At 41.9% G+C, this 144,179-nt stretch overlaps 1 protein-coding gene across 4 annotated transcripts; it reads left to right on the top strand.

Moving 5' to 3' along the window:
* The first annotated feature begins 40,952 nt into the window (after positions 1 to 40,952).
* GPATCH2L (G-patch domain containing 2 like) lies at positions 40,953 to 98,403 on the top strand. 4 transcript variants are annotated; one of them, XM_047080319.1, is made up of 11 exons: positions 40,978 to 41,015; positions 41,260 to 41,466; positions 43,226 to 43,897; positions 60,017 to 60,081; positions 64,552 to 64,728; positions 66,244 to 66,323; positions 69,032 to 69,099; positions 72,728 to 72,767; positions 74,731 to 74,816; positions 86,920 to 87,014; positions 93,394 to 98,403. In XM_047080319.1, exons 3-11 carry the CDS (start codon positions 43,236 to 43,238, stop codon positions 93,552 to 93,554), a joined length of 1,434 nt encoding a protein of 477 aa, XP_046936275.1. In that variant the 5' UTR covers positions 40,978 to 41,015; positions 41,260 to 41,466; positions 43,226 to 43,235; the 3' UTR covers positions 93,555 to 98,403. The 4 variants fall into 4 exon arrangements, with proteins under 4 accessions (XP_046936272.1, XP_046936275.1, XP_046936271.1 ...); XM_047080315.1 differs by lacking the exon at positions 72,728 to 72,767 and adding an exon at positions 72,824 to 72,878 and having other exon boundaries at positions 40,979 to 41,015; XM_047080316.1 differs by lacking the exons at positions 41,260 to 41,466; positions 72,728 to 72,767 and adding an exon at positions 72,824 to 72,878 and having other exon boundaries at positions 40,953 to 41,015.
* The last annotated feature ends 45,776 nt before the right edge of the window (positions 98,404 to 144,179 follow it).

Here is a 144,179-nt window from a genome sequence, read left to right as displayed (position 1 = left end):
TTCCTTTTGGGCATCTGTTTTATCATAGCCAAATGGGGGAGTTAATTAAACAAGATGAATTCAAGGTTACTATTACCATTGCTAACATCTGGGCTGTGAGGTTTAGATAACTAGGACTAGGATTTGTTTGTTGGCCACCCAGCAACCATTCCTAATCCACTTATCCCTTGCCACCAGTGGCTATACGGTATTGATAATCTTGTTCCTAGCCTCGTTTGTAGCTAGGGGTAGCCATGTGAGCTTCTGGCTAATGATGTACAAAGAGGAGGTATACTGGGAACTTCTAGAAAATATATTTTGCTTCCCCACAGGAAAAGTTAGAGAAGAGAATTCATTGAAGCTGATCTTTCCCCTTTCTTTGTTCCTCAAAGAAGGCCACAATGTCTGGAACTGCAGTAGCAATCTTGTGACTATGAGGCACAAACAGCCAAAGACAGCAGAACAGAAACAGAAGGAGCCTGGGTCCTTGATATATGGTTAAGCTGCTAAATCAGCCCTAAGACCTGCTGCCTCTGGACTTCTTGGTATGCGCGCTATACAAATCCTGACTGCCAAGTCATGGTGGCTGAGTGCTCTGTTACTTGCAGGTCACAGAATTTTTAACTGATACAGGTGCTTCCCTTTATTGCTAGAGGCCATGGCTTAGCTTGGTAAGTGATCAAGAGAAGGGTTCTGACTTTGGGGATTGTTGTTTGGGGCCTCAAAGAAACTGACTTTCTCTCTCTCTCTCTTTTTAATGTTTATGTATTTACTTAAGAGAGAGAGAAAGAGCACAAGTAGGGAAAGGGCAGAGAGAGAGGGAGACACAGAATCTGAAGCAGGCTCCAGGCTCTCAGCACAGAGCCCGATGCAGGGCTCGAACCCACGAACCATGAGATCATGGCCTGAGCCAAAGTTGGACACTCAACCGACTGAGCCATCCAAGCGCCCCTGAATTTACTCTTCTTGATTGAATACAACTTTGATTGAATATAAAGAGACACTAATACCATGTTGTTTCAAATTTCCAATAGGTGATGCCACCCATTCTTTATTAGTAAGATTGATACTTCCCAGACAGTGTTAGAACAGTGGGCGTATCAAATAGATGGATTTGGAGCTCATAGAAAGGTATGTGGGTCACAAGGGGCCAGCATCGCTCCTACCAGCCAAACCTCACTTTCCCTATTTTCTAAGATGGATGAGAGGAAAGCCAGAGATATCACATTCTTATATTGCAAGGTGTTCAAAAATACCTATCACAGGAGACTTAGGGCCTGATAAAGAAATGTGGGTTGAAGAATGGCACAATGTTTTTGATCGATCAAGTCCCAGCTGTTTGTTTATCAAACACTTTTCTATTATTTACCATGCGCCAGGCCCTGTTCTAAGAGCTTTACAAATACCAACTCATTTAATCATCACGACAATCTTAGGAGATCGGTGCTATTGTTATGCTCTCATTGGATTGATGTCAGCCTAGATGGAGCATCTAGTGGCAGGCCACAGGGCTCTGCTCTTAATCCTGTCTTGAAGCCTTTTTTATTTAAAAAAAAATTTTTTTAATGTGGCTAATTGAACTTGTATATTTTTTTCTTTTTAAATTTTAACTTAAATTCTAGTTAGTTAACATGCAGTGACAGTGCAATATTGGTTTCAGGAGCAGAATTCAGTGATTCATCACTTACGTACAACACCCAGGTGTTAGCTCATCATAACAAGTGGGCTCCTTAATCTCTGTCACCCATCTAGCCCATCCCCCACACACCTCCCTCTGTCAACCCTCAATTTGTTCTCTATCTTTAAGAGTCTCTTATGGTTTGTTTCCCTCTCTCTTTTTTCCCCTCTTCCCATATATTCATCTGTTTTGTTTCTTAAAATGCACATGTGAGTGAAATCATATGGTATTTGTCTTTCCCTGATTGACTTATTTAGCATAATATTCTTTTTTTAGTGTTTGTTTATTTATTTATTTTGAGAGCATGAGTAGGGGAGGGACAGATAGAGAGAGGGAGAGAGAGAATCCCAAGCAGGCTCTGGGCTGTCAGTGCAGAGCCCGACACGGAGCTCGATCTCACAAAATGAGATCATGACCTGAGCTGAAATCAAGAGTCGGACGCTAAACCTACTCAGCCATCCAGGTGCCCCTACTTAGCATATTCTGTAGCTCCAATCACGTCCTTGCAAATGGCAAGACTTCATTTCTTTTTGATGGCTGAGTAATATTCCTCTGTGTGTGCGTGTGTGTGTGTGTGTGTGTGTGTGTGTGTGTGTGTGTGTGTACCACATCTCTTTTATCTATTCATCGGTTGATGGACATTTGGGCTTTCCATAATTTGGCTATCGTTGCTACTGCTGCTATAAACATCAGGGTGCACCCTTCAAATCTGTATTTTTGTATCCTTTGGGTAAATACCTAGTAGTGCAGTTGCTGAATCATAGGGTAGTTCTATTTTTATCTTTTTGAGGAAGTTCCATATGTTTTCCAGAGTGGCTGCACCAGTTTGCATTCCCACCAACAATGCAAAAGGGTCCCCCTTTCTCTGCATCCTTGCCAACACCTATTGTTTCTTATGTTGTTAACTTTAGCCATTCTGACAGGTGTGAGGTGGGATCTCATCATGGTTTTGATTTGTATTTCCCTGATGATAGAGACGTTGAGCATCTTTTCATGTGTCTGTTAGCCATCTGGATGTCTTCTTTGGAAAAATGTCTTTTTATGTCTTCTGCCCATTTCTTAACTGGATTATTTGTTTTTTGGGTGTTGAGTTTGATAAGTTCTTTATAGATTTGGATACTAACCTTTTATCAGATATGTCACTTGCAAATACCTTCCCCCATTCTGTCGGCTGCCTTTTGGTTTTGTTGATTATTTCCTTCACTGTGCAGAAGCTTTTTATCTTGATGAAATCCCAATAGTTCATTTTTGCTTCTGTTTCCCTTGCCTCCAGCAATACGTCTAGTAAGAAGTCGCTGCGGCCAAGGTGAAATAAGTTGCTACCTGTGTTCTCTAGTATTTTGATGGTTTCCTGTCACACTTAGGTCTTTAATCCACTTAAAAAATGTTTTTATATGTTTATTTATTTTTGAGAGACAGAGAGAGACAAAGCATGAGCGGGGGAGGGGCAGAGATAGAGAGGGAGACACAGAATCCGAAGCAGGCTCCATGCTCTGAGCTGTCGGCACAGAGCCCGACGCAGGGCTCAAACTCATGAGCCATGAGATCATGACATGAGCTGAAGTCGTATGCTTAACCAACTGAGCCAGCCAGGCGTCCAAATCCATTTTTTTTAATGTTTATTAATTTTGAGAGAGACAGAGAGACAGAGAGAGACAGAGCATGAGTAGGGGAAGGGCAGAAAGAGAGGGAGACAGAATCTGAAGGAGGCTCCAGGCTCCAAGCTGTTGGCACAGAGCCCAACATGGGGCTTGAACTCACAAACTGTGAGATCATGACCTGAGCTGAAGTTGGATGCCCAACTGACTGAGCCACCCAGGGGCCTCGGTCTTTCATCCATTTTGAATTTATTTTTGTGTATGGTGTAAGAAAGTGGTCCCAGTGTATTCTTCTGCATGTTGCTGTGAAGTTTTCCCAACACTGTTGGACAGACTGTCTTTTTTCCATTGGATATTCTTTGCTGTTTTGTCAAAGATGACTTGGCCATATAGTTGTGGGTCCATTTCTAGGTTTTCTATTCTATTCCATTGATCTATGTGTCTGTTTTTGTGCCAGTCCCGTACTGCCTTAATGACTACAGCTTTGTAATATAGCTTGAAGCATCGTGATGCTTCCAACTTTGCTTTTCTTTTCAGGATTGCTTTGGCTACTAGGTGACTTTTGTGGTTCCATACAAATTTTAGGATTGTTCTAGCTCTGTGAAAAATGCCAGTGGTGTTTTGAGAGGGATTGCATTAAATGTTTAGATTGCTTTGGGTAGTATAGACATTTTTACAGTGTTTGTTCTCCCAATCCATGAGCATGGGATGTTTTTCCATTTGGGTGTGTGTGTGTGTCCTCTTCAGTTTCTTTGATAAGTGTTCTATAGTTTTCAGCATACAGATTTTAACCTATTTGGTGTAATTGTAAATGGGATCAATTCCTTAATTTCTTTTTCTGCTGCTTCATTATTGGTATATAGAAATGCAACTGATTTATATACATTGATTTTATATCCTGGGACTTTGCTGAATTCACGTACTAGTTTTAGCAAATTTTGGTGGAATCCTTTGGGCTTTCCACATAGAGTATTATGTCTGAAAATAGTGAAAATTTGACTTCTTCCCTGCCGATTTTGATTTGCTAAGCCTTTTTTTTTTTAAGTTTATGTATTTATTTTTGAGAGTATGTGAGCGGGGGAGGGGCAGAGAGAAAGGGAGAGAGAGAATCCCAAGCAGGCTCTGTGCTGTCATTGAGGAGTCTGACATGGGGCTCAATCTCATGAACTGTGTGATCATGACCTGAACTGAAATCAAGAGTCAGATGCTTAACTGACTGAGCCACTCACGCACCCCTTGTTAAGGCTTTCTTAAGATCAAAGACTTGATAGGAAACACATGGCCATAGTTTAGGACTGCAGAAGTGATCATCTGTTAGATGATTCCAACAGGCTTCAGTAATGGGGCTGAAACTATCAAGCTAAGATTGAATAGGATTACATATGAAACCATGCACCTCTGTTTAAAAAAAAAAAAAAACTCTAAGGTATTAACACACAGGGGGAGGTTAGTGGCCAAATGGCAGTACCTGTGATGGAAGACCTTGGGGTGATAGTTGCCTGCAAGCTTGGGGAGCCAGAAATGCAGTGTGGTCACATACTAGCAAATGGGTTGCTTCATGTGTGATGAAAGTGGGGGGTGTTCAGAGTGGATATACCTGGGCCTCATTTCTCACAGTTGATAGCATACATGGGAAACTGGGTTCTGCTCTCTGAACTATACCCCACAGAGAAATAGCAAAACACCAGAAAGCAGAGAGAGTAATTGAGATGGGATGGGCCTCAAAATCATGACGACTACAGCAGGCAGTGATTGTTTTGGTCCAACCACCATTCTCCCATGTTCTAGAAAGAGCTCCATGATTATCCTTAGGGTGCCCACCCCACCTCACTATACACGTCAAGTAGCTGGAACCAACCCCTAGTGGTGGGTATATGACTCAGGGGTGGACACATGATCCAAGCCCCGTCAAAGAGATCCCCATCCATGGCCCTTTCTAGACTTGCTGGGAAAGAGGAGCTCTTCTTCTGCCACATTTGCTGAGCTGTTAGGACTTAGGCTGGGTCTGCCAAGGGCCACCACATTGGGAGTGCCTGCCTAAGAATAGTGTCAGTGAGGAGGGAGACAGGCGATAAATGGGGACAGTTTCCTGAAAATGTTTGAATCCTTGGGTTCCATAGTACCTAGCACTGTATTTTTCCAGTTTCATGAACCAATAAATTCCCTTTGGGGTCAGGATTTTGTCCCTTGTGAGTCTGACTGACATAGCACCTGAGCCTGTTTGGCCTGATGAAGGGTCTTCAAATTCTTAAAGTCGATGAGACTTTTCCAAGTGGATCCTGAGAGAAGCAGAAGGGCCAATGGTGGTAGTAAGAGGACCTCATGGATTTGGGCTCCAGGAAGATGAGAATTTTCTAAGAACAAGTGCTGCCCAAGGATGGGACAAACCATCCTTGTGATGCGGTAAGCTCCTTGGCCGCAGAAGTGCCAGCAGGCTGTGTAGAAACACCTATGTTGGGGTTATCATGAAGGCTCTTTGTGCATAAGGTAGAGAACTGGATCAAATAGTCCTTGAACTCTGAAATAGATGATTCAACTATAAATTTATAGTTGGGTGTGGTAGAGGCAACAGCTTAGTAGAATTATGGTCTGGTGGAAAGACGTGGAATCAGAACCTTCGGGTTCTCATCTCTCTTTTGTTGACCAGCTGTATGGCCCAAAGCAAGCCAGTTAACCTCTCTGATTCATATTCTCCATCTGCCCACATGGGGATGATGCTATCTGGCTGTCCCCGGGAGGTATTGTGAGGCTCAGGGGCAGTAAAAGCTATAAAGGGTTTGAGGAAATCAATGCAACATCCAGATAGATGTAAGAGGCTGGCAGTGGGTGGTGAAGTGGAGAAGGGCTGAAAGCAGGGGGGAGGATCTGAGTGGGACCACCCAGGAACCGTGCCTGGGCAGCAGAGGCATCCTCAGGGGTCCTGCTCCCTTTGGGGAAGAGGCAGGTGATGTAAATGACTGGAACTGGGATGGGGTGAGACGGCAGGTGTCTGTGAGTGTGTCCTGGAGGGGGCCTGCCATATCTAAAGAAATGCAAGTTCTAATTTGATAAAAACAACTGCAGAACACATAACAGATTCCTGTGCGGCTATATTTGGCTTATGGGGCCCAGTTTGCAGGCCCACAGCCAAATGAATAGGTAAAGAAGGACTTGGAAGCTAGCTGGTGTCTTATGAATGAATGTATTTCAGGCATATCAACTCACACCAACTCGAGGGTCCATCTGTGGAAGGGGACATGCCTGCCCAACTCGAGGTTTTAGGCTATCAGATTTCTGTTCCTTCTCAGATACCTTAGTGGGGGAAGGTCCCCTCATACTAATCAGTGAAGCTTAGAGAGGCCCTGAGAAGTCCTGCACACAACTCATTAAGTCATTCCCTCAATGCCTCCTGTCCAGGTGACTGGGGGCACCACTGCAGGCTTTCTCTAGAAACTGGGGAGATCTGCAGGCCTGATGATGCTCCTGCCCTGTCTACTGCCTGGATGAAGCTCCTGATGGAGCTCCTCAGGGAACCCCATCCAGGCCAGGCCAGGCCAGTGGTTGCTTGCTTTGAGACTGGTTCTCCTTCCTCCTTCCTGCCTTCCCCTTGTGAGGCAGTAAACCAGCCAAGGAGCCAGCATCTGTGGCATCCTGCTGCCCTCGCCCGTCCCGCTCTCCCCAGGGACATCAGGGTGGATGTGACATTGGGACTCATGTGGAGCCTGCTGGCTTTGGCAAGGTTGATTGGGACCCACATGTCAGCCTGGGCCGCTGCCTCATCACCGTAACTCTGTGCCAAATAACAAGACCACGGGAGTCTGCTAGCGCGGTCCTGGGGAGCGCACTCCATTACTCTCTTTTATTCACTAGGGAGATTTATGTGGCCTATCTCCCTTCCCTTTGTCCACCTGCGAGGCCCTATAAGTCATGTCCCCAGGCTGACAGGTCACAGGGCCTGTGCCGCTGCTCTGTCAGAGTGAGTGATGCCGGGGGGTGATTGAAGGAAAGGAAGGGTGAGAGGTCAGCAGCAAACGGCATGATGGGAGTTGGGGATGTAATTATCACTCTCATGACATACTGCTGGCTGGCTCTCCCCCTTCTTATAATAGATATACACACTTGGGTGCAGCTCAGAGCGGGGGAGGGTGTCGATGCTAAGAGGTGCCGGAGGGACCTGCTGGAGTGGGCTGTGTGCAGTGGGCCTCACAGGTGAGCTTCCAGCATGAAGGCAGAAGTACACCTGAGGCCCCCTCGATGCCAGCCCCTTCCCGGCAGTGCGACAGTTCCGCAAGCCCCAGGCACAAGGCCTGGGACAGAGGAAGCATTGCTAACCTGCGTTATTGTTATTCACTATGCCAGAAAGTATGGAAGAAAGGTACAGATAGAGCCAGCTGAGGAAGTAACTGAAAACTCCCCAAAATGTCTGGGGCTGAAGGTTCACTAATTTTGTGGACAGCTTAGCACTTCCCACTGGCATATAGCCAGTCAGGGGCACCAAGCCACGTGGGTGACTCGGGAGATGTCAAGTCCCCACTTGCTCAAAAACCTCTCCCTCCCCCACTTGCCTTAATGCCTGGAAATTATACCAAAAGAGCTATCCCAGAAGACCGCTCTGGGGGTGGGAGGGACAGGTCCAAGACTGGCTGGGACTTAGCACACCGAATGACAGCTAGCACAGATCAGTATTGTCCGTTGGTCCTGAGGGTAAGTGCCAATGGGAGTTAGGAAAGGTCAGAAAGGGTTATTCTGGAAGGTGGGCTGGGGAGGCCAGGCCTTGCCCAAAGTCTGTGTACTGGGGTGAGGCTGTAGAAGGCTTCAGAGAGAATCCTCAGCTGCACAGCCATGCCACCTAGGGTCGGCGACTCCTTAAATGCAGGAGAGTCCCAGCTTCCAGCTGGCGTCTTGCTGAGTCGGGTATCAGGGCTCTCTGAATTCACAGTCTCCTGGTTTCCCTCCCACGTTGAATCTGGACTGGCCTGTGACTTGTGGCAAAAGTGAGGCTGTGCCAGTTCTAGGCCTGGGCCTGAAGATGCCTTCTGACTTCCACTTTTGTTCTCTTGGGCTTTCTGAGCCACCTTGTAAAGAAGTTTGGGTCATCTGTTAGAAGAGTTATGTGCAGGAAGAGAAAGAGAGAAGGAAAAGAAAGGAAGGGAAGAGGAGGGGAGGGGAGGGAAGGGAAGGGAAAGGGAAGGGAAGAGGAGGGGGGGAGGGAAGGGGAGGGAAGGGAAGGGAAAGGGAAGGGAAGGGGAAGGGAAGGGGAAGGGAAGGGGAAGGGGAAGGGAAGGGAAGGGAAGGGAAAGGGAAGGGAAGGGAAAGGGAAGGGAAGGGGAAGGGAAGGGGAAGGGAAGGGGAAGGGAAGGGAAGGGAAAGGAAAGGGAAGAGAAAGGGAAAGGGAAGAGAAAGGGAAGGGAAGGAAAAGGGAAGGGAAGGGAAAGGGAAGGGAAGGGAAAGGGAAGGGAAGGGAAAGGGAAGGGAAGGGAAAGGGAAGGGAAGGGGAAGGGAAGGGGAAGGGAAAGGGAAGGGAAGGGAAGGGAAAGGGAAAGGGAAGGGAAAGGGAAAGGGAAGGGAAGGGAAAGGGAAGGGAAGGGAAAGGGAAGGGAAAGGGAAGGGAAGGGAAAGGGAAGGGAAGGGAAGGGAAAGGGAAGGGAAAGGGAAAGGGAAGGGAAAGGGAAGGGAAGGGAAAGGAAAAGGGAAGGGAAAGGGAAGGGGAAGGGAAAGGGAAAGGGAAGGGAAAGGGAAGGGGAAGGGAAGGGGAAGGGGAAGGGAAAGGGAAAGGGAAGGGAAAGGGAAGGGAAAGGGAAGGGGAAGGGAAGGGAAGGGAAGGGAAGGGAAGGGAAGGGAAGGGAAGGGAAGGGAAGGGAAGGGAAGGGAAGGGAAGGGAAGGGCCTAAAGGAAGAAAGACCAGGAGGAGAGGGAAGTCCCAGTGTTCCAGCCATCCCAGCCGAGGGGCCAGGCATGAAAGGGAGGTCTCTTTGGATCCTCTAGCCCAAACTGCAGCCATAGGCCAAGCCCAGCTGAACCATATGCAGCAGAGATGTGCTGTCCTGACTGAGCACTGCCCAGCCATCCCCCCACATCATAAGCAATAGAGTGATTGTTGTTTTAAGCCATGTTACTTTGGGACGGTTTGTTATGCAATAATAGATGATTCTCTTATCTGTGGTGCCCAAAGCCACCCTTCCTCTGCTCCTTGTTCCTGCTAGTCCCCCCCACCCCACTCCAAAAGCCCAAGAAAAGACTCCTATGGGAGCAGGTACACTTGTACCAACTAGAATTCCTACCCAGAGGTGTACCAAGGGTGGAGTCGGGGAATGGTCCATCCCGAAGGCAGGCACTTGGAACTTAGGCTAGTGAAAAGTTTTTTGGGGAGGAGTATTTTATCACTGGCATGGTTTGGAATTGCTAGGGCATGTTAGTGATAACAAGCAGACTGCCTTTCAGTTGTTATGATAGTTTTTACATCTTTAAGACAATGCACCCCTTACTGCTGGCATCTGGAGCACACTGTGCTAATTGCCCTACCCTCGAAATGCCGCTGATCCTAGGTCTTCCTGGTGACAATGTGAGCTTCAAGAAGAGAGAACTGGGAGGAGGTTGACTCTGAGAATGGCCCAAAGAAGGAAGCACAGTAAAGTTTTCTTGGGCCTCCATCATATGCAGGGTTTTCGTAGCCACCCCAAGAAGTGAAGTCTGGCTCACCTCTCTCCCTTTAACAACATTGACATATAGGTAAGTGGTGCTGGACAACCTGGGTTGAATCCCAGCTCTGCCCATAACAGCAGAGCTTTTGACCTTGGACAAATTTCTCAACCTCTCTGGCCTCGTTTTTCTTTCTTTTTCCATAAGATGGGATTAACAATAGGATTTATTTCATTAAAACTGAAGGGGACTGAAATAAGTCGATATGTATAAAAAATGAAGACTCTGGCATATCATATTTTTAATTAGGAACCAGTAATAAAACATTACAGCCAGGCGCTTGAAGAACAAATATTAACTCATTTAATTCTTCCAACAACCCTATATAGTAGGTGCTACTATTATCCCCATTTAATAGATGGGATATTCAGGACTCAGAAAGGCTAAGGGACTCACTGGGAGTCACACAGCTAGCAAGCGCTAGGGCCAGGATTCAAACCCAGATACGTCGGCCTCCCAGGCAGGTACTTCGTAACATCAACACAGGGCTGTGCTCAGTAAGCGTCGGCTGCGTGATTTTACCCAGTGTCCCCTGAATAAACTCCAGTGTTTCCTCTACCTCTGTCTCCCCTTTTCCTCCGTAGAAATTCTGCTAGGGTCCCTTTTCACCACATGAAAAGAAAAAGCAGAACAGTTAAAGCAGGTACGATTTCCAACCATGAAGCGGGCAAACATTAAAAAGTGTGGTGACATCAAGTATCATCAAGAGTGTGAGGAGGTGGGTACTTTCTTACACTGCTGGCGGAAGTGTTCGCGGTAAATCTTCTTTGAAAGGATTGTTTGGAAGGGATCATTAAAGCTAGAACTGTGTGTTCCTTATGATCCAACAATGCCACTTCTTGGTGCCCATTTTAGAGAGGCATATGCACAAGGTGACGTGGGCACAGTGTCCTCTAGAGCTGCATTGTTGACAGTGATAAGCCAGGAACAGACTAGGTGTCCGTCAACAGGGGATGTCTGCACAAAGTCCAGAGTCACATCCTGCCCGGTCCACTGTGGAGCACCAGGCAGTAATGAAAACGACATGGTAGCCCTGCAGGCCTTCACACGAAAGGCTCACTAAGATAGTGTCTGTTCATTCATCCATCCAACCGGCAAACATTTATTGCGACCTACCATGTGCCAGGCACTCTTCTAGGTCCTGGCGACACAGCTGTGAGCAGGACATACACAAATGCCTGACATTGTGGGGCTGCCGACCACTGCTGAGTGAGGAAAGCTTAGCTGCAGAGCGACACATGGAAAGCCACTGATGTGGAAATGAAACCACGCCACAGAGCAGTGACGATACTTCTTGTCTAAGGGTATTCATGTTATGTGTGGGTAAGTACAGAGAGAAGGGACTGAAAGGTGACACAGCAAAGTGCTAACAGTGATAATCCCTGGGAGATGAGGAGCAGACCAAGACTTAAGGTTGGTTAAACATTATCATTTTTTATGATAATAACTGATTTTTGTATTACTTTTACAATGTAATTTTAATATTGAAATGGGAAAATATTGATCCAGGAGTGGGCTTTCTATGGCATGGTCCTTGAAATTAAGACTAATGTCTTAGTCTACTCAGGTTACCATAACACAGTACCATAGACCAGGTGATTTAAACAACAGACCTTTATATCTCACAGATCTGGAGACTGTGAAGTCTAAGATCAAGGTGCCAACCAGTTGGGTTCCCAGTGAAAGCCCTCTTCCTGGAATTGTAGAGAGCTACCTTCTCGCTGTGTCCTCACACAGGCCAGAGAGAGCGAAAGAGAGCTCCGGTTTCTCTCTCTTCTTATAAGGACACTGATCCCATCATGAGGTCCCACCCTCATGACCTCATCTAAACCCAATTACCATCCAAAGGTCCCATCTCCAAATACCATCACATTGGGGATTAGGACTTCAACATATGAATTTTGAGGGGACATGAACATTCAGTCAAATCCCAGCCATTTACTGTGTGGCTTTGGCAAATTATTATTCTCTCTCCGATTCTGTTTACTTAGCTGTGAAAATGGGGCTTACACCCCTCACTCCCCTAGATTGTTATGAGTTTTGAAAGACCCATATAAGAAATGCCTGACCTATAGATGTGGGTCCCCTTTTCCTGAACCCTGCTTCCCTACTGGACTACACCAGACCTCCTCATCTCCCTGCCAGTGTCCCTCACCTCATACACAAGACTTCCCGCCCTTGAGCCTCTGTATTAAGGTTTGTGAGTGGGGGAAACACAATGTGTGCGCCAACATCCTCCAGCCAAAGTCAACAGGAATGCACTCGTACTTGAACAAATTTGGGCTTACTGACTTGTTGCAAGGAGGCAAATAAAGTCATGGGGAACTGTGGGTTGTCTGTGGGTTATAAGAGAGTGTTAGAAATGACTTCTTGTAGGATTTGGACTCATGGTAGGTGATTAGGGGAGGGTTCAAGGAAGTGGGGCTCTGCTGTGGGCAGAATCCTGTCAGGGAGTTGGAGTAATTCTGTGATTGGGTATCTTAATGAATCTTATCTAGAAGAAAACAGGAATAGATCTAGGTTAAAGCTGTGATTGATAAAGAAGCAGCAGTCATCCAGTTAGCCTGCATAGGGGAGTAGTGGGTCATTTTATGCTTTGGATAATGTTCTTGTTTTTGTCTATGTTGAAACAGGATCTTGAAGTGGTTTTATTTTCATCTTGATTCATCATGGTCACAGGGTGTCTTTGTCTGATGGTGTTCTGTGAAACTGTTTACAGTAATCAGGAAGGCACCACGGTCTACCTGTGAGTGCCAGGCCAGCTCTCTGATGTCAGAAGCAGCTTTAATCCTTCTCACGTGTGAACAACTTTGAGGTCAATCAAAGTATTTTGAGGCGTGGGTTAGAGGAAGAGGATGACATTATTAGCCAAGTTTCCCTCCCTTCCCTATCCTTCCACCTTTGCCCAGGAGCACTCCAAGGGCTTCCCTGCCCCAAGCCGTACCCAGAGCACCAGAGTACCCAAAGGTCAGGAATCTGCATTCTCAGCAGCTGCAAAGGCAGGTAGGCCTGAAATCAGAATACAAGTGTGGGGGGGGGGGCGGGGGAGGAGAGATGGGGATATTTTCTGTTGAGAAGGTAGAAACTCTATTCCCAGCTCAATGCGGGATTCAGGGAAGGTGGAGGAAGTGGAGGAGGTCCCGTGATCAGAGAATCAGTGGATGTTCATGCTGCAGAGACTATTTGGAGTATCAAGAGGAACACGGACTATTTTTACTTGCAGGACTTTTTCTTCAAATCAAAACCTGTACAGGAATCCAGTATGTAACGTAGACCTCATTGGAGGCACTGGAGCTGAATCAGAGAAATGGGGTGTTCAGAGGCCTGTCCACTCCCCCTCCCAGAGCACCCTTATCAGTGGTCCCTGAATCACTGCTGGGGGTCTCTTAGAACTCTCAGGGTTGCAGGGTTAAAATCCCTCATCTCAGTCCACATTTTACTTTCTAGAAGCCTAGAAAGGAGTGGTTACTTATCAAAGGAACTCCCCCCTCACTGACCTTCTAGATTCCTCTGGGTCCTCCGTGGCCTGAGGGACTTTGTTCAAATCATATCCAGGTCTTCTTCCAACAAGATTTTTACTCTCAAGAACTTCTTTTTTGGGAGATGTTGGTCAAAGGGTACAAAGTTGCAGTTACATGAGATGAATAAGTCTAGCAATCTAAGGTATAGGCGTGATAACTGTACCTAATGATGCTATATTGAACACTGGATATTTGCTAAGAGAAGAGATATCAGATATACTCATCACACAAAAAATGGTAACTGTGTGAGGAGATGACATGTTAATTAGCTTGACTGTAGTAGTCACCTCATTGTGTATGTGAATACCAGATCATGTTGGATACCTTAAGCAGATATACTTTTTATTTTAAAATGTATAATTAAAAGCATTTTTAAAAATCTCCCCTTGATGGTGAGGGGGCATGATAGAGTGCTGGAAACGTTCTAGATCTTGATTCGAATACATGAATATATTATACAGTCTACGGAGGGGAATTGGATCTGACTCAAAGGTGGCTCCCACCTGGCCATAAGAGGTGATTGTGCAAATCTCTTCCCAGCTTTGCATTCAGTGACATCATGGTAGTGACTTGAAATTGGCCATGATGGGATTTACACCACCGTAATGGGCAGTTACAGTCAGGGCTTTTTTGTCCTGGGGAGCCTGTTAAACATTTACCAGAACACTAGGGGTTATATACATATATAAATATTCATTAAGCTGTATGCCAAAATCTGTGCTTTTTACTACATGTGTGTTATACCTCAGTAAAATGATCTGGAGTCTCCAATCCCCTGGTTCCATGACTGCAACCTAAAATTATCTCACTGACTGTCTGTCTTCTTTCTGTAAGTTCTGTGAGGGCAAGGACCTCATCTGCTTTGTTCATCATCTAATGATTAGTGGTTGCATGAAAAACAGGATTTCCCTGATGCTAATGCAGGTTGGGCCATCCCAAGGGTGTGCCTATCCATGACCTGCCTAGGTTTATGTATGCTGCTGAGGGCTGGGACACACATAGTGGTGCTCACCGTGGGCACCCAGGCAGTCAAGAACTGTAAGGTTGGCATGGTTCCTTGTCCCCACTACTCTGCCGTATTTGTAAGATTTGCTGTATTTGCCTTTTCCAGTACTCTTCCATCCCCTATAGATAGAATTAACTACTGTTTCCTCTCTGGCTCTTTGCTGGTCTCCATACAGAGCACTTAGTTTGTTTGCTTTGTTGAGTTGGGGATCATGTCCATTTCAACTGCAAGGCTAGAGGCTGTTTCAGAAGGACCACATCTTCCTGGTCTCTGCTTGGATAAGACTGCAGGGCTTACGCCAACCAGAAGACTGCAGGGCTTACGCAACTCTTAGCAGAAGCCTGCTGAATGAATGAAATGGGCTTCAGGAGAAGAAAGACAGATTAGGTTTGGAGGAAGAATAACCTGCCCCACCGACAAGGTCACATAATTGCCAAAACAAGGGCGACTCTTCAGAAATCGTAAAAGGCCGGAATGGTTTGGGATGTGGTCCTGCTTGGTGGTGGGGGCTGACCAAGTAGCCTTTGACATCTCTACTTCTGCAACCTCACTATTCAAAGCGGAGATGGCTGTGAACATGAGCACAAATTCAGAAGCCACTGCCATGCTGGTTGCCCCAGGCTGTGTGCTTCCCGGGATCTGACACAGAGACACTCTCTTCCTCACATACAACCTTTTAGACTCTTCTGGATCCTCCGTCCTAGGGGGTTTAGCTCACATCCAATCCAGGTCTCCTTTAAACAAAGGCTTTTTTTCCCCCTCAAATGTCTCCTTGACTAAAGGATGGACACGAGGGAGGCAAGTTGGAGTGTTAGAAATGGTCTATGGCTTGATCTGGGTGAGGGCCATAGCAGCGGCTGTGTCTATAAAAGGTAACCATGCCCTACACATAATTGTGCATTTTCTGTAAGTTATGCCTCAATGAAAAAGTAAAAGAAAGAAAACTAAAATCTTTCCCCTGTTGAGGAAGGGGCTAGTCTGGTGGTCATGCCTCCATCATCTGCAGGGCATCCTGAGTCAGAGGCCAGCAAGGACCTAGGGCCCCCAGAGGCTGGGCTAACCAGGAGAGAGAGAAGAGAGAGAGGTGGTAAAAAGAAAAGCCCTGCAGGCTTCCCTGGAAGGACAAGGGCACCAGGGCCGTTTGGGGTCCAGCCAGAGGAAGGCAATTGGGCGTGAAGGAAACCCTTGGGAATGCAGAGGGCAGAAAGGAGCCAGGAAGGAATGTCATGGGCTGTGCTTGCTGGGCGGTGGCCGGACCCAGCGCGCTGACTGCAACGTCTGTCTGAGGATGGCCAAGGCGGGCTGGGGATGAGGGGAGGGGGAAGACAGCGTGACTGCGTCTGATCTACAGTGACGAGTACCAATGTTAACTGTCACCTCTCATCTCCAAACTAAATCACACCTGGAATTGGAGGCGCCGAGGAGCTGATAGAGTCAGCCTCGCAGAGGCTACAAGTCAATCAGTGCGGAGATGCGCGCGGAGACACCGGCTCCACGAGGCCGGGCGCCTTCATTCATTCTGGGATTTACACTTGTCAGGCTGCCGCCTGGGGGTGGACAGGAGGAGGGGTGGGCAGGCTGGTTTCACTCCAGCTCCACTTAAAACTGGATGACTGGCGGCTTCTCCCCAGGGGCACTGCAAGCTAGACCCACTTGCTTTCACTGCCCCTCCACTTCTTTATCCTGTGAGTCATTCTCCAGGGTCAGGGGACTTCAGGCTCATTGGGACAGATGCGTGGTCTCAGAGCTGGGAGTACTGGCTGCCCAAGCAACCCTTGCCACGCTGGGAACACGTGAAGGGAAAAGGGATCCTATCCTGAGCACTGAGGCATGTGTTTGAAAGGGAGCTGGGCGGCCCTGTGGGGAAAGAAGGATAGATTTAAGCTGACTACTTTGTAGCAATTCTGTCTGTGGTCAAATGAAATGGAAAAGATCTTTGTTTTTCCTTTTATTCATTCCTTTACTCATTCAGCCAGTGGTATTCAGTGAGGCTCTATGTGAAGGGCTAAGAGTCCAATCGTACGGAGCCGCCTTAGCCTTCAAGAAAGGAGAGCTTAAAAGTGTTAAGAACTTCTCAGGCTGACATTTCTGACCTAGAATTGGTGTCTGAATCTGTAGCCCGCACCCCTTCATAATCCTCAGCACAGTCATTTATAAAGTGCTTTTTCACATATAAACATAACTATGCTAAGTGCTGTGCCAAGGAAAATGGCTGGAGATATAAATTCCAGATGGAGAGAAAAATATTGAGTTTCCTTTGCTGTTTAAACATCTATTTTATTTTTGTTACTATGAAAATAATATAATTTTGTTACAGAAAATTTGGAGCAATAGGGAGAGAGAAAATCACCTAAAGATAAAGCTGGCATTTTGATATGCTTCCTTCTTGTCTTTTTTCTTGTAGCTCTTTAGCTTTTTTTTTTTTTTTCTTTCTCAACAGCCCATCACCCAGGTCATGTCCTATGTCACTGAATATGGAGTTAGGGTGGAAGCTTCATTTTCTCCTGACCCCCAATCAGAGTGGCCCCTGAGGACAAGGCTTCACTCTGCCTGATGCCCGGGCACAGAAATGGTGATACAGGCATTCGGCAGGCTGATCTCTTAATCCAGATTGGTGTAGTCATTTGAAACTGAAAGCAGCTCCTTTTTATGTCGCCTGCTTCTCAGCATTAACTTCTCTTTGATGTAATTTTTGCTTCCGATGCTCTCTCCCTTCATGGGTTAGATTAGTGTGAAATTGGCCTGGCTTCTCCAGAGACTGCAGTGTTAAGCTTCAAATACTTGGTCCTTATTGGAAATCCTTAACCCACATCAGGGGAGAAAAGTGGCAGCATTACTTGGGAATGGGGGGGGGGGGGAGTGGGGGGGTGGGGAATGAGGAGAATTGGGTGTAGGGCAGTAGGGAGAGAAGTGCTTATTGGCAATAGGAGGATAGGGAAGTTGAGACTCCTGTCCACTTACTGACTGCTAAAGATTTCCTCACCTTGATGTGGGGCGGGGGAGGGGGTAAGAATGGATCTTAGGGAACTTGGAAACGTGGTAATAGGGGAAGAAACTTGTTTTAGTTGGCTGGAGCTCTGGCTGGAGCTGTCCAAAGGTCTTGGTTCTGAAAGGAAGAAAGAAAGATGACAGTGTTTGGGAAAGTAACAGAGCGATGTTATACAACCCTGTCTCGATCCCTGGGGTTATACCTGCTCCTATGAGTGTTCCATCTGGTTCAGGTGTGACCTTGAAGTACATACAAGATGTAGTTACCAACATTGTGTGAGAACTGGCAGAAGTAGGTCCTTTCACCAGTTCTGTCCTGCCCTCTTACCTACCTCCCATCTGGCAGAGAATGACAATTTGTAATTGAGCCAGACTGCTGGAGGGACTACTCAACTGCAAGGGAGACTCAACTGAGCACCTGACCTGGGGAGGGTTTTCCCCTGGTTTTAAGGCAGAACTTGGGACAGGGAGTGCTCCTGTAGTGATTTAGAACATTCCAGAGGGAAAAGATGCTCCAAGTTTGGGAAAGCACCTCAACTTATTCCCCGCTGACAACCTCAGCTCTTCTGCCATTAAATTCAGATTGCTGCCTGGGGCGCCTGGGTGGCGCAGTTGGTTAAGCGTCCGACTTCAGCCAGGTCACGATCTCACGGTCTGGGAGTTCGAGCCCCGCGTCAGGCTCTGGGCTGATGGCTCGGAGCCTGGAGCCTGTTTCCGATTCTGTGTCTCCCTCTCTCTCTGCCCCTCCCCCGTTCATGCTCTCTCTCTGTCCCAAAAATAAATAAACGTTGAAAAAAAATTAAAAAAAAAATTCAGATTGCTGCCTGAGTATATCACTGCAGGACAGAAGCTTCCAGAAGTGATTCTGATGGCCAAACTGGCCCATGCTGTCCATAAAGGAAGTAACCACCAAACTTTCATCAGAGTCTGAGGGAACTTCAGACTGTCCTCCGCTCAAAGACAGTTTAGTTGGTTATCAGCCAACAAACATACACTTTCCCCCTGTAATTGCCATTCAACTTTCTCCGCCAGACTAGACTTGACCTTTACACATACCCCCCGCCTCTGTCTCAGTTTCTCTTCTTCCCTGCAATGCTTCATTCCCCAGCCTTGGCCCAATATCCCTGTGACCTTTCTTTCTTTGGCCGGTTTTCTCTTCCTTCCCTTCACTCCTAGTGGGTCCTTCCAGCCACCTTCCCACTCAGCAAGATCCTTCATTTTGCCCCCTTCTTCCCCCAGCTTGGCCCGCTTGTCCCCATCGAGCACCCCTGCCCCCACCAGGTCTCTGCACAGAGGAAGGGCCTTGGCCCACTTTGGTTTATTTAGCCTTGTGCCTCCTCGTGCATGGGCCCTCCTCTCCCCTTCTTGAGTCCGCAAATCACTCCTTCCAGTGTCAGCCGGCAAATTGGTTTATCCTCCCCCCAACCCGGCTTTCATTACCTTGCCGAAATGAAGCGATATCTCCTCGGCGGAGGCTTCCCGTCCGTGCCGCCGCTGGCATAATAAATGAAGACAAAGTGCCGGCGGCATAGACCATCTCTCCCACCGCACCACCAGCCGCTGCCAGCTTCATTATTCGCTTAAGTTGCCGGAGAGAATTACTTAACCCTGACCCGTGTATTAGGGGCCTGTATTAATGCCGCGACAGGCGCCTCTTACGGCAGAGAACAATTTATTAGTGCCGAAACAGGCTGCTTTTCTCTGTCATTTTTCCAATCTGAGCTTTGAACACACATCATTAAACTTGTCTGACTCTCTCCCCTTCTCCATCATTCCTTTTTCATTTTTTTAAACAGAAAGCACCGTACAGAATGGAGATTGTTCTGAAAATCTCCAAGTGCCTCTCTCTCTTCTCCTTTTTCTTTTCTTCTTGCCCTCTTTCCAGTTCTTTCTTTGGCCTTTTTTTTTTTTTTTTTTGCTTTTGGTGTCTTTGCTGGTGGCTCTTCTACTTTTAGGGTCAGAATAATGGGGGGAGGGGAACATCTGGCTGCCGGAAGAGAATCCCTTTGGGTATGGGGGTTGGGGGGCGTAGAACAAGAGGGGCTCCCTGGGAGTCCCCTGAGCCCGGTGTGGTGTCGGTTGTCTCTCCCTCAGATTCCTTTTCCAGAGGCAGCCTTGGCCTCTCTGCCTCTCTGCCTCTCATTGTGCCTCCAGCTGGGAGCATCTCATTTGAAAACAAGCATTGGGATCAATTGTGGGAGCTAAAGGATCTGGCTGTGAGGAAGGACTGGGCAGCGTTGCTGTTTGTCACGGGGACTTTCTCATGTCCGCGCGTGGGGAAGAAAGTTGGGAGGGGACCCCAGAATAAAAAAAACCCGAGCCCTGGTGTGGTGTGTGGCCACAGTGGGGGAAGCTGGCCATCGGGCTGCGCTGCCATAGGGCCACATACACAGCTCCCCTGACCAAGGCAGACAGTGTCAGTTTCTGAGTGCTGTCATCTCTTTCTCCCCCTGTAGCTTTGTCTCAGCACCTGAGCTCAACTTATAGCTCCTATGTCCTCCCTGGCTCCCGGTTCTGGCTTTTCTGGCATTGCACATGCCCTTGTCTCTAACACCACTGCTGCTCAGAGCCACAGGGAGCCGCTCTCTGAGGTAGCACTTGCCACTTCTCCCTGGTGACTATCTCCTGCCCTCTGTATTGGGGACGCATGTGACCACTGTCTCAGTTTGTGTTCCTCTGAAAGCAGAGCTTGAGCAGACTTGGGTACAGACAGCGTGAGATGACACCAGGAAACAGGGGCGAGGGGTGGAGAAAGTGAGGCCAATTAGAAGGAAAAACCACTAAAAGAGCGTGTTTGTTATCCAGAGGCCTGTTATAGAAGTGGGGTTTGACTGCAGCAGGCCTTCCGAGCTGGGTACAGATCACCTCCCTGAATCACCTTTCTGGAAGACCTGGAGCATTTGTCCACAGGCTGTCCTCCTGTGCTCGTGGACTAACGGCTGCCCCTGGGAGTACACACTCTCCCATACTCCTCCACTGCATTTGTGCATTGCACGAGGGGTACTGCTGAGCACCTAGGCGGACAACCGGAGAGAAATGTAGTGCTTCTCGAGGCGGGTTCGGTTGGGATGGGTTCACATCCCATGGCTGAACGGCACACCCGCGGCTGAATGGCATCTACTCCTGCCATCATCTCGCATGCCCGCCTCCTCTCACTGGCTCTCCCTCTCAATCCCCGACCCCCAGGGCTTCCAGTAGCTCTCAGTTCTGCAGCCCCGCCTGTCCACGGGCTGCAGAGACAAATGACAGCACAGCCCAGGCAGGGGCATAAACAGGTGAGGCAGGATGGGGGTCAACAAATAGGAACCGTGGGGACTGGCGAATCTGAGAGTAGAGATGATCTTGTAAAGACAATGACATAATTTTAAAAGCATGTGCTACTAGACAGACCCATCTGGGGGATAAGAAATTTGACTGCAGACCTACTGGTTTTAGCGTCAGGGTGGATGGAACGAATCTTTGGAAAAGATGTGACTTTCATGAAGTTTTCACTCACTTTTTTGCACTCTTCCTAACTCTAGCCGATGGCTTTGGGACCGCACTGGGGAAAGGGGCTGAGGGGGACAGAAAAGCAGGAAAAGCCATGGAAAAGGCCAGAGGCTTCCCCCCCACCCCCCACAGCCCAATCCTCCCCAAATTCCCCTGGCCTCCAGATCCTCACCATCCTCCCTCCCGCTTAGCTCAATAGCTCTTGAAAGTTCTCTAATCACCTCTCTGCTTCCTGCATTAATGAGCCTCTCATCTCACTGATGGCAATCAGAATATTTGCTTATGAAAGGGACACGGTTAATAACACGATTGCTCCCCTCCGCCTTCTTCCTTCCTCTTCTCCCCCCTCCCCTTCCCTCGCCCTCCACACAATTCTCTCAATTAACGATAGGCAGAAATTAATTTTTCCCTTCGATCGAAACAATTGCAAGGAAGCGGATTGCCAGCGTCGCTCCAGATAGGGACCGCTCCCAGCAGAGTGGAGAGAAAGGAGTGGAGATAGAGGAGATACGCACGGCCCTATCTGCAGGCACAGGACAGAGTAATACAAATGTTATCCTTAGAAATGTACTTAAAGAGGATATGTTTATAATTCGGAGGGGATTTTCAGGGGCTCTCCTGCCCTCCCTCCTTCTCCAGGGCACTCCACTCGGCTCACTTCTGTATAGCAGAACCCAGAGTTTGTTGGAGATTTTGCTCTCCCTGCCTCAGTGTATGGAGTGGGCCTGGGGTGAGAAGGGAGATAAGGTTGGGGGAGGAGGGGTCACGGCCATCGTCCAAGGGCCCAGGGCTGAGACCACTACTGAGATTGCTCGCTTTGGCTACAAAGCCAAACATCAGGTGTCAGATCTGACTGTTGTGTGGGCCTTCGAGGTGAGGCCCTGGTTTATTTGCCACCTTTAAGGTCCTTCTGTGCCTGCCTGGACTTTTGGGTTGGCTCTCCTTCCCAGCCCATTCCTCCATCCAGGTAGGGAAGCAGGGGCCGTCGTGGAAGCCAAGATCATACCCTAGCAAAGTGGATATGAGAAAGAACACAGATTCTGGAGGCAGACAGCTCGGGTTTGAATGGGGCTCTCACAGCTCTGTGACTCCAGGGAAGTTACTTCACTTCTCTGTGTCTTGCTTTCCTCACCTGCGAAATGGTGAGCACGCCTACCTCATAGGGTTGTTGTAAGGGTGAAATGAGTGAATATTAATTACTAAGTACTTAGAATGGCACTTGGTAGGTAGCCAGTGGTATTCACACATCTGGTAAAGCGGTTAAAAAAAAAAAAGAAAAAAAAGCTTATAGGCCCCTGTAGGCAGGAATTTGTTGGCCCATTCATTCAACAAACACTTGCTGTCCTACGGAGGACGTACATATTTTAAAGATTTGGCGGTCTATACACCTGAGTTGTAATATGGGCAACCGGAACATGGGCAGAATTCACCAGAAGAATGGTGCGCGAAGTGCTGTGGGATTTCAGGAGGAGGAAGGCAGGACAGGACAATCGGGGGTTGGCTTAACCCAGGAGGTGAGAGCTGAGCAGAGCTTCCAAGAGTAAGTTGGATTTCTTTCCATAGGTTGGGAAAGGTCGCTGCTGGGCAGAGGGGGTGGAAGAATGAGAGCCTCTGGCTGTAAGGCCAAAAGGCCGGGCTCAGAAGTTGGGGGAACAGGGGGGTGGAGGGATTCGAGTGTGCACCACCCCCGCCCCGGCCCTGTCATCACCTTCTCCGCGTTCACCCGCCCCCCCCCAACCCCCCAACTCCTTCCCAACCCTCCCCTTTCTCCCAACATCCAAGAAAGATTAACTTCTCTCGGTGCGAGAGAGAAAGTTATCATTAGCGGAGAATTAAAAGAGTGATTAATGGTGCCCCCCTTCCCCGCCCCCCGTAGGCCTTATCTGGTGGCGGTGAGCTGGACAATGCGGCGGGCGGGGAGGAGGGGAGACGGAGAGGGAGCGATGGAAAACAATAAATATTAAGTGCAAGAAAAAAGGGAGCGCCAGCGCCGATCCCACTTGTTAGATTGAAGGCGCCTCTCCAGAGGGGGGAAGGCTCCAAATTGCTAATTAGCGCCTCTGAAAAGGCCTGGCTCTGATATGCGCGCCGCTGAAAGGCCGCCGTTAATGAAGCCGCGGCGAGCCCGCTTCCCTTTGACTGGCCGTCATCCCTCCTGCGAGCCCCGGGCCGCCGGAACAATGCGGCGCGGAGCGCCGGCTCCCCCAGGCCTCGGCGGGACGGCCCGGGCAGCGCGCGCGGGGAGCGGCGCGGCGCCGGCGAAATGTGGAGGGGGAGATAAGGCCGAGCGCAGGGAAGAGGCTCACTCCCAGGGGCCCAGGGAAAATTTGCAGTTATTATGAAGGCGATGAGACAGATTAAAAGCCCTTGTGTTCGCCGCTTTGCCCCTTTATTTAGTGGCTTCATCTAGGAGATGAAAGAAGTTGGAAATGACTTTCTCTGCTCTGCGCTGCGAGAAGCTTCATGGCACATTTCTTGACTTTATTCCTTCTTTTGTTTCTCCCTTCCTTGCCTTTAACCCCTGACAGACTTCTCTGTGGCCACAGGCACTGGAGGCCGGGAAGTAGGGACTGGCAGGGGCCTCCCCCGTCGACACTAGCAGCCAGACCTTGGAGGCTTCCGGCTGATCTCGGGGGTATTGGCTAAACTAGGAAGGACTGAGCTTTGAGGGTCCCTGGAAGGCCTCACCAGGAGGCTGGATGACCCATGATCCAGATGAGTCACAGGTTCCTCGAATGCCCTGGACCTATTCCCAGAAGGCAGCACAACATTACGCACAGGGACTCCACAGCCAAATCCCCTGCGTTCAAACCCAGACTCCACACATTAGCTGAGAACTTGGGCAAGCTACTTAACTTCTCTGTGCCTTAGTTTCCTATCTGTAAAATGGGGACAATGATCATATATCCGTTCCTACTTCATAGCATAGGATAGACTGATCGCATAACTGTCCCTGGGTTTTCACGCCTCCCTGTTCCTCATCCTTTGCGAGGGCCTTTCCATACTGACTCTGGGCCTGGCCATATCACTAGCTTTGGCCAGCTTGATTCAAGCAAAGGCATGAAAAGGCACCGTGTGTTTCCATCTTAGAATGCGCACCTCTCTTAGAACATTATCACAGTCGTAAGAACACACCATGGCTTGCCTCTGGTGGTGCGAGCATGGCTGTGACAGCCTGCTGGAAGCGTGTGGGACACACGTTGAGGAGAACCAAGTTGTCCCAGTCAAGGATATACTAAAACAGCAGCCCTCAGTTGACTGCAGATAGATGAGCAAACCCGGCCAAGATCTGCCAATCCTAGCCCAGATGGACAAGACGTTCTAGAACGCTTCCGGACTTGTGAGAAATAAGAAGCAGATGTGGTTTTAAGCAACTAAATGTGGGAGTGGCTTTGTTAGGCAGCGTTTTTGTGAAAGAGATAGACACCAATAGACAAATTGGGGTTTAGAAGTTTGATGCTGCCAAAGCCAAAATAAAAACAAAACCCAACCCTGAGATGCATAGCTATGGCTTTGAGGTTGGAAAGCAAGTGGAGTCTGGAAAAGATGATTAAAAAACCACTAGAGCAGCTTGGACAAAAGATGACCTGTATCACTTATGGTGAAACAGTCAAAACTGTTGTGTGAGGTAATTTGGAAATTAGAAAAAAGTACTTAGTGGACTTATGGGTTTGAGTAAGGAGATTTCCAGGTGGAATGTTGAAAGGATCAGCTGGCCCTTACTGAGTAAATACGGTAAGGGACTATGAGAAAGAGGTAAACTAAAAAAAAACCCAGGAAACTTGTCAACATACTGTACAGGGAATAAAAGGTCCCAGAACTTGCTGAAATGAAAAATAAGACTGTTTCTCATGTCCGGTCTCAAGATTCTCAGGGTATCATATGGAACCACAAAAGACCATGAATATTCAAAGTACTCTCGAGGAAGAAGAACAAAGTTTGAGGCATCACACTATTTGATTTCAAAATATGCGACAAGGCTACAGTAATCAAAACAGCATGATAATAGCATTTAAAAAAGACATATAGATCAAAGAAAAAGAATAAAGGCTCAGAAATAAATCCACACACTCATTTGATCTTCAACAAAGGTGCCAAGAACACACATTGGCAAAAGGAGAGTCTTTTCCACAATTGGTGCTCAAAATGAATTAAAAACTTAAAAGTAAGACCTCTAACCATAAGACTACTAGAAAAAAAAAAAGACAGGAGTGAGGCCTCTTGACTCTGGGCAATAATATTTTGGCTATCACCCCAAACATCACAAATAGCAAAATAGCCAAAAAAACAAAAACAAAAAACCACAAAAGCAAAAATAGACTCATGGGATCACATCAAACCAAAAACCTTCTGTAAAATGAAGGAAACAATCAACAGAACAAAGAGACAATCTATAAAATGGGAGGAAATATTTGCAAACCGTACATCTGATAAGGATTTAATATATAAAATATGTAAGGAACTCAACTCGGTAATAAATAAATAAATAAACAACCTGATTAAAAAGTGAGCGGAGAACCTGCATAGACATTTCTCAAAAGAAGAAATACAAAGGTTAAGCAGATATGTTTTATACTCAACATCACAAATCATTAGAAAAATGCAAGTTGAAAGCATAATGAGATATCACCTCACATCTTGTTAGGATGTCTGCTAGAAAAAGATGAGGGATGATAAATGTGGGTGAAGATGTGGAGAAAAGAGAACCTTGTACACTATTGGTGAGAAAGTAAACTGGCAGAGCCATTACAGAAAACAGTAGAGAATTTCGTGAAAGAGTGAGACTAGAACTTCCATATGATCCTGCAATCCCACTTTTGGGTAAATATCCAAAAGAAATGAAATCAGGATCTTGTAAAAAGACTTATCTGCATATCCATGTTTATTGCAGTATTATTCACAGTAGCCAAGACAGTAAACAACAGATGAATGAGTAAGAAGGTGTTATACACACCACACACACACACACACACACACACATACACACACACACACTGGAATATTTTCAGCCATTAGAAAGAAGGAAATCCTATCATTTATGGCAACATAGATGAACCTGGGAGCCATTATGCTAAGTGAAATAAGCCAGATAGAGAAAGACAAATTATGTATGATCTCACTTGTATGTGGGGAAAAAAAAAAGTTGAAGTCAGGGTACCTGGGTGGCTCAATCAGTTAAGTGACCAAGTCTTGATTTTGGCTCAGGTCATGATCTCACAGTTTGTGGGATTGAGCCCCACATTGGGCTCTGTGCTCACAGTGTAGAGCCTGCTTTGGATTCTCTCTCACCCTCTCTCTCTGCCCCCCCCCCATTTGGAAAATAAATAAATTTTAAAAAAATGTTGAACTCATAGAATCGATGATTAACATGGTGGTTACTGGGGACTTTTGAGGGGCAGCAAGGACTGGGGAAATGCTGGTGGTCAAAGGGTACACAGTTGGAGTTACATAGGATGAATAAGTCTATAGATCTAATATAGAAGCATAATGACTATAATTAGTAATACTGTATGGAACACTAGAAATATGCTACAGAGATTTTAGATGTACTTGTCACACAAAAAATTGGTAACAATGCAAGGAAATGATATGTTAATTAGCTTGACAGCAGTAATCATTTCACTATGAATATGTACATTCAACTCATTGTGTTGTACATCTTAAATATATGCAATTTTACTTTAAAAACATATAAATAAGAAAAGAAACATTCTGGTGCAAAAAATAAAAACTATTCTCAGTGTAATACAAGGCCTAGGACATCTGCTTCTTGCAGTAATGGGGGGAATAGGGGCTGTATTTACTCTCCCATCCTAAATAATTTAAGGAATACAAAAATTTCCCATATTCAACAGGGTAAAATTAGTCATGTCTGGAAAACAATAAAAAATTACTAGGCACAAAGAAGCAGGAAAATATAACCATAATATAAAGAAAAATCACTCAATAAAAATAAACCCAGAATTACTATATTCTATATTTCATGTGTTTAACAAAGTAGAGAGAAACATGAATACATTAAAGAGAGACATGGAAGATTTTTTTTTAAGGCCCAAATCTAACTTGTATAGAAACACAGTGTCTGAGATTTAAAAAAAAAAAAAAAAAAAAAAAAAATATATATATATATATATATATATATGGTAGAATTAACACCATGTTAGATACTGTGGAAGAAAACATTATGACTTTGAAGAGATAGCAATATAAACCATTCAAAATAAAACAGGAAAAAAAAGCAGAAGGAAACAAAGAAAAAACAAAAGAACAACTTAAAGAAACCTGAAGTATGTGTAATTGTAGTCCCAGAAGTAGAAAGGAAGTGAGAGGAGAAAAATCTTTGAAGAAATAATGGCCTCAAAGTTTCCAAATTCAGTGAAAATTATAAGCCCACAGATCCAAGAAGCTCAATGAATCCTAAGGACAGGAAACATGATGAAAATGACACTAATCAAATGGCTTAAAACTAGTGGTAAAGAGAAAGTCTTAGCAGCAACAGAATAAAGACATATCATGTATAGAGGGGAAAATAAGAGTGACAACAGACTTGATCTCAGAAATGATGTGAGCCAGAAGACAGTGAAGCAACATCATTAAGGTAATGAAAGAAAAACACTGTCAACCTAGGATTCTGTACTCAGCAAACATCTTTCAAAACAATGAAGATGGGGTGCCTGGGTGGCTCCATAGGTTAAGTGATCAACTCTTTTTTTTATTATGTTTCTTTTCATTGTTGTTTATTTATTTTTTTGGGGGGGAGGGGCAGAGAGAGAGCCGACACAGGGCTGGAACTCACGAACCAAGAAGTCATGACCTGAGCCAAAACTGGATGCTTAACTGACTGAGCCACACAAGTGCCCCAAGTGACTGACTCTTGATCTCAGCTCAGGTCATGGTCTCATGGTTTGTGAGATCCAGGCCCATGTCAGCACAGAGGCTGCCTGGGATTCTCTCTCTCCCTCTGTCCCCGCCCCTTCCCCACTCAGGCACACACACTTGTGCTCTCTCTCTTTAAATAAATAAACATTTTCAAAATAAAGACAATGTAAAGGCTTTCTCAAGCAAATCTGAAGAATCATCACTAACATACCAGAATTACAAGAAATGTTAATGAAAATACTTTAGGTAGGAGGAAAATTATACCACATAGAAATCTGGATCTCTCTAAAAGAATGATACGCACCAAAAGTGATATTTGTAAAATTATCACTTTTTTAATTTTCAAAATCTCCTTAAACGATAATTGACTGTTGAAGGCAAACAAATGACAATGTATTGTGGGGCTTCTACCATGTGTAGCAGTGAAATATATGACAACAATAGCACAAAGGCTGGGAGAGAGGAAATGGAAGGATACTGTTGTAAGGTTTTTACACCAGGCATAAAGTGTTAAAATATTATTGAAGACAGATTTTTTTTTAATTTTTTTTTCAACGTTTATTTATTTTTGGGACAGAGAGAGACAGAGCATGAACGGGGGAGGGGCAGAGAGAGAGGGAGACACAGAATCGGAAACAGGCTCCAGGCTCCGAGCCATCAGCCCAGAGCCTGACGTGGGGCTCGAACTCCCGGACCGGGAGATCGTGACCTGGCTGAAGTCAGACGCTTAACCGACTGCACCACCCAGGCGCCCCAGTTGAAGACAGATTAAGATAAATTAAAGATGTATACTAAAAACCCTAAAGCAACAACTAAAAATATAAAACACAAGTATAACTAATAAGCTAACAGTGGAGATAAAACAAAATAATAAAATACACTCAATCCAAAAGAAGGAAGAAAAAAAAGGGGGAAAAGGAACAAAGAATAGATGGGACAGATAGAAAATAAAAAGCATGATGGTATGTTTAAACCTGTTATTGGCAGAGTCGAAGTCCCTGCAAATTCATGTGTTGATGACCTAACTTCCAACACCTCCAAATGTGACTGTATTTGGTGAAAGCGTCTTTAAAGAGACTTACCTAAGAGATTACCTAAAGGGTAATTAAGTTAAAAATGGGTTATTATTAGTGTGGGCCCTAATCCAATTTGACTGGTGTCCTTGTAAAAAGAAGAATTTGGAATTTGATACGTAAATAGAGAAGGAAGACAATGTGAAGGCACAGAGAGAAGATGGCCATCTATAAGCCAAGGATAGAGGGCTCAGAAGAAACCAAACCCACCAACACCTTGATCTTAGATTTCAAGTTTCCAGAACTGTGTGAAAATAAATTTCTGTTGTTTAATCCACCAAGACTGTGGTACTTTGTTATGACAGCCCTAGCAAACTAATACATTAACTATATGAATAGTCATATTAAATGTAAATGTTCTAAACCACACAAACCCAGCTAGACCAGAACCAACTTGTCCTTTTTAATTAATAAATCTCTGGATCAAGAAGAGCCACATTTAAGGAGTTGCACTTGATCATGATATAGATTACAACATCCTAGACTCCCAGCCTGATGCCATGGTTGGTGAGACTTTTTGGTGTCCCGGGATGGAGCGTGATACTCTGCATGTGGGAGAAACATGAATAATCGTGATCAGAGGGAGGACTGTTGTAAGACAGTGCCATTAATGACCCCAGTTTTCTATGTGTCCTCCAAAAAGTTTGTTCAAGTCCTAACCTCCAGTATCTGTGAATGTCAACTTATTTGGAAATAGTCTTTGAAGATGTAATCAAGTTAAGATGAAGTCATACTGGATTCGAGTGAGCCCTGATCCAATGGCTAGTGTCCTTACAAAAAGAGAAGAGGCCCCGAGACAGCCACACACAGAGGAGGACTACCAAGTGAATAGGGAGGCAGAGATCAGGGTGATGGATCTACGAGCCAGGAATGCCAAGAACCACCAGGAGCTAGGGTGACACAAGGAAGGATGCTTTTCTCCAGCCTTTGGAGGGAATGTGACCCTGTTAACGCTCTGATTTTGGACGTCTAGCCTCCAGAACTGTAGGAGACTAAATTTCTGCTGTTTAAAGCCATCTAGTTTTTGGTACTTTGTTCCAGTTCCCCCAGGAAACGAATACACCACCTCATGGCCCTTACTCTGACTACTCCCTCTTCCTGGTACGTTTGTCCCTGACGTGGTTGGAGAGCACACTCCCTCCTTTCTTGAGGCATTTGTTCAGATGAGCCCTTATCAGAGAAACCTATCACAAAAAGCAGCAAGTCCCACATCCAGCATTTCCTTTCCCCTCCTCCCACCTTTTTAGTCTGCACAGCCTTTCCACCACCTAATAGTTCATGTGTTTATCCATTTATTGTTTGTCTTCCTCCCCTGGGGGTGGTGTGGAAAGAATCCCGAAGGCAGGGACTTTTGTCGATTTTGTTTCCGGGTGCTTCTTCAGTATCCAGGACATGGTAGGCGCCTCATTAAATATATCCTGACTGAATGAATGAATGAATGTCCATGAAAACGATACCTGCCAAATACATCCCACAAGGGGGGGAGAGCACCGTTTGGAGTGAGAAGTCTCGTTCCTATCTCAGTCATTTCACACACCAGCCGTGTGACCCTGTTTCACCTCTCGGAGCTTCAGTGTGCTAATCTGTGGAAGTCAAGACAAGAGCACCTACATTGGAGGTTTATTCTGAGGATTAATTGAATGATCCCATCAGTAAATAATGGAGACACAAACCTCTTCTTGGGAAATCCACATGTCTAACAATTAATATATATCATGCATATGTGTGTGTGTGTGTGTGTGTGTGTGTGTTGCTATGTGCCATGCAGCGTGCTACACACTCACATTAAAACTTAGTGGTTAAGTACATGGCTCCTGGAGTCACTGTGCCTGGTTATATACTTACCAGCTGTACGGCCTTGGGCAAGCTACTTAACCTTACTGTGCCTTAGTTTCCTCATCTGTAAAATGGAGATAATAATAGCACTTATTTCCTAGGATTCCTTTGAGGAATTTTGGTTGATCCATGTTAATATTTAGATACTGTCTGGTACCTACTGAGTGTTCAATAGATGTTAGCTACTGTTATTTTGTCATGCAACTTAATCTTCCATGCATTCTGGGGCAGTTCCTGCCACATTGGTGCTCCATAGATTCTAATTTCCCTTTCTGGCCCCTTCGCAAAGTCTATTTGAATTGCCCTTTTATCACATTTTCCCATCACCCCCCTTCCCCACCAAGCTGTAGCTTCGACCACCTTGAGCCAGCCTTCTGAGCATTCTAGCTTCTTGCTTCTCTTTCCTTCCGAAGGCTTCCACGTAAGAACAAGCTCAGCCAAGCGTAGGCGGTGAGTAATCTGTGCTTGGTTGCTTCAGCCCCTCGTTACCTGCACAGATGGTCGTGGCTCTATCATTTTCTAGCTGTGTGGGTTTAGGTAAAGTCATTAGCCTCTGAAAACTTTAGTTTCCTCATCTATAAAATGGGGATAACATAATGCTGTGGTAGACAGGATAATGGCCCCCCGGAATCTGTGACTATGTTAGCCTACCTGGCAAAAGAGACTTTGTAGTTATGATTAAAGTTAAAGACCTTGAGATGGGATGATTGTCCTGGATTATCCACGTGGGTGCATTATGTTAAGCTTGTGGCAATTTGTGATAGCAGCGATAGGAAACTAATATACACGCCTATGATGCTTGGCCCATAGTAAGCCTTCAATAAATGCTACCTCAACAAAAGCAACTGTAAGTAGTTGAGAAGGGTACGTGTGAGAGTGTGAAAGGCATGGCATAGGAGGAATTTGGCAGACCTCTACCAGCTGCCTCCTAATGCCCTGTGCCTACCTGCTCTGGACACTGAACAGCCTCTCCCAGTGTCCCCTCACCTGGTATGCTCCATAGGAGTTCTGTGTCTGTTGTCCCCACTCTCCCATCCCAGCCTCCAGAGAGGTTTCTTGTAAGGCAAAGCAGAAGGAGTGCTGGGGCCAGAGAGGAGGGCCAGTTGCTGGGAGTCATTCATTTTTCAAGCAAATGCTGACACTTCCTGCTGTCTGTAGTGGACACTTTCTATTAGTAACATCTCTTGAGTGGCTGTTGGAAAACAATTCTGGAAAGATTCTGGAATGTCTTGGATTGGTTTAGGGACGATTAAAGCCAGGAAAGGGGGAAATGGAAAAGCACTGTGGAGATGAGTGAACAAGGAATTCCTGCCTTCATCAAACTGTTCTAGGTGCCCAGGGTTGAGGAAGGCAAAAAGAGAGACAATGTATCTTTTCTTATGATATTACCTTCTAGTGGGAGGTGACAGAAAATAAGCAAGTATACATCAAATCAACAAGGTAATGTTGGATTATGATACAAGCCACAAGGGAATAAAGAGGATGAGATAGAAAATGGCTAGGGGAGTAGAATTCCTCCAGATGGTGTTAGGAAAGCTCTCTATATGAAGGTGATGTTTTATTTTATTTTTTAATTTTTTTAGGTGCCTCAGCGTAGTAGGTAGCACTTCAGTCTCATTTTTTTTAATGTTTATTTATTTTTGAGAGACACACACACACACAGAGAGAGAGAGAGAGAGAGAGCGAGCAGGGGAGGGAGCAGAGAGGGAGACACAGAATCCGAAGCAGGCTGCAGGCTCTGAGCTGTCAGCACAGAGCCTGATGTGGGGCTCAAACCCACAAACTGTGAGATCATGACCTGAGCTGAAGTCGGTCGCTTATCTGCCTGAGCCACCGTGGTCCCCTGAAGGTGACATTTTAGCTAAGGCTTCAAAGATGAGGAGATCCTCCAGCCCATGCCCGCAAAGCCCTGAAGACAGGTATTCATGGCTGCAGAACAGCATTTGCCAAGGCCCAGGGGGTGCAGGGGGACAGTGCTTGGTGGGCAGGTACTGTGAGCATGGGGAAAGGGCTCAAGATGAAGCTGAGACATAGGTAGGGGCCAGATCATAGGCTGTTCAGGCCACGGTGAAGACTGTCAGTTTATTATAACTACAGGGAATCTAATGAACCAGCAGCAGAGGTGCTTTTGTGATGTGTGCGTGCGTGCATGCGTGTGTGTGTGTGTGTGTTGTGGCAAGGGCAAACCTATTATTTTTCCTGTCTGTACATCCTTTTCAGCTGGTGATTTGCTCATTCAACCAACAGTTTTGCTCTAATAGTCGATTGAAGGAAAATTGTTGACTAGACTCTCTTTGTCTTCTCAGTAACTACTAATTTTTTGGAGCACTTAATTTGTGCTAGGTTCTATGCTAAATGGCTTGTAGTCATTGTTTCATTTAATCTCCACCGAAGAGATGTATACTTTCTATTATTGTCTCCAGTTCACAGAGGAGGAAGCAAGGGCTCAAAGAAGTGAAGCAGTTAGCTCTGGACACAGCTAGTCAGTTAATGGAGCTTCACCCTTGGCTTCCCTCCTGGCTCCACTGTTATCTGCTGGCAGTCTGCCCAAAACTCCACATCATCAGGGACTTCAGTTACCAAGTGTGATGGCCTCTCCTTAGAGCTATTCCTCCCTGGGTCGCCTGCGCAGCTCAGTTAGTTGAACATCTGACTCTTGATTTGGGCTCAGGTCACGATCCCAGGGTTGTGGGATTGAGTCCCTCACTGGGTTCCACACTGAGCATGGCGTCTGCTTGAGATTCTCTCTCTCTTTCTCTCTGTCTCTCCCTCTGCCTGTCTCCCCCACTTGCGCAATCAAGAAGAAGAAGAAGGTGGTGGTGGTGGTGGTGGAGGAGGAGGAGGAGGAGGAGGAGGAGGAATAGTAGTAGTATTCCTATTCCACCCAGTTCTTCCTTTTGGCTCTCTTTTTCTTAAATTTCTGGCTTCTATACACTGGTTCTCTTCAAATGTTCTCTGTTCCTTTTGAGCTGTCCCCCTTATCCCCATAGTCTTCTGTTGCCACAATCTTTCTTTGAGTGGTCCTGCTCATGACTACCATCATTACTTGAAGGTGGAGCTTTGATTTAAATATTCTCTTCCAGCATTTAGTAAGCAAATATTTGTTTTCCTGATTGGCAATAGTTCCTGAGCACCTACCATGTGCAAAGCATCGTGCCAGAAACTGGTGAGAATACAATGACTATGACAGGATCTCTGGGGCAATAGAATTGGCTTCATTTTTGTTCACACGCTCTATCTCCAGAGCTTAGTGTAGGGCCAGGTATGTCATAAGGTGCCAGTATATATTTTGTTGAATGAGTCATTTACGTGGGGAGGCAGATTTGCTCATAATTGGCTCTAATTCAAGGTTTAATGAAGAAAATGGCATCATAAAGATACCAGCAAGTGCTGAGAGAGCCCAATAGAGTAGGCAAGCAAGGGGAAGCCTTCATGGAGGTGACATTGGCATTCAACCTTTCAATCACCCTAAATCTTAGGGGTGTTCAAGAAATAGCAAGTGATCTGGTGTGCTCAGGTATGCTCCAGGAGGTAGTAAAAGATGGATGAAGTGAAATTGTGTTTCAGGAATCTTACTCTGGTGCGAGTGTAGAGAATGACTTATTTGGGGAGAGCCCATCCAGAAGAGTGGTTGCCTACCCAGGCCAATGGCACAGAGCGAGCAAAAGAGGGAATGTGGATGCAAGAATACCATAAAAGTAGAATCTATGAGGCTTGGCATTTAACTAGGTGAAGGGGTATAAGGAAGAAGCAGGAACTAAAGACAGCTTTGAGGCATCTCAGTTGGGTGACTGTATGATGGTGGTAACATTTCCCAAACAGGGAACCGTGGGGAAGGGGAAGATTTGATAGAGACTACAGAAGAAACTAAGCTTTGTTTTGACATCTTAAATTGGAGATGCTGCTGGAGTAAATCAATGGAGATAGCTAGCAGAAAGATGCAAATAAAAACTGGATTTCACAGGGGAGCTTTCAGAGGTGATGGGGGCAACTGACATCATGGGAGATGCTATGATTTGGGGGCGAGAACTTTTTTTCATAGTTTTATTTATGAAAACATTTTTTATTTTAATATAGTTGACACACAATGTTATTTTAGGTCCAGGTGTACAACATAGTGATTCAACTTCTTTACGTGTCATGCTGTGCTCATCACAAGTGCAGCTATCATCTGTCACCATACAACACTACCACAATATTATTGTAGTCAACATTATTGACTATGTTCCCTTTGCTGTGCCTTTTATTCCCATGACTTACTCATTCCATAACTGGAAGCCTGTATCTCCCACTTTCTTTCACCCATCTTTCCCCTCTTCCTAGGCAACCATCAGTTTGTCCTCTGTATTCATAGGTCTGATTCTGCTTTTTGATTGTTTATTCATTTGGGTTTTTTTTAGATTCTACATATGAGTGAAATCATATGGTATTTGTCTTTCTCAGTATGACTTACTTCACTTAGCATAATATTCTCTATGTCTATCCATGTTGTTGTAAATGGCATGATCTCATCCTTTTTTAAAAAAAAATTTTTAACGTTTATTCATTTTAGAGACAGAGAGAGACAGAGCATGAATGGGGGAAGGTCAGAGAGAGAGGGAGACACAGAATCTGAAACAGGCTCCAGGCTCTCAGCTGTCAGCACAGAGCCCGATGCGGGGCTCGAACTCACGGACCGCGAGATCATGACCTGAGCCGAAGTCGGTCACCCAACCGACTGAGCCACCCAGGCGCCCCTCATCCTTTTTTTTTTTTAAATGTTTATTTAGAGAGAGAGAGAAAAAGAGCATGTGTGAGTGTGAGTGGGGGGTGGAGTAGAGAAGGAGGAGATAGCGAATCCCAAGCAGGCTCTGCGTTGACAGCCTGCCTGGTGTGGGGCTCAATCACATGAACTGTGAGATCATGACCTGAGCCAAAATCAAGTTAGATGCTTAACCTACTGAGCCACCCAGGGTACCCCATGATTTCATGCTTTTTTAAAGGCTGCATGATATTCCCTTTGTGTGTGTGTGTGTGTGTGTGTGTGTGTGTCCTACATCTTTTTAAAAAATATATTTACTAATGGACACTTAGGTTGCTTGTGGGAGAGAATTTCACTTAAGCAGAAAGGAGGCTGATAGCTGTGGACAACTTTTGAACATTTCTTTCTCTCCTATGGGAGTTACAAATTCAGCATGTCCAAAATGGAATTAATCAATTTCTCACCAAATCTGTTTCTTTTCTTCTCTAGTACTGTGCAAATGGTACTGACCACTCTCTTAGTCATGGTGGCTCAAGACCTCAATCATCCTTGTCTCCTCCCTTAAATCTCCCTTAAATTCTGGAAGTCCATAAAAATAACAGATAGGAGATATAGTCATTTATAATGGAACCATTTTAGATGGTGTGTAGTGTATCATTTTGCTTATATTCCTAGGCAAGTACAGATTTAATTTCCTATATACATGAATGCAGCCATACTCTACATTTTTAGAATACCTTTTAAAAAAAATGTTTATTTATTTATTTTGAGAGAGAGAGCTTTTGGAGTGGAGGGGCAGAGAGAGAGAGAGAGAGAGAGAGAGAAAGAATCCCAAGCAGGCTCTGCACTGCCAGCACAGAGCCCGATGTAGGGCTCAAACTCACAAACTGTGAGATAATGACCTGAGCTGAAGTCAAGAGTCAGATGCTTAACTGACTGAGCCACCCAGGCACCCCTAGAATAACCTTTTTATTGGAGTAAAACAGTTAAGCAGAAATGTACACAATTTTCATTCATTAAATATTCTTCCACATCAATTTTATTTTTAAATTTAATTTATTTATTTTTCTTTTAATTTAAGTCCAAGTTAGTTAACACATAGTTTAATAATAAATTAAGGAATAGAATTTGGTGATTCATCACTAAATATAACACCCAGTGCTCATCCTCTACAAGTGTCCTCCTTCATGCGCCTTACCCCTTTAGCCCTTCCCTCCACCCAACACCCCACCAGCAACCCCCAGTTCTCTATATTTGAGATTCTCTTCTGTTTTGTCCCCCTCCCTGTTTTTATATTATTTTTGCTTCCCTTCCTTTATGTTCATCTGTTTTGTATCTTAAATTCCACATGAGTGAAGTCATATGATATTTGTCTTTCTCTGACTAATTTCACTTAGCATAATATAGTCTACTTCCATCCATGTTGTTGCAAATGGCAAGATTTCATTCTTTTTGATTGCCATGTAATATTCCTGAGAGAGAGAGGGGGGGGGATCTCACATCTTCTTTATCCATTCATCATTTGATGGACCTTTGGGCTTTTGGCTATTGTCGATAGTGCTGCTATACACATTGGGGTGCATGTGCCTCTTTCAAATAGCACACCTGTATCCTTTGGAGAACTACCTAGTAGTGCAATTGCTGGGTTGTAGGGTAGTTCTATTTTCAATTTTTTGAGGAACCTCCATACTGTTTTCTAGAGTGGCTGCACCAGTTTGCATTCCCACCAGCAGTGCAAAAGGGTTCCCCTTTCTCTGCAACCTCGCTAACATCTGTTGTTGTCTGAGTTGTTAATTTTAGCCATTCTGACTGGCGTGAGGTGGTATCTCATTGTGATTTTGATTTGTATTTCCCTGATGAGTGATGTTGAGCATTTTTTCATGTGTCTGTTAGCCACCTGGATGTCTTCTTTGGAAAAGTGTCTATTCATGTCTTTTGCCCATTTCTTCACTGGATTATTTGTTTTTTGGGTGTTGAGTTTGATAAGTTCTTTATAGATTTTGGATACTAACCCTTTATCTGATATGTCATTTGCAAACATCTTCTCCCATTCTGTTGGTTGCCTTTTAGTTTTGCTGATTGTTTCCTTCACCATGCAGAAGCTTTTAATCCTGATGAGGTCCCAGTAGTTCATTGTTGCTTTTGTTTCCCTTGCCACTGGAGACATGTCAAGTATGAAGTTGCTGTGGCTGAGATCAAAGAGGTTGTTTCCTTTTTTCTCCTCTAGGATTTGATGGCTTCCTGTCCTATGTTTAGGTCTTTCATCCATTTTGGGTTTATTTTTGTGTATGGTATAAGAAAGTGATCCAGGTTCATTCCTCTGCATGTCGCTGTCCAGTTTTTCCAACACCATTTGCTGAAGAGACTGTCTTTTTTCCATCGGATATTCTTTCCTGCTTTGTCAAAGATTAGTTGGCCATACTAATTTGTGGGTATGGATCCATTTGTAGTTTGTGGGTCCATTTCTGGGTTCTCTATATCTGTTTTTATGCCAGTACTGTACTGTCTTGATGATTATAGCTTTGTAATACAGCTTGAAATCCAGAACTGTGATGTCTCCAGTGCTGGTTTTTTTTCAGGATTGCTTTGGCTTTTCGGGGTCTTTTCTGGTTCCATATAATTTTAGGATTGTTTGTTCTAGCTCTGTGAAAAATGCTGGTGGTAACTTGATAGGGACTGCATTAAATGTGTAGATTACTTTGGGTAGTATAGACATTTTAACTGTTTGTTCTTCCAGCCCATGAGCATGGAATGTTTTTCCATTTTTTTCTTCTTCAATTTCTTTCATAAGCTTTCTATAGTTTTCAGTGTACAGATTTTCACTTCATTGTTTTGGTTTATTCCTAGGTATTTTATGGTTTTTGGTGGAATTGTAAATGGGATCGATTCCTTTATTTCTTTTTCTGCTGCTTCATTATTGTTGTATAGAAATGCAGCTGATTCCTGTACATTTATTTTATATCCTGCGACTTTGCTGAATTCATGGATCAGTTCTAGCAGTTTTTGGTGGAGTCTTTTGGGTTTTTCACATAGAGTATCATGTCATCTGCAAAGAGTGAAAGTTTGACTTCCTCCTTGCCATTTTGGATGCCTTTTATTTCTTTGTGTTGTCTGATTGCTGAGGCTATGTTGAATAACAGTGGTGAGAGAGGACATCCTTGTTGTGTTCCTGAACTTAGGGGGAAAGCTCTCAGTTTTTCCCCATCGGGGATAATATTAGTTGTGGGTCTTTCATATACGGCCTTTATGATCTTCAGTTACCACCTTTTTATCCCTACTTTCTTGAAAGTTTTTTTTTTTTAATTTTTTTTTCAACGTTTATTTATTTTTGGGACAGAGAGAGACAGAGCATGAACGGGCGAGGGGCAGAGAGAGAGGGAGACACAGAATCGGAAACAGGCTCCAGGCTCTGAGCCATCAGCCCAGAGCCCGACGCGGGGCTCGAACTCACAGACCGCAAGATCGTGACCTGGCTGAAGTCGGACGCTTAACCGACTGCGCCACCCAGGCGCCCCTCTTGAAAGTTTTTATCAAGAAAGGATGCTATATTTTGTCAAACGCTTTTCAGCATCCATTGAGAGGATCAACTAGTTCTAATCCTTTCTTTTATTAATGTGATGTATCACACTGATTGACTTGCAGATATTGAACTGGCCCTGAATCCCAGAAATAAATCACACTTGATCATGGTGAATAATTCTTTCAATGTACTGTTAGATCCGGTTTGCTAGTATCTTGTTGAGAATTTTTGAATCCACGTTCATCAGGGAAATTGGTCTATAGTTCTTTTTAGTGGGGTCTTTGTCTGGTTTTGGAATCAAGGTAATGCTGACCTCACAGAATGAGTTTGGAAGTTTTCCTTCCATTTCTATCTTTTTGGAACAGCTTCAAGAGAATAGGTGTTAACTCTTCTTTAAATGTTTGGTAGAATTCCCCTGGAAGCCATCTGGCCCTGGACTCTTGTTTGTTGGGAGATTTTCTTCCACATCAATTTTAAAAGGCTTCAAAGGCAGTCTATCCCATAGATGTAACATAATTTAGATAACTAATCCCTCTTGTAGGATTTTTTTTCCCTAGTCTTCTCATCCTTCTCTATACATTTAAAATATTTTTGCACCTATTTCCAATTTTTCTTTAGAATAAAATTCCTTAGAGACATAATTTCTTGTTCAAAAGCCATGTACATTTTTTAAAAATTACCTTTTTATTTTAGACTAGTTTTAGGTTTACAGAAAAATTACAAAGGTATTACAGACTGTTCCTATATACCCCATACCCAGTTTTCTCTATTATTAACATCTTACATTCATATAGAACATTTGTCACAATTAATGAACCGACATTGAGACATTATTAGCCAAAGTCCGTAGTTTATCCAGATTTCTTTAGTTTTTACCTAATGTCCTTTTTCTATTCCAGTCTTTCATTTAGTAGATCACATTACATTTAGTTGTCCCATCTCCTTAAGCTCTTCTTTGTGACAATTTCTAGACTTTCCTTGACTTTATTGACCTTAACAATTTTGAGGAATTCTAGCCAGGCATTTTGTAGAATGCCCCTCAGTTGGGGTTTGTCTGTTTTTTCTCTTCATTAGACTGAGGTTATGGGGTTTGGAAGGAAAGTACCATAGAGATAAAATGACACTTTCATCATATCTAGCCCATAAACGATCAGCATGATTTATACCTTGTTCATGTTAACCTTGATCACCTAAGTGAGGTGGTGCTTGCTTTGTTTCTCCACTATACTCATTTTCCCTTTTTCCATACTGTACTCTCTAGAAGGAAGTCAGTAGCACAGCCCACATTCAAGGGGGTGGGAGTTATACTTCAGGGTAGATTATCTCAATAAATTATTCAGAATTCTTCTGCACCAGAGATTTGTCTCCTCATCCTTGTTTTATTACTTTATTCATGTCAGTATTCACATCATTAGTTTATTTACATCAATATAGACTCATGGGTATCAATTTTATACTTAAAGTTATAATCCAATAGAACTTTACTGGTTTTGTTGCTGAAGGAATGCATATTTGTAAGACTCTGAGTAATTCACTACAAAGCTATGGCGCTAACCTAATAGTGGTACCAACTCTCACAGTCAACAATGAGGATCCATTTCCCTTTAATTTCACACACCCTTTTTAAAAGCAGGTCAGCAAACAACGGCGAGGCCCAGGTCCCTCCCTGCCAATTCCCCGACGCCCCGACGCCCCCGAAGACAGACGAGGCAAGCCTGAGAAGGCGTGTTCTTCCCCTAACGGGGACCTTATCCCTCACCCAGCCCACCCTTAACCACCAACACTACAGGCCCGTAACCCCTACTCCGGGCTTCCCCAAGGCCCCTCCCACCGTGGGGCGGAAGTGGGCGCGGCCACGGACAGGAAGCGTCTAGCCGGGGCGGGCCCTCTCAAGCAGCAGCCCCACCCACTCCGCTCCACCACCGCCCCACCCCTCCGGCCCAGACCGGAAATGAGGTCAGAAAGGGAAACCCCGGCGGGGAGACTCGGCCCCAAAAGCGGCGGCCATTGGAGGTGGCTGCTGCAGCTGGTGAGGGGGAGGAGTGGGTTGAGAGGGTCGGGGGCCAGGGGGCCGGCGCCAACGGGAATACCGGCTCCCAGCGGAGTCTGAGGGGCCGTGTGCGCCATGGGGCTGCGAAGGTTGGCGGGAGGGGCGAGGGTGGTTGGGCCTTGTTTTTCAGGGCCCATCGCCCCCATCCCGGGGAATAAGGTTCGGGCGTCTCCGGGGCGACACTCACCTCTTCTCCTTTCTTCTTTCTGGCGCTTTCGGGCAGGCGACAGCTTGAGGGCTTGCTGTCCCGAGCCGTGTTCGCCCTAGTCCTCGGAGGCGGGCCGGGGGCTTGGAGGGAGAGTCCTTCGAAACCAGCTTTTTCTCACATATGTGGCCATGTTGCGACCCCTGATCACGGAGGGAGCTTAGTCACCAGGACTTGAATTTTGGCAGTTTCTGCCCGAGCGAGAAGGGCTGAACCCCTGCCCCGGTGAGCCCAAATGAGAAGTTGCTTCCTGCCTCCTGCCTTCCTCCCCCCTCCTCCCCCCAGCTCCTCGCAACCCGGTCTTTCGCTCAGACCATACGCCTGCCTCTTTTTACTTCTATCCGTTTCCCGTGCTTTTCTTTGCGTGACTTAACCTTTCCTCTCCTCGAGTGCTTGCTGGACAAGGGGGTTCTCTCGGAGTATGCACCCGAGAGTGAAGGTGTGGGAAGCTCAAGGTTCTTCTGTCACCTGCTGTTGGACTTGCAGTCTTTTAGGAAAGGATTCTGCACGAACGACTGCAAGTTGTTCTGTCACTTTGTTTCACGTTAATTTGTACAGTTCTGCCTGAGTTTTTAAAGCAGTAATTCTTTATTAAGGAAGTAGGTTTAGACGTGCTGTCCTCACTTCTGTTTTGGTCTCACAGGCAATTGCCTCCGAAACCCCAGTCATGGCGTTTTAAACTATTTCGTATTGCTTAAAGGGACGTGGGCATTTTATATTGTGTGGCTTTTGACACTTTGAGACGTTTTGTTTGGTTGGTAGTTTTGGAACTAGGTGTCCCCATTGCTCCCATCCATGTGGCAGATAAGCCAGACTACTGTTTTCTTCCCTTTGAAGTCGTTGGCATGGGGACAGCATGAAAATAGGTTTTAGAAAGTCCTTTGCAGAATGTAAACTGCATGAACGAAAATACCGTCTGAGAGTGGCGCCACACAGTTTTAAATTCTAATTACGGACTTGAAATACCTTGGGCTTAACAAGGGCTAGGGAAAAGTGCTAATTTAATATGTACTTAATAAGGTGTTGTACAAATTATATTAGACATTTCCCTTTAAAGGGGCATTCCAAAAATTGCTCCTGCTCTCATCCCTTGGAAGGTTTGCTTTTAAAGTGACTCCTGAAGTATGAGGGTTTGACAATAGGAAAGTTAGAAAGCAGTTGGCTAGAAATCATAGAGACTCCTCCCGTGCGTTTCATTTCAACCTGTTATATCCTGCTGTCGTGTGATGGGTACTAAAGCTCATAAGTAGGGTGATCACTTAATTTTTTGAAGGATGGGAGAAGAGCTTAAAAGTTGCTAGTTATATGTGTGTGTGTGTGTGTGTGTGTGTGTGTGTGTGTGTGTGTGTGTGTGTGTGTATGACCTACTCAACAAATGGCCTTCCCTTCTAGCTTCCAGGTGGTAGTTGGGACCATAATGGGTGCAGACTTACTCTGTTTTCTCCATTCAGGGTACAAGTGTGGGTCACTACAGTTTCTTGGATCACTAAAAGTACAAGCAGACTTCCTTAAAGTGTGTCACTGTGTTGTCTTCTCCCTTCCACAAGCATTCTTATTAGTGACCCCAGACCATAGCACAGTTGTTTATCTATGGTTTTGAAGTTGTGTGTTGTTCTGCTCCTGTCTGGTGAGACATTGTCTAATCTTTTTGGATTTTATTATTATATAATTTAGTGATGAGTTTAATTGGGAAAAAAGGGGAAAGATTTATTTCCCTGGGTTTGCTGGTTTTTGCTAATATCCTGGTTGTGATCCCGTGAGTGTTGACTTCAGGCACTTAAGGGCCAAACACCTATTTTTAGTGGCTGAAAGGAGCATGGATGGTAGGAACAGAGTCTTAAGTGTAGCCAGATGAAAGGTGAGTTTATTTTCTGTAGATAGGGTGGGCTGTGCACTGCCATGATCTGGTTTATAAAATTATTCTAAAATAACAGATCCTGTTAAGGATTTTTCTTTTTTCTTTTTCTGGACTTTCTTTTGGCAGATGTGGCCTCATGGATGAGCTGGTACATGACTTAGCCTCAGCCTTGGAGCAGACATCTGAGCAGAATAAGCTTGGTGAGCTGTGGGAGGAGATGGCCCTGAGCCCTCGGCAGCAGAGGCGGCAGCTTCGCAAAAGGAGAGGCCGGAAGCGCCGCTCGGACTTCACTCACCTGGCCGAGCATACCTGCTGCTACAGTGAGGCCTCTGAGTCGAGTCTCGATGAGGCCATTAAGGATTGTCGAGAAATGGCCCCTGTTGCCAATTTTAGTGACTCCGATGACACGATGGTAGCCAAACGGCACCCGGCTCTCAATGCCATTGTTAAGAGTAAGCAACACTCTTGGCACGAATCTGACTCCTTTACTGAAAATGCGCCCTGTCGACCGCTCCGGCGCCGGCGGAAAGTGAAGCGAGTGACATCAGAGGTGGCTGCCAGCCTTCAGCAGAAGCTCAAGGTGTCAGATTGGAGCTACGAGAGAGGCTGCAGGTTCAAGTCTGCTAAGAAGCAGCGTCTGTCCCGCTGGAAGGAGAATACTCCCTGGACCTCATCAGGTCATGGGTTGTGTGAATCAGCAGAAAATAGGACTTTCCTAAGCAAAACAGGAAGGAAAGAAAGGATGGAGTGTGAAGCAGATGAACAAAAACAGGGCTCTGATGAGAACATGTCAGAATGGTGAGATCTCTCTTACTAAGTCAAAGATTTACCTGCTTATTTTTACCCCAGGTACAAATTTACAGTCGTGATGAGTTCAACTTTCAGAACTAGCCACTGCAATGTTGCCTTTGTAGCCCTCCTTTAACCAGTCAGCTAGAGTTTATCTCTAGTTTTTTAAAGTACACTCATGATTCTATTTCCCTAGGTCAAGAAAGCTTTATGTAATGAAACACATTGTTTCTAAAAATTGTTTAAAATGTGTATCTCACATGCATAACCAAGAATTTTATTTTAAAAACAGTTTACTGCTGTTTATACCATGTAGTTCATACATCGATATTGTTAGAACCAGGGTCTCAGCAGAGGCTGGTGTGTGTGTTTGTGTATGTGAGAAAATGCTGGTACTGGGCATGTGGAGTTTGTGTACGTTTCTGGTAAGCTTCCTTTACCCGTTAAGAGTCTCGACTTCAGATACCGGGCTATAATTCTGTTCTCTGCTACTTACGGTTTGACTCTGTTGAGTTTATTTTTTATGGCTGACATCCAAGTTGTCTGAAAGACATGGTGGGGCTTTGAAAATAACAGTATTGAATCCCATTAGTTTTCAACTAAATGTCATTGAGCCATAAAAATTTGTGTCTATTGGATGCATCTTTAAAATGTCAGTGTAGATTTTGGTGACTTTGTTTTTTTCCATCTCACGTAGTCCTAGGAACATTGATAAGCCCCACCTCGATACTTTAATATTAATGTGTGGTATCTCTTTCTCAAGGAAGGTGCTCTTGGTGTTTTTTTGTTTGTTTGCTTTTAATGTTTATTTATTTTGAGAGAGAGAGAGTGAGAGTTGGGGAGGGGCAGAGAGAGAGGGAGAGGAGAGAGAGATTCCCAGCCAGGCTCCACACTGTCAGCTCTGAGCGCATCTTGGGGCTCAGTCTCACGAACTGTGACATCATGACTTGAGCTGAAATCAAGAGTCAGGCTAATTTAACCTACTGAGGCATTGAGGTGGCCCTCTTGGTGTTTTGAATGGGGGCACTTCTTTGTGGTGAGGGACCGTCCTGTGCTTCACAGGCTATTTGGCATCTCTGCATTGTTCCCATCCCCTTCATTGTATCAAACCACATGCCTGTGTGGGTGCTGCCTAGTGGGTTGGTGGTCCCAGGGGAATGTTCAGGACTGCGCCGTATGGCAGGCACTGCTATTCGTACTTTATAGAAGAAGAGATGGAGGTTAATAGCGTTTAGATAATTTGCCCATGGTCACCCAGTGGCAAAACTAGGAATCAATTCTGATTCCAGAGTTCATACTTAACCACCATGTTTTGCTGCCCTTTGGGTTTGCCTTTTCCACTGCTCTTTCCGTCTCTTCTTACCTTTTACAACTGTAGAATATCTGGCCTTTCTTAGGACTTTGCTTCTGAAGTTTGTCTGAAAAACAAAGACACAAATCTTAGGAACTGTGTTGTGAGGCTGTGTCAGTAATCAGAAAGGCTGCGTAGGTCTTTATATAAGCCCATAACCTTTTTCAGGGTGGTTTTTAGTCCAGCTTCAACAATTTTTCTCACTAACTTTATATTTGTGGGTTTGCACAACTGGTTAGGCTTATAATACGGCTTCTCTAATTTTCCTCTAATGTATATCCTAAGACCTATTTACCCAATATATATGTGTAATTTTGGGTTACAAAGGTTTTTTTTTTATCATGCTGTTTTTTTATTTTAAAAAATATATTTTTAATGTTTATTTATTTTTGAGAGAGAGGGAGACACAGAGTGCAAGTCAGGGAGGGGCAGAGAGAGAGGGAGACACAGAATCCAAAGCAGGCTCCACGCTCTGAGCTGTCAGCTCAGAGCCCGACGTGGGGCTCAAACTCATGAAACTGTGAGATCATGACCTGAGCTGAATGAAGTCAGACACTTAACCAACTGAGGCATCCAGTTGCCCTTATCATGCTGTTTTTAATCAAACAAATGTTTAGTCAATTTACAGCCGTACACAATATCAAAACCCTCAATTGAGGTGTTCAAGTTTGTGTCAATATCGAACATATATTCCAGATAATTTACTGTTGAAAATCACGATTTGTTTTTTAAATTTGAGAGACAGAGTGAGAGCGTGTGTGAGTGGAGGAGAGGAGCAGAGGGAAAGAGAATCTCAAGCAGGTTCCATGCCCAGCGTGGAGCCCGATGCGGCTTGATCGCTGGGATCATGACCTGAGCCAAAATCGAAAGTTGATCGCTTTACTGACTGAGCCACCCAGGTGCCTTGAGAATAGTGATTTTTAAAAATTGTTTTTTGCAGTGGTAGCTTGTGTATATTTCTTCTCATGACATAATTGTTCACTCTGTCTGCTCTTAAGATAACAGTCTAAGTGTGGTTCCAGATGCAGTCTGTAATCTAGTAGCGAGGCACTTTTAGTTCCTTCCTACCTCAGACACAGCTATTGCACGTATAGTCAGGTTGTGATAATAAACATTCTAGTTACCTGAGAGTCTGGATAAGTTGAAATAGGCAGCAATTCATATGAAATTCTTATTCTTTTCAAAAAATTTTTTTAAATGTTTATTTATTTTTGAGAGAGACAGAGACAGAATGCAAGTGGGTTAGGAGCAGAGAGAGAGGGAGACACAGAATCCGAAGCAAGCTCCAGGCTCCGAGCTGTCAGCACAGAGCCCGACTCGGGGCTCGAACTCACGAGCTGTGAGACCATGACCTGAGCTGAAGTCGGACGCTCAACCGACTGAGCCACCCAGACGCCCCTATTCTTATTCTTTTCATTTGAGAAGACCTTGTTACCCTGTTTGGGCTATCTGCCTGGTACATGACTTCAGAGTTCTTTTAACATTCTTTTTTTAATGTTTATTTTGAGAGAGAATATGAGTAGGGGAGAGGCAGGGTGAGAGGGAGAGAGAATCCCAAGCAGGCTCCTCGCTGTCTGCACATAGCCCAATGTGGGACTCGATCTCATGAACCATGAGGTCATAACCTGAGCCAAAATCAAGAGTCGGATGCTTAATGGACTGAGCCACCCAGGCGTCCCATCACTCTTGAGTTCTTTTAGCAACATGGATGCCCACGTTCTTGTAGCTATGAGGGAAATTAGGGTGGAATAGTAGCAGACTTAAAATGAGAACAATTCTTCTTTAGAATCTAATTATTTAGGGGTCTTAAATATGCCTTGACTTATATTGTTTCATCTGTAGTTACGAACAGAAATGCCTTGTATTTTTTCCCCCTAAATCTACTCTGTGGAGAAAGAGGGGTGACTGACTTACTCTTTGACCACAAATTATGTTCAGCCTCTCACCAGTAAGATGGAACTAAAATCTTGCCTTGATTATTAAGCATACCTTATGAATAGGACTAGCATTAGAGTATGTTTAAGTAGATGATAATTTATGATTTGGATATTTTACTATTTTGGTGAATTGATTCTCTCAAAATTTTCCTACCTTTGTTCTACATTAACAAATATTTTTAAGAATCTCCTTGGTTGCTCTTTCATAAATCTGCTTGGACATGCATCTTTGTTCTCATACAGATCAAGTGTAGAACCTTACATTTTATCAGTGATATTGAAGATTGTCAGTGTGTATGATCCAACTTGTAAAATTATTAGGATGAAGGTGATCATTAAACTTAACTTAGCCTCATCAGTGGATGGAATTCTTTTAAAAAATATGTGTCAGGTGTTTTAGGTTGGAAAATGTATGTCTCAGCCAGGGAGCTGTATTTCTAATTTCCTTAAATTCACTTTACTAATTAACCATGGAATAGTTTTAAGCTTAACCAATAATTCCTTTTCCTTTTATTTTTCTGTTCTTCCTTCAATTCTACGCCAACCAATCCCTCAAGAGTTTTGAGGAACTGGAAGTGGTTATGATACAATAGTTTTTTATACCTGCAAAAAGATCAGTTATTATTTTAGTAATTTTCCTGTGTATGTGTGTTCCATTCTAGAATGGAGAAATCCTTTTGTAAAATTCCTTTCTACTGTTTTTATTCATATTGTCTATATCACAGGTATTAGGTGATTCATAGCCTAATTTTACTCTGTTCTTCACTAACTCATCCTTTGTTTGTTCCCCTTAAATATAGTTTAGCTTCTTTGGTTTTTCTAAGTGAATTGGTTTGGTGTTGGCCTGAAGTCTCAGTCAGGAGCTTTCCTAAGGTGATGTATTAGAGGCCGATCTCACAGGAAAGAAAATATTCCCTTCTCTTGGAAGGCAAGTGACAGAGATAGAGTGCTAACCCTCCCCCCTCCTTTTCCAGCCCACGCTGACCTTCTGCGGCCCCTTGGTGCCTCTTGTTTTCTTATTTTTATAGAAAATCAATATCCCTTCTGACACAAACAATAGCTCAGAAGCAAGAATAAATGGGAGAAAGCTGAGATCTCTGTCCATCACCTCTCACTTTACCTCCCCAAACTCTTTAATTATGAGCATGCTTTGCTCCAGGTGTTTGTGACAGTGAAATTGCTAAATGAGGACCATTTTAACCAAAGATTGGGTGATCAGTAACACTCTATAGCAGTACCTTGTTGGATCAATAGTATTCATTATTTCATGGTTAAGGTAAGTAGCCTCCTTTGCAAGTGGAGGTCATTAATCAGGGAATACTGGAAAGAATGTATGTGGTAGGTTGAGGTTGCCCTGTTTCCTATTCCATAACTGGAGGTGCTGACCAAGAGTATATTTACCATTGTTGCAAATGGTACTATTGTATTTGAGAGTTCTGAATAGCTAGCATAGCGTGCGTCCATAGATTTATGCAGAGTTCTGCTAGTATATCCTTGGGAACAACGGAGAAAGACACCTTGGGAGATGGATTTGATACTACTGTATTTGAAAATCTGTCTCTTGAAAGAAGTGTGTTAGGATTATTCTGTGTGACTCCAGAGGATGGAGGTAGGGCTCATAAAAATGGAAAGCACAGAGAGTTAAGACGTTGCCTCATTGTCAGATACAACATTCCAAAAATTCGACCTCTGTAAAAATGAAATGAATTGTTTCACCGGGTAATGAGTTCTAGGTCACTGAAGGGGTTCAAGCCTGGGCTTGGTGACCACTTACTGAGTTATTGTAGAGTTGGCGAGACTGCGCTGCATGACCTCTAAGGTCCCTTGTAACACTGAGACTCTGGAACTCTTTCCAGTCACAGCCTCCTTCCAGTGCATCATTGTAACTTCGTAGTGTAAAAAACATTTGATAAGCAATATCAGCTGCCCATTAAAATGCTTAGGAAGACAGAAAACATTGTAAACTCACATCGCCAGGAACCAGGACTTAGAGTTGGCCTCTCGCCAAGATAGTGACAAACCACAAGGCTGATAGATGTGCAGTTGGAAGCCCACATCGGCAGTGCTGAGCCTACGCTGAAGGTATGTAGTGAGACCCTTCATTCTCTGTCTATAGTCAGGCCTTTGTTCAGAAACGCAGGTCCATTTTAGTCAGAAAATCAGGCAGCCGCAGTGTGAGCAAGTGTTGTTCCGTCCTCTACTGTAGTCCCCTCTTGCCCAGTTTCTTTCTGTGGTTTTAGTTAACCCTCAACCAGATGTGGTCTGGAAGCAGGTGATGCACCTTCTGACATTCCGTCAGGAGGAGGAGGAGCAGCCTAACAGTACGTCACAGTGCCTGCATGGTTCACCTCACTTCATCTCATTTCCTAGGCATTTTATCCTGTCACATGATCATCAGAAGAAGGGTGAGTAGAAGATATTTTGAGAGAAAGAGCCCACATTCACATAACTTTTATTATAGTATATTGTTATATTATTAGTTATTGCCTCTCTTTTACTGTGCCTAATTTATAAAATTAAACTTAATCATGGATACATATGTATAGGAAAAACACATGGTATATATACGGTTAGGTACTATCTACAGTTTCACGCATCAGTGAGAGTCTTAGAACTTCTCTGCCGTGCGGAGAAGAGGGGATACTGTACTTCCCAATCTGTATCTTTGAGTTTCTGTTTGGAGGCTCTAACTCCCAGAATATACTTGGATAAGGAATTAGTGTTTTCTGTGTGTGTATTTGTGTTTGGAGTAGGAGGCAGTCACTGCAAATTCAGTCCTGGGAAATACATTCTCCAAGAATAAAGTTTACTGTTGGCATGGGGAGAGAAGAAAAAATCACTCTTAGTGGTGCATTCTAGAAATTGCAGTGTTTTATATATCTTTATATATTGTAGACTCTTGGAATGGGGTCAGAATAAGGCAGTGACAGTTAGAAGAAGATCCTGTCTTGGTCCCACATAACTATATGAGGTAAAAGCCTACCAGTGACACTGGGTGTTAGGCCAGGAGCTCTACACATTGTCTTCGCCAGTTGTAGATGTGGGAAGCATGTTACCTATATCCAAGAGAATAGAGAATGGGACCAGGGGTCATTTACACACCCTTTCTGTTGGCAAGTAACGAGATTCTAGGTAAACCAGTTTTCAGCAAGAGGCCTTTCAGCAAGTTCTGTGGAATAAGGGAAAAGGAACATTATCCTGAAAGTTCAGAGGAAAAACACATATCCAAAAATGATTGCCAGTGGAAACCAGAACATTTTAGAAAGTCTTCTTTAGGATGCGAAAAAGACATAGTCACTTTGGAATAGGAACAGTTAACTCATAAGGAAAGAAAGATGGCTATTTGAAAACCCAGTAGTATGGGAGGAAAAATGTAAGGAAACTGATGTAATTGCAGTGTTAAAACAAGACAATTCATTCTGTGGAAAATTGAGTTGATTTGGAAAACTTTGGAAGCCCTCCCAAGATGCAATGAGAGGAGGTGATAATGAGAGAGAAGTTGATAGATCTGGAGAACAGAAGATAGAGGGCCTGTCTATGAGTATGTAAATATTTCAAAGGAAGAAACTGAAACATTGGAATAGAATAATGATTTAAAAAATAGAACTGAAGAGAAAAGGCATTCTTGGGTTGAAAAATTATAAAGATTAAAAGGGAAAATGAATGAACAGACACATACTACCTAGACCTATCCTGGCAGAAGTTTGCATTCTGCCTTGGTGCAGGGGTGGAACAGGTATAAAGAACAATTTTTTTTTTTTAATGTTTATTTTGGAGAGAGAGAGAGAGCGCGCATGAGCATGTGCAGGGGAGGGGCAGAGAGAGAGAGAGAGGGAGACAGAGGATCTGAATTGGGTTCTGTGCTGACAGGAGAGAGCCAGACGTGGGGCTTGAACTCATGAACTATGAGATCATGACCTGAGCTGAAGTCGGACACTTAACCAACAGCCACCCAGGCTCCCTGGGTATAAAGAACAATTTTAAAAGGGATGAAAACAAGGCTGGCATTTATTCCTACAGTACTAAGTGTGAAGGGCTGCAGTTGCCTGTAGAATTTTGGAGTGGGGGGGGGGGGAAGATTGCTCTTCTACTCCCCCCCTGAATTTTATGTATAGCCAAGATAGATTTCATATGGAAAAGCAGCAGAAAGTCATTCTTAGACATTCAGGTCTCGGAATATATGTTCTTTAAAAATTTACTCTGCAAAGACATTTCTTCTAACTGAACATGAATCACTATTAGCTCTAAGAAAAGGTAAGTCGTAAAAGGATGGGTGGGCTTCTGTAAGGCACACCCCCCTAGCTCAGTAGCAGAGTCCTGGGGAAAATCATTAAATCTTTACCCAGTATACCTGATTGCAGGGGCTGCACTAATAAGCCTGTGAAACCAGTGAGGCTGTTTCTTTTGTGGTGTGGTATCCTCCGAGTGAAACCAGAAAACAAACTCCTTCATTATACATTCTTACAACTTATTAAGTTATTGTGGGAATAATTTTGCAGTTGGTGTGAGATATTTCTCTGAAAAACCTCTCCCTTGGTCATAGTTACTTTTAGACTCTGAAATCTGACTGTATACGGTTATAGATATGCCACCTTGACCCAGGAAAAAAATTGAGCGAAGATGTCTTTGGGCTCTGGGTCTAGGAGTGACTTTTCCTTTCTGTTTTTCTGAATTCGAAGACGATTTAAAATTTTTGTTAAGTGCATTATTTAATAAAAAGTTAAAATGAAAACCCCTTATCTTTTAACATGATGGTAGAGGCCATTCTCTCTCTCCTGTTTGTTTCTTTTAAAATTAGATGTGTTTGTTTCTTTTAAAATTAGATGTAAAAGATCCATCTTATTCAAGATACTTGGTTAGTAATCCAGGTGTTAACTTATTGATACCGCTGTTTTAATTATAGGTAATAAACGAATTCCTTATTTTATTTTATTTTATTTTATTTTTTTTTAATTTTTTTTTTTTCAACGTTTATTTATTTTTGGGACAGAGAGAGACAGAGCATGAACGGGGGAGGGGCAGAGAGAGAGGGAGACACAGAATCGGAAACAGGCTCCAGGCTCCGAGCCATCAGCCCAGAGCCCGACGCGGGGCTCGAACCCACGGACCGCGAGATCGTGACCTGGCTGAAGTCGGACGCCTAACCGACTGCGCCACCCAGGCGCCCCATGAATTCCTTATTTTAGTTGAGACAGGTATAAACTACTCTTACTCAGTTCTAAATTTATAGTCCTTTGTGGTTAGGAATATGAAAGAACCAGCGAGCTGTCAGGTCAGAGGACAAGGTGTGTTTTTTCTCTCAATTATGAGAATTCAGAGATTTGTCTTATTCAAATTAGAAGCTTTTGTTAGGGCTAGAAAGTAGGGAGTTATTTTCGAAAAAGAATTCACAAAAATACTGTATTATTTATTGTGTCAGAAAAAAAAAAAAAAAAACTGCCCTGAAACTTAGTAGCTTTAAGTAACATTTACAGTTTCTGAAGTCAGGAATCTGGGAGTAGCTTAGCGGGGTGGTTCTGGTTCCGAGTCTCATATTGTCACAGTCAAATTGTTGATTGGGGCTGTAGTTGTCTCAGGGCATAACTGTAACTGAAGGATCCACTTCCAAGCTCACTCAGGGCTGTTGGCAGATTTCAGTTCCTTGTAGGCTGTTGGACTGTAAGTTGCTTTCCACAGGGGCCCCTCCACGGGGCTGTTCGTATTCTCAAGACATGGCACTTGACTTTCCCTAGGGGTAATGATTTGAGAGAGAGAAAGAGAGAGAGCATACCAGCCCTCACTGAGTGTCCAAGAGGGAAGCCACAGTCTTCTATAATCTAATCTCAGAAGTGACCTACCGTTACTTCTTCCTATGCCATTGGTCGTCACACAGACCAACCAGGCTGGGAAATACCAGGATGCTGGGATCATTGGGAGTCATCTGACAGTCTAGTTACCACAGATGGCTCTCCATCTTCTGGAATTTTTTCCTGACTTAGTGTGAAGCTAGATTCAGGAATGGTATTTTCAGAGTATCTGTCCCTAGAATTTGGGGGAATGTTTTTACTTTGATTTCAAAGGAAGGGCATTCAGGAACTCTAAGGACAAGCGAAGGTATAGATAACTGAGAGTGTATTTTGTTGTAAGTATGTATACTGAAGGTGAATATTTATTTTTAAAATTCAAAATATGGCATTAAGATGGAGAGCTTTTTCCAAAGTGAGTCCCTAGTTTGTTTTCTTGGTGTTCAACGTGTTTGATGCATTTTTAGCTGATATAGTTAGAGTCAAAACATAGAGTTTCAGCTGTGTCTGAATGTTTTAACTAGCAAAAAGCAAAGGAACATTCTTTCCCAAGTTCAGTTAATCTGTTAGCATTTTCAGGAGAATGAAAATGAGAAGTGCTGAATTGAAAAGTAGCTCATGAAGAGAGAAACGTGGAATTACTTGGTAAATGAATCTGTGCACCATCCATGTTTTGGCGGCCATTCAGCAAGCTCATGGACTTTGGAAATACACCGTACTAGCTCTGACGTTTATTTGCTATGTAATGTTGGGCAACTTGCTTGCCCTCTCGAGGCTTCATTACTTCACTTGTAATATGAGGTTGACATAGTTACCTTATAGAGTTTTGCAGTAGAAGAAATGTAATAATGAATGTAAAGCTCTTAGTACTTTGCCCGGCCTGTACTAGAACTCAGTAAATGATATTACTTGAATCAATAATGAATTCTGTATTAATAATTTCTATTAATGATTTGAACTATTATTATTAATAAACAACTATAAAATTATTGATTAAAATTATTAATATAGAATTGTTATCTAATACTTTTGTACTATCAATAATTTTCTTATTAATAATTCTTATTAATAATTTTCTGGAACTCCACTCAAGTACCAAACCCCTTCTTGAGACACTTCTGGTTTGGATATCTACTGAGAGTTGTGTCTCCCTCTCTTGGATGAAGCCCCATATAGAGAACATATTAGATTTCATAAGCCACATTTATTTTCCATTCAAAATGAGAACAGATTCAAGTCCCATAGAATGTTGTTTTTCTTTCCTGGAGTATAATTGTGAGTCCTATAGAATTTAGATTGCTATTTAATAAAAAGACTGTCAGGGAATTAACACTATCATCTGCTAAAATAATAATATTGGAGACATATGAGAATTAGCACCTTAGAGGTAGCTTCTGAATCTTTCATCCTTTGGTTCTGTATAAGATTCTAGAGTCTACAAAGTGGGTTCACATACCTCATATCATCACATCCTCAGAACAGCCTTGCAGGAAATAGTATTAGAGAAGTGAAGTGATACGGCATTGGAGGCCATAGAAGGGGAAGCAGCAGCTGATCTGAAGGAGTTCATTCCATATGTAACATTTGCTGAATGCCTGCTGTGTGCCGGGTGCCGTGCTAGGCATTGGGGAGACTGAAATGAGCAAGATCTTACCCTCTTTCCAAGCCTGGATCTCTCTCTCCTCTCTCTGCCTGGGCTGGGCAGGGAGGAGTGATCTGTACAACTCTTGAGTAGTTTCAGTTCTACCAGTTGGCCTGAAGGTCCAGCTACCTTCTCATGATTCCTGGGATCCAGAGGCCTCAGGCTCTTTGAGGCCCTGGCAAGAGAATGGCATTGTTGCTACTATGGGATGTTGACCTCTGTCCTTGAAGGCCGGCTTTATCCAGCAAAAGTGCACAGCCTCCTCTCTGAAGTGGTTTTCCTTAACAAGATGCCCTGCCCGCTTCATCCTGTGCTTTATCACTATAGACGAGGGTTCTCCCCTTTGGCACTACTGGCGTTTTTGAGTCAGATGATTACCTGTTGTGAGGGTTGTCCTGTGCATTGTAGGATGCAACGCTCTACCCAGTAGATGCCAGTAGGACACCAACCCCCCCTCCCCTGCTCCAAGTCCTGACAAACAAAAATGTTTCCAGACATTGCCACATGACCCCGCGGGTGCAAGGTGGGAGTGGGGGTGAGGAGAAGGGGGTAAAATTGCTTTGAGTTGAGAGCTACTGCTGATGTTTCTAGGTGCTGATCTGGGGTTTTCACTTGATTGATTTTGCTTTCACCAACAAGCGTCAGTTTCAGATTTAGAGAACTTAGTAAGGCCAAAACATTGAGCTCTTGTATAGAATAAATATACTGTAGTTTTTAAAACTTTGTAACTGAGAGTTTTTGCCAACTTGAAAAAATACCCTTTAATTGCTCCTCAAAAGGGCAAACGGTTCATTTTCAGAACTTGGAAGGAAGAGCAATTCAGATGAAAGCATTTTAAAGTTCATACGAAGGTTTACAATATTGAGCTCAGAGTGTTTGCCCTGGAATCAATGATTCAAGTGGATGAGGGGTATCAATAGTGTTTTATTAGGCTTGATTCCTGTAATAATCTCCTTCTCTGAGAGTGGATGCCAATCATCTGGTCTACCAAGAGTGTCTTGGATTACCAAGATGCCCAGCAGGAAGGTTAGAGGGATAGATGTGTGATAAAACAGAAAAAGCAAAATGTTCATTGCAGTGTGTGACGTGCGGTAGGTGATGTGATGGAGTGTGAGTGGTAACTGGAACTTCTTTCAACCTTTTCATATGTTTCAAAGTGTTCATAATACAATGTTGGAGGAGGGAAGCCTCTAGAACTGCAGGTTAGTGGGACTTTCTTTACACTTCTGTTTTTTCAGCTCGATGTGGTTTGGTTTCTTTTCTAACATGTAATAATAATTAGGTAATACAATTGGTGGTCTAAAACCCAGGCTTTAATTTTATTTGTGTCTTATTTAAAATGGTGGCTATGCTGCTGAATTCAGTGTGGGAACATTTTTTAGGGACAACCACTGTAGAGAAGTGTGATGCATTATTACTGTTTTTACTCACATAGAAATACTTTTGAGGTGTTTTCTGATTTCTAAGAAGGGGAGATTTCCTCAGTGTTACATGGTTAAATTGTAGGCTTGCACACCCCCTTATTTGCAGAGTATTATTCATTGGAAAGCATTCTTTTCACATCCTTCTCCCGTGGTTTAGACTAGGTTTCTTATAAAATGTACACCTTTATATTGTTATTGAGACGTTTCTTTGTTAGTTTTAGGACTGGGTAGAGTGCTTTCTGGTGTATGGTAAATAGTCAGTGCTTACTAAGTGAATGAGTAGAAGTTTAGGAGAAATGGGGGAGGGGGCTTTTCCTCCTTTTGCTGTGAGAAACTAATTGCCCTAATTTTTTGAATTTTTTGAATGATGTATAAATTATTTGTAGGGTTAATACATTTTTAGAAATTTTAGAAATATTCTAGGAGGATTTTATTTTTAATGCAGACTATTTATAGGTGAGAACCATGTGAGAACAGGGAGTCCAGAACAGCTCCCAAAGCAAAGACAGGAGGCATTGCTGCCTATAGGAGTTGCTGCCATTTTAGGAAAAGATGAGATTTCACACCTGCTATCTTTGTGGGTTTTGTGTAGTTTTTCTGAAGATTAACAAAGGCTGAATTTTTGTCTTCCTGACTAAACTTCAGAGGACCACAAGTAGAGTGGACACTAAAGGTAGGATCACACTTTTTTCTTACAAAAATCAGGAGCAGAGCTTTTTCTCCTTGCCTAGTAAAAAGGCTCATGGCAAAAAAGTTATAAACAAATTTGAAGGTTTTGAGATAGGAAAAACATGTAGGATTCTGTCACCTTTTAACTTTTTGACCTTGTGAACTACAAAGGTGCTAAAAGAAACTTATGTTTATTGAAAGGTAGCTTAGTTTTAATAGACCATTAAACATTCTGTTTAGTTAGCTAAATTAACATTTTCTAAAAGCGTTTATTTTTATTTATTTTGAGAGAGAGAGAGAGAGAGAGCAAGTAGGGGAGGGACAGAGAGAGAGGGAGACAGAATCCCAAGCAGGCTCCGCACCATCAGCACAGATGTGGGGCTCGAACTCACGAACTGTGAGATCCTGACCTGAGCCGAAATGAAGAGTCGGATGCTTAACCGATTGGGCCACCCAGGCACCCCATAAATTAACATTTTATAGTTGACTAAATCGCTATTAAATCTCACTAAGCTGATTTTTTTCGAAGCAGATCTCAGAGCCAGAAGTGAATGAAGTCTTCAGGACTGGACAACTTTGTCTTCTAATTTGGAAGGGGAAACATTTGCTTCTACTTTCTAGCTAGCACTACATTTTTGCATGCTGTATCATAGTGTTTATGTGCAGATATGCCACGAAGTTCCCACTTTTGTCTTTTTTCTCATCAAATCATGCTGACAATTTCTTACGTATGATTAGATTTCCACAATGCAAGTTCTTCTGAGGGAATAAATAGAATTAGCAGATGCTATCCAATGTACTAGTTACTTCCAGATACCAGTAGACTGGTGATACTTTTATGTCATAACCATGCTGTAAGACAAACTATTTTCTCTGTGAAGAAAATGCTTATCTCCCTTGATCATAGTCTTAAACTCCTGGTGATATTTCTGTAACATCATTGCCATTCCTCGAATTAACTATATACAGAAAGCTTATAGACATGTTTAATCCAGGCTCTTTCAGAAACCGTGAGTCCTCTTAAATGCTGTCGACAAAAATAGAAAAGGTATAGTGACACGAAGGCTTTAGGTTACCAGCACCTTTCTTGATCCAGCAGATTTCTTTGAGCTTACCCCCTTGGTTTAGAATACGAGGAGAGAACGGCATCCGTGCAAAAAAGGATCAAGGAGCACTGTATTTTGTAGTACTTACAGGTGGCTGGAAATGAATGGGGAAAAGAATTGATAGATTTTGTAATAAAGCAAGCAGTTTAAATTTTATAATGGTAAATACTCAAGAGTAGAACTTGTACATGTAGAGTAGGGATCAGCAAACTTCCTCTGTAAAGAGCCAGATAGTAAATATTTTAGGGATTTGCTTGTGATATGTTCTATGTTGCCACCACTCAGCTTTGAAGTTGTGGTGTGAAAGCAGCCATCGATGATATGTAAATGAATAACTGTGGCTCTGTTCCAATAAAACTTTACTTATGGACACTGAAATTTGAATTTCATATCATTCCCACGTGTCACAAAATTCTTCTTTTGATTTCTTTTTTTGCTGTAAAAACCATTCTTAGCTCACAGGCTAAAATAGGTGCAGGCTGTCATGTGCTGACCCCTAAATCTCAGTTAGTGATACTGCAAACTAATAAAGTATATATAACGTGCTGATGGGATAGCGTATCTGTTCTATACTTTAATGTGCTTTTCCTGCTTACTGTGAAGAGGAGTTAAAATAATATCAAATTTGGTCTATCTTTGAGGCCAGATGAGGATAATAAAGTGGTAATATGAGAGACTGTGTAGTAGAACTCAAGGGAGTTAGACCACTAACTTCACAGTTCCTCTAACTCAGAAGTAGGAAGGGTGCAGTGCTCAGGGAGGATGGCCTCTGGTTTTACCCACAGAGCTCCTTGAAGATTCTAAATCCATCAGAATCCAGTAGTATAGTTTTGTGACACATTTCTTACGACAACACCCGAGAAAGTTCTCACTTATCAGTACAGAAGAAAAGAAAATGAAAGAACGTTTAAATAAATCGAGTTATGTTTTATTGGCTCTTGCTGCAGCAAATTTCTTGGATCTCTTCAGAGATAAACTTAAGCGAGGAAAGAGCACAGCTACTTAATTTAATCAGCAGTTTAAGGATTTCGTGTTGGCAAGATATTTGGACATGTTGCAAAAATACAAAATATTTTCACATTTTTGATCCAGAAATGTAGACTGGGATTTTGCCAAGCCTATTGCTTATGCAGTATGATAAGAATGTTTCTTCCTTGCTCTGGTTCCTTCCATCTTTTAGAGTAGGTGAAAAAAAATGGCGAGTTTGGAAGGAAACACTCCCAATCAAGGGAATAGCTAAAATTGTAAAGAATAGGGAAATTTTTCCTGAACCAGATCAAATTTAATGGAGATTAGGCCCAAGACATTGCAGCATCAGAAGAGGCAGAATCAATTGTTAGTAATAGCTCAGAAAATGAAGCAAATTGAACAGAAGTCTACAGAGCAAAAGTTGTATTTCATTGGCTTCAAATGGAGTTTGTTTATACCTTTTTATTTTTAACCTTCTGTTTTGAGAATGAATTTTGTTGTGTCCACTTCATATCGGGAAGACATTAAATTTAGAAAATGTAACTTTGGTCGTACTGACTTTTTTCCTGTTCATGGATTTTTGTTTGCTGCTTTGTAAATGGGAACAAAACTTGAGAGATGCTACATGTCTTAGAGTTGGACAGTTTCATTTGAAACCGAGAGTTAACAGTATTTAAAAAAAAAAAATCATTGGTAAATTTGTGTTGTTTAATACATCCAACCAAGTTGAGATTAGTTTTGTGAGCCTTAATAAATAAGTTTTTTTTTTTAAGTTTGTTTATTTTGAGAGAGTGAGTGGGGGAAGGGCAGAGAAAGAGAGAGGAGAGAGAGTCCCAGGCAGGCTCCGTGCCGTCAGCACTGTCAGCACAAGGCCTGATGTGGGCTCTATCCCACGAACTGTGAGATCATGACAAAATCAAGGCAAAATCAAGAGTTGGACCTTTAACCGACCGAGCCACCCAGGTGCCCCACTAAATAACTCTCCAGTGCTAACCTAACAAAGTGACTTTTGGTATTTTTTAAGTATTTTGAAATAGAAGTATAAGTTTTGGAAGTTTCCCTAGGTTTTGTTTTACAGGAAAATAAGCTTTCCTCTGTGGCTTAATTATGAAATTTAATTTCTGATTGGCTAATGAGCCAGAGTGAAATTAGGCAAACGGGATGTTTTGATTTGAAAACCTGAAGAATGGACGCTGCTTTGGTTTTGACAGGATCTGATGTGTTCTCTTGTGTTTGTCTCTTTTCAGTGAAACCAGCAGTGTGTGTAGCAGCAGTGACACAGGGCTCTTTACCAATGATGAAGGACGGCAAGGTAATCTTGATCCCAGCTTTGGGGTGTTGGTTGAGTATTTCTGGGAAGATTCGAATGATTATAGGAATAAGTCACTGAGAATATGGTGGTTGTCTGTGGCAGTGGTTCTCAAACTTTAAGGCATATAAGAGCCACCTGGTGAACTGTTAAAACTGCACATTCGGAGGTCCTACAAATCAAATAGATCTAGTTAGATATGGCTTTTGGAATCTGAATTTTTCACAAGTACCTGCAGTCATTTTCATGCAGGTAGTTTAGACTTTGAGAATCATTGATTAGGGGGATAGCGGATTAGGGGGATAGTGTCAAGGATAGGACTTTTGGAAGTTGCTTTTAATTAGAACCAAAAAATATCCTTCTGTATTAGCTCCTTCATTGGATATTAAGACATTCTTATTTTTACATAGGAAGAGTTTATTTTTATAACCTTGTTTATAAATGATCATAGTGTTCTAGATGAATATATTCTAGAAAACATCTTCTTTCTAATGGTGAGACTTCTGAAATTCAGTATAGAACACTGTGGATAAGACTGGTATAATTTAATTACCAGTTCTTTATTTTTACAACTTAAACAGTCATTTGAGACTTTGTTTTTATCGGGTACACTTGCTTAGGACCATACTAACTATGTTCCAATAAGAGTTTCATATAGCTCCTTTGGACTGTAATTCTCTTCATCTAAATAAGGGATTTGTAGCTCTCTAAAGTCCCTTCTAGCTCTGGGATCCAGTGATTTTTCTTCAAGGGTTAAGTGATCAAAGGACAAAAACACAATGGCTACATGTCTAGGCTGATCGAGAAGAGATCCTGGGACCGTGAGACTCCGGATCCGAGTTCTGATTTTGGAAAGAGATTGCGGGAGGTTATCTCCCCCATACCTCAGAGTTGTGGGCATGGATGGGGTTGCTGAGCTTCTTATTGTAATGGAGGTTATTGTGAATACATTTCTGTCCCTTTCGGATTCTGAGGGAGCTAGGTGTCATTAGAGGCTGTGTGTATATACTCCCAGATTGGGTGCAACTAGGGTCTTGATTCTTTTGTCTTTGCTTGAATGAGCTAGTGTATACAAATTTTGCTCTTTTTCTTTGCTTTTATACTGTTCTATGAAGTATCATAATGTGTCTTTTGAAGATTATGATATATAATTATACAGAGGTGTAAGAAAGTGTGGACCTGTTATGACAGATTAAGTTTCAGGCCTTCGGAAAACCTTTTTACTAATAAGCATTCCTTGCTTTATCGTGGAAGATTTTAGAATATTCTATAGCCCTAGCTTTCCTCTCTATCTCTGCTTCAACTTCATGCATTCTGGTGATATTTGGATACTTAGAGTTCTCAGCACAAAGCTATGTCATTTCCTGCTTCCATGTCTTTGTTTATGCTGGTGTCTCTGCCAGAAATCTCATCCCCACCTTTTCTTGACCGGTTGGTCATCCACCTAGACGGTTTTCGTTTTGCCCCTCCAGGGCATATTTATGGACTGTGTCAGTGGGTTGTTTTTTCCCCCTCAATTTCTTATTGGATTTGGCCAATAGGAGGCATTAGCAGAAGATTGGAGGGAGGAAGGTGAATGAGACTGAGTGAATTTTGTTAAGTTTTTATTATGGTAATACTGTTTAACAGCCCCAAAATTTCAGGGGTTTACCTCACTTATTTCTTGCTATGGGGCTGCGTGTGGGCTCAGGCTCAGCTGATCTAACCTGGGCTCAGCTGGTCTCCAGGCTTTAAGTTAGGTTTGTATCTATCTACTCAGTGTATCCTGTCCTGGGACCTCTGCTGGAAGAGCAATGACTGTTCTTGGCACGGACTTTTCCTGGTGGAAGACGTGAATGCTAAGTGACCAAACCAGAGCTTGGCGACCAAGCCATATTTAAAAAAGCTTTTGCTTGGATCATGTCTGCTAATGTTCTACTACCCCAAGTGAGTTATATGACAAGCCTTATGTCAGTGGGAGGAGGAAGTATGCTCTGCCTGAAGGGGAAGGCTCTGGAATTCTGTGGGTAAAGGCAGAAGGCATGGATGTGTGTTACCACAGGGAGGTAGCGAAGAGTTGGAGACAGTAATACAGTCTGCGACTTTGGATTGTAGCTTTCTTGGGCTCCCTTTCTGTTGGACTGCTGGTTGGCAGTGGTGGTGTTCCTCTGCCAAAGGCCACCACCCCTGTTGGCAGTCTTCTGTAACCTAAGCTTTCTCTCTGGTCTCTAGTAACCATTCTCTCTCCTTGCTGCTTCAGGTCTAGGAAAGGTAAAGACTTCCTGCCGGGCTGGCTCCAGGGTGCTTCACCATCCCTTATTGGTTCCTCTTAATACTATCTACTCCTTTGTAAATAGTCACCTTATTGAGGTCTCCATTACTGCATTTAAGTGTGTGCACATTTCCTGGAGGGAATCTGGCTGGATGTCACAGTCTGTGCAGGCATCATCTCCTAGAACCAACCCTTGCTCTTTCTTTCCCTGTACTTTCTTACCGCTTACCATATGACTTTATTCATAGATGTGTGCCTTTTCCATTGAGGCTTTCTCAAGGTACGAATTTTTTTTATTATTTGCAACTATAGTAGGTAACACATTGCCTGGCATATAGTAAGCTCTTAATAAATGGTTATTATGAAACTCAGAAAAGGGGAAAATTCTCCTCTTTCTCCCTCAAACAGAATTATACATAGAACCTCAGATTATGAAACAGATAACCTGTTTTGGTTAAAGCGTGATTCTAGAGGAGCAGGAATTCTGGAACCTGACCCATCAGCCTCTTCCTTATTCTCCGGCAGTACTCTTCTGGGGAGCTGCTGCATCATGCATCCACAGGAGCCCAGGGTAGGGGACTACTGGTCTGAATGATTTCACAAGGTTTCCTTTGGTTCAGTGAAGCCCTTTTTGTATTGTCAAAAATCTTGAGTGAATGCTTGAGTATTAAAAAAAAAAATGCCATTATGGGATGCCATTTGTCATCAGAAAATATTATCTTAGCTAAATATACTGTTTTAATAAATGGCGTAAGGAGTGTCTATGAATAAGAAAGGAATTAATATATTCACATGCAGAGAAACTAATCATTGTTAATTCTAATGCCTATCTTTAATCCATCTATGCACCTGGTTTAGTAAGATGCTTTTAGAGCAGTAGTTCTCAAAATGTCCTGAAGTCAGCGCAGCATCACTAGGGAACTTGTTAGAAATGCAAATTTTTGATCCTGCTTGGACCAGAATCAGAAACTTTGGGGATAGGACCCAGCAGTCTGTGTTCTAACAACCGTTTTTGGTCGTTCTGATGTACGTTGAAGGTTGAGGGCCACTGTTCTGGAGAAATAGCCATTGATGGTATGCTTTTATAAGGGAACACTTTGAGTAACTTCTTTATGAGCATTTTCATTTTCCCTTTTAGAGATCTCCACAATGAGTTAAGAGTTATCATTACCATGGATGTAAGTGGCCCGTGAATCTGATACTTCATGTGCTTAACATGGCCTGAGCAGTTTCCCTGGGATCTGGCACACATTAGAGAATGAAGGCATTATGAACACTTTAGATGTTCTTGTCATGAATCCCTTCATCCTTGGTATTTTGAACGGAGTATGGGATGGCAGACATGAAGTTATCAGTCTTACTACTCTTTGTGGGTGGGAACAAGGTCTCTTGCAAACTGAGATGCTGTCATTGTAGCCAGTAGAAAGAGGTTTGAACTAAGAGTCTGGCTATATGGGTCTAGTCTTGACTTTGTCACTAATGACGAGTTTGGCCTTGGTTGAATGGTATAACTTCTTGACAGATCTTGGGAGGTTATATTGCTTGTCTCTGTGGTTATTTTTTTCCTGGTTACTTGAATTGCTAGTGTCAAGATGATTTTCTGTCCCATTAATGTCAGGGTACCAAGAAAGAAATGAGGTATGGGTACACATTTTTTGTTAACCTAATATGAGAAATGCAAATGTAATACCTCAGGAGTAGCTAGTTTTGAATTAAGAAACATTTGTGGGCTTTGAACTCCCAAGTTCATTTACACCACAGAATGGTACATACGAGGCAATTTATTTTTGTGTTAAAGGCTTTGGAGTTAGTCACGCTTTGGGTTCAGATCTTGGTTTCATCATTTACTAACTTGACCTTGCCTTCTCTCGCTTTAGTTGCCTTATTTATAAGTTGGAATTAGTGTAGGGTTTAGAAGAGATAACATGCTTGCAGATTTTTAGCATGGACCCTCATAGGGTGGAAAGGGTTTAGTAAATGGTAGCTTTATTAGTTTTTTACTATCAAAAGTAGTCCAGTGTAACACAGTATTTCATTTACGTGAAACTAGTTTGGTACTCTAGTTTCCATCATAATATGGATCAAGAAGAAGGTTCAAAACAGTTTTTTTGTACTTTGACATTATTTAAAAGGTATCATCAAATCTATAGTTCTGAGAAATCCTTGCATTTGGTTTTCCATAGAGCATGTTAAAATTCCAACTTATGATCTCTTTACTTTAGGGGATGATGAGCAAAGCGATTGGTTCTATGAGGGAGAATGTGTCCCAGGATTCACTGTCCCTAATCTTCTGCCCAAGTGGGCTCCTGATCGTTGCTCTGAAGTGGAAAGAATGGATTCTGGACTGGATAAACTTTCCGATTCCACATTCCTTTTACCTTCTCGACCAGCTCAAAGAGGTAAGTTCTGAGGAGACCAAACTATACTTCACACTTTTATGGTTCTCTTTGGGGAGAATCATCATGGCAAGCATATTCATGCCTCTAAGCATGTATTAACTATCTGAGTTTTGGAGCTAGTCCAGGGATTTTTCTAGAAGATTCAAGGGTGAGTCTTAAAACTTGAGGTTCTCCATTCGTACATAAATCCAACCCGTGGAGACTCTTGGGATATCTATTAGCAGGGCATTCCTTCAGCTTGCTATTGCCATTTGTGCCAGATTTAGGAAGCCTAGCAGCGTGTCACTGCTGCTTACCTGCTGTGAAACCGATGAGCTATGGAGTGCTCAGTGGGAGCCTGAAGTATTGGATCTTGGAAGAGAACAGATTTCAGTAAGAACATTCACAGACAAGGTATAATGACATTTTTTAATTGGATGATTTAAAAATATTTCCTTAAATTATTTTATTTTGGGCTTTCACACAAATACATCCTTTCTCTTTGCTTTTCCTTTACTTCTGATGCAGCGAAGTAGAGTGGGAAGAGCCCAGGGAAGAGAGAAGGAACTGTGGTGATAATACTGTCTGGTACTGTCTTCCTAGCTCGGTTACTATGACAGAATCACTTCATTTCTTTGGGACTTCAGGGTCATTAGTTAAAACACTGTGATATTGAACAGACTGTTTCAGAGGTTTCTTTTAGTTCTATAAATTTATGATTCTAAGATTCCCAGGAATCCGTTATCAGGTAATAGTTGGGCATCTGTTGGTGATTAGAATTATGCTCAGAGCTATAAACTCCTATAGCAATTTGTTAAGATGAATTTGGGTGATTGAAAGTCCTTCTCAAAATAGTGGGCTCTTGGTAAAGATTACTGCCGGGCTTAGGCATACATTTGCTACCTTAACAACTTCCATCAAATATTTCAGTGACCATTTCTGAAAGTTCTTTATGGACCACTTAAAATACACACAAAGAGGAATAGGGAGAACAACTTAAGATGGCCTGTAATTCCATACCCAGAGACAGTGTCAAGATAACATTTTGGTGTGGACTCTTCCAGTTGTGTTTTTTGGGTGTGGAACGCATGCAGTAATTAGAAAAATGAGATTTTACTATACAGGCTATTTTTACTGTTATTTTATGGCATAAAGTGTTTTTGAGATAATAACTGGCATTTAATTTATAATTAGAAATTATTGATAATGTCTTCTATTTGTGTAGTGTTTTTGGTTTATAAAGTACCTTCCATGTGCTGTTTCATGGAGTCTTCAGATGAGCTCTGTGAGACAGGATTGAGCCAGTGATTATCCCTCCTTTACAGGTGAGGATGCCTAAGTCAGAGGTAAATGACACGCCTAAGATCATACCACAAACGCATGGGAATAATAAATCCTTGGAGGATAGCCTAGTGATACGAGCTTTAGGGTCAGTCTAGTAAGATCCTGGGAGGAAGGCCTGTAGTGTGCTAGAAGCACATCATTGCTAATGAATCTTCTGCATTCGGTTTCTGAGGGCTTTCTTCTGTTTTTTAGGATATCATGCTCGCTTGAATCGTCTGCCTGGAGCTGCAGCTCGATGCCTCAGAAAGGGCCGAAGAAGGCTTGTTGGGAAGGTGACAGCTCTCACTGTCTACTGGGCTCACTGGGAGGATAGTATTCCCTACAGGATTTGTGTACCCTGTTGCTAATCAGAGGTGCTGCGGTACCCCCTGGAGTAAATTAAGCCAACTGGAATCTTTCGCAAGTTCACGAGAGAGAACCTTATGTAGGATGTGAATGGATACACACATAAGAGATGAAGCTTAATTCATACAGAAATTTTGACAGAGCAAACACTGTCATGACAGTTTATCTGTAAATCTATAGGCCTGATCTTGTCTCTTCTCCTCTTTTGATTAATCTTATATTATTATATTATGGAAGTTAAAATAGTCTTGGCTTCTTTATAACTCCTCCTGAATTCATGAATGCTTCTTCTATCCTAACTTTGGTCTTTTATTCTAGAATTCATTAAAAAAAAACCCAAAAAACCTGAAAGAAAACCTGTTCTCAATTTTTAAAAGCTCCTTGGCCACAAGGAAGGGATATCTACCTTTATTCTGTTCTGCCCTTGCCAGGGACTATACTGGGCACTGGGCACCGAGAAGGTATTGCCTTCTACCTGATACTACCTAGACAGAAGTGGCAGAATAGAGAATTGAACCCAGCTGTACTTTTGTTTTATCTTTTTAAATTCAAATTTAAAAATTTTTTTAAATTCATTTTTTACTCTAGCTTTGAGATTGAAAGTAGGTTAAGACTGGGGCTCATACCCTGTTAGAGAAGATGGTGGTGGGCTAAGAGCGAGCGAGAGGCATTTCAGAGCATTACTGCATTCACTGCACATGCAATTAGAATGCCTACTATGTGTCAGGCTCTGTGCCAGGCCAGGTATATAGTGATCACAGCCATAGCCTGGCTACCCTTAGGGAGCTACTGTTTTGTAGTGGAAATAGGGAGTTGTTTTCTGAGATTTTAGCTATGTAAAAGGAATGAAGCTATTTATTTCCAGATGAACTCAGATTTTTTATCTTTAAATTTAATTTCAGATCTCTCATTAGAAAGACATTTGATTATTGGAAGAATTATACCTTCTTCTTTTGGCTCATTTATTTTACAGAAAATAAAATGCTGCTTTTGCTATCCTGGGAGCTTATTCTTACTTAATGGGCCAGCTAACAGGGTAGGAGTGCATGAGGTAGAGGGAGGCAGGAGGTTGGGAGTAGGGAACAGAGAGATGGTTTTACTTTTTATTAGTTAGGCTGGAAGGGTAATGTTCTCCTTACTGTCTGCCTTATTTTGTTTCATCTCCTGTAAAATAAGAGCCTTCCTCTTTTGTGGAAGTAAGTCATTTCGTCTTGAAGGCTCCCTTTAGTTTGCCTGGAAGGAAACTCTAGGGCCTGTTGGACGTGCCTCCAAGAATTTCAGATGAATAGGATAATATTTACTTGTTTCATTCATCTTCATCACCTTAAAGGGATATTTGTCATTTCTAGCAGAGGTCACTGTTCTGCCCCCCCTCCCCCTCCCCCACCTCTCTTCTCTTTTTCTAAATTATAATCATAAATAATGAGTTTCATTCACCGCTCCCTGCCAGCGAGCTGCTAATTACGCAAAGTACTGCTTGTAATTTACACAGTAATAAACTGTAAATTTAAACATTACGGCACTTTAAGTTAATAATTTTTCTGCAGTAACAAATAGGTCATTTTTCACCCATCTTTTCTGTTGGCCCCACTACTATGGCTGTGTCTGTGACCAGGAGGCACGTGCCTAAGGGAGGAAAAATGTGAAGAATACACTATGTGAAACCTTTTCATTTAGCTCCACTCCCACCCAGAATCTGACCTCAAATTAATTTTTCTAGAGTCAGTTCTGCTAAAATGCATACCCTAATATTTTGGGCTAGTCCACACAAATGAACTAGCGATCCACATAAATGAAAAGCGATCATAATGTTTTCCCAGAAACAAATGTGTTTGAATAACAGGCTTCACATTCTTGACAGTCATGCCCGTGACTTATGCGTTCTCATCTTCACACTTACTCATATGTGGGTACCTCTTATTTGTGTATCATTGGTACCCTTCCCCAGGTACTGTGGTGACATTCATTGTAAATATACTCAAGTTAAATGAAGGGTGAGTGCCTTCTGCCATTTTCCAATTTTTTGGAGATGATTAGTTTCTGAATTGCTTTTGGTGTTATGGGTAAGCTTTCATATTACAGTCTTGAGAAACCTAAATTTAAGAACCAATTTATACAAACTATTTTACTTTAAGAGATAATGCTTAACAGACAAAAGGCACAGTAGCAATTTTTGTAAGTTCTAAAATTCCTTCAACATGTATGCATTACTCACCAGATTGTAGGTGTTACCAGTGAGGCCTGGGTAGATTTCCCATTATGAAGGCTATTGGGGCTGTAATCATACTTGCCTAGAAGCTTGGTGTGCTAGCCTATAAAAATTGGCTGCTGTTGGACTTCTTTTTTTAAGTGTGCTATTTCCATATACTTTAATAACTCGCTGTATTAAAACATATAGTAAACAAGGTTTATAATGACTTTTTTGGAACACTGGGAAAAATAAGTCTAGGATCACATGTAACACTTTTTAAGATAGATTCCCATAAAAAGAAATAAACTTGCTGTTAGATTTTAAGATTGACATTTGACATGTGCCTTTGAGGTTGCTGGCACAGTTGTGGGAAAGTGTGAGCCTGATGACAGATTATACTTTACTTCTATGGTTAGATGACACTCGTCTTCCTTGCCTTTTCAGGAGACCAGCATAAGTACTTTGGGTACTGAGAGGATAGGCCACATTATTAGTGACCCTCGGCAGAAAGAGTAAGTGCTGCTTATATATTTACTTATTATCCCAGCCTGTTCCTTGGAGGAGGTAGAGGGAAGTTTTATGGAGGAACCTAGAAATTGAGCTTTAAAGCTGAATGAGAAGATCTTAAAGATTTGTGCTTTACCACGGTTAACATGGCTAACACCCCAAACCCATGAGAGTGATTTTTTTCCTTCCGAGACTAGTTTTTCTTTCTTTGCTGTTTGTATGTACAGGTGCTGCATTATAAAAGTAGCCTCCAGTTAGGATGTTGTTTTTTTTAATGAATGAATGAATGAATTTACATTGAGGTAAAGTTGGTATATAGCATTACGTAAGTTTCAGGAATACACCATCATAATTTAGTATTTGTATCTGCTACAAAGTGATCATCACCATAAATCTAGGTACCATTCATCAGCATAAAATAGAGCCCTTTCACCCACCCCTCAACCCCCTTCCCCTTGGTAACTACCATTCCCTATATCTATGAATTTGTTTTGTTTTGTTTTATTCATTCATTTTGTCTTTAGATTCCACATAAAAGTGATATCATACAGTGTTTGTCTTTCTCTGATTTACTCATTTAACCTAATCCCTCAAGGTTCGTCCATGTTGTCACAAATGGCAAGATTTCCTTCCTTTTTATGGCTGAGTAGTACTCCATTGTGTATGTGTGTATTTATGTATACACCACATGTTCTTTATCCGTTCATCCATTGATGAACACTTAGGTTGTTTCCATACCTTGGCCGTTGTAAATAATGCTGCAGTGAACATAGAGGTGTATATATCTTTTCAAGTTAGTGTTCTCATATTGTTTGGATAAATACCCAGAAGTGGAATAGCTGGATCATATGGTAGTTCTATTTTTAGTTTTTTGAGGAATCTCCATACTGTTTTCCACAGTGTCTGTGCCAGTTGACTTCCCACAAACAGTGTACAAGGATTCCCTTTTTTCTACATCCTTTCCAGCACTTGTTATTTGTTTTGTTGATAATAGCCATTCTGACAGGCGAGGTGATACCTCATTGTGGTCTTGATTTTCATTTCTTTGATAATGAGTGATATTGAGCATCTTTTCATGTGCCTATTGGCCTGTATGTCTTTGGAGAAATGTCTGTTCACATCCTCTGCCCGTTTTTTTTTTTTCTTCTTCTTATTTATTTATTTATTTATTTTTTTTTTTTTAATTTTTTTTTTCAACGTTTATTTATTTTTGGGACAGAGAGAGACAGAGCATGAACAGGGGAGGGGCAGAGAGAGAGGGAGACACAGAATCGGAAACAGGCTCCAGGCTCTGAGCCATCAGCCCAGAGCCTGACGCGGGGCTCGAACTCACGGACCGCGAGATCGTGACCTGGCTGAAGTCGGACGCTTAACCGACTGCGCCACCCAGGCGCCCCATCTTCTTATTTATTTTTATTTTTTATTTAATTTTATTTATTTTGAGAAAAAGAGGGCATGCATGAGTGGGGGAGGGGCAGAGAGAGAGAGAGGGAGAGAGGGAAAGAGAGTATCCCAAGCAGCCTCCATGCTGTCAGTCCAGAGCCCAATGTGGAGCTTAATCCCGTGAACCGTGAGATCATGACCTGAGCCAAAACCAAGAGTTGGACACTCTCCTCTGCCCATTTTTTAATGGGATTGTTTGGGGTTTTTTTGTTGTTGAGTTATATGAGTTCTTTATATATTTTGGATATTCTTTATTGGATATATGGTTTTCAGTATCTTCTCCCATTCAATAGGTTGTCTTTTGGTTTTATTGATGGTTTCCTTTGCTGCACAAAAGCTTTTTAGTTTGATGTCGCATTTGTTTATTTTTATTTTTGTTTTCCTTGCCTTTGGACTCAGATCCAAAAAATAAAAAAATAATAATCAGAAGAGACCCATGTCAAGGAGCTTACCACCTATGTTTACTTCTAGGAATTTTATACTTTCAAGTCCTACATTAAATTCTTAATCCATGTTAAATTAGTTTTTGTGTATTGTGTAAGATAGCGGTCTAGTTTTCTTCCTTTGTATGTCGTGGCCAGTTTTCCCAACATTGTTTATTGAGGAGACTGTCTTTTCCCCACTGTATATTCTTGCCTCCTTTGTCATAAATGAATTGACCATCTATATGTGAGTTTATTTCAGGGCTGTTTATTCTGTTCCATTAGTCTATTTGTCTGTTTTTATGCCCATACCATACTATTTTGGTCATTATAGCTTTGTAGTATAGTTTGAAATGAAGAAGTGTGATGCCTCCAGTTTCGTTCTTTTTTCTTAAGATTGCTGTGGGTATTCAGGGTCTTTTGTGGTTCCATACAAACTTTAGAATTATTTGTTCTAGTTCAATGAAGTATGCCATTGGAATTTGAATCTGTATGTTGCTTTAGGTAGTATGGACATTTTAAAATGTTAATCCTTCCAGTCCATGAGCACAGAGTATCTTTCCATTTAGTTGTCTTGAGTTTCTTTCCTCAGTGTCTTAGAGTTTTCAGTGTACAGGGCTTTCACCTCCTTGATTAAATTTAGTCCTGGGTATTTTATTCTTTCTGATGTAATTGTAAATGAGACTGTTTTCTCATTTCTCTTTCTGATAGTTCATTATTAGTGTAGAGAAACACAACAGATTTCTGCATATTGATTTTGTATCCTGCAGCTTCTTTGGATTCATTTATTAGTTCTAACAGTTTTTTGGTGGAGTCCTTAGGGTTTTCTGTGTATGGTGTCATGTCATCTGCAAACGCTGATAGTTTTACTTCTTTCTTTCCAGGATGTTATTTTTTTTTAATCTATTTTTTAAATGTTTATTTATTTAGTTTTGAGAGGGGGAGAGAAGGAGAAAGCAGGGGAGGGGCAGAGAGAGAGGGAGACCGAGAATCCCAGACTCTGCACTATCGGCATAGAGCCTGATGAGGAGCTCAAACTCATGAACCGTGAGATCATGACTTGAGCCGAAACCAAGAGTCAGACGCTCAACTAACTGAGCCACCCAAGCACCCCTCCAAGATGTTACATTTTAAGCTCATTTTTCTGTCTCTTAAAATTCTTTTGTTCAAAATGGGTGATTGCCTGTATACTCTCCTATGCTTTTCCCATGTTTAGACCTCTATCTAGAGAAATAGAAATCTCTTTTGTCTTAACTGCTGTGGTAAGTGCAGCTGGAAAGCCTGTGTGCAGCTATAGGAAAATGATTCCTCCCTTTCTTATGACAACCTTGTCCCCTAACATGTTTGGCTGTTTGTCTCCTACACACTTGAAAGTCAGTGTCTAGTTATGATCCTACACTCATTAGCCTGGTCGAATTCATAATTAACAAAATAGGCAAGATATGGGTATGGTTTGCGTTCTTGTTGAATTTGGGGATCCTCTTGTCACCACACAGCTGAGATTATGGTGTCACACCATAATCTTGAGTTTGTTTTTAGAGGGTCCAGGATTTCACATTTCATTACAAGACTTTTTCCTTTGAAGAGTTATTTTTCACAAGAAGTTTGTGCACATCTACCATGTCTTTTCTTTTCTACAGTTCCTTCTTTTCCCCAGTTCTTTCTGTGTCTTCACTTTGTTATGCCAGAGTCCTTTTTTCTTCTCCTCCTCTATAATTTCCAACCACTTCTTTTATTTTCTTTCCTGTTGTTCTCTCCCTCTCTTTAGTTTCTGGTTACCGTCAGCTGGGAAAAGAGAACGAAACCAGGTAAGATTGCTTTTCTTTGTCATCTTTAGTTTATCATTTGATTTCCTTTTCTTTAGAAAGAATAAAGCATTGGCTTCTGATTTTCCTCACATTTCTGCTTGTGCGCATGAGGTAAGGTTCCCGTTCCCTGCGTTATTCTGATTTCTTATAGAGGACTGTTTTCTAAAATTTTCTGATATTCACTGATAAGAACTATAGCTGATTCCCCTTTTTAGGTTCAACTGTGCTTTTCAGTTTATTACTTATAATGTATATTTCATAGGAATCCTGTTTTTATTTTAGTTTTGAACTTTGCAGTAAGAAATCAGAATGAACCTCATTTGCGTATGGTTTAGTTCAGCACCAGCATCCTACGCTGAGAAGTACAATGGTGAAGCCTGAACATAGGAGACAGAAGAAGGTAGAGCTGCTGTGAGTGAAGTAGTGGGGTCAAGGCCCTAGAGCCGTGCCCTCGTAGTCGCTTAGTCTTTTCCCCAGCTACCCCTGCGGAGGGCCCTTGGCAAATCTAGGCCTTTGTAAGGGTCATAATTTAAAAATTACTGACAGTGACTATCGATGCGTTCCTTTCACGTTTGAAGCTTTTGATTTTTGGGGGGAAGAGAGGTTGCTTTATCTTGATTAGTTATAAAGTAGATAAAGACTGGTAGGTAAAAATCTCAGGCTTACTGTTGCTCAGTGTTTTTTGTTTTGTGTTTTGACCACTTAGGACTTATTAAATTGCTGTGCAGTTTAGACTTGAAACCTTCCTCTTGAGGACACTCTTTCAAAATGAACCAGAGCAGGGGTAGACCTAACTGGTGTGTATTCATGAGATGCTTTTAGATGGTGTGTGGACATACAATTATTTTAAGTTATCATTTGTAATGGGAAAAAATGTCATCATCATATCAAACTTGTTCCTTAGAAACATAGTAAGGGCAGGCTGAGTAAAAATAATTGATATGAAGAAAATACTAAGTAAATAACAGTGCAGGTTGTGGGCAGAGAAAGAAGTCATTAAGGCAGTGAGAGACTGCAGCTTGGGAGATCCTGAGCCCGAGCACTGTTTGCAGGGGAGGATCTAAAGGCAGAAGAGGACCTGTGTTGATCACCCAGTCCAGATCTGTTATTTACAAATAAGATTTAAGTGATTTGCCCAAAGTCCTGCTTCTTTCTAAGTTCTTTTGAAATTACCATTCAGAGTTCTTCTGGTCTTAAGATATATTTAGTTTTGAAATTTGGGGGTGAGGGGCATTATTTATTCTAGGGAAAGTCCAAATAAAGCTAGAAAATGGAAAGTAAGGTACTTTTTTTATGTATTATATCCAAGTTTGACCCTCACAACCACCTTTTGAGATGATTAGAAGTTTTACAGAAGAGAAACTGGAATTACCGACTGAAAGCAATATTTTATTTATGTCCCCGGTAATCCTGTAAAATAGGTAAGACAGCAGTGCACCCCCTCGTACAAGTGAGGACAGTAAAACTCAAAAGAGATTATGTAATTTTTAATGTATGAAAACTCAGTGATAGACTGAAATTAAGTGTTAGGTATTCTAATTCTTAATCAAGTTCTGTTTCTACTACACTGCAGCTGGTATGTGCTAACCAGTTATTTACTGGAAACATTGGCCAGGATAAAGAAAGAAAAAGGTAGTTTCATGCTAGTTTTCTTGGGAACAAGGGCCAATAATCAATAGATAAGTTCCTGTTATGTCATATAGAAAGCGCTATCTTCTGCCATTTAAGTAATTACCAGGTATTAGAGGTTTTTGAAAAATTGTTATTTGCCAAGGAGTAGCCTTTTTGGGGGTATGTGGGATCAGGTATGCTAGATTTGTGGTTAAAACTTTATTGAGTGGTGTCTGTTATATGGCAAGAGAGTCGAACCGTCAAAGGGGCAAAGTGATCAAACAAAGTCACCTTTTAGAGTCAGATCTTTTTCATGTAAGCTTTGCTAAAATAATCTCATTTATCCCTGCAGTTTAATCCCCTCTCCCCTCTCTACTCCTTGGATGTTTTGGCTGATGCTTCTCACCGAAGATGTTCACCAGCGCACTGCTCTGCCAGGTAATAGTCTTCTAGCGACGATTTTCTTCCAGACAATACCATTTCCTTTTTTATAATACTTTTCATATTATAAACTATGTTTGTGTATAGCATCCAATTTGATCTTTACAACCACCTTAGAGGTCAGTAGGTGTTTTACAGATGCAGAAACTGAGGCACAGTATTGAAGTACCTTTCCTGTGATCTCACGGCTAGTATACGATTTATGTCTCAACTGTGACCTAAGTCTTCTGACTTGTATTTCATATTTCTTGTGCTCAAAGCCCCATCTTCAGAGAATGTTATTACCGGTCCTTGCCATGACCTGCAAAACTGCGTAATTTGACTTCTGCCTGCATATCCAGCTTCCTTTCATATACTCCTTTCTCCTCCCTGGGGGAGAGGTCCAGCTGTGCTAGAGAGCTCAGCTCCATTTTGTTCGTCACAAATAGCAACCCTTTTCTGCCTCTGAAGCCTCACACTTGTTCCCTTTGCCTAGACTGCCGTGTTAAGCCTCTTCTCACGGTTGACTACTCCTCATCTCAACTCTGGGAGGACCTCTCAGACCATCCTATGTAAAGGGGCCACCTCCATCACTCTCCACTCATCGATTTCTTTCTGCTAAAGCTTTATCACGGTCTATAATGATTTGCTTGTTGGGTTCCACCCCCCCCCCCAACTTTTTCTCCTGTCTCGTTCACTACGATATAAGCTTCAAAGTGTAGGGACCTTGTTTTATCTTGTTCCCTGATAATATCCTCAGCACCTAACACAGTGTCTGGCACTTACTAGACATTTGGTATGTTTGTCAGAATGAATCCTACGCCTCTCAGTATAAATTCTCTTGAGTTAGGTGACATGGGAAATAAATATGGTTTTAATGGTAGCATCCCCTAGCAGGGTTATTGTGCACAAAAGAGGAGCTAATTGGCTGAACCGTAGAACTTTTATTATTTCTAGTGGCACAAAGAATTCCTTTCCAAGTTCTGATGTGTTGTTGGTTTGTTTGTTTGTTTTTCTTTTTTCTTCCTGATTTGTTCTTAATTGGCTGTGTTCATAAGATTAGGGTACAGGCACAAGAAATTATACTTTCATGGATGCAATGAGAACTTCACTATGGGCTATACTAATAAACTCCGCACCATAACCTACCACCAACTACCAGACCTTCTATTGGAGAAGTGGCGTTTCAGTGGAAAAAGTCTTTTGAAAAGAGAGACCCTCACAAATGGTGTTACTAGAAATGTGGAAAATTATGGGACGATTAATAAACTACTTCCATAAGGCCCTCTCTTCAGTAGCACGCTGTTTGTCCGTTGTCCATTCCTTCACTTGCTGACTGCCTCCTGGGCCCCAGGCCCTTTGTGTAGGCACCACCCTCAGGAGCTTACATTCTCTTGAGAAAGTCAGGTGTGGAGATTGATAGCTACAGCGTGGAACGCCAAATGTGTAAAAGATGTGTGCCAGAATTCCAGGAAGCACAGAAGAGAGGCTTCTAAGAGGCTGAGGGGGAGTTTCTTAGAGGTGGTGATCCTCAAGCTTGAAAGACCAAGATTTCAGTCCATAGAAAAGCAGTCCTTCAGCTTTTTGTCTTCATACCAATGGAATCATGGCTGTGGCTACTCTTTGGGAAGACTGTGACTAGCACCGTATTGTGTCTGATGCAGAAAGCAGATTCTTTGCCGTCCTCCCTCTACGTCTGTTACCTAGACCCCGTGCCATGCTGTGCTGAGATCAGTATCCATGCATTTATCACTCAGGTCTCCTGTTGCCTCTGAAGCCTCATCCCGGCTGGAGTGGGTGTCAGTTTTTTGTCTCTTTGTGTATCTCATTATCCACATCGTTGTCTTGGTTCTCTTGCTGGTGGTGCTGGTGGCCAGACTTGGAAACATAAGGCAGTCTGGGCTGTGCTTCCGGTGTAGTCTGCTGTAGAGAAATATTGCTTTAGACCATTGCTGAAAACAAGGTGAGAGGGTCTGGACAATGCCAGCTTATCCTTGTCCTTCTGGGTGTCATTCCCAGGACACTGGAAGTAAAGTGAGTTGCATTGTTTGGGGCAGGGGAAGACATTTTTTAAACTTACATTCACTATCTGATCCTTAAAAAAATGGTTTTTTGTTTCAAATTGTACATAGAAGAATCCAGCAGCACATAATTTTGTTTATATGTGTTACATGCGTAAAGAGTGTGCAAATTTTTTACTCGTGAGGGTGCCTAGTTCGTAAAGTTTGGCAATCATGGCTCTGTGGGAAATGGCTAGCACAAGTGACCTCTAAGCAATTTTTAGAAAATGTGGGTGATGAAATCCTGAGCCCTCAGGGCATCCTCTCACTCCCTTGAAGTTGGGGTGGGGAGGAGTTCCCTGCCCAGCAAGGGGTCAGTTGAGAAGGAGCCATCTAGCTCCAGTGTGGCTGAAGGATGAGATGGGATCCAGAACTGGATGGTCAGCTTTGTACAGCTTGGACACCATTTAATAAAGCCTGGAGTCTAGGAAGGAATGTTAAAAGAGTGTTGGTGGCAGGGAAGAGGCAGGTGAATGACTGTATTAAAAACTGTTTCGAATGGAAATTTTATCTTTTTCTTGTTCCATTTTATTTGTAGTAGGAAAAGATTTCTTTCAAAGCGTCTGGGCAGCCCTGGGAATTTCACACCCATCATTAGAACGATTTGTGTGTGTGTGTGTGGTGACTATGTTATCATTAATGGTATAATTTTATTTTGCGAAGAGAGAAGTGTTTCCTGTTTTATCACAGCTTTCCCCGAGGAGGGCTGGTGTATTAATTTGCTGTATTGCCTCCTGGCTGTTCCCAGGCTGTTTTTCCTCTTCATCATGGAATTTTTAATGGCCCTGGTGCCTCTTGGGAAGCATGTGAGGAAGAGTTCCTCAGGGAGTGCTTCCCTTTTTTCACATGCCTATAATTACTCTCCTTTAAGAGCACAAAGAGTTTGATAATCATGCCTGAACTGTGAAGGTTTCCTCTTGTCGGGTTACTGAGCTGAGGCTGCTTCCTGCCTGGACATTGCCTGTTCCACTCTCCCACACACTCAACTGCGAGAGAGTGAGGACCCCTCAGTCACCCCCTCACTGCTGGCACTATTCAGCTCTGGTTCTCAGAGTGAGGCTTGGGGGCCACTGGGAGGCCATGACCTCAGGTACTCTCTTGTTTAGTATTTCATTGCTATAAACAAGGAAATAATGGGACTGTGATTTTAAGAGAACACTACTGATGTGTCATTTTAATACAGCCCAGAGGGCAGGCAGGCACAGTTGTTGGGCAAGGGAGTCTTTGTGGTCTTTGTACCACCTAATAGATCTGTGGGTTATGAGGTTTTCAGAAATACCACCCTAGAAATAATTAAATTTGGTGGTTTTCAACCCTGACTGCACTTTTGAATCACCTGAGAAGCTTTGAAAAATATGTCCATGTTGAGCCCCACCCGAGATTCTGATTTAACGGATCTGGGGTGAGGTCCAGGCACTGGCATTATTTAAAGTTCCCAGGTGACCCTAATCCGTGGCCTGAGTTACAAATTATTGCCCTACCTGCAAATGGTTTTATGACTAGTGCTTTGTAATTTGCTTAACAGGAAATCCCATTTCGTAATTGTGATTTGGTGTTGCGTGCATGATTCCTCAGGGGAGGTAGGACGCTGGACTCATCTTCCCTTGGAGAACTGCCAGGTGAAGAACAGGGTGTCAGGGCCTAGCATGGTGCCCAGCACGTGACTCACCGTCGGGGGGACTTGCTGGGCAGGTGTTCGGCTTGTCGGCAGGGTGCACGGAAGAAATTTGTCAACCCACTGTCTTGGATTGGTTGTTTTGGTCACTAGTATTGGGATGTTGCATTAAAGTAGTGATACTTGTTATCGGTGGTAGGGATTGCTGCAGCTCCAACAGCAGATGGTGTGATTGGTGTTCTGGTGGAGGCAGCGGTATTGCTGTCAAGGACACGGTTCTAGAATGGTAATAAGGAGTGAGTGCTGGAGGCAGCTTTTCCCAAAATGAGAGATTTATTGATCAGGAAGGATAGCTTTTCTTCCATTATTGCTGTAGAAAACCATAACTAGAACTTATCAGTTGTTAGATCTGTCTGTGTGATGCACAAGTCCTCCGTTGTAGTTTTTGAGTGTCTTGTGACAGTTCTCAGTTTTCTCCAACTGTCCTGACCTTTCCTCTGTTGGGGGTGGCGATTTGATGATGTATCACCGCTTCCATTTATCCTTCTTTTAAGTTTCTGATCTCATATTAGTGGGAGTCCTGGCAGTCCCAGGTAAGAATCTTAGCTTTACCTGGGCAAATGACTTAACCCCCCTCTCCCTCAATTTCCTCATCTTTAAAATGGAAATATCAATTTTTATGGGGCTAGTGGGGATCAAAATGAAACAATATATTTGTTTAGCATACTGGTAGCTAATATTATTTTTGTTACATGGTTACTACTTCTCCCCTGTCTTTAGGATAATTGCAGTTTTATAAACTTTGAGTCTGCTTCCAGAGTCATTTGCTAATGAGATGTCGTACAGATCCTTGAGGTGCTTAAATGGCTTAAATGGACTATAAGAGGAGGCATTTGGACAGTGTTTGGGTAAAAAAGAGACCTTTCTGCCCATTAGAGAGTTGAAATATGATAGGCTCTGCTCATTGTAATTCATTTTATCTGTTTCACAAACGTTACGATCTGCATATCAGAGTTGTGTGCCCAGCTGGCTGTGCCACTTGACAAGGAGTTTCAAAGAGCAAGAAGAAGACTCAATTCACGCTGTTAATTTTGACCTTTGGAGCCACAGTAAACAGCCTCAGGTTTTACCTCAGGGCTTAGGGGAAAGAACCTTTTATTAGTCCTCTATCTGCTAGGGATGCTGTGACGCACAGCGGCCCTTGCCCATCTCTTTAGTGCCTGAGTTGTGGCCAGGTGTGAGGAAATGTTTCTGCTGTGATATTGTCCAGAAAGCTGCCCAGCCCTACTGGAACTTCCCGTCGTAGAGTACACAACTCTTGAATCTTTTGTCCTTTACCAGATGGTCTTGTCGACAGCACCCTCAGCCGGCTGGCATCTTACTGCCTAAGTGGAGTGACGAAAAGCATTTTCCCTCTCTGGCCACTGTAACAGACCCAACTTTCCAATCGATGCACAGCTTTTCTGCTCCTGTGGATGTCATGAAACCACTCCAGGATATGCCAGCCTTGGCCCAGGCCGGGGAAGGAGAGTACACGGAATTTTCAGGTGCTAGTGAGCACTTAGTTATGGACTGTCAAGGGTTAGGTTTGAGTGAAAACACTAGTGGAAATGCTGGGATCTCATCCTGTTAGAGAAGCCTCTTCTGTGCCCTCTCATTGTGAAGTGGTTTTCTGTCCCTAACTGCTGCTCGTGTCAGGCCCGGACCCTTTCCTGTGCGCACATCTGAGAAGACGGTTCCTACTGGGTGCTTCGTCAATGTCAGTTAACCCCGAAGATGAAATCACATGTGAGGAAGGGGCTTCTTCATTTCTCTAGATTGGATCCTCTTTTCCTTCCTTTTACCCTAGCACTTTGTTCTTGGATTACAGCTCAGTGTCTGGCATCTGTTCATTCTTTACGCATCGGCCTTCCTCGCTGCGTCCTGAGTGCCCGGCGGACGGGCCCTTGGCTCAGTCATCTTGTGTGTACCCTCTCCACATTCAGCAGAGTGCTTTACACAGGGTAGGCCTCCATAAATTTTTGTTAAAAATAATTGAGGGGAATAGATTAGTAATTAAGGAGAATAATTGGAATATATGATATATATGACCTTTGGTCCTTAGAAATATCAATAATTTTTTGTTTCTTGATGTTACTTGTTTGTATGTGTTTAAGAAAAAAATACAGCAAATAAATACCTTTTCACGATAAATCCTATTTTTATTTCCCATATTTAAAAAGTGAACTTTTCAATGATTTTTAAATGAGTGATTTTTGAAGGTGAACTATTTCTTAAATTAACTTGCCATTGGCAGGTAGACTGTTTTCTCTCCTCAGAAGCGACTCTAAACATCTTTGTTCTAAATCTAAAGCAGCCACTTCAGTTATTTTTTGCCAACATTGGTTCTATTAAACATGCATGTATTTCTCAAAGTAATTTTTTTTCCCCTAAAAGTACATTCCTGCCCCAGGGACATAGTGATCTGCCCAGTTTCCTAAGTAACACTGCAGCTTGAACGGCTCACCTGATCTTTCAGTTACCTGCACTAAAAAGTAAAATAGAAATGTTGTGTTTATGTGTGGATATACAGAATGCTCTTTCAATTAATTGCTAATGTTCAGCATTCACCTTCACATTTATGAAATGAATTTAGTTGCTTTTCCTGAAGTAAGGATTTTTAAAGAGTGTGTTTCTTTTCATACTCACCACCCCCCCTCCCCCATCAGTTCTTTTTGGCAAATGCTGCTGAATGTGATGTTTTTAGGGGAAGTACTCTTGCTGTGGAAGGATCGCGCCCCAAGAATGTGGAGGCCCCGATCAGATGAAACAGAACGAGCATAGCTGGTCTTTTCTTTAGGTTAATTGCTCGTATACTGGGGGACAGCAGTTTTATTTAAATTACTATTCATTTCATCATTCTGTTATTAAGTTAAATTTTTAGATCTCTTTTATTGACTAAGTTGGCTTTGGGAATTTGGCATATATATATGTGTATATATATATATATATATATATATATATATATATATATATTTTTTTTTTTTTTTTAACTCGGTAATTTTCACAGCAGATAGAAGCTTATCAGAATTACCTGAGGAGAAATTTCAGACTAAGCATATTACTGATTCTTCTCCCACCCCAGCATGGTGGGACATGCATATTTTGTATAAATCTTCTTATGTGATTCTGATAACCATTGCTGTTCCAATGGAGAAGAAGGTTTAAATTTTAACCTGGTAGAAATTTTAGCTTAACTGATACGTATTCTTTTTGCCCCCTGCATAATTGAAAGGTCCCTCCCCTACATACAGTACACGATTTGCAACAAAGAAACACCTGTGTAGTGCTCTTGACAGAGAGTTAAAAAAAATCTAGTTAAATCTTCCACCCTTTCTACCTACAATGGAGGGGGCTCTCTTTCCCTGTCCTTTGAGAGACCTCGATTGTATATGTTGTCTCTTTTCAGTTTCTATCTTGTGAGAGTAGACAGAGAAACTGAGTAACACAAAGAAGCAACACGTTTGAAAAGAAAGGGGGCCAGAAAGGAGTTAAATACTCTTAAATGAAAGTGAGTATGGGAGGAAGTCCATTTTTTTTCTCCCCTTTCCTTGATTCTCTAGGTCTACTGTTTCTGATATGGAATTATTTGGGACGGTCCCAAAATTGGAACTGCCTCTTCAATAGGAAGCGGTGGCTGCTCATTGCACACCTCCATGCTTGGGTCCCCAAATATAACACAGGGGCCTTCCCGGCCCCCAACGCGGATTGCTCTCCACTCCTGAACAGGGCTGCCCTCGTGTTCGAAATGTGCTAGCCAGCATGGCAGGCTCTGTTTCCTGTCTCTCTTAAATCCTCTTGTGCCGAGCACCCAGCTTCCTCTGTGCTTTCCCCAGGCTCTGGGTTTCCAGGTTCCTGGGTCTTCTTCCCTTTTTGTCTTCCAAGGTTCCTCCCAGGCAGATGGAGCCCTCAAAGGGGAAAATAGATTTTCCCAACCTGTAAACTCTGCCATTACTAGTGTTCAGTTAAAACCAAAGAGAAGGAAAATGTCTTACTGTCCTTTATAATAATTTGACTGTCTCCCTTCTTCCTTTCCCAGACCTTTACCAGGAAGAGACATAAGGAGAGACATATATCCCTTCTGTACTCAGACCTAAGATGTGATGTTATTCAACTTCTGAAATAGCTCTCCAGCCTGGAAATTGTCTTTAAGAGAAATGTGTTAAGAGGGAGGGAGCATTAAACTGTGTTTTAGGCATGAACATGGCTTCTCTTTATCCCTGCCTCAGTTTCTCTGTTATCTAGTTCTGTAACTAGAAAAGCTGTGTGGCTGGAAATAGGGCCAGGCTACAAGGTCCTTTAGGGAAGAGACTGCCTCTTTTCACCACCTCAGTAAAAACAGTGAACAATAAAAGAAGCAAAAAACCCTCCTGAATAGAAAGGAAATAGTCTGTGTAACGATACATACTTTTACAACAAAATAAGGTGATTGACTTCATCAACTTTATTACCTGGGTCCCTTAGAAAGCCTTAGGTTCTTTCCTAAGTTACCACAGAGGAATTTACAAAATTTGAAGGATTTAGAATGTTCAGGGTAATAATTAAGAATGGGAATGGGGTTATAGAAGTCGATCATTTACCACAGAGACAAGTAACAGGCTGGAGGCTTAGCAGTAAGGGGGCATTTAATGTAGGGCCAGTTGACCCTAAAGCCCTTACCATCACTGAGCAAGGAAAGAGTGGGGGTCAGAGAACCATGGCCCAGAGGGACAGGGCCTCGTAAGGATCACCTGAGCCTGTGAGGCCACAGCAGCCCCCTAAGGACACTGCAGGATGTAGTGCAGTATAATAATCTGTATGCGTAGTAATAGGTAAGTGATACTTATTTTTATTTTACTAAAATAAGCATTTAAAAAAGCACCATATTTCTGCTTAAAATGATTAAAAGTATAAATATTTTGGTATATCAGTGATTCCATCTTTTTATTCCCAAATGTGTCAGTTCTTGAAAATGTGAGATAAATGTCACTGACTCCGTCAATAAAGGAGTGATAATATGGGCCCTTACCCATCTTACTGACATATATCAAACATGCAAAGCTGTGAAAATGATGAACGGTGTATATATAAAAGGCAGTACTTATTTAGTTCAGCCCAAGTTGATACTCTGAGAATTAATATCTTTAAACCCTTTTGAGGGGTGCCTGGGTGGCTCAGTCAGTTAAAGCGTCCAACTCTTGATCTCTGCTCAGGTCATGATCTCTTGGTTCATGAGATCGAGCCTGCGTCAGGCTCTGTACTGACAGCGTGGAGCCTGCTTGGGATCTCCTCTCCCCCTCTCCCTGACTCGTGCTCACTCTCTCTCTCAAAATAAATAAACCTTAAAAAAAAAAAACAAAAAACCTTTTGAGTACTTACACTTTGCATTTTGCATCTGTCTCATAAAATTCGGCACTTTGTAAACACTGACCTTGAAGAAATAATGTTTTGTGGGTTTTGTTTTATTTTGTTTGCAAAGGTTTTTAAACTAAGCTTTTTAATGAAGGATAGTGAAGTCACATTGAAATAACCTGTATCCGGATCCAGACACGGAACATTACCAAAAAGAACCCCAGAAACTCCTGGTGCTTTGTCTAGTCACTATCCCTCCTCCCCTCCACTCCATAGCTCAAGGGTGACCACTGTCCTGACATCTAACAACATAGCTTAGTTTGAAGAAAGGATGTTAACATCTAATCTAAAAAGTTTTGGAGAGTCTTTAATGAGCTTAAGGTAAAGAAGAAAACATGAATATATACTGTTACTCTTTCTTTTTTTTTTTAAATTTTTTTTTTCAACGTTTATTTATTTTTGAGACAGAGAGAGACAGAGCATGAACGGGGGAGGGGCAGAGAGAGAGGGAGACACAGAATCGGAAACAGGCTCCAGGCTCTGAGCCATCAGCCCAGAGCCTGACGCGGGGCTCGAACCCCCGGACCGCGAGATCGTGACCTGGCTGAAGTCGGACGCTTAACCGACTGCGCCACCCAGGCGCCCCTGTTATTCTTTCTTTATGTGACTCGTCTGTCTGAAGTACTTCAGGAGAAGCATGCTTAGATTAGAGCAAAGTGGAAAATTTGAGTCTGGATCTGCATGTACTCAAGTACCTCATCTGTGGAAAAGATGGAAGCCGTATTCTGTACATTCCTGTATTTTGATAAAAGACAAAACTTTGTCAGGTCACTCTCTTTTCTGCCTGTGGCTTTGACTTCAAAGGGAATTCCCACCTTTCTCTGTAGATGGAAGGCCAGTCTACCTTTGGTATTCTGCCATCTATGTTTCTTATTATTAATCAACATGCTGATTTATTCCCAAGACTTTGGTAAGGTATGGAAAATGAATTGTTCTCTCTGCTTTACACATTTGTATTCACATTTCACTTTGGGGGCTCTTTAACTCTTCATGGGATACTTAAAAGTTAGCTCTTTTTCCATTTAGAAGAGAGTGATTGATGAAGGGTGACTTAGATGGAATATTCCAAAATACGGGCTTTATACTATAAATCTCTGCCTGTTGTAATGTTCTTTGCATTCTGAAAATCTTATGATTTCAGTTAAAGTCTTATCTTTTTTTGTTTATAAATTGAATTGATTCTTAAGCTTTTGCATTTAGAGAAAAGAACGTGTATACTTGCATGCTTTTTTTTTTTTTAATTTTTTTTCAACGTTTATTTATTTTTGGGACAGAGAGAGACAGAGCATGAACGGGCGAGGGGCAGAGACAGAGGGAGACACGGAATTGGAAACAGGCTCCAGGCTCTGAGCCATCAGCCCAGAGCCCGACGCGGGGCTCGAACTCACGGACCGCGAGATCGTGACCTGGCTGAAGTCGGACGCTTAACCGACTGCGCCACCCAGGCGCCCCACTTGCATGCTTTTTAAACTGTGGAAGTTGCCAGATAAGGGGCCCTCTGAATAGGAAAATTTGTCCATTCAACAGTTGTCTTGGTACTTTGTTAACTAGGTGCTCTTAGATTTGACGGAGGTTCTAGTCTTAAGACTGATAAAGTATATAAGCCAATTTGACAATAAATTATATTCATAAAAAAAAAAAGACTGATAAAGCCATGAAGGATGCCTGGGTGGCTCAGTCAGTTTAGCGTCTGACTCTTGATTTCTGCTCAGATCATGATCTCCTGGTTCGTGGGATCGAGCCCTACATCAGTCTCTGCACTGACAGCATGGGGCTTGCTTGCGATATTCATTCTCTCTCTCTCTCTCTCTCTCTCTCTGCCCTTCCCCAGCACGTGTGCACACACTCTCAAAATAAATAAATAAACATTAAAAAAAAAAAGACTATTAAGCCATGATACTTGATCCCCAGCTGGGACTACCAATTAAGAGTTCATCTGGTATAATTTTACTAGATTCCTTTTTATATGTTATATACTCTGGCTATTTTTTAAAAATTGTGGTAAAACATACATAACAGAATTTGCAGTTTGAACCACTTTTAAGTGTACAATTGACTGGTTTCTAGAACTTTTATTCATTAGTATCAGTTCTAGTCAACAGATATTTAATGGCCATCAGCTAAGTGCCTTGTGCTGAGGTTAGTAGATCAGTGGAAAATTATGAAAGGAGTATAAATATGGTCCCTGTTCTCAAGGAGATTAAGCCTCATTAGTGAAACAAGATATATGTATACCAGTTAAATAATGATTCATGGTCAGTAAGGCCTCGAATGTTCAAGGAAAGCTTTGTGTAAAGGTGAGAATCAACTTGGTCCTTCATCGGGTAGGGTCTGTCTAGTTTGAGAGGAAGGAGGAAGTGGGCAACTAAAATCTCAGGCCAGCTGTTTCAGCGTTCAGTCCATTGTCTTTCATACAATCTTTTGCTTTTTTCCAGCCATGAAGCACTCACTGTTTTGTTTTTAAGTTAAGCTGACTATTCTGATGAGGGAATATATTATTAGCAAGAAATTAATATTTAAAAAAATCACAGAAATCAAACTTACCTAACTTGTGATACAGACACTTAAAATCCAGAATTATAGTGATAGAAGGGTTAAAATCCCTATTAAAATTCTGTGCAAATATCTGTGTTCATGCAGCATTAAACTTTTCAGTATATTACCACTTGGGAGTAGGTATTTCATTAGTGAGTTTAGAACAATTGCAGTTATAGTTTTTATGAAAAATAATTGTACAAAAATCAGCATGCAATGAAACACATTTATTGAAATTAATCTTGAGTGTCTGCTATTCTGAAATTAGGTAAAAAGTTTAGAATGGGTATAGATTGTGCATAAAAAATGAGTTATGGTTAATCCTGAATTATCTTGTACTTGACAGTTGATGACAAAGGATGGTACCTGTCTTGTTAGTGTATGTCTGTAATGGGTCAGGGATTTTATCTGGGCCGAACATAATGTCTTACAATAAGAATAACAAAATGAAAACAGTGTTTTTTCTTTCTCACATCTGCAGACAGGCAAACATACACTTGGGACCCCCATGTTCACGTGACATCAAGAGGAAACGGAAACCTGTGGCCACAGCATCTCTGTCTAGCCCAAATGCAGGTAACTGTATGTAGTTATCATTTCTTGAGCACTGGTTGCGTGTCAGGCGCTAAATTATGTTTTATATACCTTTTCATCTAACCTTTATAATAAGGTAGGTCATTTTATTCCCATTTTGTATGGGAAAATGAGAACGTGAGAAAGTAATTTGCCCAAGGTCATGTACATGGTAAGAATTCAAACCCAGCTCTCTCTAACCTAGAAGTCTGTGCTTTTTCACTGTGTGCTGTGGCTTTCTTGAGTTTGAATCCCAGTATTCCACTGGATCAGCAATCTTTAGTCATCTGTGCTTTTGTTCTACCACAGACAAGGAAGTTAGGTCTGTGTTAATGAAAATCCAGATAGGATGGTGGTTTAGTCAGTAGTCAGGGAGCCACATGGATTTATTTACTTTCTTATTTGGTTCACAGTACAGTGCATTCTCACTGTTCTTATTTGTAGTAGAGTGCTAATACTTTACTATCCGTGGAATTTCTATTTAAAAACTATTTTTAGGGGCACCTGGGTAGGTCAAGTCGGTTGAGCATCCGGCTCTTGATTTCAGCTCAGGTCATGATCTCACGGTCGTGGAATCGAGCTCCGTGTCCAGCGCAGAGCCTGCTGGGATTCTCTGTCTCCTTCTACCTCTCTCCCCCACTCGCATGCTCTCTCCCGCTCTAAAAAAACAGCTTTCAAGTTAAAACCTGTTCATTTTCGGGGCAAAACCAGTTGATTAGAAACTGAAATAGTGGTTCTCTTTGGTGAGCAGTAGTGACCAGGAGAGGACATGAGGAAGTCTTCTAGGAAAGGCTGTATGTCATCAGCTAGGTAGGGTTACATGAATATATACATATGTAAAACTTCATTGAGCTGTACATTAATGATTTATGTACTTTACGTATGTTGTTCTTAAAAAAGGGGGGATGACTATTATTTATATCAGAGAGAATATCGGATGTTTGTAGGTATTTTTCTTTGGAGTTAAGAGAAAGTAGTTAAACATAGTTGGTAATCAGGAAATTTTTGTGTTATTTCAATACAGTTTAGGATGAATTGCTCTGGGTAAAAAGATCATATCTATTTGTAGGATCTGTCAGAAATACCTGCAGTTATTTTCTTGATGATGGTGAATTCACCCTGAGGGGATTGAGTATATCATAGATTATTTTATTTTCTTCAGAAAACACTACATATTATATAGATCAGAGCAGTTGATAGCTGAGTAAAGAGTAAGCCTCAGAAAGATGGGGAACTCTGTCCCCCCCCCCCTTAGTAAATTTCAGTATACATTGAAATTGACTTTCAGCTTCTGTTTGGGGTGGCTACTGGACAATCTTATCACAGATCTGGTAATTATAATAATTTTTTCCAGTGATTTCTACATGGCCATGCCCTGAGCTGATTACTTTCCATGCATTATTTCACTTAATCTTTGCAACAACTTATAAGGTAGATGCTGTTTGTATTCCCAATTTACACATGAGCACATTGAGGCTTACAGAAGTTAAATCACTTCCCCGAGGTCACATGGGTGATAAATTGCAGTGCCAAGGTCAAACTGGTTTCCCTAGGACTCTCGAGCTGCCTTCTTACACACTTCAGGTGTTCTGTGTTATATAAAGTAGAATTTGTTCCAAACAGTGACTGTATCAAAACCCACCCAGATCCTCATTCACTCTATGGTATTGAAAACATTAAAACAATCTCCCCTTTTTATCTTTTTTTTCCTCCTTAATATCTAGCTTCCATTTTTAGGTTTTAATTGTTCATAAGACAAGAACTGTTGAGAAGAGTTTAAAATCCTTGTTCCATACTCAAATCAGGAAAGGTACTGGGAGGTATTGAATAAGACTTGGGGCATTAAACATTTCTCCTACTGAGCTCAACCCCTCCTCTCACTTGTTGACTAAGGTCTGCTTCACTGAACATTTTTTTTTTTTCTATCCACAACCCGAGTGCCCCATGGAGGTGAAGGACATAGCCTGAGCCCGCACCATCAGTCAGTAGAACAAATGGGCTTGCTCTGCCTAACATCGGGCCATCTCGGATTCCACCTCTTTTATAGAAATGAGTGATGAAGAGAGGTGCGTTCCGCTTTGCCGCTGTATTAATACACATCAGGGGCCAGCTCCTGGCACTAAATCACGCTACTGCATACATCTGTTATCGGACTCTTCACCAGTGTGATGAACAAGACTGCAGATAGAGGCTTCCTTGTGTCATTCTTTATAGGATTTTCCTAAAAGAATAAATAGCTCAGATCTCTGCCAACACTCTCCCCTGTCACTGTGATGAATTCAGCTTCTTTCTTAAACATGCAGCCACAAATCTTTTTCCTTTTCCCCTCCCCCACTGGTAGAAAGTTTTGAGTTGAGATTGACTGAATTTAAAGGTATTAATAAGGCTAAAGAGGTGAAGAGCGGAAGGGAGTAGCTTGTCTTGTCTTTTTATATTAATACTAAGAAAAGCCAGGGGAAAAGGCCTTTCCATTAGGTCGTTAAATAGATTTTGAAAGTGTAGCACCTTTATTTTCTTCTTTTTATGTCCACTTCCCTTCTCTTTATGACTTTATAACGTACACAGGTGTCTGGCACGCAGAGCCACCTTTGGAGTTTAGCGAGAAACTGTGTAAACTGGCTTCTGTTTCGATAGCACCAGAACAGGGAAGACCCAGTAAGCCTGTCCCTCGTGCTCAAGTGAATTTGCTGGATATGCTCTTAAAGAATGTAACTGGAAAAGAAAAAATGGGTTATTTTCTCTGAGGTTCAAGATCTTAAGTAGTTATAAGAAAACGTAAGGAACACAGCTAAAAACTAGGTTTCATTTCTATGAGATGATTTTCTTCATTAGAATGATGGAATGGAGGCTTTGGTGTACAAATCCTATTCCTTCAAAAATTAAACACCTGGCTTTGGGTAAAGGAGAGTTGGGGGGTGGTATGACGCTGTATTCAGAGCCCTGACTGTGTTGGCCATCCCCAAAGCCTCTTCTGACCTTCCTGTCTCTGGGACCAGATATGTGTCCTTAGAGCATCAGTTGGAAGGGTACTCAGCAGTTCCAAATACCAGGCCATTGATGCTAGAGACACATTTGCAAGGGCAGGAGTTTCTGTCTGGTCTGCTCACTTCTGTACTCCTGGCATCTAAAATAATACTCTGCCCAGAGAATGATCTCACTAGATAGTTTTCATGTGAATAAGTGAGTACAATCTTAAAGTTGAAACACGAGTTATTCTGAAAATTACTCTGACCCTGTGACTGGATTCAGTAGTTCCACTGTAAGTTGGCCTTGTCCCAGGAGTCATAGGGCAGATTCTTATCGCCCCTTTTTGTTTTTGTTTTTTTTCTTACTGCCCCTTTTTATTTTTTTTTTTTAATTTTTTTTTTTTTTCAACGTTTATTTATTTTTGGGACAGAGAGAGACAGAGCATGAACGGGGGAGGGGCAGAGAGAGAGGGAGACACAGAATCGGAAATAGGCTCCAGGCTCTGAGCCATCAGCCCAGAGCCTGACGCGGGGCTCGAACTCCCGGACCGCGAGATCGTGACCTGGCTGAAGTCGGACGCTTAACCGACTGCGCCACCCAGGCGCCCCTCTTACTGCCCCTTTTTAAAGTTAAAAATGTTTAGTAAATATTGAATGGCTGTGAAAGAAGATTTGTAGACGATCTGTAAGGTGTAAAGGAAAACAATATAGCAAATATCCACGTGCCTACCATCCACTTTAAGAAAAAGACCAGCACCTTTAAAGTCTTCTTCTCACTGTCCTTGGAGCTCACCATTGTCCTGATGTGGTTTTTTGTTATATTATTAAGTGTTTTTTAAAAATCATTTGTCATTCTTTGGGGTTTGTTTTCAAATTGCTTTAACAGACATATGCTCTCTAAGCAATATATTGTCTAGTTAGCTGTTTTAGAAGCTTGTGTTAATGGAATGTCCTATTTTATACAAGTTTCACCCAGTTGTATTTGAGATTCGCTCACATTTTGTCCTGCCAAAATCCTTCTTTTTTCTGCCGTATGTACGGTATTCCGTTGTATGAATATGGTGAGTATACTACAATTAAACATTCCTAATGGACATTTGGATTATATCCCATTTTATGCTATTGTGAAAAATACTGCATTGTTCTCTGGGAGAACATGTGCCAAAGTGTCCCTGGGCCACTTCACACTCCTTAGGATGGCTGTGTCAGGGAACAGGGAACAACAAATGTTGGGAAAGATGTGAAGAAATTGGAATCTTGTGCATTAACGGAGGGTATGTAAAATAGTGTAGCCACTGTGGAGCCCTGTGGTGGTTCCTCAAAATTGTAAACGTAAAACTGCCATGTGATCCAGCAATTCTGCTTCTAAGTGTATACTCAAAAGAATTGAATGCATGGATTCAAACAGATAATTGGACACCCGTGTTCATAGCAACATTATGCACAGTAGTCAAAAAGTGGAAACAACCCAAATCGATAAATGTATAAATCGATAAACAACATGTGGTATATACACACAGTGGAATATTATTTGGCCTTGACAAGGAAGGAAATTCTGACATGCTACCGCATGAATGAAGACATAACCCTAGGAGCGCCTGGGCGGCTCAATCGGTTAAGCATCCGACTTTGGCTCAGGTCGTAACTTCGCGGTCTGTGAGTTTGAGCCCCGCACCGAGCTCTGTGCTGACAGCTCGGAGCCTGGAGCCTGCTTCGGATTCTGTGTCTCCCTCTCTCTCTCTCTGCCCCTCCCCCACTCGCTTGCTCTCTCTCTCTCTCGAAAATGAGCATTAAAAACAAAAAGACATAATGCTAAGTGAAATCAGTCAGACATAAAAAGATAAATACTATATGATTTCAGTTATATGAGGTACCTAGTATGGTCAAGTATGTAGAAACAAAGTAGAATCATGGTTGCCAAGGACTGGGGAAAGAGGAGAATAGGAGTTACTATGTAATAGGATAGCGTTTCCATTTGGGATAGTGAAGAAGCTCAGGAGTGGGATGGTGGTGATGGTTGTGCAGCATCGTGAACGTACCTGATGCCTCTGAACTGTACACTTGAAATTTGTTAACGTGGGAAATTTTATGTTATGTGTATTTTACCGTAATAAAAAATACAGAGCAAAAAACCAGTTTTCCTAGGATAAGAGGTGTTTTCCCACTGCGGCTGAATACCATATAGTAACGTTAGATTAAGTTTTGTGAAATTTATTTTCAGCTAAATATGAGTGAGTGAGCATGTTTTGTGTGTGCATGTGCATGTGTGTGTAAGAGAGACAGAGAGACAGATTGGGGTTGTGGTGTCAAACGTATTTCTTACTGCTATGGGTGAGGTTCCAAAATGTTTGAAATCTGTGTCATAGAATAATAGCCTGCCGTGAGAAATTCATGTTTGAATATGTATGTGGGTGTGCATGTAAAGCTAAAATAAATTCTTGGGTTCACTCTGATATATATTACTCCTTTTCGTTAGAAAAAAATACCGGTCTTGGCCTACTAAATTGATTTGGTGACCCACAATTTGAAAATTACTGTTCTGGTTACATTCCTAGGAGATGAATTATTGAGTGACAAGGTAAAAACAAACATTTTCTAGATTTTGCTGTATTTTAGTGTATATCCGTTCACTCTGAACAGAGTGGGTGTGATGGTGGTTTGTACCACTCTGCTCGGGCATTTGGAAATGTGAGGACACTGTTTGGTCATCACAGTGACTGAGGAGTGCTTTTGGCATTCAGCGGATGAGGTCCAGAGTGGAAGTGCCCTAAAGTATACAGGGCAGCCCTGCACAAGCAACGATTGTCGTGTCCAGAATATCTTCGGTGTCCTTGTCGAAAAACACTGGGCCTGACTGTGTAGTTTTTCTACCATTTTTCTTTTTGTATGCTATTTATTGGTAACACTGTATTATTGGAGGCATGGGCTGTAACAAGCCTAGGGCTTGAAGTCCGGAATCAGAGTTTGAATCTTGCTACTTAACCAGCTCTGTTGTGTCCCTGAACAATGTATCTGCTTGTCTCTCTGCCTCAGTTTTTTGATCCAGAAAATGGAGATGACAATACCTACTTCCAAGGGTTTGCCTTAGGAAATAAGATTATAGTTGTAGAGTATTTACAAGCTCCTAAGTGCTCAATAAATGATAATTACTACATTATGAATTTGTACTGCTGTATTTATTTGTTCAGTTAAACCCATTTTCTCAGGTAGAGACATACTTACCTTACTTAAATCTTGCCTTATTATTTTTTTTTTTTTTTTTTTTGGAAAGGAAAAAGAGAAACCTTATGTGGCCACTTGGGTTAATAGAGTATAAAATAAAAGGATTCAGAGAAATTTGCCTTGAAGTGTCTCTTATTCTAATTTGTCTCCCCTTGATCTTTTCTTCCTTATTTTTATTGTAACCACCTTCCCAGTTCACGTGGATGTAGTGGAGCCAACCACACCAGCATCGCAGGTCCAGAAATCTCCAAACCCTGAGTGGTTGGTCAGGACCTCTGCCTCAGAGAAAGCTACTGACTCCGCTGCAGCTACGTTTTTTAAAATGCCACCAGAAAAGAGCCCTGGATACAGCTAGAGGGCAGGAGCCCACCCACCGGGAGCTGCTGGGTGTCATGCAACGCATCCTAGACGTGGTGTCGCAGAGCCTTGCATATCGCAGTTGACATTCCCAGTCCTTTTACCGCCAGGATGACCCCTCTTCAGACAAAGCAGTGGACTCTTTGTCTTAGAAAATCATGTTGTGCAAATCTGGTTTAAAAAAAAAAAAAATTAGTAAAGTATTGCAGCAGCAGTTTAAAACAGAAAAAAAAAAAGTCATCCTCTGCTATTTGTTACATTGCTGTCGTTGTCCCAACAGTTACCTGCAGCCCCGTTTACAGAGCTGTTGCTTTTTGCGGGTATGTCTCTTTCCTTGAAAAACTAGTAACTGCTTTTGCATACTTTTTGTGTAGAGCTTTTAATATCATTTGAGGAAGTCCCAAATTGGTAGCCAGTTCTAGACAGATTTAAACACTGAGTTAAGACCGGTGTGTGGAATTGCGTTTGCAGAGACAAGGTTTGCCTTTGAGCCTGGTCTTGATTCACTGATCGTGCCAATAAGCTAAATCCATCAAGTTCTCATTTTGGAGCCTCAGAGGAGACCCCAGCAGCCTGGACAGCGGGAACTTCTTCCAGTTTTCTAAATGGCCTAATGGGATCTCCAGCAGATGCATTTGTACTTGGCCTCGTCTCCAAAGTTGGTGTTCTCCTGCAAGAGGATGTCTGTATTCATGATGTAATGAAGAAAATGGTTTAGTTGTTCAACAAACTTAAAATAGTCAGTGGATTGTGTCTTAATACTTCATGTCACAGTGTAAGCCTTTATGTACTAAATGGGAATTTTATTGTTAGTTTATAGGTCAGTAACCTGCAGCAGAAATTCATACTCTGTTATAATAATGGCTTCTTGGGGCCGTACTTTGGGGAGAAAAATGTCTTTTTGACACGCCTTTATACTTGGCGTGTTTATGACGGCTCAGCTGCGTGTGGAGTTATGTATACAGCCATGCCTGGAGTTGGATGCCGCTTTGTCAGAATGAGGAATAAGTGACTGCCTGGAACCGCTGGGGAAAAGCCACCCTTTCTAAAAAAGTATTATCAAGAGTGTCTGTCATTCAGAGGACTGGTTGGCAGAGCGTTCTTTTTTGTACGAATTGAGTACATTTACTCTGAAATGTACAGAAACTGTTTTCAAAGTGCCCACTGCTCTGGAACATTCCAGAGGAACTCCCAGCCCCGCGCCTGGATATTTTCTGTGCTTGAATAGGTGCTGAGTGTCAGGACAGAGCCTCCTTTTCGCAAAACGCAGTTGTCCCTCCTCCTCACACAGAATGTGAGGGTGGGCTGCTCTATCACGTTCCCTTTAAAAATGGTAGTCCTCTCCAGTGCCAAGTCTAGGGTTTCCTTGTTGATGGGTGGGTGTGAGTCTAGTTGGAAAGGGGGACTTGAAGGTAATTTACGTAGCCCTTTTCTGTAACGGAGAACGGAGAACATGTCAGCTGTAACAAGGGGTATGGTGGAGGGAGGGGCAGGCGGAGATTGTGAGGTGAGGGAGTGGCGTGAATGCCAACCCAGCATCTCTGGGAGCCACCCCTGGTTCTCATGCAGTAGTGAGTGTACTTCCCTTCCCTGGGGCCTGTAGCCGTGGCAGTATAAGAGATAAAGTGCCTGTTGAATATGAAATGGCACTACCAAGTTGTTTTAGTGACGAAGGTTGGCTTGATTGTCCTGTGTGCATTCAAACCTAGTCCCCATCGTGTCCTGAGACAAATCTCTAATGTAATTAGTTGGATTTAAGGGAGAAATCCATGGACATAATTTTACTTTCTTTGCACTAAAGCTCTGGCTGTTGTAGAGATGGGTCCTGTCATCATAGCCTATTCAGACTTCCACAGTTCAGGGCGAGTCTTATGGCCTAGCAGTTCTCCTTTCTACCTGTGATTACAAATAATTTACATAGACAACTTTATTTACATTTTAAACATCTGTGTGATGTAAGGGTAGGTGACTGCTGCCATTTTTCAGAGACCAGAAATAAAGTTTAGCACCTTGCCCAGAAATCACATAATCAAGCCAAAACTGAAATCCCAGATTTTTGGACTTCCTCTGCCCTGGGTTATAATCTTTTGTTTTTCATTGATAGACCTGAGTGACTCGGAGACCCATAATTTTGAAACAGTGTGTCATGAACGTTTATCATCTTTCTTGGGCATGCTTTTCTACATATTTTGAGTACATTCAACAGGGATTACCCCCAAATGCCATATCTACATAAGTGGGGAAGAAAATTAGTTGCCTAAAAAATAGCCATGAATACTTTGCAACACAGGGTTGTCAGCTGTGCTCCTCATTTTAGGCTGCTGCATGAGCATGCTTACAGAATTATTAACCAACTTACTTTGCTTCTTTTCTGTATGAGTCAATTCCAGAGGAGTAACCTTAGAATGGGGTGTTTTTTGAATCTTAAATTTTAAATTTCTTTTTTATATGGCCAAGTGTATGATGTCATACACCGAGAAAAGTCTGTTACCTTTCAACAAAAGATGTAATTTTACGATCAGGTTTTGTAGTCTGTTGAAAAAACTCTCATAGCATGACTTCCTTTGGGGATAATCATTGAGCTCACATGCATTTGATCTACTCAAAACTAGTAACTGAAGCTGAGTTGCACAGTTCTTGCTTATTTCAGGGTTCTGATTTATCCTAGCCGGCTATACAGCCTGCCTGTCTGAATCCTAACCTGTATTTTCCACGGTGGGCACAAGTCAAGACATTATCTACTTGCATGAGCATCATTCGTAAAAATTAGTTTTGCTTATGAATTTAAGGGAATTGGAGATTATTTTTCATTTTAAGGGAACAGGTTCATTTGCATCAACTCTTGTGTTACTTTTTGGTAAGAACTGTGCAGAATAGGGAATTAGCTGTTTCCGTGGTGCCAAATTTGGGAGGGGCAGGGTGTGGTCTCTATTGAGCGGTGTATGCTTAATAGGGCACATTTAACCTTGAATTCTTTTGAAATCAAATGCAGTTGAAAATATCAAACGACATTGTTTTGCTGGGCTGTGAAACAGGCTGCGAACAAGGCCATTTTGGCAGTAAAGTGACCAAAAGCTGAAATAAAACTTCTTAATCTGTGATGCTTGTGGCATCCTTTGCTAAGTCAAGCTCCACACCGAGGACAGGTAATTAAACTACTTAGGAATTCCACATAGATGGCTCTGATCTGTCCCTGTATTTTGGAATCAGAGACATAGTCTAGACCCACAGCATTGGAGGTTGTCGAGCTGCAGAGGAGCAGAGTCACCACAGAGGTCACTTAGAGTGGAACAGGTTACGGTGTCAGGAGGAAGGAGCTAGGCTGGCAGTGTCATTGCTGGTGTGACGGCTACTCCACTTTGGCTCTAAGGCTCCTGGTGATGTTTGATTTCATTTCTGGTCTTCTCTCTATTTTGACTTCATTCCTCTGGTCAGAGCCACATGCTTTTTGTTTCCTGAGGCGAAGACTATGTAAAAATCTTAGCATTATGAGCCACATTCAGTGTTCCCTAAGTCTGGTGAAATTCAGCCGAGCCGGCGTGAGAACGGACTGGCCTACTCTAGCAGCTGTGGATACAGTCTAGCTGGGGGCAGAGTTTACAGGGTGTGTCATGATTCATGTGGTGGCCGGAGGGATAGTAAAAGCAGTTTGCCCCTGGTGTCAGCTGTTACCTTTGTTAATACTTGAGCTGTCTCACTTGTTGGTATTTGCTTATCTCCCGCGCCGGCCACGCCAGCTGATGGAGTTACTTACTGATGGTGGCGGCAGTCAGGATGGGCCCTTACCCCATCAAGCAACAGTACTGAGGGAGTTGTTGGGTTTTGCCAATGCACTAAACGCAAGGTGGCCCAGAGAGGCTTTCACCTACGTTAAGATCCCAAGAGAGATGAATGTCAAATGCCCGAAAACAGCAATGTGGAATAGACACAAGGAAAATGAATGATGCTGCTGAAGCGTATGGATCTGTAAGGTTTTTAGCAAGCCCAGCAAAACAAACTTGTGGCCAAAAGAAATTTTCCCGCCACTGCACATAGGCGTGTTAAGCACTTGGGGAAATTGCCAAGTTTTCGGAACATAAGCTTTTCAAGCATAGTATTGAAGAATGAGGCAGATCCTGAAGATGTTCACCGGGGAAAACAATCTTGGCAAGGTTCAGAAGTAAGAAGGCATGACGAAGAGAAGGAGACATGCTTAGAGCAGAGGTGCTGGGGCCTGTAGACGGACAGCAGCAGCACGTCCTTGCCCCAACCACACATACTGGACCAGAAATGGAGGGTGGGTTGGGCAGTCTTACAAGCCCTCCGGGGGACTCTGGTGCACGCTGACATTTGTGAACCACAGGCTTTGTATAGTTAAACGTTTTAAGATGTGGGTGTCCCTCTAAGCTGTAAGGTGCACTTACATTTCTCTCCACAAGTATAGACGTGTTTTGTATATGATTCTTTGCAGAAATTGTTAATGTCTTTATTTCCCATACTTTTTCCCTGAAGCTCCTAAAAGATCTCCTGGAAATATTGGGAAAGGATGATGGGGAGAAAAATGTCATCAAGGCCATATTTAGATGGATGGAAACAACCTTTCACGTGGGTTAAAATATAACAGTGAATTTTCAGTCTGTGCGTGATAGTCATTTTTCACAACAGACAGCAAAACATTTGTGTAACGTACGGCCGCCTATGATTTCATGATACTTGTTCATTGCATCTTAATTTCCTGGGAAAGTGTTATGTCTTTTCCGGCATAATAATGACGAAGTCTTTAGAGTGTGGCTCACGAAAATGAAAATAATTGGCGGAAGAGACCATCCTGAGTACATAGTGTTGTGGAATAAATCCTTGTTGAGCTATTGGTGATCTTTTGCTAGAACTTAATCACACCCTATTGTCTTTGTGTTACATTTCAGTGATTCTGCAGAGGTTGGTGACCAGCAGCAACAGAATGTTGTATATTTTTGTGTTGTCTGACTCAAGGATTCAGCATTTCCAAATACGGTACTCGAGTCCTAAAGCTTTGAAATGAAATTGCGACCATTTCTTTCTTTGGGTTTTATTTGCACAAATAAGGCTAGGCTGTAATTTATTACTAAAGCCTGCGAGCCCAAGATTTTCTCTGGGAATATGTGTGGCCAACGAGGACTTCTCTGGTATCATGTCCTCAGGTACTCACGTCGTCTTGTGCCCAGGTGTGACTTTATAAAGGTGATTAAGTGAGGGCACAGACAGGCCTGTGTCACCGAAAGAAAAGCTTAATGTTACAGTTCCCCTAGAAACAAGGCATGGCTTGCCCTGCAGGGCCACAGGAGGACAACCGGGTTTGGTCAAGAGGCAGAAGACGGGAGCAAGCAATAGGTTTAGGCCAGAGCCTCTGTTGGGGTTTCCACTATGAAGGCGGGGCAGGGCAGGGGGAACAGTTTGGAAATGGCTAGTTTGAATAATTCTGGGGCCTTTGGACCATAGTATAGACTCTGGTTGCCTGGTACCTGGCCCTGGGGTGATTGCTTCCTGGAGTGGAACAGGCCAGATGGAGGGGGTATGGCTCCATCGTACCTGCTTAGTTTGCACATCAAAAGCGTGCTGCTGGCTGATTCCTTTGCTGTCTTCCTGAGAATCAGCCAGCCCTGGGAGAGGCAGTGTTTCCCTAGCCAGAAGGGTTTTTAATCTGTTAAAACATTGTAATATACAGAAAATTAAAAAAAAAAAAAAAACGGGATTAGCACACATGTTTAAGCTGTTAAGTTCTCCTTTCAATTTTTTCAGTCTTTTAAAACACCATGTGATTTTCCTCTTCGATCTTGAAAACCAGTTAAAAATACTTCTGACCAAAAATGTTGGTGTTACTAGATAGTATCAGGGTATGGGAATATAAAAAGAAGGTTTTCAAGATGTAAATTATGAGAAGTAATGTTTTCTTTCTCTGGAAGTGAGTTCTGACCCTTGCAGATCCCTCATTCAAATGTTTTTAATTGAGAAAGAGGAAACATCAGAGAACTTACAGATGGTTGCGGTGGCTTTGACTTAAATCAACCCCTTTCACTGTGTGTAGACCCTGCATCTTGCCCCTCCCAGTGGGCCGTGTATCCCTTCATGAACAGTTGTCATGATTGTGCGGACTCCTGCCACCCCAAAACCATGGTGACACTTAAAATTGCTCTCGATATTTATCCCACTCCTCTTGTCAGTAGCTATTGCAAACTGCGGCCATTTCAAATTCTGCTTACCCCCACCTTCTCTCAAGTTCAGCGGCCAATCTCCCCCATCCCCTAGCAGGTAACAGGCCATTAGACAGGAGTCCCCGGTCGCACACCCCTTACGTACACCCTTCCTCACCTCCTTCTTGCAAGTGCCTGTCATACCTAAGACAGATTCCTTCTCCTCTGTGCCTTGGTTCCCTCTCCTTTGATCAGACGCCTTGCTCAGTCTAACTATAGCTTCTCACTCCTGGCACGTAGAGCTTTGCATTTGAACATGTTTTAAAGATTCCTTCTTCAAACAAAAATACCTTTCTCAGCCCTTTGAACCCCTTGGCTACCAAAAATACTGCCCTCACTCGCACTTCCTGTTCATTAATTCTCAGTCCACTGAAGCGGTAGTTTTTAACCCTGGCTGCACATTAAGACCACCTGGGGAGAGTTTTAAAAATCTTAATTCCCCCAACTGAACCACAGAAAAATCACATCAGAATGGGGAGGCGGGACAGGCTTCATTCTTTTTAAAGCAACGGTGCAGGTGGGGCTGAGAACCACCATACCAAAACCTGGCTGCTACACTCACTGCCATTAAAACTGTTTTCGCTGGGTTCACCAGTGATTTCCAGTTGTCAAAATTCAGTCCTTCGATTGATCATTATGATGTCATACTGTACAGTGACTTCCATTGTGGAATTGTCCCTGTTCTGACCCTGCTTTCTCCTGATTTTTCCCCTACTTCTTTGCTTTCTCAATCTCCACAGGTGGGAGGATGGGTGGGTGGGTCAGTCCAATGCAGACCGGATGTCCCTGTCCTCCCTTCTGATATTTCAGTTAACACCCGTGGGGTCACGCGCCCCTTTGCCATACCACCTAATGCACTGACTTAAAGCACGGACATAGAGTGAAGCATTTCATTAATAATTGGTGTAGACTTACAGGAAAGTGTGCTCAAGGTCTCTGCTCCTTCCTTTGTTTCTCTTTGTCTCTACTCCAGGCCCACATAGGTAGGAAGGTTGCTGATCACATTTGTCAGATTCTAAGATTCGTAAGACCCCTATTTACTCTTGGTGTTGCCATTCGTGAAAAGTCAGGCTTGAACTCTGGTCCCTCTTCTGCTTTCTCCTCTCCAGGGTCTTGGACCAGTAAGGAGGCCTGGGCCCACTTCTACATACAAGGAGGCTACCCCCACCTAGTGCTTTCAGTTTTTTTACTTTCTGCTTCTGGTAAGAGTTTAGTTTGGGCATGAGACAGACTCATTTCCTCACCGATGTTTGACCTTCGGTACCACGTTGGATCTTGGGGTTTCAGGCCCTAGCCCTACTCCTAGTAAAGTGGAACTCGATTTTCTACTTTATTGCCATCACTGCATGCTGCCTCGGAAACTATATGTAGGGGTTCCACCCACACCAGAAGGGATCCTGTGTGTTCCTGGCTTCTTTGAATCACTAGTTTCTGATTCGAAATCTGGGATGAGGGATCTGATTAGTACTCATGTGCCTATCTATCCTAGCTGCAGGAAGTGAGGATGAGTTATCTGGAATGTGTAGCTTCTGTTGGGGTTGGATGAATTCCTCAAACAGGAGGGTAGTTCAGATGCTGGACAGCTGATAAGAATAACAAAGGTCTACTCGGGCCATTGTCCTATTTACTGATTCAAAAAACATGTATTCAGCACTCAGTAAGCCAGCCTTCCTCAGGGATCTTGTGGGGAAGATGGCTGCTACAAAGCAGGATAGTCCCAGGGTCCTTAGATATACTCTGCTTGAAACCAGTCTGACCCTTTCCAGAGCCCCTAATAATATGATGATGATGATGGTAATAATGACTATTTACTGAGTGATTATTATATGCCATTTGTCAACAGCATCTCAATCTTTAACAACTCTAAGATAGGTAAATTTATGTCAGTTTTAAAGCCATCAAATAATGCATGCAGTCATAGATTAACTTGCTCAAAGTCACATAGCTAATATTCAAGCCAGCATTCACACTCTGTCTTTTTGGTGCTAGACTTTCTGTTCCCAGCAACACTCTTTGCTGCCTCTTTTCACAATATAAATGAACTGTTGGTGGCCACGTATATGTGAAATAAACTATGTGCCACTGGTCCCAGGGCTGGGTGTCTCGTGACACCCTTTTATTCCATTTACCTGTTGCTCCTGGTGAGCTGTTTATCAAAGCAACCGTGAATGGGCTCCTGTGCCTACATCATTGAAAGAAGATAGGCAATTTCTGTGGCATCTTCTTAAAATGACCTATTCTTGTTTTTGGAAGCTACTAGAGCAAAAGTCAATAAAATCTTCCAAACCTATGGCAGGTGTTGTCCTTTGTATGCCAAAGCAAAATGGATCCCTAAGGCGTGAAGACACGTACTTTGAATTGTTAATGGTAGTGATGGACTGTTCTGAACGTTCTGCTAAACGCCTCGTAGACCTGCTAGCAATATAGCTGTCTTAACAGTTTGGGCCTTAATAAATGTCCCTTCACTCAGTAGATGTGAATAGAACACATTTTATGCCAAGCACCCAGCTTGCTGCTGAATATACAAAGAAGAAAGGCATTCCTGCTGTCATGATATTCATGGTCTTCTGAGGAAGAGACCAGGAAAGCAAATATTGTGATGTAGAATGATAAATTTTGAGATAAGAATACCAGGGTATCTTGGCAGCAAGGAGGAAGGCACCCGAACTCAAACTGAGTAGAGGGAGGATTTGAAAAATGCTGGACCACGTCCTGAAGGATGAACAGGAAGTTCAGTGAAGACGAGAGAATGAGGCCATCCTGCCTACAGAGCATGGTTTGTATAGGGCACTGCATGTCTTGTGGTATGGCTGACAGCATAAAGGAGCAGGGAGAGGTAGGCAGGAGGCCAGTGAAGGACCCTGTGTAAACTGGCTTGCTTGTCGATTTGGAGAGCTGTTACAGTATTCCTCTGCTGGGCAGTCATGGAAAGCCTACTGCAACTGGCCCATTGTGCAAACAAAGCCGGAACTGAGATGTGACCAGGTTTCCATCTCCTCGATCACCTCCCTGGAAAATATAACCAGATCCATCTATTTGTGGGAGCTACTGACCTGCTTAGGAGTAGAGGAAGCTGAATTGGAAATAACAGTTTGCACCATGGCTGACTGAATCCTTCATGTGTTCTATCCTGATGCCAGGCTGAAGTTATTCCTCTTAAACCACCTTATCTTGGTAGAATTTAATGCACACTGCAGTCATCTTAATTCCTAGTACTGTTCTTCAGTAGCAAAGTTGCTATTCTAAAACTATGTGTTTGGAGATTTTTTTGTTTCTCGGTGGTGACCATAAATTTGTGTTGATCAACTCACACTCTATATTGGGAAACTCTGCAATCTTTGCAATTTCAAGGCTGCGGAAAGTATCCATAGGATAGAATGAATGCACCTGGCCCATATTAAGCATTGATTTTGGTCTCATTAATTCCATGCTGTAAGTAAAGTTAGCTGAACCCTTTGAAATGGTGTAAAATGGAACCAATTAAGTGGTTTTGGCCAACAGTGGTGATGAATGGCCCTTTTTCTGGTGTTCCACAGTAGTGTGACTTAGAGCCTCCTCTCCACATTCTTTGGAGCTCTTGATTCAAACCCTTTTTTTAAACAAAAAATCTTTTAGTTTGAAATAAGTTTAGACCTAGAGGAAAGTTGCAAAAATAGTACAGAAAGTTGCCATATGCCCTTCTCCCAGCTTCTAGTGTTAACAACTTACATAGCCGTGATACGGTTATTGAAACCAGGAAATTAACGTTGACACAATCCAGTTAACTAAACTACCTGCTTAGTTGAATGTCATCAGTTCTGCCTGTTACGTCCTTTCTCTGGTTAAGAATTCAACCCAGGATCCATTTGTATTTGGGTCTGTTTCTGGGCTTTGGGTTCTATTCACTGGTCCGCTTATCTCCTTGTACACAGTAGCACACTGTTTTCAATAATAGACACTTTATAGTATATTTTAATATCTGGTAGAGCTAGTCCCCTGTTATAATTTTTCTTTTCCAGTGTTTTCCTGGCTATTCTTAACATGTTTGTTTTTCCGCGTAAACTTTAGTATCAACATGTCTAACTGAGATTGCATTACATTTATTAGCTTACTTAGAACTGACATCTTTACAGTGTTGAGTTATCCAAGTTACCCAAGAACAGGGGATGTATTTCTACTTGTTCAAGTCTATTTTTGTGCCTTTTCAGTACTGTTTTAAAGTTTTCCTTGGATAGGTAGTACGTATATCTTATTAAGTTTATCCCCTTGTATTCAATTCTTTCTTGCTACTAATGGGGTTTTCTCTGCTATGAGGTCTTCTACTTGGTTATTGTTCTTATATATGCCTTTTGATTTTTGTATATTAACTTTATATCCTACTGCCTTCCTGAATTCTTTTGATTTTGGGGTGACTTTTATCACTGATCCTCAAGGGTCAAAAAAAAATCTTTCTAAATGTATTGAACAGTAGCAAGAAATGAATCTGTAGAAGTCGAGAGTGCTCTGAAAGCTTAACTTTGGGTGGCAAGTGAGATGAAAGCCACCTTTCACCCTGAAAGTATCTGTGGAGACCTGGTCCCTTGAGTCTCTGTCATGGTGACTGTGATAGGTGCCAGAGGTAAAGCAGGGCCTCCTCAAAGCAGAGCGTTTAGCCTGAGATCTCCCACGAAACAGGGACCCTCAAAGTGCTACCCTCACAGTGTAAGCATCAACACTAAGTAAACCCACCAAGCAGAAATAACAGCAAGATAGCATGCCTTTATTGATATTGGCCTTGGGTGGAGGAAAAGTTTGTTTGTTTGTTTGTACCTTAAAATGTTTAGCAAGTTGTCCCTTATAGAGTTTATGGCCTAAGTTCATCCTACTGGTATGGTCCAAAATACTGCAAATGGGAATTTCATTTACAATAAACCTAGGTCAGTAGTGACCTCAGAGGCCTAGCAAACACAGATTCTCTCAAAAGCAATAAAACTTCAATCAGGGTATCTAAGAACTACCACAGATAAAGTTAGAAAGAATATGAGTAGCTCACAGTTAAAAACCACAAACCAAAGGAGGAATCAAGGTCCCATGAGTGAGAGGCATCAGAAACAACATACAGGAGAGTCAGACTCACAGACACATTAGATATTGTACTTACTGCCACATGATATAAACTAAATGTTTTAAATATATTTCAAGAAATAAAAGAGAGACTTCAAAACACCAGGCTACAGAGGCACGTAATTTTGAAAGGAGGTGATGAGAGTTACAGTGTCCTACTGTCTTTCAGTTGTTCAGGAGGAGTTAGAGTCTTACCAATTTGGGGCCTTAGGTGGGTAGACATTTTAAAATATTTGGAGTAACCACTCAATAAATATAGAGAATATAGCACTTAAGTTAACATGGGAAGGATGATAAAAAAGAAGCTAGAAAGGTGAGAAAAACAAAAAGCATAAAATAAGATGGTAAAAGAATTCAAATATGTCAGTTATAAGTGTTAATGAACTAAACTCTGCAGTTGAAAGATAAAGCCTGTAATACTGGATTTAAATATCTACCTATATGCTATTTATGAGAGGTACTTGGAAAACTTAGTCACAGGAAGATTGAAAATAAAAGGATGAAAAAAATATAAGAGGAAGATATCAGAGAAAGTAATCTCTACGAAATTAGAAACTTCGGCTCCATTACTGATAAATGGTTCAATTTGCCAGACATACTGATTTTCAGCTAAGCTTGATAATAGAGCCTCAGTATATACATAAGCAAAAATTGGCAAAACTAAGTTTAAAATATCTTTTAGTAATTGATACAAGTGGACAGAAATTGTTACCTGCAAAATATACCAAAGCAAAATACAAGTGATAACAGGATAACATATTTGCAGTTTATTTCACACATTAAGGGCTAATATTCCTAATTTATGAACACCTTTTTAAGATAAAGGTTTTGGGGTGCCTGGGTGGCGCAGTCAGTTAATTGTCCAACTTCAGCTCAGGTCATGATCTCATGGTTGAATTTGAGCCCCATGTCGGGCTCTGTGCTGACAGCTCAGAGCCTGAAGCCTACTTTAGATTCTGTGTGTGTCTCTCTGTCTGCCTCTCTCCTGCTCATGCTCTGGCTCTCTCTCTCAAAAATAAAATAAAATAAAAAACAATTAAAAATTAAAGTGGTTTGGGGCACCTGGGTGGCTCGGTCGGTGGAGCATGTAACTCTTGATCTCACGGTTGTGGGTTCAAGCCCCATGTTGGGTATGGAGATTACTTGAAATCTTCAAAAAAATAAAAATAGAGGAGATCCTATAGAAAAATAGGGAAGAGATATGAACAGTTTATAGGAAAAAAATGCAAATGTCCCTTAAGCATGTGAAAAGACAACTTAATTATTTGATTTTCACAACAACCTAATGAGGTAGATATTCTTATCTTCCCCATTTTTCAGAGAAGGAAACTGAGTTAAAAAGGTAAAGCATTCTACCTGAACTCAAATACTAATCAGTTATGGTTTTAGGATTTGAATGCAGTCAGGCTGGCTCCAGATCAGAGTAATTCACCATGACTAAGTGAGGCTTGTTTCAAGAACACAAGGGTCATTTAATATTAGGACTAGCTGGGTGTTTCCTTAATTTGATAAAATATATTTATCTCAATCCAAAGCCAGCATCATGCTTAATTGAGAATTAGAGAAACAATTTTTTAAATTAAAGTCAGAAACAAGACAAAGATGTCCACTAATCATCACCATTGTTTAAAACTGTTCTTCAGGACTTAGACAAGACAATTAGACAAGAGAAAGAAATTAAAGGTAGAGAAATTAGGAAGAGGATAAAATTATAATTTGCAGATATGATTGGACTGTCAAGCTAGAAACTAAAAAGGAGTAACCAACTTAGAACAAACTTAGAAACAAAACAAGAATTTAATAAATTAGATGGGTACAAAAGTAATTTTTAGAATCAACAGCCTTTGTATACACAATGTCTGATTACATGCTACAAAGAAAGAAAAGACCCACTTTATAATAGCAGCAGAAAACAAAAGATATAAAATACTTAGGAATAAGCCCAAGAAGTAGAAAAGTTCAAAATGCTAATGAGGGACACAAAACAAGACTTGAACAAATGGGAAGAAATTCCATGTTCTCACACAAGAACAATGAGCCTTGTAATGACGTCACTCTCCTTAATCTATAAATTTGATGTGATATTCAATAAAAGTACCAGATTTTTAAAAAAAATTTTTAATGTTTACTTTTGAGAGAGACAGAGTGCAAGTGGGAGAGGGGAAGAGAGAGAGGGAGATATAGAATCTGAAGCAGGCCCCAGGCTGTCAGCACAGAGCCCAACATGGATCTCGAAGCCATGAACCGTGAGATCATGACCTGAGCCGAACGCTTAACTGGCTGAGCCACCCAGATGCCCCCTTTACCAATTAGATTTCTAAAAAAGATTTACACAAACTAATTCTGAAGTTCATATGGAAAACCAAGCAAGGATATGCAAGAAAGAAAGGGATGGTGATAGAAGGAGATTAACTCTATAGATGTTTAAAATTTATAAACCTATAGCAATTAAAACAGTGTGGTAATAATTTGTGAATAGCCAGATCAGTAGAAGAGTTCAGAAACAGGTCTAAATACATACGGGAATTGAGTGTATGATAAAGGTGGCTTTTCAATCAGTGAGGAAAAGACTGTTGAGAGGGAGATCACTGGGTAGTGTTCTGGAAAAAAATTAAGGTGGATCCACACTTTACTCCTTATATCAGGACAACTTGCAGGCAGTTCTAAGGCTTAAGTGTAAAAAATAAAACTCTGAATGTACTAGGAAGAAAAAAGAAAATTTTCTTATGACTTGAGAATGGGAAAGGACTTTCTGAGTCTGCCACAAAACCCAACAGCCTTAGAAGAAATGATTGCTAGGTGAGACTTTGTAAAGATAAGAGAGCCTCTTCATGACAGTAGCATCATAAGCAAATGCAAATGAGAACCTGGGTGAGATATGTGTAACTCCACCAAGATAAGGGCTAATTTACCTAATTTTATAAAAGGAACCCCTCAAATCAAAAAGAAATAGATCAGCAATCCAATATAAAAATGGTCAAAAGAAATTAACAGATACTTCATAGAAGAGAAAATACAAATGACTCTTAAGCATGTGAAAATAATGTGAGCTAAAGCTCACTTGTAATAAAATAGATTTTTCACCTATCAAAAACAATAAGGTTTGATAATACACTATAATGGCAAGCATTGTAAGAAATTACAATGGACATTAGACAGTTATTTTGAACTAAATTACAAAAAAAAATTATGACATCAAAACTTGAAGAACAAAGCTAAAGCTGTACTTAAAGGGAAGTGTGTTTCTTTAAATCTGCATATAATAAAAGGAAAGAAAGGCTAAAAAACAATCTGAAGAGTAGAGTAGGAAATTTAATACTGGAAGAGGCACTTTCACACATTGCATAAATTAGTACAAACTGTGGAGGCTGACAGTATCTATCAGATGACAGGTACATTACATCTTTTAACCCAACAATCCTAGGAATTTTTCCTACAGATACATTTGTATTATGTGCAAAATGACTTCTGAGCATGGATGATCATTAGAATTCATTAGAGGTGAGTTAGTTTCACTGCACACTCAGGGGGAAGACACAGAAATGCTTGAATACAGAAGGTGAGGATCATTTGGGATCGTCTTAAAGAGGCTGCTTACCACATTGATACATATTTTTAAAAACCGAACTATATGTTGCTTTCAAGGGGCACACTTTTTAAGTGTAAAGACAAAGAAAGATTGAAAGTTAAAGAATGGAAAAAGATACACCAACCAAGAGCTAACCAGAAGGAGGCTGATGTAGCTATACAAATATCAAAGTAAGTCAAGAAGCATTACTAAACATACAGAAGGACAGTTCATAAATAAAAGCATAAATCCACCAGGAAGGTATAATAATATAAAAATAACATTATACTTACAAAAAATAAGTATAATATTTGGTGCATGTGTTGATACACCTAATACTATAGTTTCAAAATATAGAGCAAAATTACAGAACTATAATAAGCTGATAGTAACAGATAGTGAAAAAGTCATTAAGAATATGAAAGATTTCAACATAAGTAATAACTTTGATGCACATACCATACTACAATCAGTATTGTCAGGATATGTGTTTTTTCCAAGTGTCCATGGAGCATTTACCAAAATTTACCATCTGTTGGTCCTTAAAGCAAATCTCAACAAATTCCAAAGAGTGAAATCATCCAAAATAGATTCTCTGACCAAAGTGGGATTAAGGTAGAAATTAATAACAAAAAGATAATTAGGGACTCCTCAAATACTTGAAAATCAAGCAATATACTTCTAAATGACCAATAATTCAAAAGAAATTATAATGGACATTAGACAGTTATTTTGAATTAAGTTACAATAAAAATAATGACATCAAAACTTGAAGAACAAAGCTAAAGCTGTACTTAAAGGGAAGTTTGTTTCTTTAAATCTATATATAATGAAAGAAAGGCTAAAAATCAATCTAAAAAGTAGAGTAGGAAATTGAATCTAATTCTAGAAGAGTAAAGAAAATAATAAAGGTAATAAATTAATGAAATAGAAAAAAGTATATAAGAAAGTCAACAAATCTAGAGCTGGGTTTTTTGAAAAGACTAATAAAATTGATAAATTGCTAGCAAGGAAAAAAAAAACCACTGCTAGACTAAGAAAATGAGAAAAAAAAGGTACAAATTAACAATGCTATTAAGTAGATATTATGAAGAACTTTATACCAATAAATCTGAAAATCTACATGAAATGAAATTCTATGAAATTACAGTTTACCAACTGAAGAGGAAACAAAGTCTGAATATTTTATGGCTAAGAAATTGAATCTGTAACTAAAAATTTTCAGGTGTAGATTTCTTTACTAAATTTCTAAGCATTTTAAAGGAATTAAACTGATCTTACACAGACTCTTTCAAATCAGAGAAAGAAAAAAACAATTCCCAGCACATTTTGAGACCACCATAATTTTAATACCAAAGGGTGACAAGTACATTATAAGAAGTAAAAATAATGGACCAATATCTCTCATGAACATACGTACAAATATCCTAAACAGAATCTTAGTAAGTAGAGTCCAATGATATAATTCATTTCAGTAATATAATGTTGGCTTAATATTACAAAATCAAGCAGTATTTTCAAGTGGTTCTGGGACAACCGAATATCCACATGCAAGAAGGTAAAGTTGGATTTCTTCATACTCCATATGAAAAATTAATTCAAAATGGGTCAAAAACCTAAATGTAAGAGTTAAAATATAAAACTATTAGAAGGAAATACAGGTATAAATCTTCATGATCTTTCATTCGACAGTGATTTCTTACATACGACACCAAAATCACAAGGAACCAAAATAAAAGTGGATAAGCTGGACTTCATTAAAAATTTAAACTTTTGTGCTTCAAAAGACAATAACACAAAGAAAATACAACCTGCAGAGTAGGAGAAAATATTTGTAGCTCCTATAACGGGTAAGTGTCTAGTATCCAGAATAGATGAATAATTCTTACAACTAAACAAAAAGGCCAACAGAACAACTAAAAAAATAGGCAAAAGGATTTGAATAAACATTTTTCCAAAGAAGAGACACAGGTAGCCGATAAGCACATAAAAAAATGTTTAACATCATTACTCATTACAGAAATGCAAATCAAAATCACAATGAGATACTACCTCACACCCGCAAGGAAGACAATAATAATTAAAAAAAAAAAAATGCAGGGATGCTTGGCTGGCTGGGTTGGTGGAGCATGTGACTCTTGATCTCAGGATTGTAAATTTGAGTCCCACACTGGGTGTAGAGATTTCTTTTTTTTAAAAATCCTTTAAAAAATACAGATAATAACAAGTGATGATAAGGATGTGGAGAAATTGGAACTTTCATAAATTGCTGGTGGGAATGTAAAATGGTGTAGCCACTTTGGAAAACAGTTTGACAGTTCCTCAAAAAGTTAAGTGCAGTTTACTATATGACCCAGAAATCTTACTCCCTATGTTCATAGCAGCATTATTCATAATAGCCAAAAAGTGGAAACAACTCAAATGTCCAACTAATGAATTGGTCAACAAAATGTGTTATATCCATATGACAGTATCATTCAGCCGTGAAAAGGAATGAAGTACTGATTCATGCTACATGGATGAACCTTAAGGATATTATGCTAAGTGAAAGAAGTCTGACACTAAAGCATATTATATGATATGATTCCACTTATATGATTATATGATTCCACTTATAAGTGAAATGTCCAGAATAGGCAAAATTTATGTAGACAGAAAGTGGATTCGTGGCTTCCAGAGACTGGGGGAAGAGGGTAATGGGGAGTGACTGCCAATGGGTATGGAGTTTCTTTCTGGGAATGATTAAAATGTTCTGGAATTAGATACTGGTGACAGTTGCACAGCTTTATGAATATACTGAAGACCACTGAATTGCATACCTTAAAAGGATGAACATTATGGTATATGAATTATATCTCAATTTAAAATCAGCATATTTAACCAAATTAGCATCATAAAGGAGAAAAAGAATGAGATCACCTCAATAGAATGATGTAGAAAAAGCATTTAATAAAATCAAATAATTATTCATGATATATACTCAACACACTAGGAATAGAAGGAAATGTTCTTAAACTGGTAAAGATCATCTATAAAATATCATAGTTAGTAGCAAAATGTTGAAAGCTTTCTCCCTGAGATTAGGAATACCTGCTGGGGCACCTCTCTGGCTAAATTGGTGGAGCATGCAACTCTTGATCTCAGGGTCGTAGATTCAAACCCCATGTTGGATGCAGAGATTACTTAAAAATAATAAAGTCTTAAAAAAAAAAGGAATACCTTCTAATAGTACTTATATTCAATATTGTGCTGGAGATTGTAACTTGTAATAAGGCAAGAAAAAAGGTTATAAAGACTGAAAAGGAAGAGATAAACCGTCTATTCACAGATGATATGATTGTTTATGTAGAAAATCCAAAGAATCTGTGGCTTAGCAGGATTACTACAAATACAGTGGTGCCTGGGTGGCTCAGTCGGTTAAGCATCTATTTTGGCTCAGGTCATGATCTTACGGTTGTGAGATCAAGCCTACATGGGGCATGGAACTTGCTTGGGATTCTCTCTCTCCCTCTCTCTGCTTCTCTCTCTCTCTCAAATAAATAAATAAACGTAAAAAAATACAAATATATCAAAGTCCCTGGATTCATGGTGTGTGTGTGTGTGTGTGTGTGTGTGTGTGTGTGTGCTGTGTGTGTGTGTGTGTATCTCACTATATATGTACTATATTACTATATCCTGTAACTACCATGAACAGAATATGAGTAAACAATAAGTAGAAAGTGAAATTTTAAAACACCATTTACAATGACATTAAAGATATAAAATACCTGGGAATATATCCAATGAAAGATGTGCAAGGTCTTTACAGAGAAAACATTATTAAAAGAAAATTTAAAAGACCTACATAAATGGAGAGATTTGCTGTGTTCATGAATTGAAAATCTCAAATGTCGGTTCTTACCAAATTAGTCTATAGAAGGAATGCAGTCCCAGTAAAAACCACAGCAGTTTGGGTTTTGGGAGGAGGGTAGGGGTTGGAATTAAGTTAATTGTGAAATTTACATGAAAATAGTAAAGACAAGGGTGCCTGGCTGGCTCAGTCTGTAGAGCATGTGACTCTTGATATTGGGGTCATGAGTTCAAGTCCCACGTTGCCCATAGAGATTACTTAAAAAAGAAAAAAGAATATGTTAAAAACCCAAGAATAGAGCAGATGTTCTTGAAGGAGCAAAGCTCCTTCAAAGACTTAACACCACTAGGTATCAAGACTTCTTATAAAGCTATAGTACTATGTGGTATTATTAGTGCACATATTGACAAATACACCAATGGCACAAAATAGACTGGAAGCAGATCCACACGCATACAGTCACTTGGCTAAAAACAAAGGTGACTATATTGTGCAGTAAAGAATAGACGACCTTTTCAATAAATAGTGCTTACTCAGTTGGATATTCATTTGTGGTATAAATATGGATCCCTATTTTCACTACTTAAAACCAATTCCATAAAGATTACATCATAAAGGTGAAAGGGTAAAAACGACAAAACTAACAGGAAAAAAAAAAGAAAATATCATATCTCCAATGCCTTGAAGTGGGGTAAGATTTCTTAAAATATAAAAAATATTACCTAGAAAGTTAAAAATTGATGCATTGGATTACGTTAAAGTCAAAAGACCCCACTGAGAGTAAAAAAGCCAGCCACAGGGTAGGAGATTATATCTGCAATACAAATATCTGACAAAGGACTTGCATCCAGAAACTTTTTAAAAAAAAAATTATTTAAATTCAAGGTAGTTAACATACAGTGTAGTATTGGTTTTAGGAGTAGAACCCGGTGATTCATCACTTACGTATGACACCTAGCACTCATCCCAACAAGTGCCCTCCTTAATACCCATCACACATCTAGTCCTTTCCCCCACTCCCCTCCCCTCTAGCAACCCTCAGTTTGTTCTCTGTATTTAAGAGTCTCTTATGGTTTGCCTCCCTCTCTGTTTTTATCTTATTTTTCCTTCCCTTCCCCTATGGTCATTTATTTCGTTTCTTAGATTCCACATATGAATGAAATCACATATTTGTCGTTCTCTGATTGACTTATTTCTCTTAGCATAATATACTCTGGTTCCATCCATGTTGTTACAAATGGCAAGATTTCATTCTTTTTGATCACGGATAATATTCCACTCATTGTATGTATATAGAATGTAGAATATATTATACACCACGTCTTCTTTATCCATTCATCAGTCAGTGGACATTTGGACTCTTTCCATACTTTGGCTATTGATGAGAGTGCTGCTATAAACACTGGGGTGCTTATGTTTCTTTAAATCAGCATTTTTGCATCCTGTGGATAAATAGTACTGCAATTGCTGGGTCGTAGAGTAATTCTATTTTTAAAAAATTTTTGAGGAATGTCCATACTCTTTTCCAGAGTGGCTGCACCAGTTTGCATTCCCACCAGCAGTGCAAAAGGGTTCCCCTTTCTCTGCATCCTCACCAACATCTGTTGTGTCCTGAGTTACTAATTTTAGCCATTCTGGCAGGTATGAGGTGGTATCTCATTGTGGTTTTGATTTGTATTTCTCTGATGATGAGTGATGTTGAGCATCTTTTCATGTGTCTGTTAGCCATGTGGATGTCTTCTTTGGAGAAGTGTCTATTCTTGTCTTCTGCCCATTTCTTCACTGGATTATTTGCTTTTTGGGTGTTGAGTTTGATAAGTTCTTTATAGATTTTGGATACTGACCTTTTATCTGATGTGTCGTCTGCAAATATCTTCTCCCATATGGAGCGTTGCCTGTCAGTTTTGTTGGTTGTTTCCTTCACTGTGCAGAAGCTTTTTGTCTCGATGAGGTCCCAATAGTTCATTTTTGCTTTGGTTTCCCTTGCCGCTGGAGACATGTCTGGTAACAAGTTGCTGCAGCTGAGGTCAAAGAGGTTGTTGTCTGTTTTCTCCTGTAGGATTTTGATGGTTTCCTGTCTCACATTTAGGTCTTTCATCCATTTTGAATTTATTTTTGTGTATGGTGTAAGAAAGCAGTCCAATTTCATTCTTCTGCATGTCGCTGTCCAGTTTCCCAGCACCATTTGCTGAAGAGACTGTATTTTTTTTCCCATTGGATATCCTTTCCTGCTTTGTTGAAGATTAGTTGGCCATACATTTGTGGGTCTATTTCTGGGTTCTCTATTCTGTTCCATTGATCTGAGTGTCTGTTCTTCTGCCAGTACCATACTGTCTTGATGATTACAGCTTTGTAATGCAGCTTGAAGTCTGGAACTGTGATGCCTCCAGCTTTGGTTTTCTTTTTCAACATTACTTCAGCTATATTCAGAGTCTTTTGTGGTTCCATACAAATTTTAGGATTGTTTGTTCTAGCTCTGTGAAGAATGGTGGTGTAATTTTGATGGGGATTGCACTGATTACTTTGGGTTAATAAAGATTTTTTAACAATATCTGTTTTTCCAATCCATGAGCATGGACTATTTCTCCATTTGTTTGTGTCTTCTTCAATTTCTTTCATAAGCTTTCTATAATTTTTAGCATACAGATCTTTTACCTCTTTGGTTAGATTTATTTCTAGGTATATTATGGTTTTGGGTGCAGTTGTAAATGGGATTGATTCCTTGATTTCTCTTTCTACTGCTTCATTGCTGATGTATAGAAATGCAGCTGATTCTGTACATTGATTTTACATCCTGCAACTTTGCTGAATTCATGGATCAAGTTCTAGCAGGTTTTCGATGGGATCTTTTGTGTTTTTCAGGTAGCAGTTTTAAAAATAGATTCTGTGGTGTTTCATGTTGATTCGCGTATCACAAATTAACGTGATACACCACAGAATCTATTTTTAAAGCTGCTACAAATCAGTTAAAGCAAACAGATAATCCAACTGAATAATGGGCAAATGACTTGGACAAAGCATCACAAAAGATATCTCAATGGCCAATAAATGTATGGAAATGTACTAAATATCATTAGTCATTCATGAAATGCAAATTAAAACCCCAATGCTATACCATTACACACTGAACAGAATGGCTGAAATTAAAAAGATTGACAACATTGAGTACTGGTAAGGATGTGGACCAGCAGGCACTCCCTGAAGCCTGGCAAACCGCCTTGGAAAGTTATTTAACAATATCCATTAAAGCTGAACAGATGCAAACCCAACCACCTAGCAATTTAACTTTTAGGTATATATTCAGTAGACATGTAAACATAAGTGCACCCAAATGCATGCACATAGCAGCTGTATTGATAGCAACCCAAACTAAAAATACACAAACGGCCATCAACAGAATGAATTCATAAATTGTGACGTCTTCACACAATGGAATGCTATATAAAAATGAGGATTAACAAACCACATGCAGCAACATGGATGAATCTCAGAAACATAATGTTGAGCAAATCAGCCAATGCGTGAGAACATATTATATCATTCCATTTATATGAGGTTAAGAACAAGCAAAATAAAATTCTCTGCTAGAAATCGGGAGTGTGCTTGCCAGGAGGTGTGAGTGATAACTGAAGGAGACAGAGGGCCTCTGGAAGTTTTGGTAATGTTCTTGCCTTTGTTGAGTGGGTGTGTTCTCTTTGTGAAGACTCACTGAGATGTACATTTGTGACTGTGCACTTGTCTGGAAGTATATTGTGTTCTATAAAAACACAAAGCAAGCAAACAAAAATATATGTGAGGGGCGCCTGGGTGGCTCAGTCGGTTGAGCGACCGACTTTGGCTCAGGTCACGATCTCACGGTTTGTGCGTTCGAGCCTGCTTCGGGCTCTGTGCTGACAGCTCGGAGCCTGGAGCCTGCTTCGGATTCTGTGTCTCCCTCTCTCTCTGCCCCTCCCCCACTCATGCTCTGTCTCTCTCTGTCTCAGAAATAAATAAACATTAAAAAAATTTTTTAAAAATGTATGTGAGCATAGATAGGTAAGTGTTTTTGAGTAGATGAGGGGGATGTATAGAACCCATCTCCCCATCAAGCTCAGGACCTGGGCAGGAAGTACTAGACAGAGGCCTTGTTGCTCCTGAGCTGTCTGCGGGGTCCTCCCTCCCCGCAGTTTGGAGATCCTTGAGACCTCCGGGCATTTCCTTTCAGAATCAGCCATGGAACACTATGTATTTTGCCATTGTTTCAAAAGGAACTTCCACAGCCATGCTGGAGTCCTGCCCCTTAGTATTCTGACCAGCATCTGTTCTGATTAGGATAATGTCTCTTCCTACAGGATATCCCTGGTTTGGGACTAAACGACAGCCTGCAGATGTCTTCAGCACCCCTCTCCACAAACTCAAAGGTCCTGAGCACTTGTCCATATGGACTAGAGCAAACAGCCCAGGCTGCACAGAAGTGATGTCGACGGAGCCCCAGAGTCTAGGGGAAAAGGACTCAAGCACAAGTGACTGTGACCAGCTGAGGGGGGTAGAACCCAAGGCATGAAGCAGATCCCCTGTGGGGAGAAGAATCCAGGGTTGTGTAGAGGAACTGCCTGAAGACTATTCTAGGATGTTCATGTACCACCGTCTGGCTGGTAGCATTGTTTACAGGTCATTTCTGAAATAAGTAACAAAATTAATCATGTCCCTGCTAGGACACAAGCTTTTATTCCAAGGTATTAAAAAAGTAGCTCATGTTTGTAACACATACAATCCTATATATATAGCAATGCATACGAAAAGCATACTGCTGTAACTCTAGTTATCCACATGGTGTAGGTATGCAAAAGATGAGCTGCTCCATTCTTGCTACAAGCAGAAAGCAGACCCTCAGTCCTGCCCCTCCAGTCTGCACCACAGGGACCCAACACGGAGTCTGAGAGCTGGAAAGCCCACTGGAGATCAGCCGGTCCGGCCTCTCTCAGGCAGAGGGCTCAGCCCACGATTCTCAGCCCCAGGGAGTAAGGTAGGTGGAAAAAAATCTATTCACTTCTCCTGGGGTAACTCCTACGTGAAGGGGAAAAATAGCAATAGATAATCCTAGAGCTTTCCAGGGGCATCGCTCCTTTGTGGGTCTGTGGGGCTGCATGCAATACTGAGGAGGTTAAATGCTAATCAAATGCCCTTTCTGGAACCAAAAGGTGAATATAGCTCTAGGTACCAGGATATTACTGGTTTGCACCCCCACTTCAAAGACAATAAAGTAGTATTGCTTTAACTTCACCCTGAGACCCCAGAGAAAACCAGAATTCTCCTTTCTGTTAGATCCGAGATCCTCAAGCATTTTGTTTCAAATGTTGGGTTCCTTCTGGGGAGGGAGGAACATAAACACTTTTGGTGTTTGATTTGTGTGTGTGTGTGTGTGTGTGTGTGTACACAAAGAAAGGTTGCTTCTTGCCTCTCACCTCCCTGCAATACAAGTCTTTGCCTCTTTCTCTGAACTTGTAACTTTCAGCATTGTGCCAGGGGGCATGCAGTTTCTAGGTTGTCGGTTTTCCAAGGTCATCCTTTGAGATTAGCTGACTGCTGGATGCATCAGTAATAAGTCAGACAAGGGTTTCTTAGACTGACTTAGTAGGCTCTTCCCCTCTGATCTGAACCTGCTAAGGAGTCTCTGTGCATCCTGTAGCCTCTTAGTGACTGTAAATTTCTGAAAGAGAATGAAAGCAGAGTTCAATAATTCCTAGCGCCTGGTCCTTCTCTCCTCTCCTCTCCCTCCCTGTCCTTTGGTGAGTGTGAAAGGGTGTGACAATGTCTGGGGGAGTTTGTGGAGAGAGAAACAGTGGCCTGTGGGTTGGCACTCAGAAAAAGAGGTTATCCTAGGATGAAATACAAACCGTATCACATTGATTTTCCCTTTGGGGGGCCCGGATATCACATCCTTCCATTTCCCTCTAGTCCCTGCCCGCCATCGACAGGGAAGCATTAACAGGGAATAATCAATGGCGTTCTGTCCTGAAAATAAAAGGCTTGTCATGTCTCTCCATTTGGTGGAATGGATGTGGGACCAGGGGTCATGTGGCCAGCTTCCATCTGTCTCCTGACACAGGCACTGACTCAGACATGCTTTCCATCCAGAGGGCTGCAGCCCACAGCCAGGTGATTGCAAACTCTCCATGGGCATCAAGAAAAACAAGACTTCAGTGTCTTTGAACTCTTGTGTCAGGAGCTTGGCTAACTATCAACATGGCAGCTCAGGGGTGGCTATACCGAACTTTAATTTCTGGGTTACGTCATGGATTGATGTTCCCTAACATGATGGATGCTGTGCTTGCAGGCAAAAAGACTATGTATTTACTCTTTTGCAAAAGAATCCCAGAAATCCAGAATTAACAGGGACTTAAATCTGTGATCCAGTCCCGTTCCCCATCTTATGTGTCAACTTGTCACAATTTTCCCGATAAACTCAAAGGTTGTCTGAATGCTACTGCCTCCCAATATTGTTCATCCGTAGTTGGAAATCTCAACTCGTAGAAAGCATTTTCTTGTGCTAACCAAGATCTGTTTTCTGGTGCTCATGGCCATTACCCCTTGTATCTTTTCCATATGTTCACACTTCTTTCACTTAGACCCGATTTCCACTTGGTTCCCAACTCCTGATTCTTTGCCATTCACAATCCTGTTAAGTCCCTTTAGATTTAACCCTTATATTTGGTTGTTCATCAAAGGCCTTGACTTGGAAGCATGCCAATGGCCTTGCTTTTCAAACTCCTTGGATAGCCTCACTGTCCCTGCCTAATCCCCGACCCTTCACCTCAGAAGTGGGAAATATCCACTTCTATTTTTTATACTTGTGTTCACTTAGCTGAAGACTCAGTTTGCTGGCTTCAGAAGACATCCTTTGGACTTGTTTTAAAATAACACTAATTTAAAATCTCTTTGCATTTTTGATGCCTGCTATAGCTAAAGCCATATTTTTCCATACTGTACGTACACGATTTGGTTTTATTTGGACCTACTTGAAGAAAAGTACAAAAACTGCTCTTACATCTAATCTCGTTAGATTAGTTTGTTGTTCCACTTTGCAAAGATCTTTTAAAATCAGATCCTGATGTTACACGCATACACCTTGATTCATAGATTTGGTGAATCTGCAGATTTGACAGGCATACCTTTTCTTTTTTTAAATTTTTTTTTAACGTTTATTTATTTTTGAGACAGAGAGAGACAGAGCATGAACGGGGGAGGGTCAGAGAGAGGGAGACACAGAATCGGAAACAGGCTCCAGGCTCTGAGCTGTCAGCACAGAGCCCAACGCGGGGCTCGAACCCACGGACCGCGAGATCATGACCCGAGCCGAAGTCGGCCGCCCAACTGACTGAGCCACCCAGGCGCCCCCAGGCATACCTTTTCTATGTTGGTCTCCATCACTGGCAAAAATGAGAGGGTGAGATCTAGGGCAAAGTCCTTGAATAACCTTTAGAAACTTCTCATTAGATTAATATTCTTGAGGCAATCGCATTGGGTATGGTAGTTACTGATCCCCTTAATTAAACTAGCATCTATTTAACTAATTAACTAATTAAACTAGCTGTGTTCTGAATGATGAGGATTATTTATTGAGACTTACTATGTGCCAGACAGTGTTCTGGTGCTTTATGTGCATTGTCTCAATTAATCTGCATAATAACGCAGTGGGGTAGGTACTAACATTATTCCCATTTAACAGATGAGGCACGAAGAGGTTAATTAACTTGCCTGAGACAACAGAGCTATTAAGTGGCAGAGCCCAGATTTGAACCCACGTATTCTGAGTCAGAATCCATACTGTTAACCACTTTGGTATATTTCTATCTCATCCTCCGCAGGGTAAAATTCCTTGTCAGGTGCCTGTGTATTCTGGCTCCTTTAAAAGCTGCATGCTTATGAAAGCCGACATGAGAACTGGATTAAGCCACTATGAGCAAGAGCGTCCAACCTTGGGGCCTGTTTCCAGCCTGCCTTCCACTGGCCCCGTTTGCCATTGTTAGCTCAGTGCATCCTCTGACTTGACTGTAATTGGATATGGGATAGGTGGATAGATAAGATCATTTTCCTTCCTAGATGGCATCCAACTGAGAGACCCAGTAACCAGAGAGATGGAGACCCAGATGTCAGCTTTCCAACTAAATGGAATGCAGGGCTTTAGAGTTGCCAAGTGGGTTGCATTTCCCTTCTTGAAGGAAGCCGCCTCGAGACAGGGACAGAGCCCACCCCATTAAGTTACTACACATCAGAAAGCAGTGACCCCTGTGAGCAGGCAGCCTTCAAAAGAGAGCCCAGAAGGGACAGGTGGACATGCTCGTTTCCTTCTCAAAATGCACCAGAGAAGTTTTTCCTCCTCCCATCCCATTAATAATAAGAGTAAGCATCTTACCATTACTGAAGCATTTTCCTATTCATTCTGTCGTTCAGTCCTACCCCAACAGTTCTGTGGGAGGAGTGTTTTCTTCCTGAAGTCCCTCCACATGTTAACGTGGGCCCCGGAAACAGATTACCCCTGGGGCCCAAACATGGTTCATTCACCTTGTTTCCAGCAACAGGTCTGGTTTGGGGGGTGCAGTGGGGAGGGGGAAATCTCTCCTCCCCTTCCCAAGGGGTGGGCACGCTACTAAAGCTCAGCACCAGGACTTACCGTCCCAAACTTCCAATCTCGACTAGATTGATTATCAGGACAGCCTCCAACAACAAGAGACAACACTGCACGTCCACATTCCAGGAGGAGTGCCCTGACAAGACAGTTGTTCTAGCCAGTTAAGTCTTGCCCCTCCTCAGCCTGCCTCTCCACGCTCCCGTCAGTTCTGTGAGTTCACCGATAGTTCCCCAGGAAATTCCACTGTTTCCCGTCAATATGTGAAAAGTCTATTGCACATACTAATACAACCGTAAGAGAAATAAGATACAAATTTTGGTAGTTACCAGGCTCTGACCCAGCCTACCCCGACTCAGCTTCTAGCCCCATTAACACTATTTTCCAGGTTTCCTGACTGGCACCCCTTCCGACCTGCTTCTACGATCCTTTAGGGGATAGCCCAAACTTGTGCCCGATAGGAGGCGATTAGGAAATGCTTTGTTGAATTACAGATAGACCTTATCCAAGGATCTAATAATCACAGCAAAGATGGAAATGATGTCAGTTTGTTGCATGTGTGTGTTTTGTGAATGAATCCATACAACAGCCCAGTGTTTGCCATTTTGTTTCCTGAGTGCTTGGAGGTTATTTAGAATTTGAGATTCTTGTTTGGGGGTCAGTGATAAGCCCCTGTATTTTCAAAATGGACCAGAAGTGGGACCTTGGGCAAGCCTATTTGAACCTCAGCGCGTTCGTCTGTAAGATGGATGGAATAATTGTGTCTATCTTATAATTTCAAACCTCTATATGGGACTTTGCAATTTAGCATTTATTCTCTCATTTGATCGAACCATATTATTTATTGGCAAAGAACAAACAAGAATGTGTGTGAAAATGCCTAGTGAAATGTAACGCACTATATCTAGGCTACTAGTTTGTTATAAAAGCTCCAACCTTCATCTTCTAGAATCTTCTACTCGCCTGGTTGCCTGCAAGATCCCTGACAATAATTTAGCAATCCCATTTGCAAGGGTTATCAGCATCCTGGAAAGTAATTCATTGAGGTAAGCGACTTTAATTCATTAGAGTAGCCAGAGAACAGGTGCACTTTTTATAATCTCTTCACTCGGGGATTTAATTCTCTCTTATCAACATTTGTGTTACCCATTTCATGGTAGAAGATGTTATTTGACAGAAAAGAGGGAAGCAAATTAAGGGTATAGAAGTTCTGCCTTCTTTCTGATAAAAATCACTGCCATTCATAAACTGTGGCTTGTGTCATCTTTGTTTTTCACCTGGCCCTAAACTTAACTTTAAAAAGCAGAAACCATTTTTGATGCTTTGGGCTCTTTTTGCAAATTTCGACTCATTGCTGGCCTCAGCCTCCTGGCACTCTTTAAACCACAGCCCATCTTGTTTATTCGTTTTTGTTCACGTTCCACTCTGCCAAGATTTTGAAGAACAGAAGCCCGTAAGAATAGATTCATTATTTGGGGAAGTGTTTTGAGCACTCGTTCAGGTCAAGTCCCCTTTGCCTCACTCAAAGACTGAAGCCTTAGTGCTAACCTGGAAGTGATCCCAAGGGTTTACCAGGCCATATGAAGTGTTAGAGACTCACATGAACTGTTACCATGAACTTCTGTTTCATAGCACCGCCTGTCACTGTTCTCTGCACTTCCTGCTCCTTGCTCTCTAGGTCCTTGGTTCTGTTTCTTCTTTCCACCCTTTATATTTGTGCTTGTCAGAATGCCGATAGCTGCTTATATTTCCTTTTGTTTCATCTCCCTTTCCTTTCGGTGACATCTTTAGTCACATGGGTTTGAGCTTTTGAGAGTTGCCCAGTCATGAACTACCTTTCTTAAGCTACAGAATCATTGCTAATGTGGCTAAAATTTAGTAACTAAATACACACACATTTCCAATTATCAAAGTAAGTTGTACATAGTGGCATCCTGTACACCATTTGAAAAGTTTAGAGAAGTAGACATTTTTTTTTTTAATCTTAGCACCCAAAAGAGCACTCCTTGGCATTTTTGTATAATTCATCTGGACATTATTCTACGTGCCTATAGTAATAATATGCATCAAACATTTTGCATTGGGCATGTTACATAGTCTTTGCCCTATTAATATATAAATTCTTTATAATGCTGTATTTAGTGCCTGCATAATACTGTGTACGTGGAATATACAGTGCTGCTATTAATTGAACTATTATTCTGTCCCCAAGAATTTTTTTTCTGTTTTGTAAATAATCCGTGCAAAATTAGAGGAGGCACAATCCACAAGACTGCCTTCATCTCTGGCACCCGACTGCAAAGTTAGGAGCAGTTTACAAGTTGTAAGTTTGGGAGCTCCCAAGACTGCCCTGAGTTTTGATAACTCACTAGGGGGACTCACAGACCTCACTGGTAGCTATTATATTCGTGGCTATCGTCTGTTACAATTAAAAGATACAGATGCAAACAGCCATGGGAAGAGATTTCAGGAAAGTTCCAGACATGGATTTGTCCTCTTCCCATGGAGTCATAGACAGCATTACTTTTCCAGCAACCCTGTGTGACAACATGCATGGAATGAGTATTGCCAACCAGGGAAGCTCACCTAAGCCTTGATGTCCAGAGTTTTTATTGGAACTCCACGGTTGACAGCCTGTGTGGCTGATCTTTAGTATCCAGCCCCTCTAGAACTAGATTTGATACCACATGGCCCATGTGTTAGACTGTCCGTTAGCCAAGGCCCCCACGTAAACAAAGACGCTCTTACCAGGCAAAACATTCTAAAGACCTAGGGATCACTTCCCAAAGCCGAGGGCAAAGGCCAGAGTGTTCTTTGGGACAGGTGAATTCTCTACTATATTCCTGTAGTAAATATCTTTGTGCATAAACTTTGTCCACTTTGAAAGCTATTTCTTTCAAGTTTATTTATTTTGAGAGAGAGATTGAATGAGCATGATTGGGGGAGGAGCAGAGACAGGGAGAGAGAATCCCAAGCAAGCTCCATGCTCAGTGCGAAGCTTGACACAGGGCTTGATCCCGGGACCGTGAGATCATGACCTGAGCCAGTATCAAGAGTCAGATGCTTAACCAACTGAGCCACCCAGGTGCCCCAATGGCTATTTCTTTAGAGTACATTTCCAGAAATGGAATTATTGGATGAAAGGATATGAACATTTTTAAGACTCTTGATACATATTATCAAAATGCTTTCTTTCTGAAGAGTGTACCAATTTATACCCCACCCCTCCCCCATCCTTTCCCAACAATGCATCAGAATATCTGTTTTATCACACCTTTACTTGCAATGGGTACCATCACCAAAAAAAAAAAAAAAAAATTCTGCCAATTTGATGGACACAAAGTGGTCTCACATGGTTTTCATCTGCATTTCTGTGATTACTATTAAGAGTATATACCGATAACGTTTATTTTTTAAAGCTTTTGTTATGCAGGATTTTGAGCACCCACAAAAGTTGACAGAATAGCTTCATGAGCTCCCATATGCCCATCATCCCAGCCCCATAACCACCAACCCCTGGAAATTCTGCTTCATCCATATCTCCACCTTCTCTCACACCCATAGGTTTTTCAAGAAAATCTCTTAGACATACATCATTTTATCTTTACTATTTCAGTAAGAAATTCCAAAAAACTAAGGACTCTATTAAAAGAGACAACAAATACAATCACCATACATTTAAAACTAACAATAATTTCTTAATATCATCAAATATCCAGTTGAGATTCACATTTCTTTTTTTTTTTTTTTTAATTTTTTTTCAACGTTTATTTATTTTTGGGACAGAGAGAGACAGAGCATGAACGGGGGAGGGGCAGAGAGAGAGGGAGACACAGAATCGGAAACAGGCTCCAGGCTCTGAGCCATCAGCCCAGAGCCCGACGCGGGGCTCGAACCCACGGACCGCGAGATCGTGACCTGGCTGAAGTCGGACACTTAACCGACTGCGCCACCCAGGCGCCCCGAGATTCACATTTCTAATTGTTTCTTAATTATCAGAGATTTTTTTTTACATTAAAAAAATCAGAATCCAAATGAGGTCCAGAGATTGAAATTTGTAGATACATCTTTTAATCTGGCATATGATCTTTAATTTACAAATAGATCCCGCTCCTTCCTCCTTCCCCCATCCCTCACCACTTCCCTCTTAAGATACGACTTACTGTTCATTGCTGTAACCCTCCCGGGTGCCTATAACAGAGTCTGGCTCATAATAGATGTAGTGGGCAGGCTCTAAAATGTTCCCGTGACCCCTGCCTCCTGGTCTACCGTCTTTGTACAGTCCCCTTCTCTTGGTTGTGACTTCCTTCTAACCGATAGAATATGGCAAAGGCAATGAGACATCACATCCATGATTGCATTATCCAAGACTACCTTGCTAGCAGCCTCTCTCTCCCTCCTCCTCTCCCTCCGCCTCTCTCTTTTGCTGGCTTTGAAGAAGCAGAGTTCCATGAAGTGAGTGACCCTATTGGAGAAGTTCATGTGGCAAGGAACTGTGAGTGAGCGCTCTCTAATAGTTGAGGGTAGACTCCAGCAAGAAACTGAAACCCTCAGTCTGGCAGCTACAGGGAAAATCTGTGGGAGCTTGAAAGCAGATCTCTTCTCAGTTGACCCTCTGAGGAGACTGCAGCCCCAGCCAACACCTAGATTGCAGCCTGATGAGACCCTGAAACAGAGAACTCAGCCAAGCTGTGTGCAGACTTCTAACCGACAGAAACTACAGATTATAAATGTGTGTCGTAAACACACTGCTGAGTTTGTGGTAAGTAACTAAGTGGCATAATAACTGAATGCAGCAAGTGTGCGCTATTTCTAGGTCGAACTGATTAAGTGAATACATAAGAAGGCTAGTTAGGCACCGGTCAGAATACTCTGCTTTTAGGTGAGTAGGTCTTCCAGCCATTGACCAGATGGTCAAATTCCACCACCACCCCACTGCCTCTTCAGATGGTTTGTGGCCCCCATCTTCATTGCTTGAGTTGATCAGTCCCTCCTTCTAGCCAGGCCAATTATGGTATACTCTAACATCGCCTCATGCCATTCCTGAACCTTCCCTCATCATCTCCTCTCAGACTGCTTACACTGACCTCAGGGTGAGTTTCCAGAGGGTAAACCTCCTGATGAGAGCCCTCCTAAAGGCTTGTATCTTCTCAGTGGACCTAATAGTTCCTTCTGTAATGTGGACGACATTGAGCAGATGGTCTTTGGGTATCCATCTCCACTTTATTTGCCCCACAACTGTTTCTCCCTTTGATAAAATTTACCTTCTCCTCTAGACACAGCTTCCCCAGTCTGACACTGGATGGTTGTAAATTGCTGCAAACAGCTTTAGAGTGGGACATAACCGTGCAGCCTTTTGCTGTCTCTGTGTGGTCACTATGCCGACAGGCCACCCTGGGAAACTTCCTTGTCCTTCCACCCAGCAGCGGCCATTCTCCTCTATCTCCACAGCCCAGGGCTCCATAAACTCTCTGTTCTCCTCATGTTATTCCAGCCTGTGGTTTTTTTTTTTTTTTCAATGTTTATTTATTTTTGGGACAGAGAGAGACAGAGCACGAACGGGCGAGGGGCAGAGAGAGAGGGAGACACAGAATCGGAAACAGGCTCCAGGCTCCGAGCCATCAGCCCAGAGCCTGACGCGGGGCTCGAACTCACGGAGCGCGAGATCGTGACCTGGCTGAAGTCGGACGCTTAACCGACTGCGCCACCCAGGCGCCCCCAGCCTGTGTTTTTAAAAGCAATCATTGTCAGAATATTCCATTTAATATGTTTTCATTTTTTACCGTAAAAAGAGGAAGCAAGGGCTAGTGGTAAGATTGCAGCCGAATAATGAAAGAATTTCTCACAGCTGTTCGGGGATATATATTTTTCCTGCAGTGGAGCGAGATGGATTCCCATCACAGCCCAGAGACTTGTTCCATGAAATCCCTCATCTGTCATGTTCTGAGGGGAAGGGGAAGGTGGAGAAGTGTCATTATGGATGTCACTGGGCTCAGAAGTGACTGGTCAAGGTTGACACTGTAGTCCTGACGGAGCTGTTGATGGGAATTTTCCTGGGAAACCCTGCTGGCTGGTGGGGTGGGCAGCTCCAAACAGCCCCTGCTATGTGGCTGATTCCCGATTCCTTTCCCATCAGCCTGCCTTGAAGCTGACATGAGGTCCTCCAAGGTAGCTACCTAAGAAAAATACCCCTTGATCTGTTCCAAACTAGATAGACAGCAGATCACAACAGTAAGCATTCTCTGAGTTTGGCAATGAGCCTGCACCAGATGCCCGTAATTGTCTCTCCTTTCCTGTCCCCAAACTGCTGGCCTGTCTCCCTGGGACCCTGAGCAGAGTGGAATCAGCGTGGTTTCTGTCTGTAGCCTGCGCATTGCACTTAAGGGAGAGCTGCCTGGCTTCTGGGTGGCCTGCATCAGGTTTGCCAATCCAGTGTGGATGCTGCTTTAATCTTAAAATGAGAAAACTAAGGAAGACAGAAATAGGTCCATCTTGTAAGACAGAGAAGCCAGACCTCAGTATCCTCTCCCCACCCCCTTTCCTAACCTCAGGAAACAACTTGTACAAAGAGCTTTTCTGCCACGAACAGCTCTTCTTCCCCTCTCTTCCCGAAGCTGGCGGTGCCCACCCCGCCGCTGCTGCAGTGGATCAGGGAGGGAAGGCTGTGTTGTGCTGGACCGATGGCTGTGGCTCTGCCTCTCCCCTCAGGTTTTCAGTTTGCTTGGAGAAAGAAACTACGCGCCCCCACCCCGATCCTTTACATTTATTTTCCCATTGCCGGCCTCATTCCTAAAAGGATTTGAAATGTCTGACAAAAATATGAATGGTACAGCAAGGTAGAGAGTAAGAAAGAACACCAGGCAGAGGAAATAAAGGCAGGGAAAATAAGACATTCCGGTGAGGCTCTTATGCTGAAGGCCAATTGATGTCCGTTTGCTAAGTTGGCTCCGAGTTTTCTGGAAGAAGGAGGCGTAGTCAACAACTCCCTTCACAGTGTGTACAAGGTAAAAAGCAAACCACAGATATCCCTCAACTTACAGTGGGGTTACGTCCCAATAAACCCATCCTAAATTCAAAATATGGTCAATTGAAAATGCACTTAATCCACTCGACCTCCTAAACGTTGTAGTTCAGCCTAGCCTACCTTAAAGGTGATCTGAACAATTATAGTAGTCTACAGTTGGGCAGAATCATATAACACAAAGCGTATTTTATAACAAGGTGTTGAATAGGTCATGTGATTTATCAAGCACTGTGGTGCAAGTGAAAAACAGAATGATTGTGTGGTTATAGAATATTGTTAAGTACGTTGGTTGTAACGCCGATGCTCCTGTGGCTGACGGGGAGCCATGGCTTGCTGCCACTGTGTTGCTGGCCCAGGAAAAAATCAAAATTCAAAATTTGAAGTAGGGTTTCTATTGAACGTGCATCACTTTCTCACCATTGTCAAAAAATTGTAAGTTGAGCCATCATTAGTTGGGTACCATCTATCTGTGGTTTGGGAGAAAGTTTTGAAGCACCAGACACATCTCTGCTAGATGTTTATTCTTTTAAATATCCGAACAACGCCAATTAATAATGCTGAGTTTTATGGGGCATAAACTTATTTAAAATGCTTAACTTTGGGGCGCCTGGGTGGCGCAGTCGGTTAAGCGTCCGACTTCAGCCAGGTCACGATCTCGCGGTCCGTGAGTTCGAGCCCCGCGTCGGGCTCTGGGCTGATGGCTCGGAGCCTGGAGCCTGTTTCCGATTCTGTGTCTCCCTCTCTCTCTGCCCCTACCCCGTTCATGCTCTGTCTCTCTCTGTCCCCCAAAAAATAAATAAACGTTGAAAAAAAAATAAATAAAGGGGCGCCTGGGTGGCGCAGTCGGTTAAGCGTCCGACTTCAGCCAGGTCACGATCTCGCGGTCCGTGAGTTCGAGCCCCGCGTCAGGCTCTGGGCTGATGGCTCAGAGCCTGGAGCCTGTTTCCGATTCTGTGTCTCCCTCTCTCTCTGCCCCTCGCCCGTTCATGCTCTGTCTCTCTCTGTCCCAAAAATAAATAAACGTTGAAAAAAAAAAAATTTTTTAAAAAAATAAATAAATAAAAAAAAAAAAATAAATAAAATGCTTAACTTTCTGAGGTCGCTGTGAAGAGCACTGGAGTTTGCATTCTGTGATGGTCTGTAGAAAGAATTGATATCTTATGGACTCAAGTTTAAAAATACACATTTTTCCCCCTCCTTCCCCTCTTCCTCTCCCTTCTCTGTCACCCTTCTTATTCTTCTTGAAAGGACTCTAGACATTTTCTACTTTCTGGGGCCAGGGAGCCCGGGCTCTGTAGCCGACTCAGGAGTTATCTGCATCATTGTGCTGTGTGTGTTCTGATCCCTCTGTGCGTGTTTCTGAGATTGTTTGTGCATGAACAAGAATAAATGTAAGTATCCAGCCCAGCTACTTTACCAACGTCAACCTTAAATCAAACAAAGAGTAATTTAATTAAACAAAGATGAGTTTATTTGGGAATAGGGGAATTGCAATTCAGGACAAGAAAACTATGGCGAACCATAGACATGTCCAAAGAGGCAAAAGGGAAGCTAGCTTTTCTTTAGGTTCTAGAAGGAGACTGGGAAGGGCTGTTCTGAACATAAGTTCGCTGGAGGAGAATGAGTTTGAGGTGGTGGTGGTTTCTGTCAGCTGCAAGTGATGGGCAGGTGGCTGTTACTGAGGAATGCGGAAACTTCCTTGAGCGGTGTGTGCATGACCCCTCTCCCTTCATGGCCTCCCGACTCCATTTTAAATCAGGTTTTCTTTATTCGTTTTCGTACCAAGTTATTATTAAATTAAATGCAGTGAGTTGGGCCTAGGATTTTTCTAAGCGGTTATTTTCAAACTTGAGCATGCATGAGAATCTCCTAAAAGCCTTGTTAAAACAGCTGGACCCCACCTCCAGGGTTTCTGACTCAGCAGGTTCAGGGTGGGTCTGAGAATCTGTGTTTCTTACAGGTTTCTAGGTGGCGTGCTGCTGTTTGTCCAGGAAGCACATTTTGAAAACCACTGTTTTAAAGAAACTTCCTCTCTCCTCTCCTCTCCTCTCCTCTCCTCTCCTCTCCTCTCCTCTCCTCTCCTCCCCTCCCCTCCCCTCCCCTCCCCTCCCCTCTCCTCTCCTCTCCTCCCCTCCCCTCCCCTCTCCTCTCCTCTCCCCTCCCCTCCTCTCCTCCTCTCCCCTCCCCTCCCCTCCCCTCCCCTCCCCTCCCCTCCCCTCTCCTCTCCTCTCCCCTAAAGAGTCCTAGGTTGAGTAATCAGTGGTGGTCCATGTGGGAGTTCCCAGTCTGATTTTTCATCTCAAGCCAGGAAAATATAGCCTTTGTCTTTTGGGTAGTAATCTGAATAATCTGAACCCAAAGTAGAAATCTGGCTGGGCAAGGTTCACAGCAACTCACACTGGAGTCAGAACGAAGCAAAAGTTTAGACTGTGAGCATACATATTCTTTCTATTCTATTCTGTTCTGTTCCGTTCCGTTCCATTCTGTTCCATTCCATTCCATTTCATTCCATTCCATTCCATCCTATCCTATTCCATTCCATCCCATCCCATCCCATCCCATCCCATCCCATTCTGTATCACACTATAACATTCTATACTAAACTATGCTGTACCATACCATGCTGTACCATTCTATACTATACTAAACTATACTAGTTATACTATGTTATACCACACCATACCATCTATACTGTACTAAGCTGTGTAAACTATACTATACCGTATCATACCACACTATACTATTCTATGCTATACTAAACTATACTATAGTAAATTATACTATACTACACCATACCATACCATATCACTCTATTCTAAACTATACTATACTACACTATACCACACTATTCTATACTGACTACTGACTATTGAGCTTTTCCACAGTTCTCATTTGGGCAAAGTACCACGTAGTGCCACTCAGATGCTTGAGAATATCCTGAAAATTTAGAGAGAGAACATTATTCGTGTGTGTCAAATATAAGTACTATATATCAAGACAGGTGGCAGACTAAAAAATCTATTTTGGTGGGTAAAGATTCAGGTTCCTTTCCCAGCACTGTCATCTGAAACTAAAATCACTTGCTAGTCAGAGTCCATTTTGGCCAGAGTCTGCCCACTGTCACCAACCAAATAGGGTTTCGGGAGGACAAAGAACAAGCAGGGATAAAATTTCTTAACCTCATAACACCTTGCATTCTTTGGACTACTTGGCCATCTTTGCTGATACATCTTCCAGGGTTCTGCTGCTGGTGCCAGTCAAGTCAAGAGCAAGGAATCAATACCTCCCTGTGCCGGTTCTACAATATGTCCACTAAATTCTCTGATACTCCTCCCTTCAGAAAGTGAAGCTTAATTTCCCATTCTTTGGATGTAGGCTCTAGTTAGTGACTTTCTTATAATGAGCAGAATATGGCAGAAGTAATATTTTACCTGAAACTTGATCACTATTGACGGTAGGTCATAAAAGCATTGCAGCGTCCTTCCTTCTTCCCCACCTCCTAGGATAGTTCAGTCCGGAGGGAGCCAGCTGCCATGTTGTGAGGACCCTCCAGCAGCCCTGCAGAAAGGCCCACGTGGCAAGGAGCTCAAGCCTCCTGCCAACAGCCCGTGAGTGAGTCACCGTGGAAATGGGCCCTTCAGCCCCAGTCAGACCTTCAAATGACTGCAATTCTGAAAAACGTTTTGACTGCAACCTCATGAGAGACCAGGAGACACCACTGCCCAGGTAAGCCATTCCCAGATTATTGACCCACAGAAACCGTGATATAATAAAAGTTTGTGAATATCTTCCCCCCTTTAGTCGATTGCCTTTCATTTTGTTGATGGTTTCCTTTGCTGTGCAAACGCTTTTTATTTTGGTGTAGTCCCATAGTTTATTTTTGCTTTTGTTTCCCTCGCCCAAAGAGACATACCTAGAAAAATGTTACTAAGGCCAATGTCTGAGAAATTACTGCCTATGTTTTCTTTTTCTTTTCTTTTTTAAAGTTTTTTTTAACGTATTTATTTTTGAGAGAGAGAAGTGCACGAGCAAGGGCATATGAGTGGGGAGGGGCAGAGAGAGAGAGAGGGAATTGGAAGCAGGCTCTGCACTGTCAGCATAGAGCCTGACACGGGACTTGAACGCGCAAACTCTACGATCATGACCTGGGCCAAAATCAGGAGTCAGACGCTTAACCAACTGAGTCACCTAGGTGCCCCTGCCTATGTTTTCTTCTAGGAGTTTTATGACTTCCTGTCTCAGTTTAGGCCTCTAATCCATTTTGAGTTCATTTTTGTGTGTGGTGTAAGAAAGCGGTCCAGTTTCATTCTTTTTCACTGTTCAGTTTTCCCAACACTATTTATTGAAGATACTGCCTTTTCCCCATTGTGTATTCTTGCCCCTTTTGTCACAGATTAATTGGCCATATAAGCGTGGGTTTGTTTCTGGGCTGTCTGTTCTGTTCCATTGATTTGTGTATCTATTTTTATGCCGGTACCACACTGTTTTGACCACAACAGCTTTGCAGTAGATCTTGAAATCGGGGCTTGTGATGCTTCCAGTTTGTCCTTCTTTCTCAAGGTTGCTTTGGCTATTTGGAGTCTTTTGTGGTTCCGTACAAATTTTAGCATTATTTGTTCTCGTTCTGTGAAAAATGCTGTTGGTACTTTGATATTGGCATTTTGTATTGAATCTATAGATTGCTTTGGGTAGTATGGAAAAGTTTGTTATTTTAAGGCACTAAGATATGGGATAATTTGTTACACAATAATGTAAAGCTAATCCATTACAATAAGACAGACCTTTAAAACACCACTGCTGAAATTCTGATCCTGTCACATTCTTTCAAAGAAACTTTCAGTGACTCTTCATTACCTCACATTACTTTCCCACTGCTCAGTTAGGCGAGCAAGACCCTCTCCATTATCTCCCACAACTTTCCTACACAGATTCAACTGAACTATTTGGTGTGCCCCAGATACCCCTCAGACTTTCATACCTTTGCCGAGTAGTCTGAAATTATTTCCCAGCTCTCATCTCCACCTTATGTATGTTAACTAACTTGAATTTTAATTAATTAATTAATTGATTGATTTTTAGAAATCCTTGTTATCCTCCAGGTCCTATCCCTAAATCCGCCTTCTTCTTGAAACTATTTCTTAGTCTCTCAACCAGGTATTTCTCTCTTTGTCCAACCCCCCCTTGTATTTTGTGCCTCTGTCTGCTGCCTACCCAGCAGCCTTTCCTCTTGACTCATGCCGGCAGAGCCCTGGTTTAATTTGGGTGATCATTCCTCATTTTGACTAGGGGCAAATTTTGATTAGTTGAAGCCACCCATAGTGGTCCCAGTGCCCTTTGCAGTGATTGGTGCAGGAATGGTCATGTGATATAGTTCTGGCCAATGAATTATGAGGAAATGTCTGCATTCTGGTAGAGGCTTTTTCAAGTAAAGATTAAAATAAATATTTTTAAATAAAAAGATATCATGGGCGAAACAGTTCTGCTGAATATTATCTGCGTGGGGGTGATTTCTAGAATCATGGCAACCATCTTATGAAGGGAGTTAGCCCAAGGATGGATGAACACAAGATAGGAAGAACCTGGGTTCTTTATGATTTTGTCAGACCATGAATTGGCCAATCATGTTATTGCTCTACCTCTGGGCTTCCTCCTATGTGAAGTCCTTTTTTAGAAATTCTATATTAAGCCAATTAGTTTGGTTTGTTGTTACTTGCAGCTGAAAATGTCCTGATTAGCACAAAAACCCGATGATGGTACTTTTTAAGATTTAAAATTATCACCATACTCGTTTTTCCTTATATTCTGTTATATCTGGAGGGCAGGGAGTTTACTTTTATTGAGGTAAGACATACATACAGAAAAAGATAAATAGCCTCTTGGTAGTCACAGAGAAGATACCCATAGAAGTTACAGAAAAGAAAAAGGGAAAAGAATTGAAAACTATCAATAATAATAATATTTTGTTTTAAAAGGAAGGCAGCATGAGAGAAAGAGGGACAGAAGAACTATAAGACAAACAAAAAACCTGTTTTAAAAATAGCAATGGTAGGATGTGAGGGAGATCTGGCTACGACATCTGTCACCCCAGTGATCATCAGTGTTGATTCAGCTGATCTGGCAGGCTAGGCAGGTGTCTCCTCCCTCCCTTACCGCTCCATGTGCATCCCTCCCAAAGCTGCGAGCTTGGTTGGAGAGGACGACCTTCCCTGATAGAGGAGGACCATTCTTCAGTCAAGAGTGCGTGAGCAGCTGCACTCCCCTGCTAGAACCTCCCAACAAACTATCAAGGTCCATTTGTAGGAGAATATAGGGTAGTCAAGCTTCCAAAGCTTCAGACACATCCAAAGGAGGCGCTGAATGTGGCAGTCTGCCTTTCTTTAAAAAATAAGTAAGTAAGTAAGTAAATAAATAAATAAATAAATAAAAATAGCAATAGTAAATCCTTCCCTAATTACTTTAAATGGAAATGGACTAAACTCCTCAATAAAAAGATACAGATGTTTGAATAGATAAAAAACCCAATATCCAACTGTATGCTGTTTATAAGAAACTTCACTTTAGATCTAAAGACCCACATAAACTGAAAGTGAAGGAATATACAGGATATTGCAAGCAATGGTAACCAAAACAAGCAGGAGTGGCTATATTTATATCAGACAAAGTATAGTTTAAGTCAAAAATTCTCTCTAAAGACAAAGAAAGTCATTACATAATGATAAAGGGATCAATTCAGGAAGATATAAGAATTGTAATATATACACACACACACACACACACACACACATATACACACATATACACACACCCGACATCAGAGCACCTAAGTGTATAAAACAAATACTGACAGATCTGGAAAGGGAAATTGACAGCAGTACAATAATACTGAGACTTTAATACCCCCCTTTTAGTAATGCATAGAATATCAAGATAGAAAATAAAGAATGAAACAGTGGACTTGAACAACACTGTAGACCAAATGGACCCAATAGACATATACAGAACTTTTCTCCCAGTAGCAGAATACACATTCCTGCCCCCAACGAAGAAAAGCCCAGGGCCAGATGGCTTCATGGCTGAATTCTACCAAACATTCAAGTAAGAATTAATACTAATCCTTCTTAAACTCTTCCAAAAAATAGGAGTAGAGATAATACTTCCAAACTTATTTTGTGAGGCCAGCATCACTCTAATACCAAAGCCAGACAAAGACACCACAAGAAAAGAGCACAATAGACCACTATCTCTGATGAATAGAGACGCAAAGTCCTCAATAAAATACTAGCAAATGAAATTTAACAACACATCAAAAATATTATACACATGAACAAATGAGGTTTATCCCTGGGATGCAAGATTTGTTTAACATCAAGCAATGTGATATACCACATTAACAGAATGAAAGATAAATCCACGTGGTCATCTCAATAGATAAAAAGCATTTGACAAAAGTCAACATCCATTTGTGATAAAACTCTCAACAAAATAGATATAGAAGGAAATTTCCTCCACATAAAAAAGGCCACTTATGAAAAGCCCACAGCTAACATTATAAGCAATGGGGAAAACTGAAATCTTTTCCTCTAAGTTCCAGTGTAAGGCAAGGATGCCCACTCTTACCATTTTTACTCAACATAACACTGGAAGTATTACCACGTGCCAATCAAACAAGAAAGAGAAATAAAAGTCATCTAGATCAGAAAGAAAAAAGTAAAGCTGCCTTTATTTGCAGACAACATGACTCTATATATAAAAAACTCTAAAAAGCCCATAAAATACTGCTAGAACTAAAACATAAATTCAGTAAAAATTACAGAATACAACATCAACATACAAAAATCAGTTGTGTTTATTTACACCAATAATGATCTATCCCAAAGGGAAATCAAGAAAATAATCCCATTTATGATAATATCAAGAGTAAAACAAGAGTAAAATACTTAGCAACAAATTTAACCAAGGTAGTAGAAGATCTGTACACTGAAAACTATAAAACATCGATGAAAGAAATGGAAAGCTATCCTGGGTTCATAGAATGGAAGAATTAATTTTGTTAAAATACCCATGCTACTGAAAGCGATATAAAGATTCAATGCAATCTGTATCAAAATTTTTCACGGAAATAGGAAAACAATTCTAGAATTTGTATAAAATCACAAAAGGCCCTGAATAGCTGAAACAATCTTAAGACAGAAGAACTAAATTGGAGGAATCACACTTCCTGATTTCAAATTATACTACAAGATATAGTAATCCAGACAATATGTTATCGGCATAACACCAGACATGTAGTCTGATGGAACAGACTAGAGAGCCCAGAAATAAACCCAAGTTTTATGGTCAACTAATTTTTGACAAGGACACAACAGGGAAAGGATAGTTTCTTCAACAAATGGTGTTGGGAAGACTGGATACCCACATGCTAAAGGATGAAATTGGACCCTCATCTTACACCATGCACAAAAATAAACTCAAAATAGATTAAGGACTTAAATGTAAGACCTGAAACCGTAATACTCCTAGAAGAAAATACAGGGGAAATTTTCCTTGACATTGGCCTTGGTAATGATTTTTGGATATGACACATAAAGCTCAGGTAACACAGGCAACAATAAACAAGTGGGACTATATCACACTAAAAAGTATCTGCACAGCAAAGGAAACAATCAACAAAATGAAAAGGCAAGCTATAAGTGAAAGAAAATATTTGCAAATCGTATATATAATAAGGGGTTAATATCTCAAATTTATAAAGAATTCCTACAACTCAATAGCAAAAAAATCAACTTGATTAGAAAATGAGCAAAGGACTTTAATAGACCCTTTTCCAAAGAAGACATGCAAATGGTCAGCAGATACATGAAAAGGTTCTCAGCATCACTAATCATCAGGGAAATGCAAATAAAAACCACAATGAAATATCACCTCACATCTGTTAGGAAGGCTGTTAGGAAAAAAAAAAGATAAAGTACTGGTGAAGATGTGGAGAAAACTAAATGCTTATACACTGTTGGTATGAATGTAAATTGGTAGAGCCATTATGGAAAACAATATGGAGAGTCCTCAAAAATTTAAAAATAGATCTATGATATGATCAGCAATTCCTCTTCAGAGCATCTACCAAAAGGAAATGAAATCAATACCTTGAAGAGATATCTGAACCCCCGTGTTTATTGCATTATTCACAATAGTCAAGATATGGAAGCAACATAAGTGTCTCTCAACAGATGAGTGGATAAAGAAATTGTGGCATGTATATGTATGTGTATACACACACACACACACACACACACACACAATGGAATATTATTTAGCCTTAAAAAGAAGATTTTTCTTTTACAACATTTGCAACAACATGTATGAAACCAGAGGACATTACGCTAATTGAAATAAGCCAGACACAGAAAGACAAATGCCTTATGATCTCACTTCTAAGTGGAATCTTTTGATTCAAATATATTGAAGCAGAGAGTAGAACCATGGTTATTGGGAGTGGGAAGATCGGGGAAATGGGGAGACGTTGATCAAAGGATACAAAGTTTCAGTTATAAAGATGAATAGGTTTAGAGATCTAAGGTACAGCATGATGACTATACTTAATAATACTGTATTGTATATTGGAGATTTCAGGTACTTTTACTACACATTAAAAAATAGTAACTACGTGAGGAGATGGGTATGTGAATGAGCTTGACTAATAATCATTTCACTGTGTATATGTATATCAAACATCATGTTGTACATCTTAGGTATATACAATATTTATTTTAAGCAGTAAGAAAATAAAGGTTTTAAAAGAGAAAAATACAGAAAATCCAAGTTCTAACTTGATAAATGTTCACAAAGTAACACATCTAAATAACCAGCATCCAGATCAAGAAACAGTATGTTATCAGTGCCCCAGAAGCCATTCTTGTACCTGCTTCAATTTAATCACCCATCCCTTCCTCCCAAGGGTAACCACTGTCATTATTTCTAACAACAATGAACAGTTTTGCCTGTTTTTAAACTTGGCATAAATGGAAACATATAGCGTGTACTCCTTGAGTCTGGCTTCTTTTGCTTGTTACGTCGGTGAGATTCATCCAATTTGTTGTATGTATTGGCTGTTCATTCTTACGGAGATACATATTCCATTGAATAAATATCCCACAATGTATATATTATTATACTGTGATGGACATCTAGGTTGTATTCAGCTTGTGGCTATTACAAATAGTATAGCTATGAATATTCTTGTATATTTCTTTTTTTAGTGAATATATGTACACATATCTAGGGGCTGATTAACGGGTCACAGAGTAGGTGTGTACTCAGTTTTGATGTATATATTGCCAAATGACTTTTCAGCTATTGTCCTTTAAATTCATCTTTGTATCCCCCACTCTTTTTTTTTTTTTGAGAGAGAGGGGCGGGGGCACAAGTGAGCAAGGGGCAGAGAGAGAGAGAGAGAGAGAGAGAGAGAGAGAATCCCATGAGGGGCAGAGAGAGAGGGAGAAGAGAGAAGCGGGGTTCACCTGAAGCGGGGCTCGTGTTTTACCCGAAGTGGGGCTCATGCTCGAGATCACCCAGAGTGGGCTCGTGTCACCCAGTGCGGGGCCCGTGCTCACCCAATGGGGACTTGAACTCACGAACCACAAATCATGACCTGAGCCAAAGTCAGATGCTTAACAACTGAGCCACCCAGGCGCCCCGTATCCCCACTCTTATGCTCACATTCTCTTGTATACTCTCTTGTCCCTGTCCTCTCAGACAACATACTGTGCACATAATGGGTACTTAACAAATAATCATTATATAATTATATGTGTATACATACACATATACACTTTTGTGTACGTACATATTTATCTCCATACTTTATATAATAGAATTAAATATAGCAAGCCTACCCTAGCCAGCCAACTGTCAAGCATGCAAGGCTGGGGTCATGAAAGATATGAGGTCAGTTGGAGGTAGCTGGAGATCCCCACTCCCATTTGGAATTTGAATCAGCAATGGATTCATCCATAGGTGTAGTTCAGTTGCCCTTGGTCTGAATTCTGGAAGTTGCTACAACTTCTTTCTTGTGGTAGTTGACAAAATGGAAGTAGGTCTTTGTAAGGAAGAGTCCTTAATAAAGAAAGGTGTTTCTTTCTCCATAGTGCTGGAATGGAAGAAGATGAGCCAGGTTAGGATGCTTGGAGAAGAAAAACAAGATTGTTGGTGTGAGAACAGTCCAGTAAAAGCTGCCAGGCCAAGGCTCTTAGATGTAGTATTGATTTTCTTAGAATCATTTTTGTTGTCAACAAACTACCTTTCCCTCAATGATTTTTCTCATTCAATCTTTAGAAAGAACTTGGTTTGCAAAGTGATATTAATGCTGCTCTTCTGTGAACTGTCTCCCCAAACTAGGAACAAGTTTCAAAATTTCTATAAAGGCAAATATTACACTGTTGGGAAATTTATTTTGTTTGGTTGTTTGTTTTTTCAGTTTTAAATTATTTGTTTGTTTGTTTGTTTGTTTTAAGCTAGGTTCCATACCCACTGTGGTACTTGAACTCAAGAGATCGAGAGTCCTGTGTTCCACCAACTGAGGCAGCCAGGTGCCCCAGGGGAGGGTTTTTTTTTTTTTAAATCACAGGAGTACACACTAGTGTGTGTATTGCAGTTTGTTTCCATCTTGATTTGTCCTAAGATGGTTACTAAGAGTTACTGAAATTTCATATTCGTAAGGTTCCATTGGCGTATTCCCAGGGTTCACTGGGACTTCTAGTCCGGGGTCTGCTAAGCCATCTGGAATCTGCACAGTCCTTGGTCACATTGCAGAGTAGCCCTGGACATATATACATAGAGTCAAGATTCCCACAGCTTTTGAAAAGGACAATTTATGATCAGTGTGCCATCAGTCATCAGTGTTATCTTGAGTCGGTCAGCATTTTTAATACTGGTCGTATGAAAAAAATTCTTTGTAGTTACTCATCATTTGCCCTGAAGGACCAAGAAAGGACTCATGCTAGCTAGTTCTTGGCCCAACGATCCCACACAGCCCAACAGTGGGACTATAGTTGCTAAGAAGCAGAGTCCTACGCTACTAGAGTAAATAGGAGTGGAAGCCCTAATCCTCTTTGTGCAGATATTTAAATCTTCCTGCAGGCCTTGTGTTACATGGTATGAGGTAAAGACATGCCCTGAAGGAGCAACCATTGAGCACAGTGCTAGCCATGGCTGTGCAGAACTGGGAGTATGAGTAGTGGAGTGAGTTTGGTTGAGACTATCAAGTACCAAGTATGTTGTGGTGGCGACTAGGTGTGGGTGTTGGAGGTGGCCAAGGTTGGAAAAGCCCAGGTCAAATCATTGTTTTGTTATTTCTCATCTTCTCTTTTACTACAGAAAGATTTTCAATCACCTTGTACAGCTTATATATATACACACTTGTCAGATAATTTCCTTAAAAAGTAATCAGTAAGCCAGGAATTGATTTATAGCTGAAGTCAGTTTCTATGAATGTTGCTTGGTTCCAAATATATATTTCAAAGCTCTGTGTGATATTATAGAACCATACAGAGATCAGAAAACATATAAAGATCAGATCTTGTCATTTGTGAATTTGGTGAATTATGCCATTTGAGTCACCACTTGAAAGTATGTTGTCCTACAAATCTTATGCATTTCTCAAAATAAAGGCAGTCTTCAGATAACCCAGGTATCCAGTTGCCTCTTCGTTTTAACTACTTAATATATTTTGTATTAATCTCTACCTTGCCTTTCTTAGTCCTCAATAGCTAAGCATTACTCTAACCAGGGTCCCAGTTGATTATTTTTTAAACAAGTGTGGTTGTGAAGGTTGCTTATAAAGGTAGTTACACATCCTGAACTCCTGCAGGGCATCAAAAGACAGAATTAGACATGAGCCTCCCCTTCTGTGCTCACCATGAAAATATTAAATAGGATAGAGGCATGAGGAAGGCGCAGGAACACACACCTTTGTAGTTGGGTTTTTCCACTGGAACCTGCAGATCAGTCTTCATTTTGTGGAATATTTTTACAAATGTGTTTACTGACTGAGTTTTAGAAAGGTAGGTATACCTGTGGTTTATCCTATGGTAGCTACCAGTAGGTTTAGGATTTCCTGCCTAATGTGTTAACTAGGTGTCATGAACCTGCCATGCCCAGTAAGCAATAAAAGGCCACCAGAACCTGAGGAAATACCTAATGCATAGATCATAATTGACATATCTAGTTTGGTCTTGGATCAAAAGTAGACAACTTTAGAAAGTCCACTTTACTTCTGTGGTTGGTATTCTTTAAACTGCTAAAGAATATTCTACCAAACACAATTTTTAGCATTCCAGCCTGTGGTAGAGGCATTAGAGATTGCCAAATACCACACAAGCATTCTTTCTACTCCTATGAATAGAACTTTTAAACAGAGCCACTTTCTATACTGTCAGGGGGAAATATGAACTTGACTATAATTACTGCTCTAATATCTTCTACCCTCCTAACTATTTGAGGTCACCCAAAGCTTGATTGAAAGATACACTTGGTGAATGTGAGAGTCTACTGGGAATGACAGGTGGGAATGAGAATGTTTGGAGTTGGAAAAGGAAGACAGAGAATTGAATAGAGGATATAGCTGTCTCAGTGTTGGAGTCAGGTCCTCAGAAAACTGGAGAAAGACTGTAGCTCAGATGAGCAACAATGTACTGAGACATCTTGGGGCAGGGAGGATGCTGGGACTAAAGCCATTGGTAAAAGCCTTCCCCTTGCGTATGTAATTTCACATACCTAATGGCCAGGGTGCCTTTGTGGTGTAAGGAAAGGAGAGATCATCGGGTAAACAATCAGAGTCATTGTCTCCTCTTCCAAAGGGACATTCGTACCAGAAGGAAGATAGCCTTTATGGTTCTTAGAGCTCACTGCTCACAGTTGATTATGGTTGGGAAAGAGGAAGGGAGAGAGTGTCACTGTTTCTATATTCACCCCAAATGTCCTAATACCATCTCTGTTCCCGTCATCTGAGTGACTCCTTTTGTTTTTGTAAAGTGTGTTTGTTTCACGGAAGGTCTTTATCTTCATGCCCCTTGCAGATAGAGCTTTCTACTTGTTTCTAACCACACTTTAGTGGCAAAGAATCCAAGAAAGATGATGAATTAATTAGTGTTATTGACTTCCTAAAAGGATGAGCAGTTCATCTTAGAGTCCAGTAATTTTCTAAAGTGAGAGGAAAGGGTTTATGCACATAGAGATGTGCATATATAATGAACTTTCAGATGTATAGAATGTAACACACACTGGAATCATTCTTAAAAAATTAAACAGATTCTCATTTAGTTTTGTCATATATCCAGTCAAGCCTGGAAAATGGCTGACGTTACTGGTCATATAGGCAAGCACTTGTCCTGGTTCCAGGGCCAATGTTATGGTGGGCTTCTAGTGTATGTGAGACAAACACACAAACAATCCAGCAACACACATCATTTTAGCTAACACACTGAACCTTTTCTTCTCCCGCCAACCTCCCTAGCCTAGGCAACCTCTCCCAGCTCTTTAATTCAAGGCACTAACAGTAACATTAACACATTTTGGCCTCATTTCCTCTCTCTTTTTCTATCCATTCTTAAGTGGATATTCTGGGGAGTAGGCAAACGGTCAAAAACAAAAATATTGTGGGTGATTTTTTTGGAGAGAAAAAGATCCTTGGAAGTGTATAAACAGAGTGGGAGTGCCTTTTATATTGGAATTAGTTACATGTACTTAGGAAATATGGGGCCAATCTCTCACCTCCCTCCTTCTCCTTTCTCCCCTAAATCCAATTCCACTCTCTCAACCCCATTCCCAGACTTATTCACTGTTGGTCATCTTAAAGTAGAAATTATGAGTGGGGAGGAGAGAGCGCACCCGCACACATAACTAGTTTTGACCTTGTTTGCTTATGGTGTATGTGTTAGTGTGTGTGCACCTGTACGTGCGTATTTCTTTATTCTCTTTGCATGTACCTCTAATTGATCTTGAAAAGAAGGGACAGTTAAAGAAGACGTTAAGGTGAAATGAAGCCATAACTGCAGCTGGAGACTTTTATTAAGTGTGGCAAAGTTCCCTGGGCTGCGCTGAAATTGTTTATTGATTTTGGTATGGCTGGGTGCTCGGGAGTAATCGCCCAGAATGCCGCTAGAGAGAGCGTCTTGTTAGCTCACGCTCGGCATCTCCTCAGCACAACGTTCACTCTGGAGCTTGCCTCTTTAACCTGTAAATAAATACCCTAGTTAACTCCTGAGATGCCTCTGCCTGAGACCAGAGCCACTTCTGACCTGAACGTGTGCACCCGCAGCAGCATTTAAAGACCAATGTGGTTTAGTTTTTTCTACTGAAAAGTGTTGTTGAGCAGGGAAAACAGGATTAGGTTTGATGTTGAAGACACATATCATTTTCCATTTTTATTGTGTATTTGGTTTGTTTCTTCTCATTTGACTTTTAGTATTAAGGTGGGAAATTTGAAGAAACAAAGGAAATTGAGATTTTTCAGCAGTGGCTTCACTGTCCCATCCCCGTGTCTTTCCTTTTGTATTTGTCAGTTTCATGGGCGTTGCCCATGGCTGGGCCTCCCTGTTTTCCCATCAGTAAAACTAAACTTTGCCCGGGGTCTCAATAGGGTAAGCGTGGAAGGACTGTTCTCCAAGCAAGCAGTCCTATGTAGGGCAGCTGTGTGGCAAGAGCAGGTGTGCACAAGGTCCCATGGTCCATGCCCTCAAGCTAGCGAGGAGGTAGGAAGAGAAGCCTTGTTCCAGGATCATCCAAGGGAGGGATCAAATTGTGGGAGAAGATCAAGGATGTCTGGGAGAGCTGAAAGAGGGCTGGCTTGCCCTGAGGACATCCTGACTCTGAAGATAGGTAAGGTTAGTGTCTCTTGGGGTCCCCAGGTTGACTCTGAACAGAGTCACATTCCCAAAGGTATTTTGCTGCAGAATTAGGGTTGGTGCTGATGGGGAGTTGCATTAGTGGATATTATTCCACATTATCCAATTAAAATACCCCCATAGTTATTCTCTCCTGGCCTTTGCGATCCTTCTGCAATTCCCAGGCACTGTTTTTTACAAGCTCCCATCACCATGCTACTTGCAGTATGTACAAATGGCTCCAAAAATAACAGAGCCTACAGAGCACCTGGGACCAGAGACTTATGGTGGAATTCTTTGGAACTAGTAGCTATTCAAAAATTACATGCTGTGGATTGCTCCTTTTCTAGTTATCCTTAAGCACTCTCTCTCAAGATGCTGATGTAATGTCATCTCCTTTGTGATTC

Source organism: Lynx rufus, unplaced genomic scaffold, assembly GCF_022079265.1.
Source record: "Lynx rufus isolate CCGP_SWC_20201006 ecotype Redwood Valley unplaced genomic scaffold, mLynRuf1.p SCAF_17, whole genome shotgun sequence".
NCBI lineage: Eukaryota > Metazoa > Chordata > Mammalia > Carnivora > Felidae > Lynx > Lynx rufus.
Note: the sequence above shows the minus strand (reverse complement) of the source record. Positions and strands in the feature narration are given on the sequence as shown.

Coding starts and splice junctions, on each gene's coding strand:
- GPATCH2L (XM_047080316.1), top strand. CDS start 43,236: ATGGATGAGCTGGTACATGACTTAGCCTCAGCCTTGGAGCAGACATCT. Junction 64,729..66,243: donor TTCTCGACCAGCTCAAAGAG/GTAAGTTCTGAG, acceptor TCTGTTTTTTAG/GATATCATGCTCGCTTGAAT. Junction 66,324..69,031: donor GAAGAAGGCTTGTTGGGAAG/GTGACAGCTCTC, acceptor TTGCCTTTTCAG/GAGACCAGCATAAGTACTTT.